The sequence below is a fragment of the Anomaloglossus baeobatrachus genome (genome assembly GCF_048569485.1).
Source record: "Anomaloglossus baeobatrachus isolate aAnoBae1 chromosome 5 unlocalized genomic scaffold, aAnoBae1.hap1 SUPER_5_unloc_17, whole genome shotgun sequence".
Classification (NCBI taxonomy): domain Eukaryota; kingdom Metazoa; phylum Chordata; class Amphibia; order Anura; family Aromobatidae; genus Anomaloglossus; species Anomaloglossus baeobatrachus.
This window is the reverse complement of record NW_027441792.1, coordinates 766794-910972: the sequence shown is the minus strand read 5'-3', so window position 1 is coordinate 910972 and position 144179 is coordinate 766794. Positions and strand designations below refer to the sequence as shown.

The 144179-nt window shown below is 45.9% G+C and overlaps 2 protein-coding genes and 1 pseudogene across 2 annotated transcripts in view; all 3 read left to right on the top strand.

The window, feature by feature from the left end:
- LOC142258904 (uncharacterized) overlaps nt 1–7798 on the top strand; it is a 14419-nt gene extending 6621 nt beyond the window's left edge. Inside the window, exon 4 of the mRNA XM_075331463.1 lies at nt 4687–7798. Coding sequence (XP_075187578.1) covers nt 4687–5942 — 1256 coding nt within the window. The 3' untranslated portion in view covers nt 5943–7798. The remainder of the gene's footprint in view (nt 1–4686) is intronic.
- A 32067-nt stretch (nt 7799–39865) lies between these two features.
- On the top strand, nt 39866–131105 carry LOC142258899 (uncharacterized). Its single transcript, XM_075331458.1, is given in 14 exon segments — nt 39866–40460; nt 40676–40752; nt 48066–48124; nt 49072–49250; nt 50686–50840; nt 92121–92215; nt 92345–92518; nt 92600–92723; nt 92807–92904; nt 93102–93192; nt 96706–98163; nt 125624–125862; nt 127402–128400; nt 128402–131105. Coding segments are annotated over 14 exon segments (4659 nt in total). The 5' UTR covers nt 39866–39957; the 3' UTR covers nt 128810–131105.
- An 11346-nt stretch (nt 131106–142451) lies between these two features.
- LOC142258913 (uncharacterized) overlaps nt 142452–144179 on the top strand; it is a 185962-nt pseudogene continuing 184234 nt past the window's right edge.

Here is a 144179-nt window from a genome sequence, read left to right as displayed (position 1 = left end):
GAAACAGGCGTTTCAGAGAGAACTTCTATGCAGAGGGAGAAAAGGTGGGACACCTGTTGTCGGTGGTGACGGCAGCCCAGAGAAAACCATCCTTTGTACACTGTATTCGCACCACAGCGGGAGATTTGGTCACGGAGGGGAAAGATATTCTGGACACGTTCACAGCCTTTTATGAGGAATTGTACTCCACTAGAGGGGTGTCGAGACAGCAGGATCTAGAGGTTTTCTTAGATACAATGACATTACCCAAAATAGCAGAGACAGAGAGACACAGTCTGGAGGCCCCTATTACACTTGAGGAGATGGAGAGAGCTTTGCATGGCATGGCAAATGAAAAATCCCCAGAGGTGGATGGATTGCCGGTGGAGGTGTACAAATCTCTGGAAGAAATACTCTTACCCAATTTGTTGAATGTCTTGGAGGAGGCAAGAGAGCGGGGGACACTGCCAGCGTCTATGAGGGAGGTGATAATAACAGTAATACCTAAAGAGGATAAGGATCCAAAACTCCCTGAGTCATACCGGCCCATTTCACTGTTAACGACTGATGTTAAAATTTTGGCCAAAGTACTCTCTAATCGATTAACAGAAATTATATCTGCTCGAATTCACCCAGATCAGTCGGGTTTCATGCCTAGTAGATCTACGGCGAAAAATATACGAGGATTATACCTTAACATGCAGCTACCGGTGGACAATCCAGGACAGAGGGTGATAGCTTCGTTAGATGCCCATAAGGCATTTGATAGTGTGGAATGGGGGTATCTATGGGAAGTGCTAAGACATATGGAATTTGGCCTTAACTTTACATCTTGGATACAGCTGTTATATGCTAGACCAGTGGCTAAAGTGAGAATTAATGGAATGTTGTCACACACAGTGGACTTACAAAGGGGTACTCGTCAGGGTTGCCCGCTCTCGCCTCTCCTTTTTGCTCTAGCGGGGGAACCACTGGCGGCTGCTATCCGGCAGAACAGAGACATAAAGGGATTTGTGTATGGCCCTCTAGTAGAAAAGATAGCCCTCTATGCAGACAACATTCTGTTATTATTGGAAGACCCAGGGGAATCATTGAGCCATGCCATGCAGGTGATCGAACGGTTCGGAAGGATCTTTGGACGGACTATAAATTGGACCAAATCAAACCTTTTCCAGGTGGACGCGGGAATAGACTGGTCGACCTAGGATGATGAGGTTAACAGATTGCGGGTTGTGGACCAGTTTAGATATCTGGGCATACAGGTATCCTTACCAATTGGGAATTACATCACTATTAATCTAGTCCCTTTGCTGAACCAACTGCTTAGTAAGATAACTGCTTGGAATAAGCTTTATTTATCAGTAATAGGATGGATTAGCCTTATTAAAATGGTACATATGCCCATGATATTCTACGTGATACACAATAGTCCTATCTGGATCCCTCAGAGTCACTTTAAGGAGATTGATTCTATGTTCCGTGCTCTAATATAAAAGAACAAACAAGCCATACTCAAACTTGAAACGTTGCAGAGACCAAAGGACGAGGGAGGGTTAGTGTTACCCAATCCAGGAATATATTATCTGGCAGCTCAGAGTCAACATTTCAGGGGATGGGCAAATTTAGTGGCGGTGGATCCAGCATCTAGATTGTTGGGGCATGTTTTACATCGATGACCATTGGTGTTAGGATTGGAGGACGGATCATTTAAGAGACTAGGGAAAACAAGCCCTACACTTAATTTGATGAACAGAATTTGGAGAAAGATCAAGCAGATGAGGGGGATTACGGCAATAACTGAATTCACTCCGGTGTGGGAAAATGATAACTGCTCTGAGTTATATAAGATAGGCAAAATTAAGGAATGGGCACGTAAAGCTATATGGTATATGTGGCAAATTCTAGACCAGAGACATTAGAAGCTGTTTACACAAATACAAGATGAATTTGGGATATCTCCATCAGATTGTTACCACTATAAACGAATGGCACATGCAGTAGCGGCTCAGAGGGTTAAACAATCATTGCTGGTTCAGGCAGACCTAGTATTGAAATATGTGTGTAGTAGTGTGCCCACAAGAGGAATCATATCAACTATATATAGGGATCTATTGCATTCATATTTGCTTAACCACCCAGTAAGAACTAGAACTAAATGGGAGGCAGAGATAGACGGGATTACTGATGAGGTGTGGGAAAGTGTCCTGGAGTACATACCGAAATTATCAATGAGTGAACCAGCAAGATTATCCCACCTCTACGTGGTGCATAGGGCGTATAGATCCCCGCTAATTATGTGTAAAATGGGACTGAGGAGTAACTCTGACTGCCCTAGGTGCAATGGAGACGATGCCGGCATCTTCCATATGATGTGGACGTGCCCCAGGTTGACGTCTTTCTGGATAACTGTTCTTAACAAAATAGAAGGCGCTTATAGATGCAAACTTCCCAAACAACCTTTGGTATGTCTCCTAGGTTATGTGGAGGAAATCAGAGTAGACAACATTTTTAAAATAGTGATAGCCAGATTGCTGTATGCGGCCAGGAAAGTAATTGCCAAACATTGGATGCAGGGGGACCCACCGACTAGAGGGGAATTTATCGCATATGTTAATCATATTGCTCGGATGGAGAGAAGTATATATGGGAAAAGGAAACAACTTGCACTTTTTGATAGACTGTGGAATCCGTGGTTGCAGCATGGATAAATATTAGGGCTGGGAGATGTTGGTCTCTGAGCAGGGATACCTGGTTCTACACATTCCAATATATGTCACTGAAAGGCACAAACGTGATATCTTTTATATAGATGTGGGTAATATGTACGCTGAGGGGGGAGGGGTTATTGGGGATGGAAAGTTTGTAGTTATGTTTATTATTGCTGAAAATTTGACATTGGCTTTGTATATTTAATGAAAAATAAAAAATATTTGATTAAAGACAACAATGACTAGCCAAACAACTTCTGACTCTCTCATAGACTTCAGTAAAGCACTGGGAAAGACGTCTGTGTCATGTAAACACAACCCAGGCTTCATTGTTAGCCGTCTTCTGGTACCATACCTAATGGAATTTGTGCATCATCATGAAAGAGGTCATGCATCTGAGGAAGACATGGATTTTGCAATGAAATTGGGGGCCCGTTACCCTATGGGTCCTTTGAGCTTTTGGATTATGTTGGTCTTGATAATAGTAAATACATAAATACATCATTGATGGTTGGTTCCAGATGGAACCAGAAAACCCCTCTTTTGCCTCCAGTGAATTGCTCAATAAGCTTGGAAAGAAGACCGGAGAAGGATTTTATAAGGACAGATGGTTGGCCTGGCTGCACTGCAGAGCTATATTTTTATAGTCTCTTGTTTTCTTTGATTACGATGACCGTTGTTGTTTTTACATTGCACCTTTTTCTCCGCACTTCTTAACACTCTAGTGCCTTACAGTCATGATTCTCTAGTTCATCAACATCCTTTTGTACCGCTGATTCCAAACATTGATACGTCATAGCCATACTACAGTCAATAATAAATGAATGAACAAAAAATAAATTGTGCAACTTTTGGAGGTTTCACGCCAATTTTAACCAGCTTTGCCAAATTGGGCAGAGCTAGGCCAGAAGAAGGGTGTGATGCCACCGCTTCTCTAATTCATAACAAACTTCGGCGTTCCCTATGCCAGAAATCTCACGCCAGTCCCTGACCTCAATTTTCATTGTACATCGCCGGTCTTGATGAATTGGAGACCTAGTGTTTATCTGCACAGACAGCAAGACCCTGCTACCTACTTTGGTTACAAAGCCTAAGGATAGGCCATCAATGTTACACTCCCGGACAAACCCATTAAATATTTGGCATCTGTCTTCTTCGAAAAAAACCCTTTTTGAAATTGTCTATGTTGTGGATCAATATCACAATGAGATGGTTGCAAGCATCGCCAACTGTCATGGCGGTATCAGGATCTGTGGAAATTACAGAATCTGGCACTCTGCTTGCTAACTTCTCTGATGTCTGTGAGCAGCGCAGGGAGACGCAGGCGTCGATCCACATACTTAGTAAAACTAGCAAGAGTTATTCTCTGCTGGGCTCCTTGTTAATGTCTTTGATCACATGCTGTAGGGGACCTAGTATCATTCGCTCCCCTTCTGTATATGCTGGCTGGACTATTCCATTAACGCCAGCTATAGTTTACCTATACAAGTGTAGTGAGCTGTTGTGATACAAACTAGTGGTTGTTGTGCATTATTGCTGTGAGCAGTTGTGGTGTTAACCCTTGTTATTTCTGCCTTCATGCTCTTGCATTTCTCCTTAGTCTCTCACTGTTTATTTCTGTGAGTTTGCGGTGTGTCTGAAATTTGGTTTTACCGTCTGTCTTAATCTGTATTTCCATCCTACTCCTACCCCTTCCTTCCACGTTCAGGGGTAATCCAGAGGTTAGGGATAGCTAAGGTCTCCTGGCATGAGGGAAAGTATAGGAGCCCCCTGTCCCTCATTATCACATTACCCTACAGTCACATTGCAACAATCAGATTATTTACTGTAGCACATTCCACGAACGAAGAACGAAGATGTAACTCTTAGATCTTGAAATTGGAAAGCAAATTCAGAATAATTTGTTTCCTAATTTAATTTCTGATGTTATGGTTAAAAAACTAAATCTACTTTCGAAATTATGTGATTAAAAAATAATAACATTGTGTTTTATTTATAGCCGATGACTGTATCAGGAGTTCAGATGGACATCTAATATCTTCAAAATTTAAAACAGATGATCAAACTATCACACATAATACATATGAAGAGCATGCTGCTGTCCCAGATATACCTCCAGTCCTTCATTGGAAAGCTTTATCATCTGATCTTTTCAAACAAGTCCAAAATTCCGATTTATCACAAAATTGTAATCAAAATAAAAGTTACAGAAGGGATGTGGAACATGAAACGGCTCCTACAAGGGAGAAACCATTTTCATGTTCAGAGTGTGGGAAATGTTTTATTCGGAAATCACACCTTGTAGCACATCAGAAAAATCACACAGGGGAGAAGCCATATTCATGTTCAGAGTGTGGGAAATGTTTTATTTGGAAATCACACCTTGTTAGACATCAGAAAAAACACACGGGGGAGAAGCCATTTTCATGTTCAGAGTGTGGGAAATGTTTTATTCAGAAATCACACCTTGTAGGACATCAGATAAATCACACAGGGGAGAAGCCATTTTCATGTTCAGAATGTGGTAAAAGTTTTATTTGGAAATCAGATCTTGTTTGGCATCAAAGAACTCACACAGGGGAGAAGCCATTTTCATGTTCAGAGTGTGGGAAATGTTTTATTTGGAAATCAGATCTTGTTTGGCATCAAAGATCTCACACAGGGGAGAAGCCATTTTCATGTTCAGAGTGTGGGAAATGTTTTATTCGGAAATCACACCTTGTTAGACATCAGAAAAATCACACAGGGGAGAAGCCATTTTCATGTTCAGAATGTGGGAAATGTTTTATTTGGAAATCAGATTTTGTTAGACATCAGAAAAAACACACAGGGGAGAAGCCATTTTCATGTTCAGAGTGTGGGAAATGTTTTATTCAGAAATCACACCTTGTAGCACATCAGAAAAATCACACAGGGGAGAAGCCATTTTCATGTTCAGAGTGTGGGAAATGTTTTATTTCGAAATCACACCTTGTTATACATCAGAAAAAACACACAGGGGAGAAGCCATTTTCATGTTCAGAGTGTGGGAAATGTTTTATTCAGAAATCACACCTTGTAGAACATCAGAAAAATCACACAGGGGAGAAGCCATTTTCATGTTCAGAGTGTGGGAAATGTTTTATTCAGAAATCACACCTTGTTGTTCATCAAAGATCTCACAGAGGGGAGAAGCCATTTTCATGCCCAGAATGTGGTAAATGTTTTACTAGGAAATCAGGTCTTGTTTACCATGAAAAAAATCACACAAAATAAACTTTTTATGTTTATTTTTATGTTCTGAAGGTGGAAAATGTTATTCTCAGAAATCATATCTTGTTAAACATGGGAAGGAACCTTTTTCATGTTGTGAATAATTGAAATGTGTAACTGGTAAATCAAGTCTTGCCGACAATCAGAAAACCACCAGAGCGGAGCAGCCATTCTTGTTTTCAGAATTTGCCAAATGTTTTTTATCATTAATCAGGTCCTGTTGTCAGATGAGTCACATGGGAGAAGCCATCATGATGTACTATAATTCAAAGGGTTTATCCAAAAATCGGCTACAATTGCTCAAGTAAGAATTGGTGAGGGAAAGAAAAATTCTCTCTCTCTTTAAACTCATCGTATTTTTCGGACCATAAGACACACCTAGGTTTTGAAGGAGAAAAATAGGGAAAACGATTGAAGCAAAAATGTTGTCATGACGCACTGTTATGGGGGATCTGCTGCTGGTGCAATGTGTTTGATGACTTTCCCATTAAATAGTGCTTATAACAAATCTGTGGCTGCTTTTATTATTTACTAAAACAGTGCAGAGCCGCAGATTAGTGTATTTTCTAAATATAATGCAGTGCCAAAACTTTTTGATGTGCCCCTAATGTCCCCCAAAAGGAACTTCCTGGTTGTGAGATCCCACAACCCTCAGCGATCACTTTCACAGTGAAAGAGTGAGCTCTACGACCCCAGCTCGGCAGCATCCTTCTTAAGCAGTTCAGTAAAACATTAAAAAAAGTATGTGACCGTGTTGGATTAGTTGAGAGAGCAGTGTCTCGTGCTTAGAGATTGGTAGTACGTGGCCGCAAAGAGGTGTGGCTACGGGACCCGGTAGTTTAAGAATGTTGAAAAATAGCAGTAGTTTAACGATGCCATAGAACTGTTAGGTATTGGTGTTTTCGTTTATTGTTTTTCACAGTTTATTTTCCATATAGAAAAGGTTAGTGAATAAGTGCATAGTCAATCAGGGTTTAAATGAACGCAGAAGTTACCTAATTTGCAACCAGATTCTTTACAGTGTGTACACCCGGTACCTGGACTTTGTTGTTTACATATATATAGTAAAAATGGACCATTTTCACTGGACTGGCGTGACCAACACGAACTTGTGTATTGTACATAGTTGCACCTCCTGTGCCAACCAGAGTCATCTCACACAACACCTGGGACCTTAACCTGGTCACGGACCCATGGATAGGTATCCAGAGGTCAGGTTGTTTGGGTGGCGGGTTATTGGGATCCGGGACATTGGGACTGGACTGTCGCAGGAAGGGGCTGCAACGAAGCAGGTTGAGTCCCCGCTACTACTGAAACCGGTAGCGTTCCACCATTGGGAGATGAACTCTTAATAAAGTTTAGTAACGTTTAAGTAACCAGCCTCCTTAATGTGGGATGTATTTGTAAGTAAATGTTTTACCTTTTTTTCTTCCAATTGAAAAAAAAAAATAAACCTCTGAGGTCCTATAGCTCTGGGACGAGCTACGCTTAACCAAGGGGGAATGTGACGCCCTGGCCTATCAGGACGTCACCGGGTACTGTGAAATCTGCCCTTCTGTGCAGTATCCACCTCCTTGGTTACTGATCCCTAACCTTTGGTGTTGCCAAGAACAAGCTAATCAAAATCCTAGGAACACTCCGCACCACACCCACCAGTGGACAGCCTGAGTGGAATAGGGTCACCCACTTGGGGGGTTGGTTAAGGGGAGTCAGCAGTGTCAGGAGCAGTTCAGTTGTGGAGTGACTCTCAAGAGGAGAGGTTAGGAGCAGGGCTCCTTGAGACTACTAGGTGGCAGACGTTGGTCTGGGCCTGGTAGGAGCTGGAACCCCAGTCGCAGGGGATCGTGACAAGGGGCACGGACTGTCGAGGAGGACAGCTGGCGGTCTTGTGCCATCTCCGGGCAGGGGCCAGGGCACGGTGGGGTACGTGGACCCTAGGTCAGGGAGTAGCTTCAGGCGTCCTGACAATTTAACCGATGAAGACGGAGCCTTCAAGATCCGTTCTCCACCCGCTCCAAAATTGGGGTAGTAGCACAACGAGGGGGATAGGACTTTCCACTACACGGTCAAGAAAATCCCAAGCGTGAACCTTGAGAGCAAGCTCACCCAGTTAGCCATACTGGTGAGCAGGACCCGATTTAGTTCTACACTAAAGGGACCAACTAGAAGACAAAGGTGCCAAGGCAAAGGTCACAGACTAACAGGCAACACCAACATGCACGGGATCCAGGCGTGCTCCCTCCCAGCGGCAGCGGCGTCCAGAACTTTGGTTTACTACAGTTGTCTGTGTCAGCGTTATTAGACTGAGTGAGTACGCAAGTGACCCTTATCCCCCAACGGCACCCTCCTGTCGCCTTCACCGAGTCCCGGGGCATTCCCTCCTACCCACGGAGGGGTTAAACACCTGGCTGCCCACTCCATCGCCACCGGGTACTCCCATCAGCAGTGGTGGTTAGTGTGATGACTATTTTAAAAATTTTGCAAAACGAAAATGAAACCCCTTACATTCGAGGAACAATTGCATTCAAATGACATTAGTATCATCAAATTTGTAAAATATTCAAAAAAGTTCCCCTACTTTTTCATTTCAAAATTTAAAAAAAAAACGATTTTTTGTTTTAATTTTTTGAAGATTCTGGAATGATTTAGAATATTCAGGAATAATTTAGAACATCTAGAATAAGAATAATCTAGTGAAAAAATGACATTTTTAATTGTTACCCATTAAAAATTTATATTTAACGTTTTCTTTAAAAGTTAGATCTAGCCTTACAAACATGTGCTATAAGAAGAGCTGAAAGAATTGAAAAGCATGTGGTACATTTGAAGTCAGGCAGCTATCTTGGATACTAGAAAATGAATTTTACTGTGAATAAGTTTTTTAATTTAAAAAGTGTATATGAAGTGAATAAGTGATAAAATTATCGTAATAAATAGCGTAACTGTTTATAGATTTCTAAGTAATATTGGGAAAGAAAATAAGAAAGTAAATGTTGATATGAAAGAGTGCTCCTTTGGAATCAATTCATCCAAGAAAACGAATCCGACTATCAATATTTCAAGCTCAAGCCAGCACTTTGCAATCGCAACCCACACATGATACTGTCTCTGAATCTTTACCCGAGACTCCCAAGCCAACCTCTTTTTTCCGTGTCATCTTCTCCTGAACGCACACCGAAATACAAAAGAGCAAGCACTACAACAGCGAGTTTACTGGTACTGAAAAACAACATTTCTACACATAAAGCAAATAAAGTGCTTGCAACCATTGCTGAACAAGGTCATGATGTACCGGTTCCAAGTCAGTCGGGTGTCTGGAGATGAATAATCTCAGAAGGACAGAAAATGAAAACCAAAATTTTTGAAAAACTTCAAAGCAAAGATCCCTATTGTCTCCACTTCGATGGTAAAAGAATCCAAGGGGAAGAGTATCAAGTAGTTCTGCTGAAAAATACCACAACCGAAATCAAACTCGGTATTCTGAACTGTGAGAATGGTTCTGGCACGGCTATTCACAAGGAACTACATCAGCTAATTGATGAATACGACGCTTGGGAAAATATTCGCATGATAATCTGTGACACGGCAGCAGTAAATACTGGTTGTTTGAACGGGATTGTAACGCTGATACAGGATGATGTCTTGAGAAAGGGTTTTCAGAAGCCACAATACATTGGCTGTCAACACCATGTACTCGACCTCCTACTGAAGCACGTCATGAATTTCCTTATTTTAGAGTCAACGAAGAAACCAGAACTCAATTATTTCTTCATTGACAAATTAACAGAAAACTATGCCTCACTTCAGATTGATTACCACCAAGTTGCAACAGATGATGTCAACACAGGCGAGAATCCTGGATGGCGAGATGATTTCAAGTTCTTATATGAACTATGTTAGGCATATCCTCATTACAAAACAACATCACGTTGGCCTCGAATCAGTTGGAAGAAACTCCCAAACCTACACATGGCAAGATGGAACTCGCGAGCTGTATATGCTGTTATAGCATTTTTTCTGATACCAGAGTGGCGCCGCGTCCTTGGTATAACATGCGACTTCATCTGCTATGAATGGGCAAATGCCTGGTTCCAGTCGCAACACTACAACGAAGCGTCCTTCAATGAACTGTTAACCTCACTCACCAAGACAAAGTGCAAGAAGTCAATTAAGTGTTTGAAGGCGCACTGGTTGGTCGAGGAGTCATTAATTGACATTCCCAGATCTAACCAAAATGCTGAACGTGCTGTAAAACTGATGGAGGAACTACATGCGAAATCGAAAACAATTTAGGAAAAAATAATTTTGAAACACTTCTTTTGTACATATTGTACTTATAATTAACTGTTTTATACCGTATTTGTTAAAAAACGAATAATAAAAGTTGCTTAGTTATTACTATTATCGTTTCAATAATGCAAAATTGCATGTCCTTTTTTGGGGGGAAAAAATAATTTTTGCCTTATTTCATTTGAAAGGGGGAACTTTTTTTAAAAAGTTAAAAAAAAAGCAATACTTTATTCTTAAATTACCCATAAAAATTCCTCGATTGCACATGGTTTCATAATTATTTTTTTTTGTCATTACAGTAGTGGTGGTATTCCCCCTTACCACACACCATGGGTGGCATCACGAACTTTCCACATCATCCCCTGTAAATACACCCCCTTTTACTCGAGTGGCCGCACGACACCCGGGTCCGGAGAACCCTCGAGCCACCGCGGATCTGAATCCGAGCAGCCCGGCTGCTAACACAGGGGCGGTACATATGTAAATATATATTCTTTATGCCTGTCTTTCACTATTGTTTAGATGTGATGATTTTGCCTCAGAACCTCTGGAGTTGAGGCAGAGCTGTAGGCATTTCGCACAAAATTAGTAAGGGGATGTCACAGAGGTGTCACAGCCGGCGGACAATCCAGTGGCAGAAGTGTTGGAAAATCCCAGAGATTTGCAGAACGTGTTGTTAACTGACAGTTCTCTGTTAATGCAGCAGCGGACTCTATGACTCTGGGAAACTGTCAGTGTGCACACTATGAGAACTTAGAAGGCTGCAGTCACAGAGTAACACATGCAGTGACTGCAGACTCATTACAAACTTGGACAACCCCTTTAATGCTCCTAACAACATAAATAAAACATAGTAACCCTTAACTTGTCAGATGGCACAAGACTTTATTAAAGAGATTGTCCACTACTTTAACATTGAAGGCCTTTCCTTAGGATAGGTCACCAATGACTGATTGGTCGGGGTCTGGCACCTGGCTCCCCAGCCATTTGCCTGTTCTAGGTGCCGTGTCCATGGGGGCAGATGGCCGGAAGTACTCAGTTCTGGATCTGCTCCGTCTTCTGATAGTGGCAGCAGTCTACTATTAAAATCAATGAGGCGGATGTGCAGTACCCGGCCGCGGACACTATCAGAGGACGGAGCAGGTTCAGAAATAAGCATTTCTGGCCACCTGCACCAAGAACATCTGATCAGTGGGGGTCCCATTTCGCTCACATACTAAGCAATGCGCAAGTGGGACCAAGGCCTAATGATGAGACATAGTCAGTATCACAAATAAACATTTACATTCAGGTACCTTATAGATGATTGTCTCTGAGTTGTTTCTTTCTATTCTTTATCTTATCCTGACGCCATGATTACTTTTCATATTCACATCTCGTCTCTGCAGATTTCCACCTTCTCCGGTCTTCTGCAGCACATCCCAACACGATGCCCCTAAATTTAGAATGATTATAATACTTTTACTTAAAAATATCTGCCCTACGCTGTGCCCCAGAATAAATAATGGCCCCTCACTGTGTTCTCTGCATGAAAAATGACCCTCACACTCTCCCTCTTATGGTACATGCCCTCCACACTGCCCTCTCCTTTCCATACTGAGCCCACTCTTCACACTGTCCTTTACACTGTGTCCCCTTATACTGCCCAGTCTTTATACTGTGCCCTCATCACACTCCCCCTCCTTGCTATGGCCTCATACTGTCCTCCCATTCTGCCCCTTCTCCATACCACCCCCCTTCAATACCCAGTCTCTATTCTGTGTCCCCTCACATTCTTCTCATCCCTTACTGACTCCTCACTACCTCCAGTGTGTCCATATACTTTTCTCCCTCACTCCTCAACCTGCCCACTTGCTCCTCATACCATGTCACGCTTTATTCTGTGTCCTCCAAACTTCTTTACAGTTTGCTCCACATCCTCTCTCCCCAGGGGCGTAACTACCGCGGTCGCAGGGGTCGCGATTGCGACCGGGCCCGCAGGTTAGGGGCCCGCGCTGCAGATCAGCAGCCGCTCCTGTCAGTGAGAGCGGTTCCTGCATTTTCAGTAGAAGCGGGCGGGCAGCGTGAGCTCTGCCCCCTCCAGTCTCTGCACGTGAGTACTGTACACTGTGCTGCCGGCCTCTGCAGGAGATATAACAGGTGAGGGCAGCAGCGCAGGCTGTATATATATACTAATATATACTCTGCCTCCCTTCCATCGCTCTGTGCAGTCACCGACAGCGTCTGATTGTTTATTTACTGATGTGCGACCATGTGGAGAGGGGTGAGCTGTGGCAGGAAAGTGCATCTGACCTTCTTTACGTTCTATGTTATCTTAATGTAATAATGTATGCTGCTTTGGACACTTTGGGATTTGGGGGGGGGATGAGGCTGATCAGGTGATTGGGGCCATCCCACAGAATCAGGCACAATGTGAGCAGAGGGGGGGGAGTGTTTGCAGCAGTTTGATGAAAGCCGCACAGCCAGGTCCTGTATCTAAATCCAGCTAAATTACTGTGCACTGCTCTGCTACATACACAGATGCCCTTGTGCACATGTGGCTTTTTTCATGCGTTTTTCCTTGCTTTTTTAATCTATAAAAGCAAGGAAAAATCATCTCAGCAAAGTCTGAGAATCCTCACTTGCTGTGCCCACGCTGTTTTTTGCAGTTTTTGTTGCTGAAAATAGAAGCAGCGTGTCAGTTGTTTCTGCATTTTTTTCCTGCTTTTTAACCAATTGACTTCAATGGAGTCAGTGAAAAATGCAGGAAAAAACGCATGTGTAATGCCCACGTTGAATATTTGTATGTTATATGCTTTTTTTGATGTCACTGGGGCTCCCTGCAGCCATTTCCTTATCTCAGTCTTTACTGCAGGACATTGCTTCTGGGAAGTCCGGTGATATCACAAGGTGAATCGAGTTCATGCCTGCGGATCACCGGGGTTTCCTGCAGATCCGCCGCCATGAACTCAGTTCACCTTGTGATGTCACCAGGGTTTCCTGCATCTAGGCCTCATGGTCTTTACCACGGGACCTTGTTGCAGGGAACTCTGGTGACGGAGGTGCCCTGGTTTGTGAGGCGATCCATACCTCAGTTATCCAGGGTCATCATGGTGATGACCCAGGGTTGCCATGGCAGTGATCGGATCCCTGTGATTGCACTACAGGGACCCGATCGCCAGAGAGGGGTAAGCGATGCCTCTCCCTGCCTTCTGAATGTAGCAATCACATTGATTGCAGCATTTAGAGGGTTAAACTGCCGAGAGCGGCGCGGGTACTGCTGCTGGCAGCGAGAGCCAGGACATGGTGACCGCGGGGGTACAGCGTTGAACCCCCATGATTGCCATGACTAAAAAACGCTCAAAAAGAAGTAGGTGAAAAAACACGCAAACGCAATAAAAAATGCTCATTTTTTTCAGTTGCTTTTTTTTGTTCCAAACATGCGTTTTTATGTGCAGATTTTCTGCACATAAAAACGCAATGTGAGCACATGGCCTAAAGTAGATTTGATGCAGTATGTCCTGGGAGGGTGCTTTAACATTACAATACGTGAGCTGACTTCAGCAGCCTATAGTTGGTGGTTGGGGTGAGGAGAGCAGGCAGGGGAGTAACGATCACAAACGTAGAGAAACGTAAAGATTGTTTCCAGGCCCAAAGGTACAGGGGACCAGCCAACCCCAGCTCCTACTTCAGCTGGATGAGCGTCTGAGGGCGCACATCCAGCTGAAATGCATCACAGCACATTGACCCGCTGGGTCCCTGCACTGCTATACCCGCTGCCGGGCAAACAGTGGCTGGCAGCTGACGTCCATACCGTGACTGGGGGCAGAGCATGGTAGTACCGTCATGCTCTATAGGACACACTCTGATGTCAACTGCAGGCCACTCCGCGCTCGCTACAGAGGACACTTGGTGATGTGGGAGCAGAGGCAAGATGAGTAGAATTTTTTTAAAACTATTTATATTTTTTTAATTATGCATTAGAGACAGGACAGGATTTAAAACGCTACAGGTGCCCATTCATCTGACCAACGTCCAGAGGGGGGCCCAGGTCCAACTTTCGCACCGGGGCCCATCACACTCTAGTTACGCCACTGTCTCTCCCCATACATCACCCTTCATCCTCTCTCTCCCCATAATCACCCCTCATCCTCTCTCTCCCCATGCATCACCCCTCATCCTCTCTCTCCCCATACATCACCCCTCATCCTCTCTCTCCCCATACATCACCCCTCACCCTCTCTCTCACCATACATCACCCCTCACCCTCTCTCTCCCCATATATCACCCCTCATCCTCCCTCTCCCTACGCATCACCCCTCATACTCTCTCTCCTTATACTGTGTCCAAAGATTCTTCCCCCTCCCCATCCTCTCTTCCCACCATACTCTGTCCACAGATAGTTCCCTCCCCCACCCTCTCTCTTGTCTTCACAGCCCCACTGGAACACTTATCAGCGTTCTCTGCCACCTCTGCGCTGCGGCCCTGACTTCCGGGTCAGCAATGTGATCAGCTGACCTGATCACATAACAGCCGTCGCTCTGACCCGGAAGTCAGCACCAGCGATCACCACTTCAATTGTCCTCGCATCTGACAGATACAAGGACAATTGAGTACTGGGAGCTGCGCGCTGCACTTTCTATGAGTGTGGTTGTCAGTGTGACAGCTGCGCTCAGAGAATGGCTGGCTCCCACTACGGGGCTGCAAATGCAGCCCCCGGGCAGACTTTCACACAGCCGCATCAGGCAGCCCGACAGCGCCCCATTGACTGTTGCGCCCCCGGGGCAGATGCCCCACCAGCCCCCCCCCCCTAGATACGCCTCTGCTTATGTTCAGTCTTAGTCATTTCTTGGACTACTTCATACCACATTAGGGCCTAGTTAAACTTAATATGGTCCTCTAGCCATTTCTTACAGTTAATCAGGAAATCCTTCCATATTTGTGTGATGCCCCAGGAGCGCTGATCCTGTTCGGGGATGCCACAGTGCTGGATAACAGGTAGGTTAACTTCAATGGGGAATTTGTGACGCCACTCTCGGTATTGCGGTCAGGACGACCGCCACTGCAGTTTAACCCCTTCAGCCCCCGGGCACTTTCCATTTTTGCGTTTTTGTTTTTTGCTCCCCTTCTTCCGAGAGCCATAACTTTTTTATTTTTCCGTCAATCTTGCCATATGAGGGATTGTTTTTTGTGGGACGAGTTGTACTTTTAAATGAAACCATAAGTTTTACCATATAGTGTACTGGAAAACAGCAAAAAAATTCCAACTGTGAAAAAACTGCAAAAAAAGTGTGATCACACAATAGTTTTTGCGATATTTTATTCACCGTATTCACTATATGGTAAAACTGATATATCAACGTGATGCCTGAGGTCGGTGCGAGTTTGTAGATACCAAACATGTATAGATTTACTTGTATCTAAGGGGTTAAAAAAAATCACAAGTTTGTCCAATAAAAGTGGCGCACGTTTTACGCCATTTTCTGAAACCCGTAGTGTTCTCATTTTTTGGGATCTATGGCTCAGTGATGGCTTATTTTGTGCGTCTCGAGCTGACGTTTCTAATGGTACCACTTTTGCGCAGATGCTATGTTTTGATCGCCTGTTATTGAATTTTGCACAAAACTTGCGGCGACCAAAAAACGTAATTTTGGCATTTGGAATTTTTTTGCCACTACGCCATTTACTGATCAGATTAATTGATTTTATATTTTGATAGATCGGGCATTTCTGAACGCGGCGATACCAAATATGTGTATATTTTTTATTTTTTTAACCCTTTAATTTTCAATGGGGCGAAAGGGGGGTGATTTGAACTTTTAGGTTTTTTTTTTTTAAACTTTTTTTTTTACTTTTTTTTCTATTTTACTAGTCCCCCTAGGGGGCTATAGCGATCAGCAATCCGATCGCTCTGCACTATCTACAGATCTCAACTACAGGGCTGAGAACTGCAGATACGGTGCTTTACTTTCAATGCCGGCTGTATTCCGGCATTGAGAGGAAGTGAGTCATGATAGCTACAGGCGTAATCACATGACCCTGTGCTACCATGGCAACCACCGAAAGTAATGTGATCGCGCACGTGACTTCCGGTGGGGGCGGCGGTAAGTAAAAATCATGGCCGCGCGCATATACATCTCACTGCCAGACTTTGGCAGTGAGATGTAAGGGGTTAAATGTTCCGGGTGGAATGCGATTCCACTCTGAACATGCAGGCACACATGTCAGCTGTTAAAAACAGCTGATATGTGTGCCAATCGCCGTAACCTGCCGGCGGCAGGGGGCGGGGCTTAACCTCACACGCTCCATGACGGATAGATCCGTCAATGGTCGTGAAGGGGTTAAGGGACACTTGGGGATGATGGTAGGTGCAGTCAGATGTGGTGGCCTCCCGAGAGTGAGGCTGGCCCCAGGGCCTGGTGTAGGTGTATAGTGCAGCAAGTCGCAGAGTAATACACACACACAGCAGGAATGTCAGGGTTTTACTCACTGTTTGTTGTTAGAAGAGTGAGGTACCCGGGGCGCTGCTGTGATGAACCAGGAGGGGAACCGGGTATCCCTTTAGCTGACGTCGGGGTGGCTGCTAGCTCGCCTTCCTAGCCCTCTTTGTTTGAGGTGGCCTCGACTTGAAGTTGTGTGGGGCTCACCCAGGGAAGCTGCTTCTGCCAGTTCTCCCCTTTCTGGCCCGTCGTCTGTAGCCTGGACCAAGTGTTTCTGGCTGCTGCCTTCTTCCACTTATGGGCCCTCTCGTTGCTACGTGGCTCCGGACTCTGTGTTGGTTTGGTGAAGGGCATGGAGTGCCCCCCACCTGCAGGTTTAGCAGGCCAACTGAATGGGCCCCTGCTCTGGGGACCTGTAACCCCGTGCGGGCAGGGTCTACTGGCAGTCCCCGTACTCGGCCACCTCTCTGCACTCCGGCCTCAGGTAGTTTTCGGGCGGCACTACCAGGTAGCCCTTTCTCCCCCGCCAGCAGCCACGAACGGTGCAGTGTCTGTAAAGGCCCTGCTCACTGCTCTGCCCTCCAGACGCGACTCCTCCACTTCCTTCTCCTTTGGCTGCCTCTTCACAACTCCCTTGTTCCCAGTGACGCCACCCCCCACTAGCTGGGAGGCGAGGGCCCCGCCCCCTCCCTGAGTCTGCTCAGGAGTCCCCTCTAGCTGTGTGTGTGTTCCTAGTTACTAGTGTTCCGTGTGTCAACACACTTATCAGCCATCAGGATTACCTGTATTGTACTGACCCGACTTGGGTGCAGTACTCAGTGGTGCCTGACCAGGTCAGGGGCGCCACATTTGTTCATCCAGTGTTCCATTCATACCTGCATTCACCTTTTCCCAATTTGGTCTACAGCCTTTGATAGCTTCTGCGCCTTTTATGTGTTGTACAACATCAATTGCAGGAGTCCATATCTCCACATCCTCATCCTCACTGGATGAGGATCTACTCTGTGTAGTTCTTATCCTTGCAACAACTCGGAATGACAACAACCACACGACAATGATAACAATTACAGAGAACTATGTCTTTGCATCCATGTTGCTTTCAAGGGTAGGACCTTACCTTGCACCACACCACTCGACACTGCGCAAGGTAAATAGTGGCTACTACGTGATACCCCACGTCTGGGGCCCACGAGTTGCCACTTGAGTGATTGCACTGCCGGTACCACGCTTTTGTGGCACACCAGCAGCCACTCAAGAGTGACTGCACTGCCGGTACCTCACGTCTGTGGCACACGAGCAGCCACTCTACTTTACTGCAGTAACTTAATATCTAGAATTGGGATCCCAGTATCACAGAGTAGGTAATATAATAATATGGGGCCCTTCTCCCCCCTTGGTTTTCCACATGAGCGTCTGTACAGCACGCTACACTGGAAAACCCTTAAATCACTTAACGTTTTTTTCTATGGCACAGAAAGCAGGTAAATATTGTAGGGCAGATAATGACTATAACCAGTGCCCAATCAGGAGGGATGTTAGGTACTGAAAACATCAAAGACAGCAGCAAAAGGGAGCTAATGAGAGGACCAGAACAACCAAAACCCTATGAACTGCTGATCACACCCTGGGAATGTTATCAGGGTGTCCCAATAGACCTGTATCACAATTTTTAGTCCATAAATTCAAAGTTCAATGTCTTAAAGGGACGGTACACTTTTTGCAAAAATGGCAAAAAAAAGGACTCGCACTTACAGCAGAGTAAAGATAGTGATTATAAACAGCGCTCACACAAGAGGTATGTAAAATATTCCATGCGTAACACCATAAGAGCAGCAAAAAGAACTAAAGAGAACACTATAACAAGCAGTGTATTATCAGGAAGCGTGACATATTTTCTGCGGATTAATTGCCGTGTTAGTGAGAGGTGATCAGGGTCGTGTAGTACAGGCACAATGAAGTCCACGCAATGCGCTATGTATGCATAATATGCCAGTTTCTCTGAGAATGTGAGCAAGAGCAGGACATTGCAAGATGAGAAAGGTTAGTTGCAGGACGTCCAGCGTCTGCTTGCACAGAGATGAGACAGTGTCTTGCTGTAAAAGTCGGCAGCGTTCACTGCTTTCAAAGTCACAAATTTGGCAACTGTCAGACATGAGTCTGGGACAGTCAGTGTCAGTAGCCAGGATGTGAGAGTGTTCTTTACAAAGTCACACAACATACCGGTGTTCACACCAAACCGACAGTGCTCATCACAAATGGCAGGTCATCCACATACACACATACAAGAAATCACAACCTGTCAGCAAAACTGCCAGTCAGTCAGAACGTCAGTTCCAGACATTGCAATCAGTCTTCACTTGTTGCAATGTTTTTACAATCACACAAAGTTATAAGGTTACCATACACAGAAACCACAAAGTCCCTGGCTCGTACCCAGCAGCTCCATCTCTTCTGAACGGAAGCCTCAAATGGTGTACGACCGTTCCCTGCCTATAGTGAAGCGTATCTAGATCTTATACTCACCTCAGTCTTTAGTCTATCAAGCTCAAAGAGCGACAGACCTGGTCTATCAAATCCTTCAAACACGTGCCAGGGTCCGGGTAGGTCTTTACACATGAATGTTAGAGTTTCAGACCTTCAGACCCTCAGTTTCAACTGCTATACACATCAATCTCGGCGGGTGTCGCTAGGTATAGACAAAAACAAACAGGTAACAGTCCCTGGCCGGAGGCACCTCACATGGGTCAGCTCGTAGAATCGCAGGGGCCCTAACTTTCTCACGGTTGGACCCCTGTATACAGGGTCACTTCTCTGAGCCTCCCCCGTAAGAGGCTTATTACACACACTCACAGACTCATACACCTACAGACCATAGCACATATAAAGCAACACTCATTGGGTACTAGGCAGCAGGATGGCTGCACGACACCCCCCAAACCATAAGGACAGCACAAGAGGCAGTCAGTAACACAAGGGGTTACTTACCACGGTTTGTCCTGAGTCCAGTCCTGTTCCCATGGGAGGACGGTGACGATGTTGTGAGGCTGCAATTCACCAAAATCTGTTATGACAATCAGCCAAGCCACAAGCCACGTGCCCAATGAATGCTTTGCCAGCAGGAAGAAGTCAGCAATGACAGATGACAGTCGTGTGGTTCCCCATCTGAGCAAGTGCCCAGGGGGTCATTTATTGCAAAGCTCTAACATATAAGTCAATGCACCCCAACATTCATTGGTCAATCTCGACACTATTACATAATGATTGGTTACACCCCTGTTTATTATTTATACTGATTGGTTCATTTGAAATATTACATAAATTAGAGACCACCTGATTCAAATGGATGGCAAGATGATATTCCTGGCATGCCGCATGCTCCAAGATGGTGTTTATCTTGTTCTTACATAATCTAGGGACCTTTTTAATATCAACTTATGTAATGTGGAACATGCAGAGCCATGTGCATCAGGGGACACTCTCAGACATAAGGACTGGTTCATTGTGCAATGTACCAGTACCCAATATATCATTTTATATTTAAAGGTACATTACACTGACTATGGCCTTCACACATGTCTAGATGTTATTCTATAATAGGTGTAGAAAATTCAAACAATAATAATAATAATAATCTGATCTTGTAAACCAGATTCATTCTTTAACAATGCCCACCACATCATAATCCATGGATGACATAAGAGTTTCCAATTCATTCATTTTGTTTGCAAGACTTCTTGCATTTGCCAGTAGACATTTTATACTATTAACGCATTCCTTACTCCTAGTCTCCCTACATTCCTTGCATGTCCCAGCCCCCCTAATCCTTCATTGAACCCTACTGTCTTTATCTACTCTATCTATCCCCTTATTTTCTCCATTACCCTCCCTCCCCCCAGATCCTAGTTTAAAAGCCCCTCCAGCTGTCTGACCATTTTCTTCCCCAGCACAGCTGCACCCTCCCCATTGAGGTGCAGCCTGTCCCTACCGTAGAGCCTGTAGCCGACTGAGAAGTCGGCCCAGTTCTCCATGATCCCAAACCCTTCCTTCCTGCACCAATTTCGAAGCCACATATTTATCTCGATAATCTCCCGCTGTCTTTCTAGTGATGCTCGTGGCCCTAGTAGTATTTCTGAAAACACCACCTTGGAGGTCCTGGGCTTCATCTTCTCTCCTAGTTCCCTCTAATCATTTTTAAGGATTTTTCCACCTGCCTCTAACTTTGTCATTAGTACCAATGTGCACCAAGACCACTGGGTTTTCCCCAGCCCCATCCAGCAATCTGTCTATCCGATCCGCAATATGCTGAATCCGAGCATCCGGCAGACAACACACTGTTCGGCATTCACAGTCTTGTAGACAGATGACCCTGTCTGTCCGCCTAATTATAGAGTCCTCGACCACCAACATCTGTCTGGCCTTTGCGCACTCCTATTTCCCTCTTTCCTACAGCAGTCGTTTTCCTGATTGCTAGGAGCAACATCCTGCTGTAGTGATCCTAGTACTGGCCCTGCATTCCTAATATTATTATTATTATTATTTATTATTATAGCGCCATTTATTCCATGGCGCTTTACAAGTGAAAGGGTATACGTACAACAATCATTAACAGTACATAACAGACTGGTACAGGAGGAGAGAGGACCCTGCCCGCGAGGGCTCACAGTCTACAGGGAATGGGTGATGGTACGATAGGTGAGGACAGAGCTGGTTGCGCAGTGGTCTACTGGACTGAGGGCTATTGTAGGTTGTAGGCTTGTTGGAAGAGATGGGTCTAATATCCGCCACACAGGTATATTTACTAGGTTGTGCCAGATCAGGACTAGGCTCCCTGATACTTTTCCCCCTACCTCTTCTTCTGTTACCCAGCTACGTACCTCTGGGTCCTGACCTTCCCCTCCTCCATATCACTGGCCCCAGCCAGAGCCGCTCAGTGAGCTCTAAACTCCTCTCCAGGTTTGCAATGCTCCTGAGTGTTGTGAGCTCATATTTAGATCAGTTACCTGGGCTTCCAAATATGTAACACGCTGACATCGAGTGCAGACATATTCACCCTCCAACGGCTGCTCAAGGCAGGCATACATCTGACAAGACACACACCTGGCAGCATTGTCCATGGAGCCGCTATTAAATGGGGATAAACAGCACAGATAAAAGCAAAAAACAATGGGAAACTTGTAAGGAAAACTCCAAACTCTGCTCTTGTGTCACACTATGATATTGTGTGTAAACTATGCACTTCCCGGCCCCCTCAGACTTTACTGCCCCTCACAAGCTCAGTGACCCTCGCTTACTGTGGCTGAGGTAAATAGTTCTGGAACAATCTAGAAACAGCTGTGGCCACTGCCCCCTCAGACTTCACTGCTCATCCCTGGATTTCCAGGATATCTGCTCCATGTCCGTCCACGGCTTCCAGGATGTGTCCTGTCTACATACAGCCTCCATTACCTCACTGTGACCCCCTGACATAACCTCCCCTCACCCAGCACCATGACACCCAGCACAGCAGAGCCCTGCATACACTGAGGAGCTGACCATGTGACCCTGACTCCTCCCCTCCATGTGACATCATCACAGGTCCTGTAAGCACAGAGCAGCCATATATCTAGTGTGCGGCTCTGCAGGTGGAGGTAGGTGCAGGGTATTATATATCTAGTGTGCGGCTCTGCAGGTGGAGGTAGGTTCAGGGGCTCTAGTATTTCGCTCTTCTTCATTTTCCTGTTTCTGTCGTCGTGTTTTCTTTGTTTTTATGACGACGCTGAAGTAGGTTTCTTACTTTTTTTGTTTTGTTTTTTTTTTTACAGGTTTTTATCTACAAAAATGACAACAATTCCTTACACTGCAGTGCGGAGCCCGGATGTGAATACAGTCAAAATCAGCAATAAAAATGATAAAACTGGCACAAAAATAGGCATCAAAGTGGCCCCGAGGGGCGTCATTGAAAGGGTTAACGGACTCCGCTCTGCATTGTTCTCTATTATTGTTATTTTTTGTGTTTGTTGTTTAACATGTAAAAAAACAAAAAAAGAAATCCAAATAAGAAACCATCTTCAGCATCGAGTTTTTATTGCTGATGTCGAGCGATACTGGTGGGAAAATGAGGGAAATGTCTGTTATTACCACATATATACCCTCCCCCCGCAGTGACTGACAGCCGCTCAGCATAGAACCTGCTGTCAGTCAGTGGTGAGAGCGCGTATACAACCACTGATAACTAGGAGAAAACATTACCAGCTCACCCACCTGGAGAACTACCACAAGGAACGGTGCAGGGATCAGGAAACAGCCAGACCGGGCTGCAGGCAATAAAAAAAAACATTTTTTTCGATAAGATGTAGGAGCAAATAGCCATGATGCTATTTTAGATTCTAGCGCTTCAGATAATCAAACTCATGATTTTGTACCCACTTCCTTTATGGAACAATTTTCTTTAAAGATTTTGAATGATCTTTCTGATGAATGTTCGAGGGTCCCCTCCTTAAATGATAATAACTTTGGAACCAGGGTCCCGAACCCGGATTATTATCCGGAACAATCTAGAGTATCCGTTATGGATGATGTCCAGTATTTGGTGGAGGAGGACCTCCAAAAAATCTCAGAACAGCGAAACATAATCCATACAGTAACCTATCCCCCCCAGAACAGACAGCACTCAGGAATCTTGTTGAAAATTAACATATTGTTATCAAAAACTCCGATAAGGGGGGATCCGTTACTGTTTTGGATATAGGTTTATATGAGAGAGAGGTGAAAAAAATGCTAGAGGATAGTGCGGAATATAAGAAAGTTGAATGTGATCCTATGCAACATATAAGATCAGGATTGAAGGACTTGCTTAAGAGAGGTCGTGACCTAGGGGTCCTCACCGAAAAGCAATGTGAGTTTTTTAACCCTCCATACCACAGGATACCACTGTTACACGCACTCCCTAAAGTGCATAAGCATGTCTTCCCTCCCACATTTAGGCCCATAGTTTCGGGTGTGGGTTTTTTAGTGGAAAATATTTCTGAGTGGCTAGACAGTAGATTAAATTTGATGGCAAAAATCACCCCTAGTTATCTTAATGATTCTAAACACGCGATTAATATATTTGACAAAGTAACATGGCTTGAATCTTCTTCCTAGCTCACTTGTGACATACAAAGCCTCTACACATCGATACCGCATTATTTGGCCCTTCTTGCCCTGAAAACTTATCTTAATAGATTCAGTAATTTTTCAACGGATTTGCAAATTTATTGTTGAGGTTACTTTTTACTCCTGACCAATAATTTGTTCACTTTTTTGGATGAGCATTATGTTCAAATACAGGGTTGCTCAATGGGTGCAAAGTATTCCCCTTCTCTCGCCAATATAGTCTTGTCTTGGTGGGAGGAGTATATTTTCGCACCCATAAATCCCTTTCTCTCTAATCTATGTGTCTTTTTAAGATACATAGATGATGTTGTCGCGGGCGGAGGAGGGGACGCTGCGCTCTCCCACTGCTCGGGTCCGGCTGCCGCTGCGGCTGCTGCTGCTCGGTGGTGGCTCGAGCGGTGGGCCGGATCCCGGGGACTCGAGCGGCGTTCCTCGCCCGTGAGTGAAAAGGGGATTTGATTGTGGGGATTTATTGTCCGTGACGCCACCCACGGTTGTGGTGATAATGGTGACACCACCGCTGCTCTGGACGGGGATCCCGGGAGCGGTGACAGAGAGCAGCTTTGTTGTTAGTTCTCCCCTCCGTGGGTAGGGGGTTGGTTGTCCCGGGGCCCGGTGATCGGGTAGGGATGGATGGCAGGCGGGTTACGGGGCCTGGTGAGGTGCAGGGTCGCAGGGGCAGTACTGTGCCGCACGGCACGGTGGTACTCACTCAGCCCAATGATGAAGACACAGTTCTCGGTAAAACACTTGGCTGGATGGACGGGTCCCACAGACGGCTGCGGTGTTGTTTCTCCCGGCAGGTTGATGGTGACTGCCTTTCCCTGCACCTAGATACGGTAGATGGTTCCAATGGGTTCCCACCGGTAACCCGCTCCCCGGCTTGGATGTGGGCCGGAGGAGCCCCTTTTGCCCGCAGGCTCTGGCCCTGAGAAATGGTTGCCTTGGCGGTGGCGGTGTCTTCCCCTCTTGGTTGGACTGTTGCCTTCTGTCGGGACTTAGTCGTTGGGAAACCCAGGAGGTTCCCTTCACTAACGAATTTGGCAAATTCACGGCGACTCCTAGCCTTGCCGGGGTCCGTAAGCCCCTGCCAGATGGTGCTGGCTTCTCTTCGCGTACCGGTCCGGTACCGCCGGGCCACCGCCCGTCCACGGTCCTTACGGTAGACTCCAATCGGCCACTCCTGCAGACGGTCACCACTGTCTGCCAACCTTGCTGATCTGTCCGGGCCACACACCCGGACCAACTTCAGGCTGCTTAGCTGTCACTTTTCTCCTTTCTCACTACTTTTCCTCCTTCCACTTTCACTACCAAGACTGGTCTGCCTGGTTTTCCCACCTCCAGGACTATGAACTCCTTGGTGGGTGGAGACCAACCGCCTGGCTCCACCCCTTGGTGTGGACATCAGCCCCTGGAGGAAGGCAACAAGGGTTTTGAGTTTTGACTTCGGTGTGCCTGCTGGGAGTGTGGGGTGTGTGGATGTTGTGCTCTGTGGCCCCTGGCTTGTCCAGGGCGCCACAATGTGATCATAATTTGGAATGGTACCCCTGAAGAAGTGAGAAATTTTGTGTATTATTTGAATAACAACCCTTGCAATATATTTTTTACTTACCATCATAGTGAAAATTCCATTCCTTTTTTGGACATACAATAACTGGCAATGTGAATGAGGGCAAAATTGTATGCGATTTATATAGAAAATCTGTCGCTGGCAATTCAGTTTTATATGCTACAAGTTGTCACCCCCGATATATTGCCAATAATATTCCAGTGGGAGAATTTGTCAGGGCAAGAAGGGCTTGTTCTAGTGATATCGCTTATGAGCGCCAGGCAGATATTATAACAAACCGGTTCAAGAATAGAGGTTATTCTATGTGTACTATTACGAACGCAAAACTGAAAGCTGAGAAGAAAGACAGACAATAATACTTGGATAAAAAGGAAAAAATACCACCTAGATCTTTTACTGATTCTGTCCCTGTTGTTTTTTCAACGGATTATAGCTCAGATTATTATAGGGTTATTAAAACAATAAAGAAATATTTGCCCATACTAGAGGTGGATGATGTATTGAAAAAAATTCCAAGTAAAGAGATTACATTTGTATCCAGAAGAAACGCCACCCTGGCCAATTCCCTATCACCCAGTGATCACACTGGAACCCAAGGTGAGTGCAGCAGAGAACGTGACAGTGCCCACACGTGGTGGCAATCTAAATAAACTTCTATTACGCAGAGAAGCAAAGTGGATGATTTTACTGAACAGCAGAGTTCCAAATGGTGTAAATATCAGGAATGAAATCTTAAATATTCTGTAATGTTCAATGTAATGGTATCCGCTAATTAACATGATGTCCGTAATGTATTTTTAATAATTTTCTATTTTGTTTATGCAGACTTTAATAGTTGCCAGTTTTTTCTTTCCTTTTTTATTTGAAATTTTCTTTTCTTATCCTCCGTATGCGGTACTTATCTCATGCAATTGAGTATCTTACCGGAATTCGTCCGAATGTTTCCTTCATTATTTTTGTTTGCACATTTAGGCTATGTACCCACGTTTCGTTTTCCCCAGCAAAGTCTATGAGAAGTCCGAAAATTCAATGCGCACGCTGCGTTTTTAAACGCAGCGTTTTGGATGCCAAAAATCGCTGCGGATAAAAAAGCAGCATGTCACTTCCTTTGTGCGTTGTAGCTGCGTTCTCCACCCATTGAAATCAATGATGTGGGTCAAAACGTAACCAAAATGCATTTGGACTGCATTTTTGTTGCGTTCTGCATGCTTTTTTGACAAGCAAAACGCAGGTCTTTTCTGTCTCTCTCTATCATGTCGGTCAATCTCCCTCTGTCTGTCGGTCGGTTTCTTTCTCTGTCAGTTGGTCGCTCTGTCTGTCTCTCTCTGTCCGTCGGTCTCTCTCTCTGTCTGTTCCTCTCTCTGTCCGTCGGTCGATCTCCCCCCCCCCCTCTCTCATACTCACCGATCAGTGGCACGGCGCTGCACAGCTGTCACAAAGCTCTGGCGGTTTATACTACTTTGAAAATGCCGGCCGTTCATTATTCTATCTCGTATTCCCTGCTTTCCCCGCCCAGTGGTGCCTATGATTGGTTGCAGTCAGACACGCCCCCATTCTGAGTGACAGCTGTCTCACTGCAACCAATCACAGCCGCCAGTGGGCGGGTCTATATCGTGCATTAAAATAAATAAATAATTAAAAAAAACAACGTGCGGTCCCCCCCAATTTTGATACCATCCAAAGCAAAGCCACACGGCTGAAGGCTGGTATTCTCAGGATGGGGAGCTCGACGGTATGGGGAGCCCCCTAGCCTAACAATATCAGCCAGCAGCCGCCCGGAATTGCCTCATCCATTAGATGCGACAGCCCCAGGACTCTACTCGGCTCATCCCGAATTGCCCTGGTGTGGTGGTAATCGAGGTAATAGGGAGTTAATGTCAGCCCATAGCTGCCACTAAGTCCTAGGTTAATTATGGCAGGTATCTCCCCAAGATACCTTCCACGATTAACCTATAAGTTAAAGAAAATAAACACATACACCCAAAAAAATCCTTTATTTGGAATAAAAGACAAACCCCCCCTCTTTCACCACTTTATTAATCCCCAAATACCCCTCCAGGTCCGACGTAATCCACACGAGGTCCCACGACTCTTTCTGCTCTGCTACATGAAGCTGATAGGAGCGGCCAGAGACCACGACCGCTCTCTGTCAGCTCCACGCAGCAACTGAAGTGAGCCGCACGATCAGCGATGATATCACTCGGTTTACCCGCGTCCACCGCTGGATCCTCCAACTGTGACAGCAAGTCGCCCGAGTGACTGAAGTGATCAGCGGTGCCGTCACTCTGGTTACCCGTGGCTACCGCTTTCAGGTGGAGGACTCCAGCTGTGGCCGCAGGTAACCTGAATGATGGCACTGCTGATCGTGCTGTTCACTTCAGTCACTCAGGGGATTAGCGGTCACCGGTGAGTCCTTCACTGGTGACCGCTAATCAGGACGCGACACACAGACAGAGCCTGGGGATGACAATGAAGTTGGGTAAAGTTCATCCGAGTTCATTCTCATCGTGCAACGCTGTCTGTGTCTGCTGTGAGCGAGCATGTAACAGAACTGAATTGCTGGTGGAACGCACTGTTAAAAATGCATCCAAAACGCATGGAAAATGCATCCAAAATGCATACGTTTTTGGTGCATTTTTTTTTACAAACGCAGTGTTTACATTAGTCTAGTCTGTCAGAGGGTGCGTTCTTTTCCGCACTGCACAGAACGCAACGTGCGCACATAGCCTTATGGTTTCCTAGCAATAAGAGAAACAAGAAGGAAAAGAAATTTGGTATAATTTGATTATTTGATAAATTAATTCTTGTTTCTCTGCAGCTTCAGAGCGTGTTCACACTGCCATTAAACCTGCTGCCCCCTATGGATAGAAGCTTATATTGCATTCATGTTCACATTAATAGATTATTAGTATGTGGTAATATTTTAGATCCAAATAAATGCGGTAATAATATGGATTTGCTGTTTGTGCACTCTCTGTTTCTGTTTTTTCAAATTGATTGAAAAATATGAATGATCATAGGTTATAGTTTTGTTATAGAGAAATATGGTAATAAAAATAACATATCACTATTTTTTCTATTTATGATCATGCCATGTCTTTGGCTACTTTCACACATCCGGTTTGAGCCCTGCGGCTCAATCCGGCTGTGAAAACTATGCAACGGATGCGGTGAAAACACCGCATCCTTTGCATACGTTTTTACATGCGGCAGGTCCGGTTTTTTCCGGTTGCGGCATGCTACTGAGCATGCGCAGTGGAAAATACCGCATGCGGCGACCGGATGCGGTTTTTTCCGCATCGCGCCGCATCCGGCCTCCATAGGGATGCATTGAAAAATGCGCCGCAGCGGCCGGATGCGGCGCGATGCGGTGTTTTTTGCCGGAGCAAAAAACGTTGCAGGGTACGTTCGATCCGGCCGCCGCATCGGCTAAATCTGCCGCATGCGGCAAAAACCGGACCGAACGCAAGCCCCTACGGCACAATGCGGCACTAATGTAAGTCAATGCAAAAAAAACCGCAATCGGCGTTACAAAAGCCGGTTGCGGTTTTTCTGCAGAACGCCGTATTGTGCCGCAGAGCAAAAATCCGGATGTGTGAAAGTACCCTTAGTCTGCTGCCCTTTATCGGTAGAAGTTTATATTATATCAGAGTTTATGTTAAATGGTGGCACGAATGTGGTAATATTATAGATTCATGTTTTAAAATGTGGTATGAACATGTTTTTTTTGGTATGCACACTTCCTGATACAATTATAGTGCTCAAAAGGATAAATTAAAAAGGAGAAAAAAAAACAAGAATTTTTTTGTAAAAGGATTTTTTTATATATATATATATATATATATATATATATATATATATATATATATATATATATACAGTGCCTACAAGTAGTATTCAACCCCCTGCAGATTTAGCAGGTTTACACATTCGGAATTAACTTGGCATTGTGACATTTGGACTGTAGATCAGCCTGGAAGTGTGAAATGCACTGCAGCAAAAAAGAATGTTATTTCTTTTTTTTAAATTGTGAAAAGTTGATTCAGAGTGTCATTTATTATTCAACCCCTCAATCCACCAGAATTCTGTTTGGTTCCCCTAAAGTATTAAGAAGTATTTCAGGCACAAAGAACAATGAGCTTCACATGTTTGGATTAATTATCTCTTTTTCCAGCCTTTTCTGACTAATTAAGACCCTCCCCAAACTTGTGAACAGCACTCATACTTGGTCAACATGGGAAAGACAAAGGAGCATTCCAAGGCCATCAGAGACAAGATCATGGAGGGTCACAAGGCTGGCAAGGGGTACAAAACCCTTTCCAAGAAGTTGGGCCTACCTGTCTCCACTGTTGGGAGCATCATCCGGAAGTAGAAGGCTTATGGAACTACTGTTAGCCTTCCACGGCCTGGACAGCCTTTGAAAGTTTCCACCCGTGCCGAGGCCAGGCTTGTCCGAAGAATCAAGGCTAACCCAAGGACAACAAGGAAGGAGCTCCGGGAAGATCTCATGGCAGTGGGGACATTGGTTTCAGTCAATACCATAAGTAACGTACTCCACCGCAATGGTCTCCGTTCCAGATGAGCCCGTAAGGTACCTTTACTTTCAAAGCGTCATGTCAAGGCTCGTCTACAGTTTGCTCATGATCACTTGGAGGACTCTGAGACAGACTGGTTCAAGGTTCTCTGGTCTGATGAGACCAAGATCGAGATCTTTGGTGCCAACCACACACGTGACGTTTGGAGACTGGATGGCACTGCATACGACCCCAAGAATACCATCCCTACAGTCAAGCATGGTGGTGGCAGCATCATGCTGTGGGGCTGTTTTTCAGCCAAGGGGCCTGGCCATCTGGTCCGCATCCATGGGAAGATGGATAGCACGGCCTACCTGGAGATTTTGGCCAAGAACCTCTGCTCCTCCATCAAGGATCTTAAGATGGGTCATCATTTCATCTTCCAACAAGACAACGACCCAAAGCACACAGCCAAGAAAACCAAGGCCTGGTTCAAGAGGGAAAAAATCAAGGTTTTGCAGTGGCCTAGTCAGTCTCCTGACCTTAACCCAATTGAAAACTTGTGGAAGGAGCTCAAGATTAAAGTCCACATGAGACACCCAAAGAACCTAGATAACTTGGAGAAGATCTGCATGGAGGAGTGGGCCAAGATAACTCCAGAGACCTGTGCCAGCCTGATCAGGTCTTATAAAAGACGATTATTAGCTGTAATTGCAAACAAGGGTTATTCCACAAAATATTAAACCTAGGGGTTGAATAATAATTGACCCACACTTTTATGTTGAAAATTTATTAAAATTTAACTGAGCAACATAACTTGTTGATTTGTAAGATTTATGCATCTGTTAATAAATCCTGCTCTTGTTTGAAGTTTGCAGGCTCTAACTTATTTGCATCTTATCAAACCTGCTAAATCTGCAGGGGGTTGAATACTACTTGTAGGCACTGTATATATATATATATATATATATATATATATATATATATATATATGATGTTTGATATTTGGAACATTCGGATTAGTCTCTAAATGTTATTTGCTATGTCTGTGAAAATGTTCTATTTTTCTTGGATGATGTCAGTCACAGGGTGTGATTGCACATATAGTTTTAATTGTTTTTCCCCACCCTCTAATTGTATGTTACCCTTTATAATGGCAATGTGATTCATATGGCTTTATTAAGAGTAAGGAGTTTTCACTCCGAAACGCGTTCCATTTTTTCTACCCTGCCATGTAAATTGGATTTTTATTATTATGGAAGAACCCTTTTATCCTTGTTAAATATAGAAAAAAATGTTTTAACGCAATTGGAACTTGGATGCTGGATCCCTTTTTTTTTTTTTCTTGAAGTTCACCACTGATCACTGTATACTGAGCAATGACTATAACATCATCGGGGCCATCTCTATGACTGAAAGGCGGACACTATCATAATATATGTTTATGATCACATGTAAATATTTCTTAGGTATTTTGTAACACTTATAATATTATATATATGGCTGTTTTTTACCTGGTCGGGGCTAATAACACAGATTTGGATTGACAGTGGTATTTTCCTATATTTCACACATGTTGAATATTTTTATTTAGATTTTAATTCCCGGTAACTGGGGCTGATATAATGACTCCGCAGTGACCATATCCTCTGTGTATGGGGGAAGAAGCACAGTCAGCTTTTTCTTTCAAAAATAAGACCTACCCGGAAAATAATCCCTTGTAGGATTTTTGGGGCTTTTTTTGAGTATACTTGAAATAAAAGCCCTACTCCAAAAAACCCTAGTTGTGGTTCTATAAGGAAGTGTACAAGAAGCTGAACAAAATATAGAATACAGCAGGACTTGTCATCAAAGAAAGCAGACACCCCCAAAAGAAAGCGAACACCCTCAAAAGAAAGCAGGCACCCTCAAACCAGACCAGACCCCAAACAATTACAGTTGGCAAGTACCGATGGTGGATGGGCTCTCACACAGAGATCTGTGTCACTGTCAGGTCCCTCACTGTTTCAGCTGTATTGCACCGCAGAGCGGTGTATACAGTGACAGAGAAGGCAGAGACAGTAATAAACCGTCTCTGCCTTATGTATAGATAGATGGATTTCCTCTCCGTTGCTACATGTTTGCGTATAGATGCTCTGCTATGTAATGATATTGTAGAACATCACTGTAGAGTAGGAGTCAGATGGCCCCGACTTTTAAAGCCTACGAGCTCCGAAACCAGTTAAGAATATCTAAACTTTCTTATTTACATAATGTTTCTAGTTTAGTAGGGAGATATAATGTGGTCACATTTTGTAATTGGGTTAACTTTAACTATTTTGCTGCCTTCATACAAGAAATGGGTGGTAAACTGTGCGCATTAGCGAGTGCACAGATCCGTACATCATACATGGAGGTCTGTGACCCTTGTATAAGAGGGACCCCGCTACGATCACACTTGTCTCCGTGATCTGATTTCCATACAAGGGATCTCACTGTGACGTATCACTAGAGTCTTGAGATGATTAAACCGATTTGCAGGACCCCGATGCAGAGGCCAGGTCAGTAGTCCACGGGGTCTGAACAGGAGCTATGCGAACATTTTCTTTCATGCTTAAAATAAATAACAGAAGGAAATTGCACAGGCTCCATATGAATCAATGCTGGGCCTCTCTGCTTCTGTTAGAAACAAGAATACATCAAATCCTACTCCCATTGCCGTGTTCTTAACTGAAAAACTCGTTAATGTTTTGTTTTTGCTCTTTTGTATTTTCCTACTCTTAAGGCCTTTTTACGCGCTGCGACATCGCCCCCGTCGTGCATGCGCCATGGGCAAATCGCTGCCCGTGGCGAACAATATTGCTAGTATGCGTCACACATACTTACCTTCCTAACGACGTCGCTGTGGGCTGCAAACAAACTCTTTTTTAACGGGGAGGTTCGTGCAGCGTCACAGCGACGTCACATAGCGTGCCACCAATAGAAGCGGAGGGGGGGAGAGCAGTCGTATTAACGTCACTCCTACCTCGTTGCCGGAGGACGCAGGAACACTGTTGTTTGTCGTTCCCAGGGTGTCACAGCGATGTGTGCTGCCTCAGGAACGACGAACAACCTGTGTCCAAAAAGATCAATGATATTTGGGAAAGGAACGACGTGTCAACAATCAACGATTTTTGACGTTTTTCGGATCGTTAGCGGTCGCTTGTAGGCGTCACACGCAATGACGTCGCTAACGACGCCGGATATGCGTAACGAATTCCATGATCCCAGCGATTTCTCGTTAGCGATGTCGTTACATGTAACGGGGCCTTTATTCCGGGATTAATTATTGTTTTAGTTTTCTGCCCACATTGCCGTATGAAGGATTGGATTTTTTTTACTCATAGTTTTTGACTCATAGTTTTTCATTTCACCATAAAATGTACTGAAAATTTAGTAAAAAATATTGTTTAAAAGACCTGAGAGTCCTCAGTGGTTGATACCTTTTAATGGCTAACTGAAAAGATGGTAATGTTAGCAGCTTTTGAGACTACTCAGGGTCCGTATAACACAAAATCTGAAGAGTCACATATTTGTATACAACAGGACAGAATGGAACAGTAAATAAGACAAGTTATGTGAAGCAGAACTATCAGTATGGGAAGGGGACAATCAGTTGTGGCAGTATATATTGGAGCAGTTCATAGATAAGGGGGGGAGGAGTCTTATTGACCTCTGATTGAGCTTTGGTCCAGAGTTGTGATGCCCCCAGATGCTCTGAGGAGCACATTTCTTAATTGATGTAAAAAGACAAAAATCCATGTGACACGTTCATTCCTGCTCTGAATGTGTCACCGATCATCATAAGTTTATATTCCCAGACTCTTCTGTCTCTCCGGGTTTTGAGGTTTCCTTTCAATACCAGCAATTTCATGTCCATGATGCTGTGGTCTGGGTTACAAAAAAGAAAAAACAAACAAATTACATTACCCACCAGAATATCAAGAAACCATCTCCTACATTAATAAAAAACTTATAAAACTAAAGAAGAAAACAACCAGGTCCCTGGTCCCTCTTGTGATCACCTACAATCGAAATCTGGAGGTCTTAAGAGGAGCTGCACGAAAACTACAACCATTACTGCAAAAAATGCCCGATAAAAATCTATTTTTCCAGACCCCCCACTTCTGTGTTTTAGACATCCCCCGAATCTAAGAAGCATCATTGTCAGAAGATAAAGACAAGATGAAGATTCCCAGATCACATTAGGTCTACAAGATCCCAGGGGCCGTCAGCTGCACCACAACTAATGGAGTGTACTTAATTATATGTACCAAATGTCCCACTGGGGTCTGTATGTAGGGGAGACTGGACAACAGCTCAGAACAAGGATGAATTCTCACCACCCCACATTTAGAGAAAAAAGGACAAATCTACCTGTGACCAAATATTTCTGTACACAGAGCACAGCATCATGGACATGAAGCTGGTATTGAAAGGGAATTTGAAATCCCAGAGACACAGGAGAGTCTGGGTGTACAAACTTATAACGACCGGTGACACATTCAGAGCAGGAATGAAGGTGTCACATGGATTTATGTCTTTTTACATCAATTAAGAAATATGCCCCTCAGATCATCTGGGGGCATCACAGCTCTGGACTAGACCTCAGAGGACAATAAAACTTTCACACTCCTTATCTATGAACTGCTGCAATATTTACTGCCACAACTGATTGTCCCCTTACCATACTGATCGTTCTACTTCACATCACTTGTCTTATTTACTGCTCCATTCTATGTCCGGTTGTGTATAAATATGTGACTCTTCAGATTTTGTGTTATACCATGTCTGATGAAGAGACCTGAGTACTCTTGAAAGCTGCTATTATTACCATCTTTTCAGTTAGCCATTAAAAGGTATCAACCACTGAGGACCCTCAATTCTTTTAAACTTTATCTCTACTGGCTACCACGGTACAAAGATTATTATTATTAATATTTATTATTATAGCGCCATCAATTCCATGGTGCTTTACATGTGAAAGGGGTGTACATAATAAGGACAAGTACAATAATCATAAACAATACAAGACACAAACAGGTACAGGAGGAGAGAGGTCCCTGCCCGCGAGGGCTCACAGTCTACAAGGGATAGGTGAGGATATAGTAGGTGAGGGTAGAGCTGATAGTGCGGCGCTGTATCAGACTGAGGGTTATGGCAGGTTGTAGGCTTGTCGGAAGAGGTAGGTCTTCAGGTTCCTTTTGAATCTTGCCAAGGTAGGCGAGAGTCTGATGTGTTGTGGCACAGCATTACAGAGTATGGGGGAGGCACGGGAGAAATCTTGGATGCGATGGTGGGAAGAGGATAAGGGGGGAGCAGAGAAGGAGATCTTGTGAGATAGATTTTACCTGGAAATTAAGTAAAAATTCAAAGTATGGTGAAGGAAAAAAAAAAAGTAATTCCGCCATTGTTCTTTTAGTGTTGTTTTTACTACATTCATTGTGTGCTGAAAGTGACTGGTCAGCGTGATTCTCCAGGTCAGTGTGATTACAGCAATATCAGATTTTATTATTTAGCTGTGACTAGAGATGAGTGGACGCGTAGAAGTTCGGCTTCTGCTGATCCAGCTGAACTTTTTTAAAGATCGGTTTTGGACCCGAACGTGACCTGAACTTCATTTGAAGTCATTAATTGGGCAGTTCACGTCTCCACCCACATGCAGCCATAAACACATCACTTCGTGGGGAGAGAGGTTTTTTCCATTTTTTTTCTTTGTGCACACTACATCCGATCTCACTGTTGTTACCCCCAGTGCGAGCCGATCAAACTCTGAAAGCGGCTCACACCAGGCTGAGCACCGAGCGGACCCGAGCACAGCGATGCTAGCGAGACTGATTTGCATACGTCAACCGATGAATTACGAACATGACTTTTGTTTTCTGTGGTTCTGAGTTTGTACCGAAAACTGAACTTCAGGTTCGCTCCTCTCTAGTGATGAATAAAAATCAGACTTTTGTAAACCTGTAGCTTGTCTTTTGCTTGATGAGCTGACATTTTCATTGATACCATTCTAGGTGCAATATGGGTAACTGATCACTTTTCATTGTATTTATATTGCTATAAAAACAATGTGCTACTTTTATCGGTCGGTTTCACTACTTACATAGCACATTTCATGATGAAATTTTTTTTCCTACCCAAATGATATCTCACCTCCCTTATTATCTCCATTAGTTTTACATATCGGCTCATCTCTTTCCTATTCAGGTCCTTATAATATCGGATCCTCTCAGTGATTTTATTCTGTTTAAGAGAATCTCCTATCCAGCATGGATAGAGACAGGAACAAGATGGCGGAGAGGATATTACACCTCACCCTAGAGATCCTCTTCCGGCTTACTGGAGAGGTGAGAGATTCTGATGACGTCACATTACATCATTCTTATCTATGGGAATAACAGATGGACAGAACTGGAGAGGTGAGGACTCTGGAAATGTCTGGAGTGAGATTTATTACTGTGTCTCTCCATAACCAGGATTACACAGTAGTGAAGAAGACCTCTAGTGAGCGCTGTCAGGCCCCTGTGTCTGAGGGATGGGGAAGACCCCTGAGCCCAATCACGGGGCCTCCACCTCACCCCCTGATACATGAGGACATCAATGACCAGAAGATCCTAGAACTCACCTACAAGATGATTGAGCTGCTGACTGGAGAGGTGACACTGCTGGGAATACTGGTAAATTATACAGTAACGCTATGAAGGGATCGGGGGTGACGGTATCATTGTATGTGTCAGGTTCCTATAAGGTGTCAGGACGTCACCGTCTATTTCTCCATGGAGGAGTGGGAGTATTTAGAAGGACACAAAGATCTGTACAAGGACGTCATGATGGAAGATCCCCAGCCTCTCACATCACCAGGTAATAGACAGGACTAAATACACACGGCCTATAATTATCTGTATGTAAGGAATGAATTCAGTCCCTGTATGTGTCTCCTCCAGTTCTATCCAGTAAGAGGACAACACCAGAGAGATGTCCCCGTCCTCTTCTCCCACAGGACTGTAAACAAGAAGACCCTGATGTTCCTCAGGATGTGTTTCCTCCAGATCTATCCAGTAAGAGATATCTACTCATGTACTTTCTGCACTAATTTTGTGTTTACATTTTTAGGTTTTCTGCTCTGGTGTTTTTCAGCTGTATTTTCTTTGCTTCTGCTTCTTCTGCTGTTTGTTTCTAGTGTCTTCTCTATGTCGTTATGAAGGCAACTCAAAGACCTGCAGAGGGTTCATGAATACCCTTTCCCTGAAAAGATGACTTACACTGAAGATAAGCTCTAGCATACCCCATCAGTTGTAGTCTGAGGTTGTTTAAGGACCTTTGATGACTTCAAAGTCATGTTACCTGATGTAACCAAAGGTCACTTAGGCTACTTTCACACATCCGGTTTGAGCACTGCGGCTCAATCCGGCTGTGAAACCTATGCAACGGATGCGGCGAAAACACCGCATCCTTTGCATAAGTTTTTACATGCGGCCCGTCCGTTTTTTTCCGGTTGCGGCACGCTACTGAGCATGCGCAGTGGAAGAAACCGCATGCGGCGGCCGGATGTGGTTTTTGCCGCATCGCGCCGCATCCGGCGTCCATAGGCATGCATTGAAAAATGCGGCGCAATGCGTTTTTTTTGCCTGAGCAAAAAACGTGCCAGGGAACGATCCATCCGGCCGCCGCATCGGCTAAATCTGCCGCATGCGGCAAAAACCGGACGGAACGCAAGCCCATGCGGCGCCAATGCAAGTAAATGCTGGAAAAAACGAAACTGGCAGCAAAAAAAACTGTTCTGTTTTTTTCAGCAGAGCGCCGGATTGTGCCGCACTTCTACAGCCGGATGTGTGAAAGCAGCCTTAATTGCAGGAGTCTAAAAGAACTGAACAGAAGAGAGGCTGGCATGCAGGACTGGCATTAGGTGAAAGGGAGAGTAAACTGGGCAATTTACCAATTATAGGACTGCTTAAGGACCTTTTTGACATCACAAACCAGCTTTGACATTTTAACCAGCTTTGCTTAAATGGGCAGAGCTTGGCCAGAAGAAGGGTGTGATGCCACCGCTTCTCTAATTCATAACCAACTGCAGCATTCACTATGCCAGAAATCTCACTCCTGTGCCTGATGTAATTTTTCAGTGCCCATCGCCGGTCTTGAATTGAAACCCTAATCTTTATCTGCACAGACTGCAAGACCCTGCTACCTGCTTTGGTTACAAAGCCTAAGGATGGGTCATCAACGTTATAGTACCGGACAAGCCCATTAAATATCCGGCATCTGTCCCTAACTATTTTATTTTTGTTTTTGACAAAAAATCTCTTTGAAATTGTCTATGTTGTGGATCAATGTTACAAGGAGATGTTTTCAGGTTTTGCCAACTGTCATGACGGCGTCAGGATCTGTGGAAATTATAGATTCTGGTACTCTGCATGTTAACTTCTCTGATGTCTGTGAGCAGCGCAGGGAGACGCAGGTGTCGAAACACAGGCTTGGGCAGGCTAGCAAGAGTTATTCTCTGCTGGGCTGCTTGTTAATGTCTTTGATCACATGCTGTAGAGGAGAAAGTATTGTTTGCTCCCCTTCTGTATATGCTGGCTGGACTATTTCATTAATGCAAGCTATAGGTTACCTATACTGGTCTGGTGAGGTGTTGTGATCCAGACTTATGGGTGGTTGTTGTGTATTATTGCTGTGAGCTGTTGTGGTGTTAACTCTTGTTGCTGCCTTTCTGCTCTTGCTTTTCTCCTTAGTCTCTCACTGTTTGTTTCTGTGAGTTTGCAATGTGTTGTGTCTGTCTTAGGGCAAGCACGCACTTTGCTTTTTACCTGCTTTTTACCTGCTTTTTTGCTGCTTTTTCAACTGCAGGGTTTAATGCCAAAATGGTTGTGTTCTGCTTTTCAAGCAAAGTCTATGGGAATTTGGTTTGCTAGACCGCACTATGCAGTTCAAACTGCAGCCTTTTTGTTGCAGAACTTTGGTCAAAAACTCAGCTTTGCAGTGCAAAACCCAAATGGCAAAAACAATTGACATGTCAATTGTTTTTGCCATTTGGGTTTTGCACTGCAAAGCTGAGTTTTTGACCAAAGTTCTGCAACAAAAAGGCACCTTTTTGAACTGCATAGTGCGGTCTAGCAAACCAAATTCCCATAGACTTTGCTTGAAAAGCAGAACACAACCATTTTGGCATTAAACGCTGCAGTTGAAAAAGCAGCAAAAAAGCAGGTAAAAAGCAAAGTGCGGTCGCACCCTAAATCTGTGTTTCCATCATATTCCTGCCCCTTCCTTCCCTGGGGGGATAACAGATTACATTTGGTCAGGCAAATAGTAAGGCACAGGACTCAGGCATCTCCATCTTCAGGGGTAATTGGGAGGTTAGGAATAGTTTAGGATCCCCTAGCGTGAAGGACACTATGGCAGCCCCCTATCCCTCATTATCCTGCACTCACATTGTGACAATCAATCAGATTATTTACTGTAGCACATTCCAGAGAATTGGTGCTAGGAATGGGAGATCCGAATTAACGAAGATGTAACTCTTAGATGTTGAAATTAGAAAACAGATTCAGAATACATTTTTTTCTAATTTAATTTCTGATGTTATGGTTTAAAAAAATAAATGTACTTTCAAGATAATATCATTAAAAATAATAACATTGTGTTTATTTTCAGCAGATAACTGTATTGGGAGTTCAGATGGAAATCTAATATCTTCAGAATTTATAACAAATGATGAAAGTATCACACATGATACATATGAAGAGCATGCTGTTGTCCCAGATATACCTCCAGTCCTTCCTCGGAAAGCTTTATCATCAGATCTTTTCAAACAAGTCCAAAATTCCAATTTATCACAGAATTGTAAGCAAAATCAAAGTTACAGAAGGGATGTGGAACATGAAACGGCTCCTACAAGGGAGAAACCATTTTCATGTTCAAAATGTGAGAAATGTTTTACCAGGAAATCACGTCTTAATATCCATCAAAAAACTCACCCAGGGAAGAAGCCATTTTCATGCCCAGAATGTGGAAAATGTTTTACTCAGAAAAAAACCCTTGCTAACCATCAAAAATATCACACAGAGGAGATGCCATTTTCATGTTCAGAATGTGAGAAATGTTTTATTCGGAAATCAGAACTTATTAGGCATCAAAGAATTCACACAGGGGAGAAGCCATTTTCATGTTCAGAATGTGGGAAATGTTTTATTCAGAAATCAAATCTTGTTATGCATAAGAAAATTCACACAGGGGAGAAGCCATTTTCATGCTTGGAATGTGGTAAATGTTTTACTAGGAAATCAAGTCTTGCTGACCATGGAAAACTTCACACAGGGGAGAAGCCATTTTCATGTTTAGAATGTGGGAAATGTTTTATTCAAAAAACAGCTTTTGTTAGGCATCAAAGATCTCATAGAGGGGAGAAGCATTTTTCATGTTCAGAGTGTGGGAAATGTTTTAGTCAGAAATCAAAACTTGTTCAACATCAAAGATCTCACACAGGTGAGAAGCCATTTTCATGTTCAGAGTGTGGGAAATGTTTTAATTGGAAATCAGGTCTCGTTTACCATCAACAAAATCACACAAAATGAACCATTATTATCTGCTGAATGTGGAAAATATAATTCTCAGAAATCAGATCTTGTTAAACATATGAAGAAGCCGCACAGGGAAGGAATCTTTTCATGTTGTGAATAATTGAAATCTTTAACTAGTAAATGAAGTCTTGCCGACATCAGAAAACCAACAGAGCGGAGCAGCCATTTTTGCTTTCAGAATTTGCCAAATCTTTTTATCATTAATTAGGTCCTGTTGTCAGATGAGTCACACGGGAGATGCCATCATAATGTACCATAATTCAAAGAGTTTTATCCTAAAAACAGGTACAGCTCTTGAAGTAAGAATTTGTGAGGGAAAGAACAATTTTCTTTCTTTTTAGAAATTATTGTATGTTTTTGGATCATAAGACACACCTAGGTTTTGAAGGAGGAATATAGGGAAAAAATTATCGCAAAAAATGTGGTCATGAAGCACTGTTATGGGTAGGATCTGCTGATGACACTCTTACGGGGATAAAATCCCCCAATTCTGTACTAATGTACCCAATACTGGGCCTCTTCCAGGTATATGTGTCTCCCATACTCGTATATACAGTATTTTTCGCTTTATAAGACGCACTTTTGTTCCCCCACGTTTTGGGGGAAAGTAGGGGGTGCGTCTTATAATCCGAATATACGGGGGGGGGGTTGTGTGTATATGTGTGTGTGTGTGTGTGTATATATATATATATATATATATATATATATATATATATATATATATATATATATATATATATATATATATATATATATATATATATATATATATATATATACTGCAGGGTCCGCTCTGGAGCGGTTCTGGGAGCTGGTGAAGCTGCGGGAGGGAGCCTTTGATCTCCTGCTCCCGCTCATATAATATGCACAGCTGCTGTCCATCACCATGGTGATGAAACCGCACTGTGGCGATGGGCTGGGGGAGCGGCGCATATTATATGTGACTGTGCTCGCCTTTGATGTCACATGCCTCCACTGTGTTAGATATGGCCCCTATACTGCTGCACATAGTAAAATAAAAAAATCTTTACTCACCTCCTCCAGCGCTGATCTCCCGGTGTCTCTGCTGCTGTCTGTGATCAGGCACGCAGAGATGATATCACTCTGCTGTGCCGATTACATGACCGGCGCCGAGAACCAGGAAGTGGAGGAAGCCGGAGCTCACAAGCACGGAGGGAGACACGAGGAGGGGCAGCGCTGAGAAGGTAAGGAAAGAGTGTTTTATTTTACTAAAAGCAGCAGCCTGGGGGTGATATCTAACACAGGGTGTTGTGTGCCAGCCACAGGGGGCCGTGTGCAGCAATAGTGGGCCGTGTGCCAGCCACAGGGGGCCGTGTGCAGCAATAATGGGCTGTGTGCCAGCCACAGGGAGCCGTGTGCAGCAATAGTGGGCCATGTGCAAGCCACAGGGGGCCGTGTGCAGCAATAATGGGCCGTGTGGAAGCCACAGGGGGCCGTGTGCCAGCCATAGGGGCCATGTGCCAGCCATAGGGGACCTGTGGCATCACTGGGGGACATGTGCCAGCACAAGGGGGCTATATTCAATATAAGGTGGCCATATCCAGATTAAGGGGGCTAATTTTAGGATGGGGGGCTATGACATATACCCTATATGATTTGTTAGACGGACACTGGCATTATAAGACGGACCCCATTTATTAAAAAATTCTCTATTCCGTCACCAAATTTGGGGGTGCGTCTTATAATCAGATGCGTCTTATAAAGCGAAAATACGGTATGTCTTTCATCCTTGTATATATGTTGCTCATCTTTATCCCATCCTGGTATATATGATCCCCATCCTGATATATATGTCCCTTGTCCTAGTATATATGTCCCCATCCTTGTGGGCCCATTCTTGTATATATTTCCTCATCATGCTGCACACATAAGAAAATAAATGATTATACTCACCATCCCTCCGCTCTCCCAATGCAAGGTGTTCTCTTCTGATGCTGGTAAGTGACTTTAGCATGTAAGCGGCGCAGCGCATGACATTACTGCCATGCGCCCCCAGTTACATGTGGACATCAGCTACCGGAATATTCACTGCTCCCCACACCCAGGATTTTTGGCTTGGGGAGCAGTGAATATTCATTCTCTAATATTAGACACAAGTGATCGCCCAGTCCCAGCAGTAAGCCGGCGGCTGGGTGATCATGTGTACCCAATATTAAAGAGAATGAATATTCACTGCTCCTCATGCTAATAATACTGCCCACCTCCTGGTTGGTGCTGGCTTCATTGCCTAGAGGTGGGCGGGATTATGGTGTGGGGAGCAGTGAATATTAATTTTCTTTTCTTTTTTAGCTGGCACACTGTTAGCCCTTTTGACAGCCTTTAGGAATATTTTTGAATAGTTTTGATACTGGATTATATTTAGATAATTCACTAATCTCAGGTTTCCCACTGCTTTATTTAATAAAAAGCGCAGCCCCAGATTGGAGATAGGAACTCTTAAGTATATCACATTGTATATAATTGCATTTCAAAACTTGTTGTTTTGTTAATAAATGCTTGTAAAATATATATTTTTCATGCCTGTCTTTCTCTATTGTCTAGATGTGATGATTTTGCCTCAGAACCTCTGGAGTTGAGGCAGAGCTGTAGGCATTTCACACAAAAATAGTGAGGGGAGAATTGAATCACACTGCATCCTAGATATGTGGAAGTTGTTAAGACGCTCTGGGCACAAATCATCAAAGGTTTGTTTTTTTTTCAAAAATCTTTTATTGAAGTGTATCAACGAGACAGGATACATAGAAAGTAAGTGCAATTGCACCATTACAATATAGACAGTAAATCACTCAAAATAGACCGCCCAAGCTCGACAACACGTGTCTTTAAGTATCTAGCAGAACTAAACTCAAGGGCGAACATAGGAACAAAAGTGTCTCATATAATGTGAACATAACAATCCTAGTATTTGCTACCGTATGCAGAAACTGTTTTTTATTGTAAATCTAAAATCACAGTAGTGTAGTAATAATAATAATAATCTTTATTTCTATAGCGCCAACATATTCCGCAGCGCTTTACAATTCAAGAGGATCATATACAAGCAAGTAACAGTTATGGAAAATACAATATTTAGAGGGAAAAAAAAACACACAACCCTGCTCGTGAGAGCTTACAATCTACAATGAGATGGGGGGAGGGACAAGGTACAAGTGTTTATTTACAATGACAATCCAGCCATTTCACGGAAATGGGGGCTAGAGAATGGTTTCCTGGACCAGTGGGCCAGAGCCTTGAGAGGCCTTTGGGTGCCATGGAGTTTGATGTGGAGTTATGTTGTGAGAAGTTGTAGAGGGACTCTGTGAATTGAATGTGATTAGGGAGTGTGATAGGCCGCCCTAAAAAGATGCGTCTTTAGGGTGCGTCTGAAGCTGAGTAAGTTGTAGTAAGAATTATAGAGAAAGGAGAGAGAAGAGAGATGGAAGGACAAAGAAAAGAAGAGAGAAGAAAAACAAAACAAAAAGGGGAGGGGGAGGGGCGAGGATGGTGCCATGTATTATTGGACCATAAATGGAATGTCACTTCCGAGGACCATTGAGAAATCAGAGGACTCTCTAAACATAATCCAATCCTGCCACGTGTGGAAAAACTGTTCAGATTCAGACTCACTGTGAGCCGATAATCTTTCCATTCTACAGATCTAATCCATCTCCAGAGACCAGTCCGCTATAGTTGGGGATTCCCTAGATCTCCAACGCCTGGGGATAATAGACTTGGTGGCAGAAAGAGAATGTTTAAGTAGACACCTTTTGATAGTCTTAAAAGACCCTGGGAGCATCGACAAAAGGGCAGTTTGAGGAGAAATAGGAGGTCGCTCACCTGAGATATGACTAAAGATCTTGAAGACCTTACCCCATAGTTGGTGAATCGAAGGGCATTCCCACCATATGTGCAACATAGTACCCTTGGCTGCCTCACATCTCCAGCAATTGTCTGATGGGGTGGGATAGAACCTCCGTAGATCGGCAGGGCACCTATACCACCTAGTGAGAATTTTGTAGTTCCTTTCCTGAAGTTTACAAGCCATGGTGAGTTTATGTGCACATAAGAAGGCCTTCTCCCATTCGCGCTGTGGAAAGGAAACATTCAACTCTTTTTCCCATTCCCTGACAAACCACAAATCTTTAAGATCAGGTATAGATATGAGGATATTGTAAATTTGGGAAATCGTGTGTTCAGGAGTCGAGGTTTGGATTAGTAGTTTCTCAAAGGCAGAATGCGGAACTCTGATTCTGGCGATCGACAGTAAAGATGAAAGAAAGGATCTAAATTGTAGGTAGGAGAACCATGGAACAGGGCAATCCGGACATAACGTTATCAACTCTTGGAAAAAGGGGACAGCTAGAGGGCCAACGAGGGTCTGCTGAAGTCTCGTTTTGGAGTTACGGGACCAGATTAGAAATTATCAACTCCCACTGCTGGAGGAAAGGCAGGGTTATCAAATAAAGGTGTCATCGGTCCAAGTTTGTCGGAGAGCTTATATTTAGCTACTGCTTTATTCCATACCCGAAGGAGATCCCTTGTCTAAAAGGAGATAGAATCTCTAGCCGGGCACGTGTTTCTTGGGATCCATGGCAAGGATGATAGACTCAAATCGGACAAAGAGGACTCTACAGCCACCCATCCCTTCTGGTCCGATCTGTGGAACCAATCTACCACCCTAGCCAAAACAGTGGCGATATAGTACAGGTGGAAGTTTGGTAACCCCGTTCCTCCTCTACTTTTGGGTCTGGTCAGAAATCTGTTCGCCAATCACGGTTTGCTCGTTCTCCAAATAAACCGATTACATGCTTTGTTTAGAAGTTTGAAAAATGTGCTAGGAAGGATGACTGGCACCGCTTGAAATAGATAAAGTAGCTTTGGTAAAATGTCTATTTTCAGGACGTTGATTCGTCTGAACCATGATAATCTGACCCTGTCGAAGACCTTGAGATCTGCTATGATACGATTTAATAATGGTTTATGGTTTTGGGAGTATATCTGGGTCAAATCCGACGAAAGATTAATCCCTAACTACTTTAGTGATGAAAGGCACCATTTGAACGGGAAGGAGCTTTGTACATGTCGCCGCCTTTCCTCAGGAATATTGATATTCAAAATTTCAGATTTTGCAAGGTTTACCTTGAAGTTACTGACTATGCTATACATATCAAATTGTTTAAGTATGGATGGAAGAGAAGGCTCAGGATCTGTGATATATGTAAGTCGTCGGCATAAAGTGCAAGCTTATGCATGCTATTTCCGACCTGAATACCATGAATATTGGGGTTTTGCCTTAACGCTACGGTAAGGTGTTCCATCACAATGGCGTATAGTAGAGGGGAGAGTGGACATCCCTGTCTAGTGCTGTTCTTTATGTTAAATGGGTCTGAATAATTTCCGTTGCAACGTATTTTAGCCGAGGGGTTTTGATAGAGTGCTAGGATTTTGCTTCTTAGGTCGGGGTTCAAGTTATTTTTGTGAAGGGCACTTTTGAGGAAAGGCCAGCTGACTCTATCAAAGGCCTTTTCTGCATCGACCGATAAGATGAAAACACCCTCTTGTATTTTATGCGCATGTGATATAAGAAGCATAGTTTTTAGAGTGTTATCGCTCGCTTCTCTTTGCGGGACAAACCCAACTTGATCGTTACATACCAGTCGAGGCAGAAGAAGAGCGAGTCTTGTGGCGATAAGCTTGGAAAAAACTTACAGATTGATTAGCGAAATTGGTCAGTAGCTTTGACAACGTTCTGAGTCTTTCCTGCTTTTGGAATTACTGTAATGTGTGCTTCGAGTGATTGTTTGGGGAAAGGGTTAGATACTGAGATTGCATTAAAAACCTTGGTCAGGAAGGGTACGAGTTGGGACGCAAATATTTTGTAAAATTTGGCCATACAGTCATATGAAAAAGTTTGGGCACCCCTATTAATGTTAACCTTTTTTCTTTATAACAATTTGGGTTTTTGCAACAGCTATTTCAGTTTCATATATCTAATAACTGATGGACTCAGTAATATTTCTGGATTGAAATGAGGTTTATTGTACTAACAGAAAATGTGCAATCCGCATTTAAACAAAATTTGACCGGTGCAAAAGTATGGGCACCTCAACATAAAAGTGACATTAATATTTTGTAGATCCTCTTTTTGCAAAAATAACAGCCTATAGTCGCTTCCTGTAGCTTTTAATGAGTTCCTGGTTCCTGGATGAAGGTATATTTGACCATTCCTTTTTACAAAACACTTCCAGTTCAGTTAAGTTTGATGGTCGCCGAGCATGGACAGCCCGCTTCAAATCATCCCACAGATGTTCAATGATATTCAGGTCTGGGGACTGGGATGGCCTTTCCAGAACATTGTAATTGTTCCTCTGCATGAATGCCTGAGTAGATTTGGAGCGGTGTTTTGGATCATTGTCTTGCTGAAATATCCATCCCCTGTGTAACTTCAACTTCGTCACTGAATCTTGCACATTATTGTCAAGAATCTGCTGATACTGAGTTGAATCCATGCGACCCTCAACTTTAACAAGATTCCCGGTGCCCGCATTGGCCACACAGCCCCAAAGCATGATGGAACCTCCACCAAATTTTACTGTGGGTAGCAAGTGCTTTTCTTGGAATGCCGTGTTTTTTTGCCTCCATGCATAACGCCTTTTTGTATGACCAAACCACTCAATCTTTGTTTCATTAGTCCACAGGACCTTCTTCCAAAATGTAACTGGCTTGTCCAAATGTGCTTTTGCATACCTCAGGCGACTCTGTTTGTGGCTTGCTTGCAGAAACGGCTTCTTTCGCCTCACTCTCCCATACAGCTTCTCCTTGTGCAATGTGCACTGTATTGTTGACCGATGCACATTGACACCATCTGCAGCAAGATGAAGCTGCAGGTCTTTGGAGGTGGTCTGTGGATTGTCCTTGACTGTTCTCACCATTCTTCTTCTCTGCATTTCTGATATTTTTCTTGGCTTGCCACTTCTGGACTTAACAAGAACTGTACCTGTGTTCTTCCATTTCCTTACTATGTTCCTCACAGTGGAAACTGACAGTTTAAATCTCTGAGACAACTTTTTGTATCCTTCCCCTGAACAACTATGTTGAATAATCTTTGTTTTCAGATCATTTGAGAGTTGTTTTGAGGAGCCCATGATGCCACTCTTCATAGGAGATTCAAATAGGAGAACTACTTGCAAGTGGCCACCTTAAATACCTTTTCTTATGATTGGATACACCTGCCTATGAAGTTCAAAGCTCAATGAGGTTACAAAACCAATTTAGTGCTTTAGTAAGTCAGTAAAAAGTAGTTAGGAGTGTTCAAATCAAGAAATTGATAAGGGTGCCCATACTTTTGCACCGGTCAAATTTTGTTTAAATGTGGATTGCACGTTTTCTGTTAGTACAATAAACCTCATTTCAATCCAGAAATATTACTCAGTCCATTAGTTATTAGATATATGAAACTGAAATAGCTGTTGCAAAAACCTAAATTGTTATAAAGAAAAAAGGTTAATATTAATAGGGGTGCCCAAACTTTTTCATATGACTGTATATCCGTTGGGTCCTGGACTTTTGTTATTTGGGGCATCTTTTATAATTTGAAGAACTTCCTCTTCTGAGAAAACTTGCCCAACAGAAGAGGAGATATCATCAGCGAGAACAGGTAAGGCCGTGTCTTGTATGTATTTATCAATCTTTGCCTGGTGTCGCAAGGAGGGAGTATTAGCTTGTTGCCCATCGATATTGTATAAAGTCTCGTAATATTCTTTGAAAGCATTTGAAATCTGCTGAGGGTCATGTACTAAAGGCTACTTTACACACTGCGATATCGGTCCCGATATCGCTAGTGTGGGTACCCGCCCCCATCTGTTGCGCGACACTGGTAAATCGCTGCCCGTGCCGCACAACAGCCGTCACACATACTTACCTGTCCGGCGACGTCGCTGTGACGGGCGAACCGCCTCCTTTCTAAGGGGGCGGTCCGTGCGGCGTCACATCGACGTCGCTGAAGCGTCACTGAACCGCCGCCCAATAGCAGCGGAGGGGCGGAGCTGAGCGGGACGTAACATCCTGCCCACCTCCTTCCTTCCTCATAGCGGCCGGGAGGCAGGTAAGGGAAGCTTCCTCGTTCCTGCGGCGTCACACGCAGCGATGTGTGCTGCCACAGGAACGAGGGACAACTTCGTTACTGCTGCAGTAACGATTTTTAAGAATGGACCCCCATGTCGCCGATTAGCGATTTTGCACGTTTTTGCAACGATGCAAAATCGCTTATCGGTGTCACACGCAACGTCATTGCTAATGCGGCCGGATGTGCGTCACAAATTCCGTGACCCCAACGACTCCGCATTAGCGATGTCGCAGCGTGTAAAGCCCGCTTAACTCATTTGTTCCCGATTGAATTTTAGGGATAAAAGTGTTTAGTAGCCTAGGATGTATGCTTTTGGATAGGGACCCCCCACATTTATCTGAAAATTCGTAAAAGAATTGTTTTATCCTTTCTCTTTGGTGCAAGTAGACCTGATCAAGCAAAAGTTCAAGATCTTCCCTCTGTTTGTTAAGATTAATGAGAATTTCGGGAGTTGCATTTTGTTTGTGTTTTTGCTCTAGTTTGTGAATTTGGTGGAGGAGCCGGTCATTTTGGAGAGCTTTCTCTTTTTCCATTCTGGAACCCTCCCTTATAAGAGTCCCTCTGATAACGCATTTAAGAGCTTCCCATTGGATTGGCATCGGGGTCTTATCCGCCTGATTATTGCAGAGGAAATCCGCAATTGTGGTCTCAACTGTTTGTAATGCAATATTATCAGCTAATAAATTGGAGTTCAAACGCCACTGCCAGATACGGGTAAAAGCGTTTGGGGGCGGAAAGGTAAGAAAAATAGGGGCATGATCCGACCAGGTCATCAGCCCGATCGAGGCGGACGGAGCCCAACTTAACAACCGGTGGTCTATCATAAAGTAGTCGATCCTGCTATAGGAATTGTGTACTGCGGAGAAGTGTGTGTAGGCTCTATCTTTGGGGTGTAGTATGCGCCAAATATCTACTACCCTCTCTTGAAAAAGTGATTTTTTGAAAGAAGCAATCTGTTTTGGGGTCACAGATGACTTACCAGTGGATGAGTCAGATAACCTGTCCATGACCATGTTCAGATCACCTCCGATAATCAGCAGACTCTGTTTCAATCCCTCCAGCCTCCTCAGGTAACGCTGTCCAGCTTCAGTTTGACCCTTATTTGGGAGATAAATGTTAGCTAAAGTATAGATTTGATTTAAAATTGAGAGTTTCAGCAGCAAAAATCGATCATTTATATCTATCTCCGTGTCCAGCACCGTGCCCTGAAAATTTTTGTGAATTGCGATACTGACTCCTTTGGATTTGGAATTAGGGTTTGATGCATGAATCGAGGTAGGATAGTACCTGTTCTTGATCTCCAGAAAGTGGCCAGTTTTGAAATGAGTTTCTTTTAGAAAAAGTATTTGAACTCCCATCTTGTGCATCCCATAAAGAATCTGGGAGCGCTTTTGTGGGATGTTGAAACCCCGGACATTGAAAGATGCTACTTTTATGGAGGCCATCTTTAGTGCCCACAGCGAGAGAGACCAAGGGCAAGAGGACTACAAACGGTTAGGGTTGTGGCACCCCAGGAGAGGGGGAATATAAAAAAAAAAAGAGGGGGAAGAGACAGAAAAGAAAGAAGTAAACAGAAAAAGGTTAAAGCCTATAAACAAAGCTAGGCCAAGTTCTCGCTCCTAGGTCGAGAACCTTCACAGGGAGAGTTCCTTAGCGAGGCGCAAAGGGAACATTCCTCCCTTCAGGAAAAAGGACTTGTGTATAAAACAAGTCGCCCTAAGTGGGGTGTGTCTTACAAGGCAACATCATAAAGCTCCCGGAGGGTCTCAACAGGAAGAGCAGTCCATATAACAAATATGTAGCCAATAAACAAGCATCACTGGTTAAGGATGATCAGTAACAAGATCAATCCTGTGACCAGTTAATGTTAAGTATTAAATACTACATCATACCAACTTATGATACTTGGGGAAAAGACAGGCAATACCTAGATGCATGTAACTTTAACTACTCAAAGATACCGGATATGCCGCCGCCTTTCTGTTCTAAAGTGCAGTTCCCCAAGCACCAAACATAACATATTTGGAAAATGGCAGTCCCTTGCCCACCTCTCGCAGAAATCAGATATGTGTCATGTGATTTTTTTTTTTTAGCAAACTTCACAAAGCAGCTAAATCCAGAGCACCAATCCGGGATCAAGTGACTCCGGTCACACCAGAACCTGATGGTGTATGTTCAGGGTCTCATAAAGTCACTCATTGCTCGGTTATACGTGATCGGACCGGGGGTTGGCGTCTCTTCCGCTGTGGTAAAGCCGGACATCTGCGAGCTACATTCGGACCTGTGGAAGCAAATGGCTTTATAGGCCAGTCCGAAATGGTAACCTCAGGGAGATTCAGATCTTCCAGGAAGGCTCGCAGGCCCTGGGGGTTCCTAAGGCAGAAGAAACTCTGCTGATTGCGAACCTGAAGCTGGAAGGGGAATCCCCACGTATATGGGATATTAGTCTCCCTCAGGACGTCCAGGAGTGGTCTCAGCAATCTTCGCTTCAGCAAGGTCGCCCTTGATAAGTCCGCTAGAAAGTGGATCTGTGCTCCGTCAAAGTCCAGCGGGCCTTTGTTGCGGGCTTGTCGCATAATCTCCTCTTTTAGGTCATAGTAGTGGATCCGACAAATGACATGCCTGGGGTTGTTGGGATCGTTAGAGCGGGGTCTAAGAGCCCTGTGGGCCCTATCAAATATTATTTCCTCCTCTTGTGGTCTCTCCAGAAGGGTGTTAAAAAGGCCTTGGAGTGTGGGGATCAGGTCTGACGCTCCAGTGCCAGTCCCCGAATGCGAATGTTGTTATGTCAGTTTCTATTTTCCAAGTCCTTTACTATGCCGAATAAGGAGGTTATTTGTTCGGAGTGTTGTTTAACCAGCTTTTGTTGAGATGCCTAATTCTCCTTGACAACCGACACGGAGGTTTCAAGCTCTGTCACTCTGTCTGATACCTGCGTTACCGTATCTCTGAGGCCCTGTATCTCTGTTCTACATATGTTTTCCAACCGAGAGATGTATCCCTCCATATCCAGCTTGGTGGAGATCTCAGCCATCTGAGTCCACAGGTCTTTTATCTCTTCCATCATGGGATTTTGTGCTGGTGAAGCTTGAGATGCCAAGGGGGATGTAGATAGGTGGGACCCCAAAGCAGTGCCACAGTTGGGAGGCGAGCACTCAGCATCTTGATTACACATTGCTGTGTCCTCTGATCTTTGGGGGGGGGTAATGCAGACATATCCATTTCATTAGGATATTGTTGCGAGGCTGTATTATCTACCAGGAACTTCTGAATATCACCGTCTCTGGAGGTAGACGAGGAGTTAGATGGTGATGAGATGGTTTTCTGCTTTTCCTGACCATAGCTGTTTCTGAGACTATATTGCTGTACAGGATATTAGGAAACTGACTCAGTAAGGCTAGGTTCACATTTCCGTTGTTTTGCATCAGTCACATGCGTTGCTTGACGCATGTGACTGATGCGTTGTACAATGGATGACAAAGAACAGAATTTTTATTGTCGGACTCCGTTGTGTGCGGGGAGCGAAGCACGAGGGGGCGGAGTTCGAGGTGGGTGGAGCCGAGCGGGGCCGTGGCGCTGAGGACATCAGAGCTGCGGGACTGCAGGGCTGGGGACAGGTGAGTGTGAGTGTGTGTGTGTGTGTATACATGCGGAGTGCGGGAGGGGGCGGAGCCGAGCGGGGAAGTGTCGGGCTCCCTGCACACGTATCCATGGTAAATATCGGGTAACTAAAAGCAAAGCACTTTGCTTGGTTACCCGATATTTACACTGGTTACCAGCGTGCACCGCTTAGCGCTGGCTCCCTGCACACGTAACTAGTGTAAATATCGGGTAACTAACCAAAGCTCATTGCTTAGTAACCCGATGTGTATCCTGGTTATGTGTGCAGGGAGCCAGAGAGAGCATGCGCAGCGAAATCCTACAGATTGCGCTGCTCAAAAAACGTTACAGGCTGCGTTCCTTCCGCCCCGCGGTCAGTCATTCCACGACTGATCAGTCAGTCGGAGAGTGCAACGCAGCATCATCAGTCACAATCCGCCGCTCATGCAAGTCTATGGGAACAACGGAATCCGCTAAACGGATTCCGTTGTTTACCAGAGCAGCGGATTGTGACTGATACAATTTAACGGAAGTGTGAACCTAGCCTAAGCCTGTAATGGAGTTAAGATAGTAATGTGCAGCTATGTCTTCCTGTCTGCCAGGGTGTAGGATTACACACTACGATATTGTTAATGTTTTATCGTCGGGGTCACGTCGTTAGTGACGCACATCCGGTATCATTAACAGTATCGCAGCGTGTAACACTTACCAGCGACCTTAAACGTCCTCCAAAGTGGTGAAAATCGTTCACCACGGAGAGGTCGTCCTAAAACCAAAAATTGTTAATTGTTGTTTATAGATGTTGTTCCTTGTTACTGCAGCAGCACACATCGCTGTGTGTGACACTGCAGGAGCGAGGAACCTCTCCTTACATGCGTCCCGCCCGCAATGAGGAAGGAAGGAGGTGGGCGGGATGTTCGTCCCGCTCATCTCCGCCCCTCTGCTTTGATTGGCCAGCCGCTTAGTGACGTCGCGGTGACGCTGAACGCACCTCCCCCTTGAGGGAGGGACTGTTCAGCAGTCACAGCGACGACGACGACCAGGTAAGTGCATGTGACGCTGCTGTAGCAATAATGTTCACTGCGGCAGCGATAACACGATATTGGATGCATGACGGGGGCGGGTGCTTTTGTGTATGATATCGCTAACAATTGCTAGCAATATCGTAGCATGTAAAGCCCGCTTAAAGGTACCGTCACACTAAGCAACATCGCTAGCAACATCGCTGCTGATGCACAACTTGCTAGCAATGTTGCTTAGTGTGACATCCAGCAACAACCTGGCCCCTGCTGTGAGGTCGTTGGTTGTTGCTGAATGTCCTGGGCCATTTTTTAGTTGTTGCTCTCCCGCTGTGAAGCACACATCGCTGTGTGTGACAGCGACAGAGCAACAACTAAATGTGCAGGCAGCAGGAGCCGGCTTCTGCGGACGCTGGTAACCACGGTAAACATCGGGTAACCAAGAAGCCCTTACCTTGGTTACCCGATATTTACCTTCGTTACCAGCATCCGCCGCTCTCAGCTGTCAGTGCCGGCTCTTGCTCTGTGCACATGTAGCTGCAGTACACATCGGGTAATTAACCCAATGTGTACTGTGGCTATGTGTGCAGTGAACAGGGAGCCGGCACTGGCAGTGTGAGAGCAGCGGACGCTGGTAACGAAGGTAAATATCGGGTAACCAAGGGAAGGGCTTCTTGGTTACCCGATGTTTACCGTGGTTATGTCATGCTCCCCGTGTCCCAGCACCGCTCCTTACCCACTAATCCAGTCCATGTGTTCACCAGTCATGGCTGCCGCTCCCGCTCTTGCTCCCCTGAGTCCTGTTCCTGGTCTCAGGAGTCTGACTCTGAGTCTTGGCCTCATGGTTCTGTATAGGACCGGGCCGCGCCCACTCTCCTGGTCTTATAGGCCCAGCACACCTGCAGCAGGAAATGACATGAGGCTGTGCTGGGTATATAAGACTTGCCTTTCCATGTGGGCAGCGCCTGATCAACGTGTCTTGTAGCTAGTCTTATGAGCTAGGTGCTCAGGTTCTCTGGTACCGTGTCCTGTGGACTTCTTGTCCTTGCTCCTTGGTACCTGTGCCTGATTACATTACTGTCCTAAAGAACTCTGTGACTCTGGTGACCTGTTTATACTTGTCTCTGCCACGTCCGCGCTCCGGCTGCCGTGTACCCTGCCCTCCGGTGGGGTGCAAGGTCCAGTGGATCCACCTCCTGGGCCCACCAGCCTTCCCGGCCCTGACAGATTGATCAGTCCATGGATCCCGCTGGAGCGCAAACATCAGAGCTGGCTGAGCTGCGCCAGGAGCTGGCACAACAGCGTGAAACCCTGACCCGGATGCTGAAATTCATGACGTCCGTGGACCACCGGTTGTATACGCTGCAGACTGCCGTCTCGTCCACTCAGCAACCAGTCTCCAGGTCCAAACTAGTTTCCTCCACGACCTCGCAACTTCGCCTCGCTGCTCCGCCTCGCTATGCAGGGGATCCCAAGTCCTGCCGAGGCTTCCTGAACCAGTGCTCCCTGCACTTCCAGTTGCTCCCGCACTTGTTTGCCTCAGACCAGGCCAAAGTGGCGTTCCTGATGTCACACCTGGAAGGCGAAGCCCTGGCCTGGATTAACCCCCTGTGGGGAAAACGAGGATCCTATGATTACCGACATCCAGGAGTTCCTGCGAGCCTTTAGGGGCACCTTCGACGAACCCGGACGAGCTACCGCAGTGACCTCTACGCTCCTCCGGCTACGCCAAGGGACCCAAACAGTCGGCCAATACGCCATCCAGTTCCACACGCTCGCTTCGGAGCTGGGCTGGAACAATGAGGCCTTAACAGCGGCCTTTTGGGAGGGTCTCTCTGGTCGTATTAAAGACGAACTAGCCGGCCGTGATGTCCCTCACACCCTGGACGCTTTGATTTCCCTGGCCGCCCGGATTGATCTCCGCTTTCAGGAGCGTACCAAAGAGAGAGTCCGGGAGAAGCGACCACCTTGCCATGCCTTGCCCCCGCAGAGACCTACCGTTCCCTCGTCCCTGCCTTTCCGTGACTTATCGCCAGAACCCATGCAGGTGGACCGTCTGACCCAGGCCAAGCAACGCCGTGCAGAACGGCTTGCCCGGGGCCTGTGCTTCTATTGCGGAGACGGGTCACATATGTTACGTTCTTGCCCGGAGAAACCAGATAGACCCCAGGTCCAAGGGATGGTGGGAACCGCCACCCTTGCCACCGAAATCCCTTTGGTTCCAGTGAAACAGACTGTACGGGTGACGACAGAGGGGACCCAGTTTTCAGCTGAGGCCCACATCGATTCCGGGGCAACAGGCAACTTTATTCACCAGGCCACGGTAGACAAATACCAGGTCCCTGTCACTCCGCTGAAGAAGCCTCTCTGGTTCGCCTCCGTAGACGGCATACCGCTCTACAAACCCGTCCGGTATACCACCGAGCCCGTAACCCTCCGGGTTGGCGCTTCGCATACCGAGACTATAGCCTTCTATGTCATCCCAAGAATGGCTCCTGAGCTCCTGCTGGGTCTGCCCTGGCTTCAACTCCATGACCCTGCCATTAGTTGGCGCTCTGGCGCTATTACTCGCTGGGGGCCCTTGTGTCATGACCACTGCCTACAGCCCATTCCTCGGCCCCTGTCACCTGAACCTGTTATGCCGCAGGAAGAGGAAGAGGTGACGACGCAGTCCAGTGCCGTACCACAACTCCTGTCACTTGTACCTGTGGTGCCACCGGAACCAGAGGAGACGACGCACTCCAGCGACGTTCCACCATCCCTGACAATTGAGACTGTGGTGCCACCGGAACCAGAGGAGGCGACGCACTCCAGCGACGTTCCACCGTCCCTGACAACTGAGACTGTGATGCCACCGGCTACCGAGGAAGAGACATTGTCCTGTATCTGGTCCGAGGCGCCCGATCCGGTCGTCCAGGACTCCAGTCCTGCTTCTGACTGTCTCCCCCCGCTTCCCGTTGCCCCCGTTGCCACTGCTGGTAGATCGGCTAGGCGTCGTGCGGCCAGGAAGGCGGTACGGGATCAGCGGTCCTTCCCTGCCTTTGTGTTGGATCCTGGTCCGGTGACTCGATCCGGGGTGCCCCTGGGGTTCTGTGCACGGAGGGGGGGGCATAGAGGGGGGGTACTGTCACGCTCCCCGTGTCCCAGCACCGCTCCTTAGCCACTGATCCAGTCCATGTGTTCACCAGTCATGGCTGCCGCTCCCGCTCTTGCTCCCCTGAGTCCTGTTCCTGGTCTCAGGAGTCTGACTCTGAGTCTTGGCCTCATGGTTCTGTATAGGACCGGGCCGCGCCCACTCTCCTGGTCTTATAGGCCCAGCACACCTGCAGCAGGAAATGACATGAGGCTGTGCTGGGTATATAAGACTTGCCTTTCCATGTGGGCGGCGCCTGATCAACGTGTCTTGTAGCTAGTCTTATGAGCTAGGTGCTCAGGTTCCCTGGTACCGTGTCCTGTGGACTTCTTGTCCTTGCTCCTTGGTACCTGTGCCTGATTACATTACTGTCCTAAAGAACTCTGTGACTCTGGTGACCTGTTTATACTTGTCTCTGCCACGTCCGCGCTCCGGCTGCCGTGTACCCTGCCCTCCGGTGGGGTGCAAGGTCCAGTGGATCCACCTCCTGGGCCCACCAGCCTTCCCGGCCCTGACAGGTTACCAGCGTCCGCAGAAGCCGGCTCCTGCTGCCTGCACACGTAGCAGAGTACACATCGGGTAATTAACCCGATGTGTACTGTGGCTAGGTGTGCAGGGAGCCAGCGCTAAGCGGTGTGCGCTGGTAACCAAGGTAAATATCGGGTTGGTTACCCGATATTTACCTTAGTTACCAAGTGCAGCATGCTTCCACGTGTAGCGATGCTCCAGCGATCTCTGCCAGGTCAGGTTGCTGGTGGGATCGCTGGAGCGTCGCTTAAGGCCCCGTCACACTAAGCAACATCGCTAGCAACATCGCTGCTAACGAACAACTTTTGTGACGTTGCTAGCGATGTTGCTGTGTGTGACATCCAGCAACAACCTGGCCCCTGCTGTGAGGTCGTTGGTTGTTGCTGAATGTCCTGGGCCATTTTTTAGTTGTTGCTGTCCCGCTGTGAAGCACAGATCGCTGTGTGTGACAGCGAGACAGCAACAACTAAATGTGCAGGCAGCAGGAGCCGGCTTCTGCGGAGGCTGGTAACCACAGTAAACATCGGGTATCCAAGAAGCCCTGTCCTTGGTTACCCGATATTTACCTTTGTTACCAGCCTCCGCCGCTCTCACTGTCAGTGCCGGCTCCTGCTCTGTGCACATGTAGCTGCAGGACACATCGGATTAATTAACCCGAAGTGTGCTGTAGCTAGGAGAGCAGGGAGCCAGCGCTAAGCATTGTGCGCTGCTCCCTGCTCTGTGCAGATGTAGCTGCAGTACACCGTGTAATTTACCCGATGTGTGCTGTAGCTAGGAGAGCAGGGAGCCAGCGCTCAGTGTGCGCTGCTCCCTGCTCTCTGCACGTGTAGCTCCGTGCGCTGGTAACCAAGGTAGATATCAGGTTGGTTACCCGATATTTACCTTAGTTACCAAGCGCAGCATCTTCCACGCGGCGCTGGGGGCTGGTCACTGGTGAGCTCACCAGCAACTCGTGTAGCGACGCTCCAGCGATCCCTGCCAGGTCAGGTTGCTGGTGGGATCGCTGGAGCGTCGCAGTGTGACATCTCACCAGCAACCTCCTAGCAACTTACCAGCGATCCCTATCGTTGTTGGGATCGCTGGTAAGTTGCTTAGTGTGACTGGACCTTTAGTGTGACATCTCAGCAGCGACCTCCTACCAACTTACCAGCGATCCCTATCAGGTTGTATAGTTGTTGGGATCGCTGGTAAGTTGTTTAGTGTGACTAGGCCTTAAAGGCCCCGTCACACTAAGCAACATCGCTAGCAACATCGCTGCTAACGAACAACTTTTGTGACGTTGCTAGCGATGTTGCTGTGTGTGACATCCAGCAACAACCTGGCCCCTGCTGTGAGGTCGTTGGTTGTTGCTGAATGTCCTGGGCCATTTTTTAGTTGTTGCTGTCCCGCTGTGAAGCACACATCGCTGTGTGTGACAGCGAGACAGCAACAACTAAATGTGCAGGCAGCAGGAGCCGGCTTCTGCGGAGGCTGGTAACCAATGTAAACATCGGGTAACCAAGAAGCCCTGTCCTTGGTTACCCGATATTTACCTTTGTTACCAGCCTCCGCCGCTCTCACTGTCAGTGCCGGCTCCTGCTCTGTGCACATGTAGCTGCAGCACACATCGGGTTAATTAACCCGATGTGTGCTGTAACTAGGAGAGCAAGGAGCCAGCGCTAAGCATTGTGCGCTGCTCCCTGCTCTGTGCACATTTAGCTGCAGCACACATCGGGTAATTAACCCGATGTGTGCTGTAACTAGGAGAGCAGGGAGCCAGCGCTCAGTGTGCGCTGCTCCCTGCTCTCTGCACGTGTAGCTCCGTGCGGTGGTAACCAAGGTAAATATCGGGTTGGTTACCCGATATTTACCTTAGTTACCAAGCGCAGCATCTTCCACGCGGCGCTGGGGGCTGGTCACTGGTTGCTGGTGAGCTCACCAGCAACTTGTGTAGCGACGCTCCAGCGATCCCTGCCAGGTCAGGTTGCTGGTGGGATCGCTGGAGCGTCGCAGTGTGACATCTCACCAGCAACCTCCTAGCAACTTACCAGCGATCCCTATCGTTGTTGGGATCGCTGGTAAGTTGCTTAGTGTGACTGGACCTTAAGGCCTTGTGCGCACTAGGCGTTTTTGCCGCGTTTTTAGCGGCGTTTTTTACCGCGTTTTTGTGCTGAAAACGCAGTGACATTGCTTCCCCAGCAATGTCAATGGGTTTTCAGAAGTGCTGTCCTCACACAGCGTTTTTTTTAGCTGCGTTTTTGTGGTCACCACAAAAACGCAGCATGTCAATTATTTCTGCGTTTTCCACTGCGTTTTTCACTCATTGAATTCAATGAGATGTTAAAAATGCAATGAAACACGCATATAGCCGCGTTTCTATGACTAAAAACGCAGCTATAAACGCAAGGGGTGGGTACTACAGTGACGTGTACAGGAAGAGGATTCCTTCTGTTGGTAAACACAGAAGCAGGAATCTTCCCGGTACCGTCACCGCTGCTTCCACCTCCCGTCCTGTGCATGTCAGCTCCGTGCGGCGCCATGTACAGGCAGGAGGTGGAGGCAGCGGCGAAAAACAAAGTGAACAGTAGAAAAAAAAAAATGTCATATACTCACCTGTCTGCAGGGTCCCGATGCCATGCCCGCTCCCATCTCCTCCCGGTCCCGCCGCTCTGGCTGTGTGCAGTCTCCCCGGGGCAGGACCTTGCTTGCAGGACCTGGCGGTGGATCACCTGATGCAGTCACCTGACGCATCAGCTGATCGCGGTGTCGCCGGCTTTTTCGCGCCCGGCCGGCTATCAGCTGATCCTGCCGTCAGGGGACTTCATCAGCTGATTACCGGCAGCTCCGGCAGCGATCGTATAGGATCAGACTCCTGTCCAATCGATCGCTCCAGGAGCTGCCGGTAATCAGCACAGCACATAAGTGAGTATTATTTTTTTTTTTTTTTTTTTCTACTGATGCATCAGCTGATTGTATAACCGGCTTTTATACAATCAGCTGATGTGTGATGGGATTCAGGCACTTGATCCTGAGACATCATCTGATCGCTCTGCCTTCCAGCAAACCGATCAGATGATATTGGATCCTGATTGGACGGCGCGGGACCCTGACCCAGGATTACTGCGGAGGGGGGTTTATTTCAATAAAGATGGAGTCACTAATTGTGTTGTGTTTTATTTCTAATAAAAATATTTTTCTCTGTGTTGTGTTTTTTTTTTTTTTATCATTACTAGAAATTCATGGTGGCCATGTCTAATATTGGCGTGACACCATGAATTTCGGGCTTAGGGCTAGCTGATAATATACAGCTAGCCCTAACTCCATTATTACCTAGCTAGCCACCCGGCTTCAGGGCAGCTGGAAGAGTTGGATACAGCGCCAGAAGATGGCGCTTCTATGAAAGCGCCATTTTCTGGGGTGGCTGCGGACTGCAATTCGCAGTGGGGGTGCCCAGAAAGCATGGGCACCCTGCACTGTGGATTCCAATCCCCAGCTGCCTAGTTGTACCCGGCTGGACTCAAAAATTAGGCGAAGCCCACGTCATTTTTTTTTTAATTATTTCATGAAATAATTAAAAAAAAAAGGGCTTCTCTATATTTTTGGTTCCCAGCCGAGTACAAATAGGCAGCTGGGGGTTGGGGGCAGCCCGTACCTGCCTGCTGTACCCGGCTAGCATACAAAAATATGGCGAAGCTCACGTGATTTTTTTTTTCTTTTTGGGCAAAAAACTGCATACAGTCCTGGATGGAGGATGCTGAGCCTTGTAGTTCTGCAGCTGCTGTCTGCTCTCCTGCATACACTAGTGAATGGAGGATGCTGAGACTTGTAGTTCTGCAGCTGCTGTCTGCTCTCCTGCATACACTAGTGAATGGAGGATGCTGAGCCTTGTAGTTCTGCAGCTGCTGTCTGCTCTCCTGCATACACTAGTGAATGGAGGATGCTGAGACTTGTAGTTCTGCAGCTGCTGTCTGCTCTCCTGTATACACTAGTGAATGGAGGATGCTGAGACTTGTAGTTCTGCAGCTGCTGTCTGCTCTCCTGCATACACTAGTGAATGGAGGATGCTGAGACTTGTAGTTTTGCAGCTGCTGTCTGCTCTCCTCCATACACTAGTGAATGGAGGATGCTGAGACTTGTAGTTCTGCAGCTGCTGTCTGCTCTCCTGCATACACTAGTGAATGGAGGATGCTGAGACTTGTAGTTCTGCAGCTGCTGTCTGCTCTCCTGCATACACTAGTGAATGGAGGATGCTGAGACTTGTAGTTTTGCAGCTGCTGTCTGCTCTCCTCCATACACTAGTGAATGGAGGATGCTGAGACTTGTAGTTCTGCAGCTGCTGTCTGCTCTCCTGCATACACTAGTGAATGGAGGATGCTGAGACTTGTAGTTCTGCAGCTGCTGTCTGCTCTCCTCTATACACTAGTGAATGGAGGATGCGGAGACTTGTATTTCTGCAGCTGCTGTCTGCTCTCCTGCATACACTAGTGAATGGAGGATGCTGAGACTTGTAGTTCTGCAGCTGCTGTCTGCTCTCCTGCATACACTAGTTCTGCAGCTGTCTGCTCTCCTGCATACAATGAACATTTTGAAGAAGGAAATGACATCAGACCTTTTTTTTCTTTTTTTTTTCATCAACAATCTTTAATGGCATTGTGCACTGATTAAAAACGCAGTGAGCAAAAACGCAGCAAAAAACGCACCAAATCGCGGCAAAAACGCATGCGTTTTTGCCGCGTTTTTTTAGCCGCGGGTGCGTTTTTTAGACAAACGCACATAAAAACGCAGCGTGAAAAAAACGCCTAGTGCGCACATACCCTAAAGCTGGTGTCACACACAGCGACAACGACAACGACGTCGCTGCTACGTCACCATTTTCTGTGACGTTGCAGCGACGTCCCGTCGCTGTCGCTGTGTGTGACATCCAGCAACGACCTGGCCCCTGCTGTGAGGTCGCCGGTCGTTGCTGAATGTCCAGCTTCATTTTTTGGTCGTCACTCTCCCGCTGTGACACACACATCGCTGTGTGTGACAGCGAGAGAGCGACGAAATGAAGCGATCAGGAGCCGGCACTGGCAGCTGCGGTAAGCTGTAACCAGCGTAAACATCGGGTAACCAAGGGAAGACCTTTCCCTGGTTACCCGATGTTTACGCTGGTTACCAGCCTCCGCTCTTGCTGCCAGTGCCGGCTCCTGCACTGTGACATGTGGCTGCAGTATGCATCGGGTAATTAACCCGATGTATACTGTAGCAAGGAGAGCAAGGAGCCAGCGCTAAGCAGTGCGCGCGGCTCCCTGCTCTCTGAACTGTGACATGTAGCTGCAGCACACATCGGGTTAATTAACCCGATGTGTGCTGCAGGAGAGCAAGGAGCCAGCGCTAAGCGCGGCTCCCTGCTCTCTGAACTGTGACATGTAGCTGCAGCACACATCGGGTTAATTAACCCGGTGTGTGCTGCAGGAGAGCAAGGAGCCAGCGCTAAGCGCGGCTCCCTGCTCTCTGAACATGTAGCACAGCGACCTTATGATCGCTGCTTCTGCTGTGTTTGACAGCTAAGCAGCGATCATAACAGCGACTTACAAGGTCGCTGTTACGTCACCGAAAATGGTGACGTAACAGCGACGTCGTTGTCGCTGTCGTTTAGTGTGAACCCAGCTTTAGGCTATTGAGATTTAACTCACACCCTCCCAGCTTGCTGCACAGGAAGATTACAATGTGAAAGTCAGGGCCTGCTATGAATCCAGCAATCAAGTGTCAACTAATCAACTTATCTTAAGTGCCTTTGTCTTTACCAACTGTGCATATTTGACAAAGACATACAGATCCCGATCTGTCACAGCTCACTGTGCCCACTCATCCAGGCCTCTGGATTCCAGGATGTGTCCATTCCTTTGGCTTACCACTTTAGCTGTCAGCTCCCCTGTATCACGTGAGAGCTGCTGTCCTGTGTAGCTGCAGGCCTCAGCATTCAGGCAACTCCAGCAAGCCAGGGTCTCTTGCACGCTGCTGCCTGTATCTGCCCTCCTGCAGGAGAAGGCACCACACCTCTGTAGACGCAGATCAGGAACACCTCTATTTACACCCGGACTCTGAAGCTCCCTCCTCCACAGTTAAGTAGCTGCCGCAGGAACCAAGGCTTCCAGGGAGAAGGTGTCCCAGGGTCTCTCCGTGCAGAAAGCTTCAGGAAGAGGCACAGCACAGGACTCCAGGAGCCATCTTGGGGCCTGCAGGTAAGCACTCCCTCCGGCTAGATCTGCTTGTTTTCTCCGGTGTGACTGCTCAGATTACGCTGGAACCGGTCTCAGGTGGCTGCAGGGGACTTTAGATGTACTGGTGATTAATTTAAGCTGTGGGACTTTATCTCTCCATGCCAAAATCCCCCCCGGGAGCAGCAGAGGATTCAGTGGTCACGTCTGTTCAGAGCCATTGCCAGGCCACGCCCCCATCAAAGATTTTATGCCCAAAAAATTGTCACAAAAGATCTGAAAAGTCTCAAAAATTTGCAATGTTGTGTCAGCATTTGGTGGCTTTTGGCATTTTGACTCCAAAATTGGCAGAGTTTGGGTGGGACGGGGGCGTGACATGACAACTTCTTTAATTCATGACAAGCTGTGTCGTTCCCTATGCCAGAAATCTCACTCCAGTCCCTGAAGGGAGCAATATTTCTAGCATGGCACAAGGAGGCACATGCCACTCGTCAAATGCTCCAGATTCATGGAGAGGCATACATCACTTCATTAATCAGGAGTGGCTCCCGAATAAATTGGGCCCTTTATGTTATAATAAAAATTATCCCTTTACACAGGATAATTGTTGTAATAAAATAAAGAAAGGATTTTATCTGTCTGATATCCAAGGGATTATTTTTTTTTTTTGATGGGGCTACCCACAAATAGAGATCGAGTGGACCCGTTGAAGTTCGGGTTCGGCTTTTTCAGCCGGACTTTAGATAAAGCTCAGTTTGGGAACCGAACTTGTCCTGACCCCCATTGGAAGTCACTGATTGTTCAGTTCGGGTCTCCGCCCGCATGCAACTGGCCATAAACAGAGCATTTCCGGGAGAGGGAAGGCAGGTTTTTTCTTGTACACAATACATCCTATAATGATGGTTTTAACCCTCCCCATGAAATCCATTCAAACACTACAAGTGGCTCGCACTGTGCTGAGCACCGCGTGTACCCGAGCACACCGATGCTAGATCGAGTGGTTAGGATACGTAATGAACCCGATCTCCGAATTCTAACACTGATTTTTTTTTTTTTTTTTATAAAGTCTGTATTTGATACAAACATCAAACTTTACTACTCAGGTTCTCTTATCTCTGCCCACAAACCTTTATTACAGTTTGAATTATGGGTGTAGAAGAGACCAGAACTAACAGGGGACTATCTCTTCGTGAAGAGTAAGTAACATTTATGATACCTATGCTGGGGTTTTGTGAATTTAATGGATTCTGTCATTCTGTGTTTACCACTTAATTAAAAATCAGAATAACATTAAGACAGTGTCACGCTAGGTACGGGGAAGTACCAAGTGAACGGCAAAAGGGAAGGGAAACCCTATGTCTAGGAAAGGGGGAGATAGTGCCTACTGCTGAGCCCTGGGTTCCCTCACCGCCCTAGATTCTGCACCTATGCACTGAGATGGATATCTGATTCTAGGCTGAGCCTGATCTGGACCCTACATAGGGAGAAATTGGGATGAGCTCTTCGATAACCCCACCAGGTGCTAAAGGACACACAGGGATAATAAACAAGGGAAAACAACAAACAACTCCTCTCTAAACGACTCAGTAAGAAGTTCAGTAAAGAACAGTAACAATCCTACTAATGCATGCAAGCCGCCTGCTTGCATTCAGAGCTTGTGAAGGAACTGAATATCACCAGCACAAGTCCAGGGAAAAATAGAGTATTTAAACCCAAGGGGAATTACAGATAAGATTAACAGGTGAAGGGAATGGGAGATCTGCTGGGTCCTAAAGGGAAAAGGATGAAAACCAAGCAGAGGAGATACCTAGTACCCTGAATACTGACAGCAGCAAAAATAGAAAGTCAGGGACCATTTTGCACAGCCAGACGCTGTGGCTTTCTATAGTTGGACACCAAAGGATTGTCTGTCACCCGTGACAGACAGGGACTCTGATTCCAATGATGTGTCGTTTACTGGGCTGCTTGCTGTAGTTTTGATAAAAAATCACAGTATTATCGTTGAAGGATTATCACTAGAGAACTAATAAACCTGCAGCCATGTATCCTCCATCTCCATAAGCTGTGTATAACCCTGCTCTCACCTGATTGGCAGCTTTCTGTCTATGCTCATTGTACACAGCTGCCAATCAGTGGTGTGGGTGGGGTTATACACAGAGCAGTATTTCGAGAACTGGTAGATCTTAAGCAGAGAAAACTGATTTTTATCAAAACTTCAGCAAGCAGCCAAGTAAATGACACATCCCTAGAATCAGGGTCTCTGCTTATACAGGTCGATAGGACACACGTTACAGGTAGCTTTGTTCCTCTTAATCTATAAATCACATCCCAAAGCCATCCGCTGTTAATTGTTATAAATTTAATCTGAAAAGTAGGCAGGGTTTATAAAAATATACAAAAAGATATTACAAAGGGAAACAAAAAAATACAGTATATACAATTGCATTAATTAAAAAAGAATAACAAAAGGGAAATTACTGAACCTGGGTCACAGAAATGGCTTCTGATTTCTGGAGGGAAGGACTCCAATGGAACGTAGAGTAATCCTACACAGCAATGTTCCTTTCTTTCAATGAGGATCATAATTAACATTAGCTTTTTATTAACACAAGTTACACCCAAATACTTTCCCTCTGGTAACTCATAACAGGGATGGAATTAACATATCTATAGTATGTGTCTAAGTCTTAGAAAATTATGAGAGTCACAATTTTTACAACATTTTTGCACCTGGAGGTCCCAGGCGGGAGATATTACGTCATCTTTCCTATAACGATTTTATCTGTTCATAGATGGGAGACATTTCATAGATATTTTCATCTATGTGGCCCATATCCATTTGGCAGGACACCGGCCGTCACCCACTGATGCAGAACGATGCTTTTCATTCTCCACTTTATTATCACAAATTTGAAAATATGAATTTTCTCTCTTGATATCAATGCAGTTCATAAAACCTTACTTATTTTCTATAAGGGGAAACAAAAGATTTAAATTTATCTGCTATTTTTCTGCTTAAATGCTGCTCTTATTTCTACTGGTATAAATCTGTCCTTTTCTGCATTCTTGTGCATTCAAGTTGAGATGGGCCTAACATCTGCTAGAGGATTCTTTTTAGTTACTTGTTTCCAAAGGAGGGGGTTAGCTTCATAGGGGTCTTGTTGAGTCTTTATGGATTTTATAATTTCTATATTATACAGAACTACGTATTAATGTTTTTCCAAAATCGAGCTTTAATCCCCTTTAATGCCAGGGTCATTTTTTGGACACTTTTCTGGACTTGGTGCTTGAAGAGTTCAATAAAATCAGAAATTTTACTGTCATGATTCCCATATGACTCTGCTTGTGGAGAGGCATTGTATGTGTTTGTTTTCCTGCTGTCTGCATTCTACCGGGTTAGGTCCGATGGGAGGAGACTATTCTGTCGTGCCTTGTTTCTGGGGTCAGCCTGCCTTAGGCCTTGTGCGCACTAGGCGTTTTTGCCGCGTTTTTAGCGGCGTTTTTTACCGCGTTTTTGTGCTGAAAACGCAGTGACATTGCTTCCCCAGCAATGTCTATGGGTTTTCAGAAGTGCTGTCCTCACACAGCGTTTTTTTGTAGCTGCGTTTTTGTGGTGACCACAGAAATGCAGCATGTCAATTATTTCTGCGTTTTTCACTGCGTTTTTCACCCATTGAGTTCAATGAGATGTTCAACAACGCAATGAAAAACGCATATAGCCGCGTTTCTATGACTAAAAACGCAGCTATAAACGCAAGGGGTGGGCAGTATAGTGACGTGTACAGGAAGAGGATTCCTTCTGTTGGTAAACACAGAAGCAGGAATCCTCCCGGTACCGTCACCGCTGCGTCCACCTCCCGCCCGGTGCCATGTCAGCTCCGTGCGGCGCTATGTCTGGGCGGGAGGTGGAGGCAGCGGCGAAAACCAAAGTGAACAGTAGAAAAAAAAAAAATGTCATATATACTCACCTGTCTCCAGGGTCCCGGTGCCATGCCCGCTCCCAGCTCCTCCCGGTACCGCCGCTCTGGCTGTGTGCAGTCTCCCCGGGGCAGGACCTTGCTTGCAGGACCTGGCGGTGGATCACCTGATGCAGTCACCTGACGCATCAGCTGATCGTAGTCTCGCCGGCTTTTTCGCGCCCGGCCGGCTATCAGCTGATCCTGCCGTCAGGGGACTTCATCAGCTGATTACCGGCAGCTCCTGCAGCGATCGGACGGGATCAGACTCCTGTCCAATCGATCGCTCCAGGAGCTGCCGGTAATCAGCACAGCACATAAGTGAGTATTATTTTTTTTATTTTTTTTTTCTACTGATGCATCAGCTGATTGTATAACCGGCTTTTATACAATCAGCTGATGTGTGATGGGATTCAGGCACTTGATCCTGACACATCATCTGATCGCTTTGCCTTCCAGCAAACCGATCAGATGATATTGGATCCTGATTGGACGGCACGGGGCCCTTGACCTAGGATTACTGCGGAGGGGGGTTCTTTGTTTCAATAAAGATGGAGTCACTAATTGTGTTGTGTTTTATTTCTAATAAAAATATTTTTCTGTGTGTTGTGTTTTTGTTTTTTTATCATTACTAGAAATTCATGGTGGCCATGTCTAATATTGGCGTGACACCATGAATTTCGGGCTTAGGGCTAGCTGATAATATACAGCTAGCCCTAACTCCATTATTACCCAACTAGCCACCCGGCATCAGGGCAGCTGGAAGAGTTGGATACAGCGCCAGAAGATGGCGCTTCTATGAAAGCGCCATTTTCTGGGGTGGCTGCGGACTGCAATTCGCAGTGGGGGTGCCCAGAAAGCATGGGCACCCTGCACTGTGGATTCCAATCCCCAGCTGCCTAGTTGTACCCGGCTGGACTCAAAAATTAGGCGAAGCCCACGTCATTTTTTTTTTAATTATTTCATGAAATAATTAAAAAAAAAAGGGCTTCTCTATATTTTTGGTTCCCAGCCGAGTACAAATAGGCAGCTGGGGGTTGGGGGCAGCCCGTACCTGCCTGCTGTACCCGGCTAGCATACAAAAATATGGCGAAGCTCACGTGATTTTTTTTTTCTTTTTGGGCAAAAAACTGCATACAGTCCTGGATGGAGGATGCTGAGCCTTGTAGTTCTGCAGCTGCTGTCTGCTCTCCTGCATACACTAGTGAATGGAGGATGCTGAGACTTGTAGTTCTGCAGCTGCTGTCTGCTCTCCTGCATACACTAGTGAATGGAGGATGCTGAGCCTTGTAGTTCTGCAGCTGCTGTCTGCTCTCCTGCATACACTAGTGAATGGAGGATGCTGAGACTTGTAGTTCTGCAGCTGCTGTCTGCTCTCCTGTATACACTAGTGAATGGAGGATGCTGAGACTTGTAGTTCTGCAGCTGCTGTCTGCTCTCCTGCATACACTAGTGAATGGAGGATGCTGAGACTTGTAGTTTTGCAGCTGCTGTCTGCTCTCCTCCATACACTAGTGAATGGAGGATGCTGAGACTTGTAGTTCTGCAGCTGCTGTCTGCTCTCCTGCATACACTAGTGAATGGAGGATGCTGAGACTTGTAGTTCTGCAGCTGCTGTCTGCTCTCCTGCATACACTAGTGAATGGAGGATGCTGAGACTTGTAGTTTTGCAGCTGCTGTCTGCTCTCCTCCATACACTAGTGAATGGAGGATGCTGAGACTTGTAGTTCTGCAGCTGCTGTCTGCTCTCCTGCATACACTAGTGAATGGAGGATGCTGAGACTTGTAGTTCTGCAGCTGCTGTCTGCTCTCCTCTATACACTAGTGAATGGAGGATGCGGAGACTTGTATTTCTGCAGCTGCTGTCTGCTCTCCTGCATACACTAGTGAATGGAGGATGCTGAGACTTGTAGTTCTGCAGCTGCTGTCTGCTCTCCTGCATACACTAGTTCTGCAGCTGTCTGCTCTCCTGCATACAATGAACATTTTGAAGAAGGAAATGACATCAGACCTTTTTTTTCTTTTTTTTTTCATCAACAATCTTTAATGGCATTGTGCACTGATTAAAAACGCAGTGAGCAAAAACGCAGCAAAAAACGCACCAAATCGCGGCAAAAACGCATGCGTTTTTGCCGCGTTTTTTTAGCCGCGGGTGCGTTTTTTAGACAAACGCACATAAAAACGCAGCGTGAAAAAAACGCCTAGTGCGCACATACCCTAAAGCTGGTGTCACACACAGCGACAACGACAACGACGTCGCTGCTACGTCACCATTTTCTGTGACGTTGCAGCGACGTCCCGTCGCTGTCGCTGTGTGTGACATCCAGCAACGACCTGGCCCCTGCTGTGAGGTCGCCGGTCGTTGCTGAATGTCCAGCTTCATTTTTTGGTCGTCACTCTCCCGCTGTGACACACACATCGCTGTGTGTGACAGCGAGAGAGCGACGAAATGAAGCGATCAGGAGCCGGCACTGGCAGCTGCGGTAAGCTGTAACCAGCGTAAACATCGGGTAACCAAGGGAAGACCTTTCCCTGGTTACCCGATGTTTACGCTGGTTACCAGCCTCCGCTCTTGCTGCCAGTGCCGGCTCCTGCACTGTGACATGTGGCTGCAGTATGCATCGGGTAATTAACCCGATGTATACTGTAGCAAGGAGAGCAAGGAGCCAGCGCTAAGCAGTGCGCGCGGCTCCCTGCTCTCTGAACTGTGACATGTAGCTGCAGCACACATCGGGTTAATTAACCCGATGTGTGCTGCAGGAGAGCAAGGAGCCAGCGCTAAGCGCGGCTCCCTGCTCTCTGAACTGTGACATGTAGCTGCAGCACACATCGGGTTAATTAACCCGGTGTGTGCTGCAGGAGAGCAAGGAGCCAGCGCTAAGCGCGGCTCCCTGCTCTCTGAACATGTAGCACAGCGACCTTATGATCGCTGCTTCTGCTGTGTTTGACAGCTAAGCAGCGATCATAACAGCGACTTACAAGGTCGCTGTTACGTCACCGAAAATGGTGACGTAACAGCGACGTCGTTGTCGCTGTCGTTTAGTGTGAACCCAGCTTTAGGCTATTGAGATTTAACTCACACCCTCCCAGCTTGCTGCACAGGAAGATTACAATGTGAAAGTCAGGGCCTGCTATGAATCCAGCAATCAAGTGTCAACTAATCAACTTATCTTAAGTGCCTTTGTCTTTACCAACTGTGCATATTTGACAAAGACATACAGATCCCGATCTGTCACAGCTCACTGTGCCCACTCATCCAGGCCTCTGGATTCCAGGATGTGTCCATTCCTTTGGCTTACCACTTTAGCTGTCAGCTCCCCTGTATCACGTGAGAGCTGCTGTCCTGTGTAGCTGCAGGCCTCAGCATTCAGGCAACTCCAGCAAGCCAGGGTCTCTTGCACGCTGCTGCCTGTATCTGCCCTCCTGCAGGAGAAGGCACCACACCTCTGTAGACGCAGATCAGGAACACCTCTATTTACACCCGGACTCTGAAGCTCCCTCCTCCACAGTTAAGTAGCTGCCGCAGGAACCAAGGCTTCCAGGGAGAAGGTGTCCCAGGGTCTCTCCGTGCAGAAAGCTTCAGGAAGAGGCACAGCACAGGACTCCAGGAGCCATCTTGGGGCCTGCAGGTAAGCACTCCCTCCGGCTAGATCTGCTTGTTTTCTCCGGTGTGACTGCTCAGATTACGCTGGAACCGGTCTCAGGTGGCTGCAGGGGACTTTAGATGTACTGGTGATTAATTTAAGCTGTGGGACTTTATCTCTCCATGCCAAAATCCCCCCCGGGAGCAGCAGAGGATTCAGTGGTCACGTCTGTTCAGAGCCATTGCCAGGCCACGCCCCCATCAAAGATTTTATGCCCAAAAAATTGTCACAAAAGATCTGAAAAGTCTCAAAAATTTGCAATGTTGTGTCAGCATTTGGTGGCTTTTGGCATTTTGACTCCAAAATTGGCAGAGTTTGGGTGGGACGGGGGCGTGACATGACAACTTCTTTAATTCATGACAAGCTGTGTCGTTCCCTATGCCAGAAATCTCACTCCAGTCCCTGAAGGGAGCAATATTTCTAGCATGGCACAAGGAGGCACATGCCACTCGTCAAATGCTCCAGATTCATGGAGAGGCATACATCACTTCATTAATCAGGAGTGGCTCCCGAATAAATTGGGCCCTTTATGTTATAATAAAAATTATCCCTTTACACAGGATAATTGTTGTAATAAAATAAAGAAAGGATTTTATCTGTCTGATATCCAAGGGATTATTTTTTTTTTTTGATGGGGCTACCCACAAATAGAGATCGAGTGGACCCGTTGAAGTTCGGGTTCGGCTTTTTCAGCCGGACTTTAGATAAAGCTCAGTTTGGGAACCGAACTTGTCCTGACCCCCATTGGAAGTCACTGATTGTTCAGTTCGGGTCTCCGCCCACATGCAACTGGCCATAAACAGAGCATTTCCGGGAGAGGGAAGGCAGGGTTTTTTCTTGTACACAATACATCCTATAATGATGGTTTTAACCCTCCCCATGAAATTCATTCAAACACTACAACTGGCTCGCACTGTGCTGAGCACCGCGTGTACCCGAGCACGCCGATGCTAGATCGAGTGGTTAGGATACGTAATGAACCCGATCTCCGAATTCTAACACTGATTTTTTTATTTTTTTTTATAAAGTCTGTATTTGATACCAACATCAAACTTTACTACTCAGGTTCTCTTATCTCTGCCCACAAACCTTTATTACAGTTTAGATTATGGGTGTAGAAGAGACCAGAACTAAAAGGGCTCTATCTCTTGGTGAAGAGTAAGTAACATTTATGATACCTATGCTGGGGTTGTGAATTTAATGGATTCTGTCATTCTGTGTTTACCACTTAATTAAAAATCAGAATAACATTAAGACAGTGTCACGCTAGGTACGGGGAAGTACCAAGTGAACGGCAAAAGGGAAGGGAAACCATATGTCTAGGAAAGGGGGAGATAATGCCTACTGCTGGGCCCTGGCTTCCCTCACCGCCCTAGATTCTGCACCTATGCACCGAGATGGATATCTGATTCTAGGCTGAGCCTGATCTGGACCCTACATAGGGAGAAATTGGGATGAGCTTTTCGATAACCCCACCAGGTGCTAAAGGACACACAGGGATAATAAACAAGGGAAAACAACAAACAACTCATCTCTAAACGACTCAGTAAGAAGTTCAGTAAAGAACAGTAACAATCCTACTAATGCATGCAAGCCGCCTGCTTGCATTCAGAGCTTGTGAAGGAACTGAATATCACCAGCACAAGTCCAGGGAAAATGAGAGTATTTAAACCCAAGGGGAATTACAGATGATTAACAGCTGAAGGGAATGGGAGCTCTGCTGGGTCCTAAAGGGAAAAGGATGAAAACCCAGCAGAGGAGATACCTAGTACCCTGAATACTGACAGCAGCAAAAATAGAAAGTCAGGGACCATTTTGCACAGCCAGACGCTGTGGCTTTCTATAGTTGGACACCAAAGGATTGTCTGTCACCCGTGACAGACAGGGACTCTGATTCCAATGATGTGTCGTTTACTGGGCTGCTTGCTGTAGTTTTGATAAAAATCACAGTATTATCGATGAAGGATTATCACTAGAGAACTAATAAACCTGCAGCCATGTATCCTCCATCTCCATAAGCTGTGTATAACCCTGCTCTCACCTGATTGGCAGCTTTCTGTCTATGCTCATTGTACACAGCTGCCAATCAGTGGTGTGGGTGGGGTTATACACAGAGCAGTATTTCGAGAACTGGTAGATCTTAAGCAGATAAAACTGACTTTTATCAAAACTTCAGCAAGCAGCCAAGTAAGTGACAAATCCCTAGAATCAGGGTCTCTGCTTATACAGGTCGATAGGACACACGTTACAGGTAGCTTTGTTCCTCTTAATCTATAAATCACATCCCAAAGCCATACGCTATTAATTGTTATAAATTTAATCTGAAAAGTAGGCAGTGTTTATAAAAATATACAAAAAGATATTACAAAGGGAAACAAAAAAATACAGTATATACAATTGCATTAATTAAAAAAGAATAACAAAAGGGAAATTACTGAACCTGGGTCACAGAAATGACTTCTGATTTCTGGAGGGAAGGATTCCAATGGAACGTAGAGTAATCCTACACAACAATGTTCCTTTCTTTCAATGAGGATCATAATTAACATTAGCTTTTTATTAACACAAGTTACACCCAAATACTTTCCCTCTGGTAACTCATAACAGGGATGGAATTAACATATCTATAGTATGTGTCTAAGTCTTAGAAAATTATGAGAGTCACAATTTTTACAACATTTTTGCACCTGGAGGTCCCAGGTGGGAGATATTACGTCATCTTTCCTATAACGATTTTATCTGTTCATAGATGGGAGACATTTCATAGATATTTTCATCTATGTGGCCCATATCCATTTGGCAGGACACTGGCCGTCACCCACTGATGCAGAACGATGCTTTTCATTCTCCACTTTATTATCACAAATTTGAAAATATGAATTTTCTCTCTTGATATCAACGCAGTTCATAAAACCTTACTTATTTTCTATAAGGGGAAACAAAAGATTTGAATTTATCTGCTATTTTTCTGTTTAACTGCTGCTGCTGATCTCTACTGGTTATAAATCTGTCATTTTCTGCATTCTTGTGCATTCAAGTTGAGATTGGCCTAACATCTGCTAGAGGATTCTATTTAGTTACTTGTTTCCAAAGGAGGGGGTTAGCTTCATAGGGGTCTTGTTGAGTCTTTATGGATTTTTTAATTTCTATATTATACAGAACTATTCATTAATGTTTTTCCAAAATCGCGCTTTAATCCCCTTGAATGCCAGGGTCATTTTTTGGACACTTTCCTGTACTTGGTGTTTGAAGAGTTCAATAAAATCAGAAATTTTACTGTCATGATTCCCATATGACTCTGCTTGTGGAGGCATTGAATGTGTTTGTTTTCCTGCTGTCTGCATTCTCCGGGGTTAGGTCCGATGGGAGGTGCCTATTCTGTTGTTCCTCGTTTCTGGGGTCACGCTGCCTTATCTTGCAACTGTTTATCTTGGTACGACAGTAAATAGTTCCTGCTCTGCAGTGTGTGCTTCTGGTTCCTGTGAGTCTGTTCTGATCCTGCCCACTACCTAGTACTCCTTTCCCTGACCTGCATCCTTCCTGTCTTGTCTTACCTCCCTGTCTCCCTAACCCGCTCTCTGCTTTGTTATTCCGTCTCCAGTCCCTCCACTATACTAACTTGTCCTCTTGGTTTATGACCCCGGCTTGCTCTCTAACTACGGCTCTGCTCCCCTCCAGCTCCTGGTGATACCTCCTGGCTTTCTGACCCTCAGCTCTCCCTTGACTCCGGTTCCGCTTATCCCTCTGTATCTACATTACTTCCCGGGACTCACTTTCGGCTTGATCAACTATTCTATTGCATCCCTCCATGGATGCTAGTGACCTCTAGTGGACTTCTGCCTAACTTCACTTAAAAGCACTACATATTGCCTGAGTACCGGCTCCCCCTGGTAGTAGCATCACATTTACATTCTCATATACTTAAAATAATCTAAATAAAAAAGAAAAGGTTGCCCTAAAATCATTATGCAATGATTCAGATATAGTAACTATTAACTGACAAAGCAGGGATGACTATGTAAGGAAGCTCAGAATATTCTCTCCAACCTCATACACTAAGGGATTACAACTATGGATCCTTTTTCTATAAGTAAAACAAAATTTGCTCTCTTCATAACAAAAGCTTTTGAGAAAGAAATCTCAAAGAGTATAATAATAATAATAATAATTTTATTCATTTATATAGCGCTAGTAATTCCACAGTGCTTTACATACATTGGCAACACTGTCCCCATTGGGGCTCACAATCTAGAGTCCCTATCAGTATGTCTTTCGAGTGTGGGAGCAAACCCACGCAAACATGGGGAGAACATACAAACTCCTTGCAGATGTTGTCCTTGGTGGGATTTGAACCCAGGACCCCAGCCAACATGACTTTGCTATATGAAGTAAAGACAGTGCTATACTGGCAGTATGTTGCTGTATCCCAAGCAATGCCGAGGTTTCATCAACCAGTGCATCCTACATTTTAAGTTGTTGGGTCAATCGATTTCTTCAGACCAGTCCAGAGTGGCATTTCTGATGTCGCACCTCGGTGGAGAGGCTCTTGCCTGGGTTTGTTCCCTGTGGGAAAGAAATGACCCAATTACTACTGACTTGTTGAAATTTCTGTAGTCCTTCCGGAGAGTTTTGGAGGAAGCGGCTCGGGTCATCACGGCTGAGTCCTCTCTTCTGCATTTGTGTCAAGGAGTTCTGACTGTGGGTCAGTATGCAGTTCATTTCTGTGTCCTTGCTTCTGAATTAAGATGGAATGATCAAGGACTAGCATACACCTTTCGGGAAGGTTTCTCAGAGAGAACCAAGCATGTACTGGCTGGTCTTGATGTACTCTTTGTTTCATTGCAGCCATTTGGTAAATTCAAAAAAGTTATTTTTGTTCTCATTAATGTACACTCTGCACCCCATCTTGACAGAAAAAAACAGATATGTAGGAATTTTTCAAAAATTTTTAAACAAGAAAAAATGAAATCACATGGTCATAAGTATTCAGACCCTTTGCTCAGACACTCATATTTAAGTCACATGCTGTCCATTTCCTTATGATCCTCCTTGAGATGGTTCTACATCATTGGAGTCCAGCTGGCTATGTGCACACGCTGCGTTTTTTTGACACTGCGTTTTTGTGTATCTTTGGCCGCTAAAAACGCACAAAAACGCACCCGCGGCAGAAAAACATGGCAAAAATGCATGCGTTTTTACCGCGATTTGGTGCGTTTTTGGCTGCGTTTTGCTGTGTTTTTGATCTCTGCGTTTTTCTGCGTTTTTCCAATGCATTGCATGGGGGGAAAACGCAGAAAAACGCAGGAAAGAATTGACATGTCCATTTTTTTTTTAAGCTCAAAAACGCAACTTAAAAAATAAGTTGTGCGCGGACAGCAAAAATGAAAACTCATAGACTTTGCTGGGGAAGCAAAGTCATGCAGTTTTGAGGCCAAAAACGCACCCGAAAAACGCGCAAAAACACTGCGAAAAACGCACTGTGTGAACTTACCCTTGGAAAGGCACACACCTGTCTATATAAGACCTCTCAGTGCATGTCAGACTGACAAGGAGCTCAGAGACAGAATTGTGGTAAAGCACAGCTCTGGCCAAGGTTACAAAATAATTTCTGCAATATTCAATGTTCCTAAGAGCACAGTGGCCTCCATAATCCTTAAACAGAAGAAGTTTGGGACCACCAGGACTCTTTCTAGACCTGGTTGTCCAGACAAACTGAGCAATCGTGGGAGAAGAGTCTTGGTGAGAGAGGTAAAGAAGAACTCCAAGATCATGGTGGCTGAGCTCCAGAGATGCAAAGGGAGATGAGAGAAAGTTCCACAAAGGCAACTATCGCTGCAGACGTCCACCAGCCAAGCCTTTATGGCAGAGAGGCCCGACGGACCCCTCTCCTCAGTGAAAGACATATGAATGCACGCAATGAGTTTGCAAAAAAAACACATCAAGGACTCCCAGACTATGAGAAATATGATTTTCTGGTCTGATGAGACGAAGATAAAACTTTTTGGTGATAATTCTAAGCGGTATGTGTGGAGAAAACCAGGCACTGCTCATCACCTGCCCAATACAATAGCCACAGTGAGACATGGTGGTGGCAGCATCATGCTATGGGGTGTTTTTCAGCTGTAGGAACTGGATGACTGGTTGCAATTGAAGGAAAGATGAGTGCGGCCAAGTACATAGATATCCTGGAAGAAAACGTCTTCCAGAGTGCTCTAGACCTCAGACTTGGCCGAAGGTTCACCTTCCAACAAGACAGATGCTTCAGAACAACTCTGTGACCATTCTTGACCAGCCCAGCCAGAGCCTTGACCTAAACCCAATTGAGCATCTCTGGAGAGACCTGAAAATGGCTGTCCACCAACGCTCACCATCCAACCTGACAGAACTGGAGAAGATCTGCAAGGAAGAATGGCAGTGGATCCCCAAATCCAGGTGTGAAAAACTTGTTGCATCATTCCCAAGAAGACTCATGGCTGTACTAGCTCAAAATGGTACTTCTACTCAATACTGAGCAAAGGGGCTGAATACTTATGACCATGTGATATTTCAGTTTTTATTGTTTAATAAATTTGCAAACATTTCTGTTTTTTTTCTGTCAAGATGGGGTGCAGAGTGTACATCAATGAGGAAAAAAAAGAACTGTTTTGAATTTATCATTGGCTGCAATGAAACAAAGAGTGAAAATTTAAAGGGGTCTGAATACTTTCCATACCCACTGTATTTAATCTGAAAAGTATGCAGTGTTTATAAAAATATACAACAGATATTATAAAGGGGAAAAAAACAATACAGCATATACAAATACATAAAATAAAAGGGAATAACAAAAGAAAATGACTGAACCTGGGATACAGAAATGGATTCAGATTTTTGGAGGGAAGGACTCCAATGGAATGTAAAACAATCCTATATGGGCAATGTTCCTTTCACTGAACGAGGATCATAATTGGCATTATTTTTTTATTAACACAAGTTACACCCACATACTTCCCCTCTGGTGACTCATAACTGGACTAGATTTCAGATAACTATAGGATGTGTCTAAGTCTTAGAAAATTATGAGATTCCTAACTTTTATGATATCGTTTCCCCTGGATGTCTCAGGCAGGAGATATTACCGTCATCTTTCTTATCACGATTTTATCTGTTCATAGATAGGAGACATTGCATAGATATTTTCACCTATCTGAACGATATCCATTGGGCGGGACCCAGGCTGTCACTCAATGATGTGAAACAATGCTTTGCGTTTTCCACTTTATTACAAATTTGAAAAAATGAGTTTCCTATCTATTATATTGCTGCAGTTCATAAAACCTTAATTCATATTTTCTATAAGGAGAAACAAAGGATTTTAATTTCTCAGTTAGTTGTCTGCTCAACTGCTGCTCTTATCTCTACTGGTCATATATCTGTCCTTTTCTGCATTCTTGTGCATTCCAGTTGAATATGGGGTCTTGTTGAGTCTTTGTGGATTTTATAATTTCTATATGACACAGGACTACATATTGCTGTTTTTTCCAAAGTCAAGCTTTTATCCCTTGAAAGCCAAGGTCATTCTTTGAACACTTTCCTCTACTTGGTGCTTGAAGAGTTCAATAAAATCAGAAATATTACACTCCCTTCTTCCCAAAGTAATCTAAATAAAAAAGCAACGGTTGCCCTAAAATCATTATGCAATGATTCAGATATAGTGACTCTACAGCGACAAGGGGGATGGAATAGTCATCCAAAACAGGGATGACTGTTACGGTCGACGAGGGGCGGCGGGTGGCTGGGAGTGGACCCACTGGGCCGTACACTTGATTCCCCTGGAGGAGCTAACCTGTAAGGAAAATATACTGGGACTGTCAGGTGCAGCCCCAGGGGGCCTAAATGCATGACTGCCAGGACAAGTGGAGGTCGGCTTTTTCGGACTGGATAACTCTCTCAATGTCTAGTGCTGATGTGTACGGATGTGGCAACACTAATGTGGAAACTCGGATTTGGTGGTACAGAGGTGGTAGCTCAGACGTGGCAGGCACAGAGGTGGTAGCTCCAATATGGCAGGCACAGAGGTGGCAGCTCAGATGTGGCAGGCACAGAGGTGGTAGCTCAGATGTGGCAGCACGGAGATGGTAGTTCAGACATTGCATCATGAAAATGTACAGAGATATCATGGAATAAAACCTCTTCCATAGGGCTCTTGACCTCAGACTTGACCAAAGGTTCAGCTTCCAACAAGACAATGATCCTAAGCATATAGCTAAAATAACAAAGGAGTTGCTTCAGAATAACTCTGTGACTATTCTTGACTGGCCCAGCCAGAGCCCTGACCTAAACCCAATTGAGTATCTCTGGAGAGACCTGAAAATGGCTGTCCACCAACGTTCACCATCCAACCTGACGGAACTGGAGAGGATCTGCAAGGAAGAATGGCCGAGGATCCCCAAATCCAGGTGAAAGAAATTTGTTGCATCATTCCCAAGAAGACTCATGGCTGTACTAGCTCAAAAGGGTGCTTCTACACAATATTGAGCAATGGGGCTGAATACTTATGACCATGTGATATTTCATGTTTTTGGTTTGTTTTTTTAAATTTGCAGAAATTTATACATTTCTGTTTTTTTTCTGTCCAGATGGGGTGCAGAGTGTACATTAATGAGAAAAAAAGAACTTTCTTGAATTTACCAAATGGCTGCAATGAAACAAAGAGTGAAAAATGTAAAGGGGTCTGAAAACTTTCTGTACCCACTGTAAAAGTAAATATGCTCTCCTCATAATAAAAGCTTCTGAGAAAGGAATCTTAAACAGAACCAACCAGCAGGATTTTGCTATAAGAAGTAAAGGCAGAGATACTGGCACTAGGATGCTGTATTATTATACCTGATGTAGAAAGATGGGGCTGAAATATCTGTAATCAGAGTTGCAGAAATGCACTGGACTTTTAGTGACTTGTGCTTTGAGAGTGGGCCTTTGTGGCTCCATCCTGCTCTGTTTACACGCCCTGTCTGCTGTCCTGAAGGGGGGGTGCGGGGGAGAAAGGCCGGTGGGTGTCAAAAGAGTGATTGTCAAAACCAAAACATTAAAACATCATGTCACGCCAGAGTGTAGAGATGCTTAACGTGCAGCATAACACAAGGGTAACAATGGGAATGATAAAAAAGGAAGGCCCTAATGATAGGGAGACGTAACAGGTGACACCTCCTGCAACTTACCTGAGTCTGTACCCTACGCTCCCTAATGTCCCTATATGGGTCCTTCCCCCTCTTATCACGTGCCTAGGCCCTCGCTCACCCTGAACACTCCCTTGGTAGTGAGAAGGCCAGCAAGAGCAGGAGTCTCACCAATGCAATAATACAGCACAAGGTAAAGGAGACCGAGAGAGGGAAAATAGACACAAGAAGGAAAAAAACTTCACGCTCAATGCAGCTAAACACCACAGCTGCAATTGTCACAACTCCTCAGCTTCTTCCATAGACAGGCTCCTTCCAAAGAGGTCAGCATGGAATGAGAATCTATAACCTGCATCAGATGGTAAGACACGTGACTTTTTATAATGAAGGGGAGTGGTCACAAAAGAGATGCCCCTGAGATTAAGGCTACAAAAGATATCCAGATAGGAAGGACTCCTTAACCCCTACATCACTAAAAGAAAGTAGATTCACTCAAATCAAGTTGTAGACCTGTGAACAATAAGGTGCTGTGACGTTCTGATCCCGGACTTACCAGAAGTCTCCTCAGAGCGGGACACACTCATCACACATTATCCATAAATTCATTCATAGGCAAGTACATTTTTTCTTGTTCCGTATTGGAGATCTTCTCATATCCTTCTTATTGGTTCTCCTTCCTCCTCTTCATTTTCTGGATTCTATAATTCTCTGAATGACGTATTAGAATGAACATTTTCTCTTTAAATTCTCAGGATTACAGTCTGGAGATGCCAGATCTGTAGATCTTTGCAGCGTCCGTGCAATAGTTATTGTGAGGGATTTTCTAAAAGATTTACCTCTGTGAAAGAAGGTGTTTGCCCGACATTGCGCTATGAGCCAAATGTCTATCATGGTGCAGAGAAAGGCGGCAATCGCTCTCCCCCTAGAAGTGGACTCCTGGGACAAACAGGGGACAAGTGTGGAGTGGAAAATGTGTGATCAGTGTTGGACAGGAATAAAATCCATTTTAGTATAGATTATTATTATGTTGTGCTCTGATCTGGAAGAACAGGAATTGTGAGCACTTTGGGAATGTCACAGAATGGATTGATAAAGGTATAACTAGATTGTCCCCATTATTTAGAGGAATGTGATATGTACATTGTGTAATGTTCAGCAGAGATTTGGGTAACAGAAGAATGACTTTCACTATCTGCAATTATTATTTTACTTGATAAAGGATAAAAATAAATGTTATTCACTGATAAAGGGGAGAAAAGATCAATAGAGAATTAATCAATAGATGTAAGGGGAAGAAAAATTCAGAGTTGTCACAATTTTATGGATCATTGTTGGATATTTGGCTGACAACATCCACTTGTTACACGCCTGTCCCGTGTCTGGGATCTGCTCCTTCCCCCGCTCTGCTAAACTTTCCTGTGCTCCATGTTGGGCTTTGCAAGTAGCCGGACACGCTCCATGTGCTGAGCTTAACTGGCCTATATAAGGCTACCAAGATACACCCCTGTGTCCTGGTATTAGGACTATTAGTCTGTGTGTGCACAGCGACCTGTCTGCAGTCTCCAGAACATCTCCAGACTATCTGTGGCCTGCAACACCTCAGCTACCAATCTGCCTGTGGCTTCCAGTATGTCTGCCCCTGTCTGAGGTCTCCAGGACGTCTGCGGCTTCCAATACCTCAGTTACCTGTCTGCCTGTGGGTGTCAGTACCTCTGCAGCCTGTCTGCAGTCTTCAGGGCTTCTGCTGTATGCCTGTGACTGGTAGTGCCTCTGCTGCTCGCCCCAGGTTTTCCAGGATATCCGCTACATGTCCGTCCACGGCTTTCAGTCTCCTGTCTCCCTACAGCCTCTATTACCTCACTTTGTGAGCCCCTGACAGAATAACAAGACCATGGCTCCCAATGACGCAGTTACACACTCTTTTGGAAGAGTCTCCACATGGCTCCTCTCCGTACACCTCGTACACACGCGGCTCCGCTCCGTACACCTCGTACACACACGGCTCCGCTCCGTACACCTCACACACACGCGGCTCCGCTCCGTACACCTCGTACACACGGCTCCGCTCCGTACACCTCGTACACACACTACTACGCTCCATACACCTCGTACACACACGGCTCCGCTCCATACACCTCGTACACATGCGGCTCCGCTCCGTACACCTCGTACATATGCGGCTCCGCTCCGCACACCTCGTACACACGCGACTCCCCTCCGTACACCTCGTACACACGCGACTCCGCTCCGTACACCTCGTACACACGCGGCTCCGCTCCGTACACCTCGTACACACGCGGCTCCGCTCCGTACACCTCGTACACACGCGGCTCCGCTCCGTACACCTCGTACACACACGGCTCCGCACACCTCGTACACACGCTGCTCCGCACCGTACACCTCGTACACACGCGGCTCCGCATCGTACACCTCGTATACACGCGGCTCCGCTACGTACACCTCGTATACACGCGGCTCCGCTACGTACACCTCGTATACACGCGGCTCTGCTACGTACACCTCGTATACACACGGCTCCGCTCCGTACACCTCGTACACACACGGCTCCGCTCCGTACACCTCCACACACACGGCTCTGCTCCGTACACCTCGTATACACACTGCTCCGCTACGTACACCTCGTATACACACGGCTCCGCTCCGTACACCTCGTACACACACTGCTCCGCTCCGTACACCTCGTACACACACTGCTCGGCTACGTACACCTCGTATACACACGGCTCCGCTCCGTACACCTCGTACACACACGGCTCCGCTCCGTACACCTCGTACACACAAGGCTCCGCTCCGTACACCTCGTACACACACGGCTCCGCTCCGTACACCTCGTACACACGCGGCTCTGCTCCGTACACCTCGTACACACGCGGCTCTGCTCCGTACACCTCGTACACACAGCTCCGCTCCGTACACCTCGTAAAAACTCGGCTCCACTCCGTACACCTCGTAAAAACTCGGCTCCGCTCCGTACACCTCGTACACACACGGCTCTGCTCTGTACACATCGTACACACACGGCTCCGCTCCGTACACCTCGTACACACACGGCTCCGCTCCGTACACCTCGTACACACTCGGCTCCGCTCCGTACACCTCGTACACACACGGCTCCGCTCCGTACACCTCGTACACACTCGGCTCCGCTCCGTACACCTCGTACACACACGGCTCCGCTCCGTACACCTCGTACACACACGGCTCCGCTCCGTACACCTCGTACACACACGGCTCCGCTCCGTGCACCTCGTACACACACGGCTCTGCTACATCCACACTGTAAACCCCTCCTGACCCCACACATAAACTTCCCCTCATCCAGCACCATGACACCCAGCACAGCAGAGCCCTGCATACACTGAGGAGCTGATCATGTGACCCCTGACTCCTCCCCTCCATGTGACATCATCACAGGTCCTGTAAGCACAGAGCAGCCATATATCTAGTGTGTGGCTCTGCAGGTGGAGGTAGGTGCAGGGTATTATATATCTAGTGTGCGGCTCTGCAGGTGGAGGTAGGTGCAGGGTATTATATATCTAGTGTGCGGCTCTGCAGGTGGAGGTAGGTGCAGGGTATTATATATCTAGTGTGCGGCTCTGCAGGTGGAGGTAGGTGCAGGGTATTATATATCTAGTGTGCGGCTCTGCAGGTGGAGGTAGGTGCAGGGTATTATATATCTAGTGTGCGGCTCTGCAGGTGGAGGTAGGTGCAGGGTATTATATATCTAGTGTGCGGCTCTGCAGGTGGAGGTAGGTGCAGGGTATTATATATCTAGTGTGCGGCTCTGCAGGTGGAGGTAGGTGCAGGGTATTATATATCTAGTGTGCGGCTCTGCAGGTGGAGGTAGGTGCAGGGTATTATATATCTAGTGTGCGGCTCTGCAGGTGGAGGTAGGTGCAGGGTATTATATATCTAGTGTGCGGCTCTGCAGGTGGAGGTAGGTGCAGGGTATTATATATCTAGTGTGCGGCTCTGCAGGTGGAGGTAGGTGCAGGGTATTATATATCTAGTGTGCGGCTCTGCAGGTGGAGGTAGGTGCAGGGTATTATATATCTAGTGTGCGGCTCTGCAGGTGGAGGTAGGTGCAGGGCATTATATATCTAGTGTGCGGCTCTGCAGGTGGAGGTAGGTGCAGGGTATTATATATCTAGTGTGCGGCTCTGCAGGTGGAGGTAGGTGCAGGGTATTATATATCTAGTGTGCGGCTCTGCAGGTGGAGGTAGGTGCAGGGTATTATATATCTAGTGTGCGGCTCTGCAGGTGGAGGTAGGTGCAGGGTATTATATATCTAGTGTGCGGCTCTGCAGGTGGAGGTAGGTGCAGGGTATTATATATCTAGTGTGCGGCTCTGCAGGTGGAGGTAGGTGCAGGGTATTATATATCTAGTGTGCGGCTCTGCAGGTGGAGGTAGGTGCAGGGTATTATATATCTAGTGTGCGGCTCTGCAGGTGGAGGTAGGTGCAGGGTATTATATATCTAGTGTGCGGCTCTGCAGGTGGAGGTAGGTGCAGGGTATTATATATCTAGTGTGCGGCTCTGCAGGTGGAGGTAGGTGCAGGGTATTATATATCTAGTGTGCGGCTCTGCAGGTGGAGGTAGGTGCAGGGTATTATATATCTAGCGTGCGGCTCTGCAGGTGGAGGTAGGTGCAGGGTATTATATATCTAGCGTGCGGCTCTGCAGGTGGAGGTAGGTGCAGGGTATTATATATCTAGCGTGCGGCTCTGCAGGTGGAGGTAGGTGCAGGGTATTATATATCTAGCGTGCGGCTCTGCAGGTGGAGGTAGGTGCAGGGTATTATATATCTAGTGTGCGGCTCTGCAGGTGGAGGTAGGTGCAGGGTATTATATATCTAGTGTGCGGCTCTGCAGGAGGAGGTAGGTGCAGGGTATTATATATCTAGTGTGCGGCTCTGCAGGTGGAGGTAGGTGCAGGGTATTATATATCTAGTGTGCGGCTCTGCAGGTGGAGGTAGGTGCAGGGTATTATATATCTAGTGTGCGGCTCTGCAGGTGGAGGTAGGTGCAGGGTATTATATATCTAGTGTGCGGCTCTGCAGGTGGAGGTAGGTGCAGGGTATTATATATCTAGTGTGCGGCTCTGCAGGAGGAGGTAGGTGCAGGGCCTCTATTATTTGGGATCATCATTATCATTAACCCCTTCATTTCGCAATTATTTTCAACTTTAAGCAGTTCAGGACCAGTTTCCCGCTATTCCTGACCGGCTCATTTACATTCAGTTTAACCCCTTAAGGACGGAGCCAGTTTTGTACTTCATGACTCGGCCATTTTTTACAATTCTGACCAGTGTCACTTTGACAGGTTTCGAGAGGTAACGCCAAAAAGTGGACCCCACGGTTTATTACCCACTTTCTTATGAGCACGGTGATAGCCACATGTGGTCAGAAATCTCTGTTTGGACAAATGGGAGGAGCCAGAACAGAAGGAGCAATATGTGAATCTTGGAACACAAATTTGTCTGAAATAGATTGCGGGCACCATGTAGCATTTGTAGGGCCCCTAAGGTATCTAAACAGCAGAAACCCCTCACAAGTGACCCGATTTTGGATACTAGACCCCTCAAGGATTTTATATAGATGTCTGGTGAGCACCTGGAACCCCCGGAGGCTTCACTGAATTTTATAATATTGAGCTGTGAAAATAAAAAAAATAAAATTTTTACCACAAAATTGTTACTTCAACCAGATAGCTTTTATTCATAAGGATAACAGGAGAAACTGCACAATACATTTTATGGTGCATTTTTTTCCTGAGTACACAGATACCTCATATGTGGTGGAAATCAACTGTTTGGGCGCATGGTAGGGCTCGAAAGGGAAGGAGCGCCATTTGACTGTAAAATTAGCAGGAATTATTAGCGAATGCCTTGTCGTGTTTAGAGAGCCCCTAAGGTGCCTAAACAGTGAAGCTCCCCCACAAGTGATCCTATTTTGGAAACTAGACCCCTCAAGGATTTTATCCAGAGGTATATTGAGCATTTTGAACCCACAGGTACTTCACAGAACTTGATAACCTTAGGTCGTTGTATTGAAAATCTTCATTTTTTTAACAAAAATGTTGCTTTAGCACCAAATTTCTCACTTTTTCAAGAGGAAACACCAAAAAGTGCACACCACAGTTTGTTAACAAAATTTGTATGAGCTCATTGGGGTACCACATGTGGCCAAAAACCTCTGTTTGGACATACGGGGGGGCTCAGAACGGATGGAGCCCCATGTGAATTTTGGAAACGTTGAAATAAATGGCTGGCACCATGTCGCATTTGCAGGGCCCCTGAGGTACCAATACAGCAGAAACCCCCCACAAGTGACCCCATTTTGGACATTAGATCACTCAAAAAGTTTATTCAGGGTTACAGTGAGCATTTTGACTCCACAGGTAGTTCACAGAAATGTTGCTGTAGTGACAAATGTCTCACTTTTAGGCTGTGTGCCCACAATCCGGCGACACTGCATCTAGCACTCAGTGTTAGCCCTTCTGCACATATGCCAGTGTTGTCAAAACGAGAATGCAGCTGCTCGTGCCCACGATCCGGGTTCAGGCCACTGCGACTTTATTCTCCCTGCGAAGAACACTCTCATCTCCACAGCATAAATTGATAGCCTGCGTAAACCTCAGGAAGCCGCACCGCTGGGCAGTTTATGCTGCAGATAAAAGAAGTACAATGGGCAGGAGATCTCTAAACATCCCACTACTGCGCTTGTACTGCACAACATCACAGTCAAAACACTCTGCGTCCAAACCGCTGCAAATCCTGATCGTGGGCACACAGCCTAATAAGCTAGGATGGATGGATAGATGGCTGGATAAATAGATGTAAAACACATATATAATATCCCACCCCCCTGCATATTCTAAGCTGACACCATTTAGTAACTTTCATGTGGCACTAAAGGGTGTTTAGCCTTGTATTTAGCCCCCCCCAAAAAAAATTAAATAATTAAAAAAAAAAAAACAAGACAAAAAAAAAGCCAGCTAGGGTAAAGCAGACGGCTGCAGACCACAGCTGGCAGCTTCACCTTGGCTGGTATTCCAAAATGAAGGTCTCCCCATGCAGTTTTTTTTTAATTTATAAATAATTAAAACAAAGTGGGGTCCCCCTGTGAATGGGTCCTTCTCCCATATCACACAATCAACAGAGCGAGAGATGAGTAAACAATCCAAAGCATATTTATTCCATGCAATATAGAATGACCATCAAATAATCCACCACACGGAGGGTAAAACTAGTCCAGAAACGGCATAAATGTCCCGGAGTTCAGTCACATTCCTCCAGCAGTCCTTCTCCAGGGAATTCTGGGTTTCTCACAGTCTTTCTGGGGTGCTGGCCGCAGCCTCAGCGACTCCCTCAGAGGTTCAATCTTGTTTCTTCTCTCTTGTAAAGGTACCGTCACACATAACGAGATCGCAGCTGAGTCACGGTTTCTGTGACGCAGTAGCGATCCCGTTAGCGATCTTTTTATGTGTGACACCTACTAGCGATCAGGCCCCTGCTGTGAGATCTCTAGTCGTTGCCGAATGGTCCAGGCCATTTTCTTCAAAGGCAATGTCCTGCTGGGCAGGACACATCGCTGTGTTTGACACTGTGTGACAGGGTCACAGTGACTGCTGAGATCGCTATACAGGTCGCTACTGCGACCTGTATTGTTCTGCATTGCTGGTAAGATCTGACTGTGTGACATCTCACCTGCAACCTCCCAGCGACTTACCTGCAATCCCTATCAGGTCGCATCGTTTTCGGGATCGCAGATAAGTCGTTGTGTGTGACTGGGCCTTCAGTCTCACCCAGAATCACTAATCTCTCAGGTAAACAAAGAGTTTAGGTGGATTCCAGGCCCCCTCCCCCAGACCTAGGCACAGGAGCACTTCAAGGGGATATAACCTGACTTAACAGGACACACAATATATCGAATAGACAGACCACCACGCCCAAAACATGAACACACACAAAATGGTAGATAACCCACAATATCACACCATGATATCCCCCAAATTGGATTTCCAGCCAAGGTAAAATGGACAGCTGTGGTCTGGTATTCTCGGGGTGGAAAGAACCATGGTTATTTGGCCCTTCCCAGCCTAAAAATAGCAGGCCACAGCCATCCAGAAGTGGCGCATCCATTAGATACGCAAATCCTGGCGCTTCGCCCCAGCTCTTTGCATTGCCCTGGTGCAGTGGCAAATGGGGAAATAAATGGGGTTGTTTTGGGTTAGGGTTAATGATGTCACGGCGTCTATCAGATACCCGATAGCACTAACCTAGTCAGTAATAAAAAAAAGACAAAAAAAAATTATTTGAAAAAACACTCCACAACACATTCCCTCTTTCACCAATTTATTAAAAAGAAAAAAAATCCGGTCTGCCATAATCCATTTTGGAGGTTATACGACAACTTTGGACCTTCCAGAATATGGGTGGCACACTTTGAGAATGTATTTCCCATTTTCTGAAAGTGCAAACCCACCTTGTGAGGAGTGTGGGTGCAGTGATACTGCACTCACACTCCCCGGGTCCACAGCATGGTAGTGTGAGCTGCAGTAAGCTCAGTGTCACTACTAGCTGGGTGCTATCTGAGAGCCACTCTGCACATGTGGCCAGGATCTTCTGAGAAGGAAGATGAGGGATCGTGGGGGATCGTCACTGCAGGAGGTAACAGGAGACTGGGGATTGACAGGGTGACCTGGCTGGACCTTTGAGGAGGAGGATGAGCGAAGCGTGTGCGCCGGCCATTTTAGATGATCAGGTGGGGCATGCGACTGGGGGGGCACTTTGGCCACATCGGGGGACCGGGGTAGGCAACTTATCTCCCTCTGACATGATTGATCATGCGAAGTGGGAGATAAATCATTTTTTTCTGCCCGAATCATGATCTCCAGGGTCTGAGCTACCCTTGGTAGCTGAAACCACAGAAATTATCCGATGCTGGGGGGCGGCATACACTTGATTTCTTTATTGCTTTCCGGCAGCAGCGGGAGGGGATTAAGACTATGACCGCTAGGAGATAATGTTACTGCCCACGGTTAAAGTCTACAAGCTCTGAAACCAGTTTAGAATACATTTTGTAATGGGGTTAATTTTCACTATTTTGCTGCATTCATACAAGAAACAGGTGGTAAATTGTGCGCGTCAGCGAGTGCACAGATCCGTACGCCATGTGTGGCCCCTCTTCTTCCGTTAGAAACATGAAAACATCGAATCCTAATCCGATTGCCCTGTTCTTAACCGAAAAACTGGGAAATTATTTGTTTTTGCACTTTTATATCTTCCTACTCTTATTCCGGGAGCAATAGTATATACTGGCGTATAAGACGACTTTTTACCCCCTTAAAATAATGGCTACAGTGGGGGGTCGTCTTATACGCCGGATATACGGGGGTGTGTGTGTGTGTGTGTGTGTATATATATATGTACACTGCAGCGTCCAGGGGAGGTGGGGGCAGCAGCTCTGGAGCACAGGGGAACGCTGTCTCCTGCACCCGCTCATATAATATGCACAGCCGCTGTCCATCTCCAATGGTGCTGAAATCGCACGCAGTGAGGGGCTGGAGCAGCGGTGCATATTATATGAGCCTGCGCCCCCCTGTGATCGCACATGCCCACCCCTGTGTTAGATTTGGCCCCCAGGCTGCTGCTCATTCTAAAATAAAAAAGCTTTACTTACCCCTGCAGCGTTTCTCCCCGTGTCCCTGCTTCCACTGTGATCAGGCAGAGATCTCAGGCTGCTGTGCCGATCACATGACCGCACTGAGAACCAGGAAGTGGAAGAACAGAAGCACGGAGCCAGACAGGAGGGAGCTCAGCGCTGGAGGAGGTAAGGAAAGAGGGTTTTATTTTACTTTGGGCAGCAGCCTAGGGGCCATATCTGACACAGGGGGACTTGTGCGATCTATAGGGGCCATGGGCAGCACTATGGGGGCGATATCTGACACAGGGGGACTTGTGCGATCTATATAGGGGCCATGGGCAGCACTATGGGGGAGATATCTAACACAGGGGGACTTGTGCGATCTATATAGGGGCCATGGGCAGCACTATGGGGGCGATATCTAACACAGGGGGACTTGTGCGAGCTATAGGGACCATGGGCAGCACTATGGGGGTGATATCTAACACAGGGGGACTTGTGCGATCTATAGGGACCATGGGCAGCACTATGGGGGAGATATCTAACACAGGGGGACTTGTGCGATCTATATAGGGGCCATGGGCAGCACTATGGGGGCGATATCTAACACAGGGGGACTTGTGCGATCTATAGGGACCATGGGCAGCACTATGGGGGAGATATCTAACACAGGGGGACTTGTGCGATCTATAGGGGCCATGGGCAGCACTATGGGGGCGATATCTAACACAGGGGGACTTGTGCGATCTATATAGGGGCCATGGGCAGCACTATGGGGGCGATATCTAACACAGGGGGACTTGTGCGATCTATAGGGACCATGGGCAGCACTATGGGGGCGATATATAACACAGGGGGACTTGTGCGATCTATATAGGAGCCATGGGCAGCACTATGGGGGCGATATCTAACACAGGGGGACTTGTGCGATCTATAGGGGCCATGGGCAGCAGCATGGGGGCGTTATCTAACACGGGAACGTGTGCAATCCATAGGGGACCATAGGCAGCACAGGGGAACGTGTGCCATCACAAGGGGGCTATATTCAATATAAGGGGGCCATATCCAGATTAAGGGGGCTAATTTTAGGATGGGGGGCTATGAGGGACATATACCCTATATGATTTGTTAGAGGGACACTGGCATTATAAGATGGACCCCATTTAACATTAAAAAAAAAATTCTCTTTTCCTTCACCAAATTTGGGGGTGCGTCTTATAATCAGGTGCGTCTTATAAAGCGAAAAATACGGTATATATCATACAGCAGGGGTCGGGAACCTATGGCTCGCGAGCCAGATATGGCTCTTTTGATGGCCGTATCTGGCTCGCAGACAGGGCTCCTACCTGTCTATGGGCAAATGCCGGGGCCCTGTCCCTTGGCCGGGGCCCACTCGCCTTTATAGTTCTGCTGCCCCCGGCCGAGTTCCGGGGACCACAGTCCTCGGCAGCAATCTGCGGCGCCGTCACTTTAAGGCGCGCAGACATTCTGTTTTGAATTTCATCTGTGGACGGAGCTACCGCCTTCTCAGTCCCACAGATGAAGGAGGCGAGCTTCTGTCCGGCGCTGTGTGGGCCCCCTCTCCACCGTGACCTAATCGGGTAAATGCCCTCCCCGCCTCCCCATTATGGGCCCCGGTGAGCTGCTTCTAACCCCCCAGATGTATGCCCTGCCAATCCCCCCCCCCCGCCGATGCCGCGGGTGCTGTACCCGCCGAGCCGCGGGTGCAGGCCCCACAGAGCAGCAGAGTTGTGTGTATTTGTCTGTATGTAGCAGAGTTGTATGTGTTTGTCTGTATGTAGCAGAGTTGTATGTGTTTGTCTGTATGTAGCAGAGTTGTATGTGTTTGTCTGTATGTAGCAGAGTTGTGTGTGTTTGTCTGTATGTAGCAGAGTTGTATGTGTTTGTCTGTATGTAGCAGAGTTGTATGTGTTTGTCTGTATGTAGCAGAGTTGTATGTGTTTGTCTGTATGTAGCAGAGTTGTATGTGTTTGTCTGTATGTAGCAGAGTTGTGTGTGTGTGTTTGTCTGTATGTAGCAGAGTTGTGTGTGTATGTCTGTTTGTAGCAAAGTTGTGTGTGTTTGTCTGTTTGTAGCAGAGTTGTGTGTGTCTGTTTGTAGCAGAGTGTAGTACCATTGTTTCAGTCCAGTTGTGGCTTTATACAGCAGGGAGGAGCATTCCTTGCTGTACTAAGTGAACATTGGAGCGATTGATCTGTCAATGGCCCTTTAAAAACATATTGTACGGCTCTCGCGGAATTAAAATTAACATGTTGCAATCAAAGCAGACTTTTTTTCATTTGGGAGCGGGGTAGTCTTATACAGTGAGTATATCCCAAATTCTATATTTTTAGGGCAGAAGTTGGGGGTCGTCTTATACGCCCAGTCGTCTTATACGCCGGCATATACGGTACTCTTTTTTTTTCTGCTCACATTGCCGTATGAAGGATTGTTTTTTTTTATAAAGATAATGTACTACTTTTACAGTTGTACTACTTACATAGCACATTTCATGTTGAATATTTTTAGTACCCAAATGATATCTCACCTCCCTTATCGCCATTAATTTTACATATCGGCTCATCTCCTTCCCATTCAGGTCATTATAATATTGGATCCTCTCAGTGATTTTATTCTGTTTAAGAAAACGTCCTGTCCAGGATGGATAATGACAGGGACAAGATGGCGGAGAGGATATTACACCTCACTCTAGAGATCCTCTTCCGGCTTACTGGAGAGGTGAGAGATTCTGATGACGTCACATTACATCATTCTTATCTATGGGAATAACAGATGGACAGAACTGGAGAGGTGAGGACTCTGGAAATGTCTGGAGTGAGATTTATTACTGTGTCTCTCCATAACCAGGATTATACAGTAGTGAAGAAGACCTCTAGTGAGCGCTGTCAGGCCCCTGTGTCTGAGGGATGGGGAAGACCCCTGAGCCCAATCACGGGGCCTCACCCCCCGATACATGAGGACATCAATGACCAGAAGATCCTAGAACTCACCTACAAGATGATTGAGCTGCTGACTGGAGAGGTGACACTGCTGGGAATGCTGGGACATTATACAGTAACGCTATGAAGGGATCGGGGGTGACGGTATCATTGTATGTGTCAGGTTCCTGTAAGGTGTCAGGACGTCACCGTCTATTTCTCCATGGAGGAGTGGGAGTATTTAGAAGGACACAAAGATCTGTACAAGGACGTCATGATGGAGGATCCCCAGCCCCTCACATCACCAGGTAATAGACAGGACTAAATACACACGGCCTATAATTATCTGTATGTAAGGAATGAATTCAGTCCCTGTATGTGTCTCCTCCAGTTCTATCCAGTAAGAGGACAACACCAGAGAGATGTCCCCGTCCTCTTCTACCACAGGACTGTAAACATGAAGCTCCCAATGTTCCTCAGGATCATCAGGTAGATGGAGAGAAGGTGCCATGAAATCCCCCTATGATGTGTAGACGGCTGTGAAGGTCTTGTGCTCAGTCTTGTTTTATCCTCCAGTATTATATGTGTTATACTTGTGTAATGAGAGTGGTGGAGATGGCAGGATTAGAGCTGATCATAGATGGGACTTCTCCATCTGTCTGTGACTTTTACAATATTTGTTTCAGGGGGAAGATCTGCCCCATATTAATACTACAGAGACATATGTGAGGGGTGATGAGCGGAGTAAAGAGGAGATTCCTACAGATAACCGCCCAGGTGAGTAGTGACCACTAAATGCAGAGAAGTCACAGATTCTTATCAGTCACCGGCTGTGGCTGCTTTATCAGGGTTGTAGTCCGGCCATATCAAATGGTCACCATTCTGCTGCTAGACCACCACATGGTCCTCACCCAAAACTGTCCCCTTTATTTTGGGCATTGGACGCCGTTGTCTTGGAGTGAGATCTGTATCAGTCAGATCTTACAGGTAGGATCTATCCTATCCTCTGAAATTAGAAAATGTTGACCCTTAGCTGCCCAGATCTCCAATCTGTAAAGCCAAATGACAGCGTACGTAGAATGTGCAGACAACTTAGAAAATCATGGGAAGAAGAATCTAATCTGTATGGTGGACCCCTAAGAGAAAGCGGAGGGTAATGATGCTGGTGACCTCCTAGATTCTTAGTTTGGTGCCGTGTTCTCCAGGTGAATAAAGATTGGTTGCTCTCAGTGGGAGAAATAAAATAATAATCTTGTAGTTGATGAAGAGACCTCAGTAGTCTGGAAAGCTTGCTTTGTAACATGATTTATTTTATTTTTGTTCGCCATTTATAAGTATCATAACTTCAAGATTTTTATTGTTTCTCCCACTGAGAGCAATGAATCCATCTTCCTAGAATCTCGGCCTCTTATTGATGGATCTTCCTTCTCTCTCTTCTGATGAATGTGCTGATAGGGGTATTTATATCCAAAGTTGGGCACAGGGTAACTGTAACATATGAGTTGGGTTAGATTTATCCCACAGTGGGTTCATGGAGGCCGGGCAGCCCACCCACAGGATTCCCAAAATGTAATTAGGAAATAAATGGTAGTAGTTAACACACAGTTCTGATATTTTTACCTTCAAGACCCTGAAAGATATTTTCTCTGAATTCTACAAATGTCCATTATATAAGAACTTGTACTGGAGCCGTCCATTGTGGAGTCCGAGAGGCAGAAAATAAATGTCTAATATTTCTTCAGGAAACTCATCTGACAGAAGATATTGGCCCCTACAATAGTTTGGATTGCCGAGAGCCCCCGAGCCACATACTGTAATTACTCCAGATGTGGCACCTCTAGTTACTAAATCATTGACGGTGAAGGCTGTCGGGTGGAGGGCGATCATTTTAGTAGATGTGTTATTGTCTATAATCACAGTTTTCTCTATAGTCGTTAGTACCAAAGCCGCTTTTATTTCATGGCTTTCCACTGCAGCGTTTTCTGCTCCTATCCAGGCCCCATTTCTCCAATCTGACATCTGTCACTTTACATGATAACACCTTTGTAATGCTGAATCTGATCCCAGTGTTTCTGAGATTTTTTCTGTGGCATATTCTACTTTATCTTAGCTGTAATGTTAGGTTGATTTGTTTTCCATTTATTAAAACAAAAAACAAAAATAACCCTGAAATTCACCAAGAATGCAAAAGAATTAGAAGTGATCAAACATTGAATTTGATGCTCTTTAAACAAATAGTGATACCACAACATATAGTCAGTAAATAGCATTTACCGTATTCTGCTTTAGTGTAAATTACTATTTTGATTCTACAGAAGCCATATCTCTATTTATAATCAAGAGTCTTTCAGCTACAACCGTTGTGGAAACTTCCATTTTTGCACTGATGGAGAAGCAGTTTGGAATAATTTTGGCCTACAAAATATGATTTGGTGGCTTATTATTCCAATATACAGGAGGCAAAATGAACATAGAGGGTTGAACGTCATGGACTACTGGTTCCTGCTCTGAGGTCTACTGTTAGGGGTACTTTGCACGCTGCAACATCGCTAGCCGATGATAGCGATGCCGAGTGCGATAGCACCCGCCCCGGTCACACATGCGATATCTTGTGATAGCTGCTGTAGCGAACATTATCGCTACGGCAGCTTCACACGCCATTACCTGCCCTGCGACGTCGCTCTGGCCGTCGACCCGCCTGCTTCCTAAGGGGGTGGGTCGTGCGGCGTCACAGCAACGTCACACAGCAGGCGGCCAATAGAAGCGGAGGGGCGGAGATGAGCGGGACGTAAACATCGCGCCCACCTCCTTCCTTCCGCATAGCCGGTGGAGGCAGGTAAGGAGATGTTCCTCGCTCCGGCGGCTTCACACACAGCGATGTGTGCTTCCGCAGGAACGAGGAACAACATCGTATCTCCTATTGGTACGACATTATGAAAATGACCGACGCTACACAGATCACCGTTTTTCGATGCTTTTACGATCCTTCATCGGCGCATCTAGGCTTTACACGTTGCAACGTCGTTACCGGCGCCGAATGTGCGTCACTTTTGATTTGACCCCGACGATATCGCAGTAGCGATGTCGCAGCGTGCAAAGTACCCCTTAGGGTCAGCACACATGGCGAGTAATACGGAGCTTGTGGAATGCTATAAAAAATTGCATTCCACTCGGACCAATATTACTCTATAGGGCATCTCCCATAAGTTATTGTTTTCTGAGCCCTAATCGGAGCAAGAAAACAGTCGCAGCATGCTGAGGGTGGAATGCAGTCTTGTTTCACTAACACCCATTCAAGTCTATAAGGCGAGAAAAACATCGCATTGCTCTCGCTTTACACCGGTGTAACGCGAGAGCAGTGCGATTCTCGCATTAGCCAGCAACGGAGGAGATAGTGAGATAAATCCCTCCCCTCCGCAGCTGTGGTCTGATCGGAGCACAGTCACATGACATTCCTGCGAGCATGAGCTGAGTGTCATGCGAGCACTCGCAGTAATCCCTGTGTGGCCTCAGCCTTAGATTGTAAACGTTTTTTGTTTTATTAAATAATCACAATTTATAGAACTTGAAATTTGATTAGCTATGTTATACTTGCTGGTGTTTGCGGGAGTGGACCCACTGGGTCACAGCACTGACTCATCCATGAGAGGCGTAAGTAAGCAACTAACTTGTCTTCAAGAGAGTCTCTAATGGTGAAAATAGGCTTGTGCTAGAAGATACCCACCTGGTGCTACTCCAGGGAGTCCCGTTACTGCAACAGCTGGCCCCAGGGGTCGGGGATAGGATACTGCAGGTCTAGCTGGCACAGCTGTTATAAATAGATGCAGTAGGTATGGTAGGTGCAGCTGGTATAGATAGATGCAGCAGGTCCGCCGGGCACAGTGGATACTAGGATACAGACATGTGTTCGCACACATAGCATAACACTCAGGAAATGAATCTAACAACTAGCAACATGTTGCCCAGGCACCTCCCATAGGGGGGAGGATGCCTTAACTACCTAGTGCCTCTCAGCCATAGGTTGAGAGGCACTTCATGGTTAGGGCACGCTGACCTTTTAAGAATAGGTGTGAGTGCCCTAAGCACACTTCCAGGCCCTGGGAGATAGCAACAGGGACCGTGTACACTGAAGACACCGTTGGGTAGCCAGAAGGGTAAGTGTTCTGGAGTTCCCGCTGTGGAAAGGGTGAAGGACTGTGCGTGGGCGCCAGTAAAGGTGTTACAAGCTAATTTATAAATTATATCCTTAAATTTGAATATATTATAAAAAATAATTTTTATTCTTGGCAGAAGACTGTACCAGGAGATTAGAGGCACAACTGACATCTTCAATTTTAAAATCAGATAACTTTGAGATCACGCAAGATATAACTGAAGTGAATGCCACTATTGCAGATATACCATCGTCCCTTCACAGCAAAAATGTATCATCTGAGTCTATTAAACAAGTCATACCCTCTGATTCATCACAGACTATTAAGGAAAATAATTGTCACAAAAAATGCATTAAAGATGGAAGTGTTATTACAGGAAAGAAGCCATTTTCAACTTCAAAATATCGAAAAATCCCAAAAAATATTAACACAGGGGAGAAAAGATTTTTTTCAAAGTCTGTTAGTTACCAGAGAACTCACATGGGGGAGAAGCCTTTTTCGTGTTCAGAATGCGGGCAATATTTTGCACGCAATTCAAGTCTTGTTATACATCAGAGAATTCACACAGGGGAGAAACCATTTTCATCTTCAGAATGTGGGAAATGTTTTAACCACAAATCAAATTTTGTTACACATCAGAGAACTCACACAGGGCAGAAGCCATATTCATGTTCAGAATGTGGGAAATGTTTTAACCAAAAATCACATCTTGTTACACATCAGAGAACTCACACAGGGGAGAAGCCTTTTTCATGTACAGAATGTGGGAAATGTTTTGCAGATCAGTCCCATTTTGTTACACATCAGAGAACTCACACAGGGCAGAAGCCATATTCATGTTCAGAATGTGGGAAATGTTTTAACCAAAGATCACATCTTGTTAGACATCAGAAAACTCACACAGGGGAGAAGACTTTTTCATGTTCAGAATGTGGGAAATGTTTTAACCACAAAGCACATCTTGTTACACATCAGAGAACTCACACAGGGGAGAAGCCATATTCATGTTCAGAATGTGGGAAATGTTTTAACCACGAAGGAAATCTTGTTATACATCAGAGAACTCACACAGGGCAGAAGCCATATTCATGTTCAGAATGTGGGACATTTTTTAACCAAAAATCACATCTTGTTAGACATCAGAAAACTCACACAGGGGAGAAGAAGTTTTCATGTTCAGAATGTGAGAAATGTTTTACCCGAAAATCAAATTTTGTTATACATCAGAGAACTCACACAGGCCAGAAGCCATATTCATATTCAGAATGTGGCAAATGTTTTAACCAAAAATCAAATCTTGTTACACATCAGAGAACTCATACAGGGGAAAAGCCTTTTTCATGTTCAGAATGTGGGAAATGTTTTAACCGCAAATCAAATTTTGTTATACATCAGAGAACTCACACAGGGCAGAAGCCATATTCATGTTCAGAATGTGGGAAATGTTTTAACCAAACATCACATCTTGTTACACATCAGAGAACTCACACAGGGGTAAAGCCTTTTTCATGTTCAGAATGTGGGAAATGTTTTGCAGCTCAATCAAATCTTACTAAACACCAAAGAATTCACACAGGGGAGAAATCCTTGACATGTTTAGAATAAGGGAAATATTTTACACACAAATAGCATCTTTTAAAACTGACAAAGAAAGAAGGCATTATCATACCTAGAAGGTGAAAAATGTTTTACTTACTGTATATTATAAATTGTTGACCACTAAGAAAAACTCAAACGGGGAGAAAATATAGATTTAACAAACTGAACAAATAAACACAAATGAGACAGTCAAAGTAAAGGCAAGTAAGGAAAGAAGAAAGGGAAAGCACGTTAGAAGTTATATTAGAATTATAATATATACAGTTAGTAATAGACGTCTGTTTTCTAAAAATCTAATAAAAAGCAATATTCCATGTGCATTGAACATTTCACATTGTTATATATTTATACATTCATTAGTTACTTTCAGAGCACAATCTCCATGTCTGAACAATGTCTAACTTCTCTATACTACAATAATAAACATGTTCATATTACAAATTACTATTTCCATCTATGATCCATTCCTTCTTTGTGGGAACATCTGATGTGATCGAGTTTTATAAAATGTCTTTTCGTTAAGTTTAGTAGTTTTTTTCCCATCATTGGGACCTGACTCCCTTCTCTATTCCCCAATAAACAGATTATAGGTTCTAAGGGGAGTTTGATTGTAAATTCTTACTAAATTGTCCCAATAACCTGACACCCTAAACATTTTTTCAATAAAGTCTGATTATCTAAACTAATGTTTTTGATTTATTTTTTTTCTCCATTTGCTTTAATAATAATAATAATAATAATAATAATAATAAAAAATAAAATGCCCCTTTCCATATTTCCCCAATCTGGAATGCTGGTGTAGGTTTATCTATACAGAGACGTCATGTACAGAAATATTAGGGCTACAGCAACATCACATATGTTATACAGAAAAATAGCGCTGTCTCCATAGTTTTGTATACAATAACTTATAGATCAGACAAGCTCCTCATAGTTAGGCAGTTTCTATGTTACTCAGACGCTTTTTATATGAATAAGATCAGTGAGTCTCATTATACCGAGTAGAGAAGCTCCAGGGACAAAGACCCCGTCTCGTACTGACACGCTGGAAGCCCGAAGTCTCTAGCCCCGGGGCCCAGATTCTCTCATTTTTGGCTCCAGCGTTTCTTTTAGAATAAATCCCCTTCTCATACCGTCCTGTACTAATGACTTTGTTAATCACGTTTTGTCGGAGGGTCGTCTGAATCCATCTAAATGTTATCAATTTATGTGTAAGAAACAATAATCGTCCTACCGCAGTTTTCCCGCGTGTGTCCAGTGTCAATTGTTCTTCTATATTCCCTTATATAAAACCTTGGCGTCTCCAACCAAACCTGCTGAATAGGATTTTACAATTGTAATAACTTTACTCCAAATAAGTATTTATAATCCGCAGCCTGTGTATAAAGGTCCAGTCACACTAAGCAACTTACCAGCGATCCCAACAAGGATAGGGATCGCTGGTAAGTTGCTAGGAGGTTGCTGGTGAGATGTCACACTGCGACGCTCCAGCGATCCCACCAGCAACCTGACCTGGCAGGGATCGCTGGAGCATCGCAACACGAGTTGCTGGTGAGCTCACCAGCAACCAGTGACCAGCCTCCAGCGCCGCGTGGAAGATGCTGCGCTTGGTAACTAAGGTAAATATCGGGTAACCAACCCGATATTTACCTTGGTTACCAGCGCACGGAGCTACACGTGCAGAGATCAGGGAGCAGCGCACACTGAGCGCTGGCTCCCTGCTCTCCTAGTTACAGCACACATCGGGTTAATTACCCGATGTGTACTGCAGCTAAATGTGCACAGAGCAGGGAGCAGCGCACAATGCTTAGTGCTGGCTCCCTGCTCTCCTAGCTATAGCACACATCGGGTTAATTAACCCGATGTGTCCTGCAGCTACATGTGCACAGAGCAGGAGCCGGCACTGACAGTGAGAGCGGCGGAGGCTGGTAACAAAGGTAAATATCGAGTAACCAAGGACAGGGCTTCTTGGTTACCCGATGTTTACTGTGGTTACCAGCCTCTGCAGAAGCCGGCTCCTGCTGCCTGCACATTTAGTTGTTGCTGTCTCGCTGTCACACACAGCGATCTGTGCTTCACAGCGGGACAGCAACAACTAAAAAATGGTCCAGGACATTCAGCAACAACCAACGACCTCACAGCAGGGGCCAGGTTGTTGCTGGATGTCACACACAGCAACATCGCTAGCAACGTCACAAAAGTTGTTCGTTAGCAGCGATGTTGCTAGCGATGTTGCTTAGTGTGACGGGGCCTTAAGATCCGCAGCTTCCGCTAAGCACTTCTCACCTTTGTCCTCGGTACGTATGCCGACCTTGTGGAGGAACAGAGGGGTCCTATATCCCTTATGGAAGATTTATAGTTCTGGCAGTCTACAATGTCCACTAGGGATACAGATCTCACACCTTCAAGGATCCTTGTCCATTGATCGTCAGTAATGACCCAATGTCCCTTTCCCTTTTACATATAATAAGAAGATAAAAAGTGAGGCCTTTATCTCCAAAGTGTTTTATTTTAGATGATAATTAACCTCTTCACGAACGCGATCAGTAAAATTACATTCTATGTTTACGGGATTTAACTATCAGGGATGTAACTTTACTGTCTAAAATTCATCTGATTGCCGTGGCCATAGCAAAGGCTTTCAAATGATGACCTCTGTTGTTGTTGTTTCTTACAGCTGGGGACCTTTCTTAACCCCGGAGTGGGGTGGCATCGCCACCCCGCCATCCACAATTGTTGTGATTGGCTGTTCAAATCTTAACCTCCAATCACAGAAATCGCACTGTTTCACATAAACTAAATGCCTGAAATAGTGGAATCCAGCTATGATCGGTGTTTCAGGAGTAACGATCAGTGGCTGGAGGTCAGCAAACACGACGCCCTCCTCCTCCCCACAGCACTGATTGGAGCGATTGTGCTATGACGCGCAATTGCTACAATCAGCGTGCAGTGGGGCCGGCTGACCTGGTGGTGATGTCTCTCCCAAGGCTTGTTTTTTGCCTGGAGAGCCCTCCCCAGCCAGTCTGCGCCATGCCCCTGCTGGGACTTGTAGTTCCACGCCCCTGCCTGATCTCCGCTGAGCTGCCCGATCTTTGCTGTGCTTCCTGTAAGTACCGCTCTTCTCCTATATCTCCAGCTTTCCGACCACCCCGTCCCCCATTCCCATGGCTTCTACTGTCCCCTGCCCCTTTCCCCCCCCCCCCTCGGCTTCTCCTGTCCCCATCTTATATCCCCTTGCCTGCTGCCGCCGCTGTCTGCTTGCTCCTGCCGGGTCATCCAAGGTCTTCATCTGTCTGAACTCACCTTGCAGTGGGAGCCTCCATCGCTGGGTCCTAGGTTCAGTCGTCCATCTAGCTGCCTGCTGCAGAGTTCCTCTGTTTACTGATCTTCCTGGTTCTGTGAATATAATTTTTTTTGTCTGTCATCCCACGTGGCTTTTTGCACCCCATCCGTTTGTGCGTCCTGCAGCTGCCGAACACCGATCCATGATGCACATAACAGATCAGCATCCGTGCTCCCATTTTGGGCAGAACTTTTTTTTTTGCTTTTGATTGACGTCGGTTTAGTATGTTTCTTTTTTATGTTACCAAATTTGAATCTCCATTCTATTTTCTCTTTTTTTCTTTCTAGGTTTTTTTTCTACTCAAGGAAAATAGATTCACAGAAACACACATACACACAGAGTTTAGTTCTTTTTATTTTTTTTCACATGCCCCACACACCATACACAATATCCCTAGGTTCCTTGGAGGGGGGGTCACATGTGGGAGGTTTCCATTGTTTAGGCATGTCAGAGGCTCTTAAAATGCAACATGGCTTCTGCTAACTATTCCAGACAATTTTGTGTTTGAAAATTCAACTGGCGGTTTTTGCCTTCTGAGCCCTACCGTGCACCTAAAGAGTGGTTCCCTCCCACATGTGTGGTATCAGAATATCAGAATACTCAGGAGAAATTGCCCAACACATTTTGAGGTCCATTTTATCCTGTTGTCCTAATGAAAATAAAAAAAATAGAGACTAAAGCGGGCTTTACACGCTGCGATCTCACTACCGAGATCGCAAGCGATCGTACCCGCCCCCGTTGGTTGTGCGACACGGGCAAATCGCTGCCCGTGGTGCACAACCTCGCTTAACCCCGTCACACGGACTTACCTGCCCTGCGACGCCACTCTGGCCGGTGATCCGCCTCCTTTCTAAGGGGGCGGTTTGTGCGGCGTGACAGCGCCATCACACGGCAGCCGTCCAATAGCAGAGGAGGGGCGGAGATGAGCGTCCGGAACACCTCCTTGATTCCTCTTTGCTGGTGGATGCAGGTAAGGAGATGTTCCTCGTTCCTGCGGTGTCACACATAGCGATGTGTGGTGCCACAGGAACGACTAACAACATCGCTAAGATCCTGAAAATTATTTTTTTGTTTCAGGACGACGTCTCCACGGCAAACGATTGCGATCATTTAAGGTCAATCGTACTTGTCACACACTGCAATATCGTTAATGTCGCCGGATGTGCGTCACAAACACCGTGACCCAGACCATAATTCATTAACGATATTGCAGCGTGTAAAGCCCCCCTTTAGAGAACGTTTTTGTGGTAAAAATTTGTTTTTTTTTCATTTTCACAATGAAATGCAATTGAAAGGGCGGTCGTTCAGTGCTTCATAACTTCCGTCAGGGGCCCATCAATCACTAGTGAGTAACGTTATGCCAGGTAATAAAATGAAGAGCTAAGGATGTGGTGCGGTCAGAGGCCGTTCTCATACCTCCTGTCCATCTGCCACACATTACACACCGGCCAGGTAATAAAATGAAGAGCTAAGGATGTGGTGCGGTCAGAGGCCGTTCTCATACCTCCTGTCCGTCTGCCACACATTACGCACCTGCCACTGTGACAGGACTTGCAAGTTGACTAGTAGCAATTCCATCTTTAGACCCTGTGCACACACTGCATTTTTGCTCCATTTTTGGGTGGTTTGTTGCCCAAAACTGCATGCATTGCTTTCCCCAGCAAAGTCTATGAGAATTCAGAAAGGCTGTGTGCACGTTGCTTCTTTTTTTCCTTGCAGTTTTGGTTGCAGAAAAAAGATGCAGCATGTCAATTCTTTCTGCATTTTGTCCCTGCGTTTCGGAGGACTGGCAGATCAATCCCCCCTGACTCAGGGTCAATGGGGGGGGATTGATCCCCAGTATCTGGCCGGATGCTGGTCCCCATAGACTTTAGAATCTGGCTCAAAGGGGTAGGAGCAAGTGCTTCATACTCCCCGATCACCAGCATGGCTGTCACACTGCTCCTGCAGCCTCTCATTCTTCTCCCGGGCCACTCATACATATTCACTGCTTCCGTCGCCCACTGGTTGCTGTGATTGGTTGCAGTCAGATTCACCCCCACCCTGAATGACAGCTGTCTGACTGCAACTCATTACAGACGTCGGTAGATGGGTCTATATCGTACAGTAAAATAAATAATAACGGCATGCAGTCACCTCTATTTTCCACAGCTGGGGGCTGGTATTCTCAGACTGGGGAGGCCTATGGTTATTAGGGTGCCCCCAGCCTAAAAATATCAGACTGCCAAATCATCCCAATTGCCCTGGTGCAGTGTCAATCGGGTAATACGGAGTTAATATCAGCCCATAGCTACCACAAAGTGCTAGATTAGTGAAGGCAGGTGACTGAGACACCCCATCAGTAATCTGTAAGTGAAAGTAAATAAACACAAACTCCCCAAAAATCCTTTAGCTCAAATGAAAGACAAAAAAAAGCACCCTCTTAACACTTTATTAACCACTGAACAATGTGACGACATGGACTCTCATGGGTTAAAGTTTCTTAAGATTCAGCCAGACTATTGTTCTTATGTGTGCTAAGTCATGTTTGCTTAGCTATTGCTCTCCAGACTTTTCCAATAACCATTGTATTGTAGTTGTGTATTGATAATGTGATTACCTTAGTAGCCATTGTCTAGTCGGTGACTCCCAGATTACATGTACACCCTCAGTCTTTCTATGCACATCATTTAAATGAATATTATCCATGCAGCTTGAAATTCATCCAATGGGAGAAGCAATCTTGTCCAACCAATCGATGAGGACGCAGTGTATCCTAAGGGAAAGTTATGACTATAAAAGGGACTTCTTTAAGCCACCAGGGTTGATGAAGGTTGATGGATCCAGTCTAAGCTCTTTGGAGCTGACTAGAGGATCAGGATATCTTATGGCTTCAATCTAGGGACTCCGGATCCGGTTGGAGACCATATCCACAGCCTAGGGATTTCGACTCCGGCTGCCAGGATTGTAACATCATACCAGGACTACCTAAGGAGGACACTCAGGTTGGGACAGTTCAGTCACCTGGAACAGACTTTGCAGACCTCAGCCAGCTTCCTAAATCTGGCATTATTCTTTTCTCGGTGGGTGCCCGCCAAAAGCGGGGTGCTGCTGGATTTGAGTAAATAGCCCTGGAACCTCTGAGGCATGGACATTCTAAATCCCTGGTGAGCCAGCGGAAGGGTGAGACTCTGTTGCCTGTTACATTTGTGTGTTTTGCTGGTTATGTGTTATGTGCCGTTAATTGTTTGGGGATCCAATAAAGTCTAATTATTGTGGTTCCCTCACCCTGTGTTGTCTGAGTAGTGTTACGCCCACGGTTAAGGAGGCTGGCGTTCAGTTGGGATGAGCCCTGAGCCACGCTGTCTTTCTAAAGGCGGCGGGTTTTAGTGGACGAGAGCACCCACTGAGCCCCGTGTCTCCACAATTGGTGGCAGCAGTGGGATACTACTCAGCCTGGTTTACCCAGGGGAGCTGCAGTGGACTGGTGTTTTCGGACACCGTCCAGGGCTCAACAACCAGGGAGGTACATAAGCACACCCAGCAGGCCATAGGGGAGGCATTCAGGTTTCGGACGCTGCCATGTCCAACCCCACCAGCCCAGCCATGGGACAAGGACCAGAGAGGAGTTACGACCGCAGCAGTAAATGGATGCTACAGGATCTGTGCCAGATGCGAAAGATTGACTACAGGAACACTGACACTCGGTCAGACTTGATCCAGAAATTAGTCTGTTGGGATGCCCAGAATGATGCAGAGGACGATGAGGACACTGCCGTTGTGGTATCAGAGGAGGTAAACCCTGTATCTCATCCTAGATCCAGTGACAGTCTGGAAACAAACCAAACCCAAGCAGACCGAGTCAAGGAATTGTTTACTGCATTGGGGCCTGAAGCTTCAAGGGAAGAGAGGGCTGGTGTTCTGCAATTTGTGTTTGGATTTCCAATTTCCTCACCATCAGCACCTACCTCCAGGATAGACCACCACCAAGGAAGTCATCTTCTCTACAGGGATGTGCCAGTGTTTAATGATTCCAGCACTGAGATAGATGAACACTTGCAAAACTTTGAGATGCTAATGCGTATGCACCAGGTGCCCACAGATGAGTGGTCCAAATACCTGTGGACAAGCTTGCCGGTCCGGGCCCAGGAGGCTGTCCGATCACTTGGTCCTCAGGACTGCTTGGACTACAGAATTATTAAGGACACTTTGTTGGCCCTTTTTACCATAACACCCGAGAGACATCGCACTAAGTTCCGAACTATGTCTCGCCAGGGTGTCTCGTACGTCGAATTTGGCAGTCAACTCCGACGACACTGTAATCGCTGGCTCGATGGTCGGGCTGCCCACTCCGCTGCTGCCCTCCGGGATGTGCTAGTGCTTGAACAGCTGCTGGAGCAGATGGACCCGGAAATCCGAGAATGGGTAGCTGACAGGAAGCCCGACACCCCAGAGCAAGCAGCGCGATTGGCTGACGAATTTACAGCCAACCGACCCAGCTGGAGGCCCAATAGGCCCACCGATCTGAGGAGGTCCCTCCACCATGGATTCAAGCGACCCCCAGACTCACGTGCTGGACTAACTCATTACCCCACAGAAGCCCCAACAAGACAAAGGTTTACCAAAAGGGTGGGTGACTTGTCTAACCCACGGCGCTGTTATACGTGTGGGCGCCTTGGACACATGGCCAAAGAGTGTCTACAAAACCGGGGCCACATGCCTGGAGCCCGTCTACCAGTCAACATATGCCGAGATGAACCAACGAGACCTGAGGAATGCTACTCCCGAGAAACACCAATAGCTGAGGAAGTGGTTTATCCAGTCCACACCCTACGGCAGGCCGGACACCGTACACCAGCTAACCTCCATCCCCACATCCAGACGGTCAAGGTCGGTGATATACAGGCTCAGGGACTTCGAGACTCGGGATCTTCCATCACCCTGGTCAGCCCAGATATTGTTCCCACAGAACATCATTTACCTGGCCGCCAAGTGACCATTACCCTTGCTGGGGGCCAGCGCTCGAACATCCCTCTGGCACGAGTGCAGTTGGACTGGGGAACTGACCAAGGAGAGGTTGAAGTGGGGCTCATGGACGGCGTCCCCACCCCTGTAATTTTGGGAAAGGACCTAGGACGAGGACTATCCAGCCAGTTTGTCACCACCATCTGTCTTGCTAAATTCTACTAAAAAGGGGGCTGAAAGCCCGTACTTACGAAGCGCTCACTGATATCCTAATCAGGCACGAATACTAATATTCTTTATAGCAAGATACTATTTATTTTAATAGCACATGAATATAATCAATGGTAGATAGGCATAAGAACTATAGTCATAGAAACTTATACAATAACAGAAATATGCATCAACATTACCGTTATGTTGTAGCAATCCTTTCACATCGGAGGGAACTCGAGTTAATGATAAGGAATCAACATCATGGCATCTTGCATCACAGGAACAGTGCGTACGTACACTTCAATGTCCTGGAAGGTATTCCCTTAACATTAAGCGAGTTCGGTGTATTTTTTATAGGAAAATATTGTAGGTTGGGTTTACATGGTCACCAGCATATGACAGCTGAGTCATGTTCATGTAACTTGACCACAAGCTGCTGTGGGCACCAGTAGCTTCCTGCACATTTCCTGCACATTTAGCCAGTGGTCAACTGGCCGACCACAGTTGACCATTGTGTTAGTGAAATATTGCAATGAGCCGTAAATTTCATATGCAAGCTTCCTTAAACCTGTCTTTAAGCTAACCACAAGTTTCCGGCAAGTGGAACTGTGAATGTTACTTCCTTTATCTTGAAAACTGCTTCAAGACATGTATTCTTTGGTCATCATATTGGCCCTCCAAAGGACATCTCTTTGATACTGAATTATTGATAGGTCAAATAATATCTGGGATCACTCCTATCTTTTATGATTCCTATCTAATCACACATTCTTTCAGTCATATCACATTGGTATCACAATCGGTCCTTGATCCCAGGGATTATTTTCCATCATCAGTATTCCACTAGAAGAAGATCACTCGGAATATACCATACCATGACCAAGAAATATTGTTTGCCACAAATTTTGTTTTCTTGGTTTGTTTAGATAAACGTTGAATCACAAATATAATCACTTTCACTACTTTTGTACAGTATATTAAAACTAAAAGCAATATTATCTGAAAAGCTCCCTTGAACATCATGTGTTTTGGCATTTGCTCGATATTCAAAGGAATCATTACACATTACATTTCCCGATATGTTACTACAAGTTTCACTAGTCCCATTTATGAACATATTGGCATAAGGCCATAACATATCATGAATTGTCCTTTCCACTAAGCTGGGTTTAAAAGCATCTACAGTATTTATAGCTGTCCCAAAACTTATTTTTATATTCCCCATAGGGATGAATCCCAGGTTAGTCAGTCCAGTCTTATTTCTTGGTACCCAAATTCCTCCCTTAAAAGCCAGATATTGCAAATTGGTGACTGTTGCATTCAAATTGCCTTGCCATCATGGAAGATTGATCCATCCCACTACGGAAATGGGTACTGTCGCATTCTATAGACGAACACTTCGAGTGTCTTTATCAGCAAGATGATCAGAACAACTTTTCTACTTTAAGATTTCCTCCATCGATACCGGGACATCCAGATAAGGGATACTGGTGGCTGTAACCGAAGAATGTGTACAGATCCAGCAATCTGTGTGTTGAAAATGTGATGGTGCATCAGAAATTCATTCGCCACAGGTTCCTCCTGATGTAGACTTGTCCATCCAACGACCAAAGAGGCAAACATCAAACACAGGAATTTCTCCATCTCATCACTATCGAACTCTTCCCAGAAACCGATACCATGGATTCCGCTTATTTACAACACCATCTGCAAATAAAGATAGACTATTATTCTCGTAAATAACATTTTTCTTGTGGAACATATTCCCACTTCTCCACTCCTGGTCTCATTATCAGGAGAGTACGATCTTTTCCGACCGCTATTACCTCTGTCTCTTAGGGCGGTCCTTGGAGGTTTTGAATCCATATTTTTGCTCCTACATTTGTAATATTAGAGTATCCAAAACCTTTAGTACCCCGTATTGTTAATTCTGCCGGGGCAGTTCCTTCTCTTATTTCAGACAAGTTTATTGGAATTATTAACATCTGAGCCACCTTCTGGTGTTTCATCAATATCAAAGGTTCATTTCCCAAATTTAGCATCAGTACCTTGATTTCTCCCTGATAATCTGCATCTATTACCCCTCCCACCACTATGGCTCCTTTTAACACTAAACTAGGAGTGGCTATTTGACCATAATGATCCTTTGGTATCTGGCAACCCAATTCTGTTGAAATTGGTTTTACCTTACCTGGAGGTACCACGACAGTTTCCAATGTACTGAGGTCTAAACCTGCTGAATAAGGTGTCGCTCTTTCTGGTGTGCCCAAACAGCTGTACCTTGCCTTGTCAACTGTTGGACTGACTTGTCTGATGGCTGCTGCTTTATCTGCTTCTGAATTAAACAAACGTTCAAGTGAGTTAGTAGGGACATGAGCATCGAAATGAAATACAGTGGTCTTGGTAGATTGAATAATCCCTTCAATGTCTTGCCACACTTCCCTGACCATCTCAAACACATTTTGCTGTTCCTCTCCCCAGTGGAACTCATATTTTTTCCTCGTTACTTTGTACAAATGAGCCAACATTTGTCCCAAATGAGGGATATGTTGTCTCCAAAAATCAAACAATCCAATATAAGACTGAGTCTCCTGTTTGGATTTAGGGACCGGAAAATTAATAATTTTCTGTCTGGCATTGGGCAAGATCTCTCTGTGCCCCTTGTTCCACTGAATCCCTAGAAATGTTACCACCTGAGACGGTCCTTGAACCTTGGCATCATTGATTTCCCATCCTTTACTCCACATATGAGCAACCAGTTTTGTCAATTGATCTTTCACACTTTGCTCATCTTGTCCTTGTATCATTATATCATTGATATAATGTGAAATCTGCATTTCCTTATGACAAGACATAACCCCAAAGGAGAATTTTTCTTCGGTTAGATTAAGAGTCATCCATTTTAGGATATCAATTCCCAAAATATATTCTGGTATAGGAACTACCAGCACCGTATACTGCTTGATAGGTAAATTACCTATCTTCAAAGCTACCTGTGTCTGAACCCCGGTGATCAATTGACCACCTAGTCCAGCAATTTTTACTCGAGGTCCTTTTATTTTTTCTGGGTTTCCATGAATTAAAGTAGCCTCCGCCCCCGTGTCAATCAAAGCTGGGACTCTTTGAACATTTCCCCCTTTCCAATGTATGCTAAGATTGACGTAGGGACGTTCGTCCCTTTTTATCAATAGGGGGGCTTGGCTGGCTACCTATGGTAAATCACTTCCTTCTGAACTTTCATTTACACAGACTTCAGTCTGTGTATTAGCCCTTCCTTCCGTGACCTTTGTGGCCACGGCTGCAGCCAGTTCTTCCCATGGATAAACTGACTGAAAATCTTCCCAAGACACATTCTTTGGGGTTTTTTCCCCTTTTCCCTCTGATTTCTTTACCTTGGGGGTTTTTGAACCCCCTTCCACATTTGTAGTGGTCACTTTCTTTGTGGATAGAACTTTCTGTTTGTACAACTTCCATAATTCTCCTGTCTCCTTTCCATCAATCCTTTCCTTATTGATCCCGGCTTTAAGAAAAGCCTGGAACATGTCTTTGCGAGACACTCGTGGGGCCTCCCCTACTGATTTCTCTTTACAATCAGGATTGTTTAGCTTACTGTTACCAACATGGCCTCCAGGGGATGGTTTATCCCACTGTCCCATATCCTGTAACTCCCTCATCCTCCCTAGAACTACAGCGATTGATTCTCCAGTCAGCGCTACAGTTAAGGTTAAAATAACTGTTTTGTATGCTGGAGGAGCATGTTTAAGCAGCCTATTTCTTATGCTGGCTGTCAATGGGTACTGGAGATAATCATCATCCATTCCCAAAAGAGGAAGAGCATTCCTCATTGCTTCTTCCTTCAGCCTTTCCATACCATCTTTTAAGGTATACCAAGGTTTATCATTGATAGGAAAGTCTGCTTCTGATGGGTATTTGTCAAGAAAAGCATGGGCTAAGATCATGATTAAGTTTTGAGTACCATGCTCATTATGATCAACAAAATAATTTTTTATTGATCTCTGAATTACTGGGTCCCGAGACATGGTGACAAATTTTGCCACGTCTCCAACGTCAAAGTGCACTCCACCTCCTCCGAGATCGTGCACCCTGACCAACCAGGGAATTTCTCCTTCTCCTGGTTCTTGTCTAAACTGTGTTAAAATGCTATCAACTTCTCCCTGAGAGTAATCTTCAATGGTTACTCGATGTTTTACATGAGGAATCGTTCTCTCATTTGTGATGGCATTACCATCTTCGTCATATTGCAGATTCCCTTGACCATCCCGGACATGTTCCCGGATGATCTCATTCTCTGTCCTCTCTAGGCGCCTCCTTACTAGGTTAGCCTGAATCTTCCCTTTATGGTAATCCTCCTCATCAGATGATGAAGATGAATCCCACACATCCCCATCCCAAGTATCGAGATCCCAGTTTATAGAAGCTGAGACGATACTTTTATGTACTTTGGTTTTATTTACCTTTCCTCTTCTTTTCTTGTACTTATTTTGAGCAATTTGGATTTTACTTACCTTTCCTCTTCTTTTCTTGTACTTATTTTGAGCAATTTTTATGGCAGCTTTTTGTGCCACATTCTGATAATGTTCCAATTTATCCTTCAACAGTCTGGTATTACATTCCAGAACTGTTTTCAGGCCACCTAATTCTATCATCTTTTGTTCCATCTGGGAACTTTTCTTCTGCATCTTTAGATTACGCTCATGCATTACACTATATGCACTTGCCAAAATCCAGATGCGCCGTCCTAAAGACACTACATCACCTGCTTTCACAGGGACACTACCGAATACATTCACAACATCAGTAGCTTCACTACCCTTAAGCTTATCCTGCCATTGTTTGCGCCGTGCTAAAGACACTACATCACCTGCTTTCACAGGGACACTACCGAATACATTCACAACATCAGTAGCTTCACTACCCTTAAGCTTATCCTGCCATTGTTTGTGCCGTGCTAAAGACACTACATCACCTGCTTTCACAGGGGCACCACTGAGTACATTCACAACATCAGTAGCTTCACTACCCTTAAGCTTGTCCTGCCATTGTTCTACCAATCCACAAGACACTACATCACCTGTTTTCACAGGGGCACCACTGAGTACATTCACAACATCAGTAGCTTCACAACCCTTGAGCTTATTCTGCCATTGTTCTGCCAATCCACAATTGACCAATTCATGTGCTATAAGATTGTAGGGAGCCTCAATCCAGCTCGGGATCTCCACAACAACCTCCTTAACATTATCCTTACGTTTTCTGAACATTTTGACACTATGCAAAAGGATTGAAAAAATATATCTGGAAATTTGCCAAATATATGTTTTTAATTTCTAAATTACAAAAATTCGTTAATTACTTCTTATAGAAGTAATCCTGCCGACTACGCCAATTTATGTCTTGCTAAATTCTACTAAAAAGGGGGCTGAAAGCCCGTACTTACGAAGCGCTCACTGATATCCTAATCAGGCACGAATACTAATATTCTTTATAGCAAGATACTATTTATTTTAATAGCACATGAATAGTTAATGGTACATAGGCATTTAGAATCTTATACAATAACAGAAATATGCATCAACATTACCGTTTGTTGTAGCAATCCTTTCACATCGGAGGGAACTCGAGTTAATGATAAAGGAATCAACATCATGGCATCTTGCATCACAGGAGCAGTGCGTACACTTCAATGTCCTGGAAGATTTCCCTTACATTAAGCGAGTCCGGTGTATTTTTATAGGAAAATTTGTAGGTTGTGTTTAAATGGTCACCAGCATGTGACAGCTGAGTCATGTTCATGTAACTTGACCACAAACTGCTGTGGGCACCGGCAGCTTCCTGCACATTTCCTGCACATCCTGCCAGTTGACAACTGGCCGACCACAGTTTGACCATAGTGTTAGTGAAATATTGCAATGAGCCGTAAATTTCATATGCAAGCTTCCTTAAACCTGTCTTTAAGCCAACCACAAGTTTCCGGTAAGTGGGACTGTAAATGTGACTTCCTCATTATCTTAAAACTGCTTCAAAACCTGGTTGACATGTATTCCTTGGTCATCATTAGTGAAATATTATCCAAAGGACATCTCTTTGATACTGAATTATTGATAGGTCAAATAATATCTGGGATCACTCCTATCTTTTGATTATGATCCCTATCTAATAGTCATTCAAACTTCAGTCATATCACATTGGTATCACACGGTGCGTTCTCTATTGAAGCCCCGCCGTCATTCCATCAGGCACCTCATGCAGGTGCTGGGTCAGATGGTGGCGTCAATGGAAGCGGTTCCCTTTGCCCAGTTCCATCTGCGTCCTCTGCAGCTGGACATTCTCCGCCTTTGGAACAAGTGGACCTCTTCCTTGCACAGGCTAGTGGCTCTGTCGCCACAGACCAGGAGCTCTCTTCAGTGGTGGCTTCGGCACCCTCTCTCTGTCTCAGGGACGCTCCTTCCTGTCTCCGTCCTGGGTGATCCTCACCACGGACGCCAGTCTCTCCGGCTGGGGAGCAGTATTTCTCCACCACCGAGCACAGGGCACTTGGACTCCGTCCGAATCAGCCCTCTCGATCAATGTGCTGGAAATCAGAGCTGTGCTCCTAGCTCTCGTAGCCTTTCACCACCTGTTGGCGGACAAGCACATTCGAGTCCAGTCGGACAACGCGACAGCAGTTGCCTACATCAATCACCAGGGCGGGACTCGCAGCCGCCTGGCGATGTTGGAGGTTCAACGCATCCTTCAGTGGACGGATAACTCCAAGTCCACCATATCCGCAGTCCACATCCCAGGCGTAGAAAACTGGGAGGCAGATTATCTCAGCCGTCAAACCGTGGACAGCGGCGAGTGGGCCCTGCATCCGGCAGTGTTCCGGTCAATCTGCCGCAAGTGGGGCACTCCGGAAGTGGATCTAATGGCATCCCGGCACAACAACAAGGTCCAGGTTTACGTGGCTCGCTCCCACGATCCTCAGGCCTTGGCAGCGGACGCACTGGTTCAGGATTGGTCCCAGTTCCGTCTGGCCTACGTGTTTCCCCCTCTAGCTCTCTTGCCCAGAGTCCTGCGCAAGATCAGAATGGAGGGCCGTCGGGTCATAATCATTGCTCCAGACTGGCCCAGGCGAGCTTGGTACCCAGACCTGCTCCGTCTGTCCGTAGAGGTGCCGTGGCATCTCCCGGACCGCCCAGACCTTCTCTCTCAAGGTCCGTTTTTCCGCCAGAATTCTGCGGCTCTCAGATTGACGGCGTGGCTCTTGAGTCCTGGATCCTGACGGCTTCAGGCATTCCTCCCGAGGTCATATCATAGTATCATAGTATCATAGTTTTTAAGGTTGAAGGGAGACTCCAAGTCCATCTAGTTCAACCCGTAGCCTAACATGTTGATCCAGAGGAAGGCAAAAAAAAACCCAATGTGGCAAACAAGTTCCAATGGGGAAAAATTTCCTTCCTGACTCCACATCCGGCAATCAGACTAGTTCCCTGGATCAATACCCTGACATAAAATCTAATATACATAACTGGTAATATTAAATTTTTCAAGAAAGGCGTCCAGGCTCTGCTTAAATGTTAGTAGTGAATCACTCATTACAACATCATGCGGCAGAGAGTTCCATAGTCTCACTGCTCGTACAGTAAAGAATCCTCGTCTGTGATTATGATTAAACCTTCTTTCCTCAAGACGTAGCGGATGCCCCCGTGTTCCAGTCGCAGGCCTAGGTGTAAAAAGATCTTTGGAAAGGTCTCTGTACTGTCCCCTCATATATTTATACATTGTGATTAGATCCCCCCTAAGCCTTCGTTTTTCCAAACTAAATAACCCCAAGTTTAATAACCTGTCTTGGTATTGCAGCCCACCCATTCCTCTAATAATCTTAGTCGCTCTTCTCTGCACCCTCTCCAGTTCAGCTATGTCCTTATATATCGGTGACCAGAATTGTACACAGTATTCTAAGTGCGGTCGCACTAGTGACTTGTACAGAGGTAGAACTATATTTTTTTCATGAACACTTATACCTCTTTTAATACATCCCATTATTTTATTAGCCCTGGCAGCAGCTGCCTGACACTGTCCACTAAAGTGAAGTTTACCATCCACCCATACACCCAAGTCTTTTTCTGTGTCTGTTTTACCCAGTGTTCTACAATTAAGTACATAATCATAAATGTTATTTCCTCTACCCAAGTGCATGACCTTACATTTATCTACATTAAACTTCAATTGCCACTTCTCAGCCCAATCCTCCAATTTACATAAATCTCCCTGTAATATAAAATTATCCTCCTCTGTATTGATTACCCTGCAGAGTTTAGTATCATCTGCAAATATTGAAATTCTACTCCGCATGCCCCCAACAAGGTCATTTATAAATATGTTGAAAAGAAGCGGGCCCAATACTGACCCCTGTGGTACCCCACTATGAACTGAGACCCAGTCCGAGTGCATACCATTAATAACCACCCTTTGTTTCCTATCACTGAGCCAGTTTTTAACCCAGTTACACATATTTTCCCCTATCCCCATTATTCTCATTTTATGTACCAACCTTTTGTGTGGCACCGTATCAAAAGCTTTTGAAAAGTCCATATACACAACATCCACTGCATTTCCCTGGTCCAGACTTGAACTTACCTCTTCATAGAAGCTGATCAAATTAGTTTGACAGGATCGATCCCTCATAAACCCATGTTGATACTCTGTCATAAGGTTATTTTTCTTGAGATACTCCAGTATAGCATCTCTCAAGAAACCCTCAAGGATTTTACCAACCGTAGAGGTTAAACTTACCGGCCTATAATTTCCCGGCTCAGTTTTTGTCCCCTTTTTGAATATTGGCACCACATTTGCTATGCGCCAGTCCTGCGGTACCGACCCTGTTATTAAGGAATCTGAGAAGATTAAAAATAATGGTCTATCTATCACAGAACTCAATTCCTGTAGTACTCTGGGGTGTATGCCATCCGGGCCCGGAGATTTGTCAACCTTAGTGATTTCGAGGCGGCGGCATACTTCCTGCTGGGTTAAGCAGGTAATATTCAAGGGTGAATTTATGGTATCACTGGTCATGTCATCTGCCATGGCATTTTCTTGTATAAAAACCGTAGAAAAAAAAAGGTCATCTCCACTATGACTCAGGCTCGGAAGTCTTCCTCGGCCAGGATTTACCAGAGGACTTGGAGAATTTTCCTGTCCTGGTGTCGCTCTTCCGGCCATGCTCCTTGGCCTTTTTCCTTGCCGACCATCCTGTCCTTTCTACAGTCCGGTCTGCAGCTAGGACTATCCCTCAATTCCTTCAAGGGACAGGTCTCGGCTCTGTCAGTGTTGTTCCAGCGGCGTATCGCCCGACTGGCCCAGGTGCGCACCTTCATGCAGGGTGCATCTCACATCATTCCTCCTTACCGGCGGCCTTTGGATCCCTGGGACCTTAATCTGGTCCTCACGGCCTTACAGAAACCCCCCTTTGAGCCTCTTAGGGAGGTTTCTTTGTTTCGACTTTCACAGAAAGTGGTCTTTCTGGTGGCCATAACTTCTCTCAGGAGAGTCTCTGATTTGGCTGCGCTCTCTTCGGAGTCACCCTTTTTGGTTTTTCACCAAGACAAGGTGGTTCTCCGTCCGACTCCGGACTTTCTCCCTAAGGTGGTGTCTTCTTTCCACCTTAACCAGGACATTTCATTGCCTTCCCTTTGTCCGGCCCCTGTGCATCGCTTTGAGAAAGCGTTGCATACTTTAGATCTGGTGCGGGCGCTCCGGATCTATGTGTCACGCACCGCCGCTCTCAGGCGGTGCACCTCTCTGTTTGTGCTAACCACAGGTCAGCGCAAGGGTCTCTCGGCTTCTAAACCGACTCTGGCTCGTTGGATTAGGTCGGCCATATCCGATGCCTACCAATGTTCTCAGGTGCCTCCCCCGCCGGAGATTAAGGCGCACTCGACCAGAGCTGTCGGTGCCTCTTGGGCTTTCAGGCACCAGGCTACGGCTCAGCAGGTCTGTCAGTCTGCCACTTGGTCTAGTCTGCACACCTTTTCGAAGCACTACCAAGTGCATGCTCATGCTTCGGCAGATGCGAGCTTGGGCAGACGCATCCTTCAGGTGGCTGTCGCCCATTTGTGAAGTTAGGTTTTGCCTACTTCTCAGTTTTCTGTTTATTTCCCACCCATGGACTGCTTTGAGACGTCCCATGGTCTGGGTCTCCCATAAGGAACGATGAAGAAAAAGAGAATTTTGTTTACTTACCGTAAATTCTTTTTCTTATAGATCCGACATGGGAGACCCAGCACCCTCCCTGTTGCCTGTTGGCAGTTCTTGTTCCGTGTGTTTTCACCGGCTGTTGTTGTAGACAGAGGTTCCGGTTATTCCGGGTTTTACTCTATCTCTACTTATGGGTGGATGTCCTCCTTCAGCTTTTGCACTAAACTGGTTAGATTTGTCATCCAGGGGGTGTATATGCTCGGAGGGAGGAGCTACACTTTTAGTGTAGTACTTTGTGTGTCCTCCGGAGGCAGAACCTATACACCCATGGTCTGGGTCTCCCATGTCGGAACTATAAGAAAAAGAATTTACGGTAAGTAAACAAAATTCTCTTTTTTATGCAACACAGAGTTGTGAAAAAAGATTGTGCGACTAAATCATCACAGTGCACTGTGGTGACCTCACTCGCATGTCCTTCAGCTCCCAGCAGTACAAGCAGACATGGCCTCCTCTTACTGGTAATTCATAGCAAAATGTATGGCCTCCAGCGCCACTGCGAACAAGCTGACTATCAAGCACGTGACTGTGATCAGAGGAGGCCTGATGGGTGCCGGGATAGCGCAGGTAGCTGCAGCAAACAGACACACTGTTGTTTTTGTGGACCAGACTGATGACAGCTTGAAAAAGTTTGCCAAAAGTATTGAAGACAGCTTGAAAATGGTCACTAAGAAGATGTTTGCGGACAAGCCTGAGGCTGATTCACAATTCATCAGCAAAACCCTCTGATACTTCAGCACAAGCACAGACCCAGCAGCCGTGGTGCACAGCAATGATCTGGTGGTAGAAGTCATAATAGAAAACATGGAAGTGAAAAATGCACTAATGAAGACACTGGACAAATTTGCACCAGAACACACCATATTTGCCAGCAACACTTCCTCATAGCTGACATAGCCAACTCCACAACTAGGCAGGATCAGTTCGGAGGGCTGCATTTCTTTAATCCAATGATGAAGCTGGTGGAGGTCATTAAGACACCAATGACTGGGGGGCGGAGCCTGGACCGGGATGTGAGCGCACGCGAGGAGACACTCTCCCGCTGACTCACCGTGACACCGCCGGAACCACCGCATGGCCGACGGGTATAGTGGCACCGGAGGACAAGGGAAGGACCCGACTCCCAGCAGAAGAAGTTCCAGCTCCTGAATCAGCGAGATGACCAAGCGGCGGCAGAAGGAAGTGGGAGCCGGGAAAGTGCCTGGCTTACAAGATGGCACCGAGGTCAGAGAGGAGCCAGAGAAGGCAAACGTAGCCTGCCAGCGCCGCATGGAAGCGGCTGCAAAGCTGGCACAGTATGCAAGGCAATCGGTGGAACCTCTGGGGGAGCCTGGTAAGATGGTGGAAGAAAACGGGAGGAGGAGGAAGACCCGGAGGAGGCTGAAGGAGCAAGGGGAGAATCAGGGGAAGATAAACAGGATGAGGATTCAGGAGAGCAGCAGGCAGCAGATGAAATACAAAAGAACCCCACTATTAAGGATGTATTTCAGGTGGTCTCCTTCTGCAAACAGGCCCTCACAACTTTAACCCAGCAGGTGCTGGGAATAAAGGGAGATATAGCTACTCTCAAAAAAGATCAGAAGAAAGCTGATATGAGAACCAGTGCTGTGGAAGAAAGAGTGGGGACAGCTGAGGATCACATAGTTGCACTACAAAAAGCAGAGAGAATATTCCAGAAGCAGATATCTGAGATGGCCACAAAAACAGACAACTTGGAGAACCATTCCAGGAGGAACAATATAAGACTGGTGGGCATCCCAGAAAGAGCTGAGGGAAGAAATCCTACTGACTTCATAGAAATGTGACTTAAAGAGAAGATTATAGCTATACGCTATTGAAAGGGCATACAGGGTTCCAATGCAACCGCAGCTACCTGGCAAGGGACCTCGTATGATGCTGGCGAAGCTTCTTAACTACAGAGACCGGAATATTATTCTACGCAAGACACGGGATATGGAGACCCTGACAATAGATGGACACCCAGTAGCTATATACCTTGACTACTCTGTACTGAAACAAAGAATGCAATTCACAAGGGTAAAGAGACGACTCCGAGAGCTGGAGGTTAAATACTCCATGATTTTCCCAGCAAAACTCCGAGTAGTAGCACTGGAGAAGGTTCACTTCTTTCTTGATCCGGAAGAAGTCATGAAGTGGATAGACATCAATGCAAGGAAGCCCGCAAGCAACAGGAGAAGGATAGAAGCTAGCTACGAGCGATATTGCAATCTCGTGATTTTCCTGGGATTCAAGACTGGTTATTCATAAGCAATTGCATACACTAGAAGAGGAGGAAACTTCATAGGCCCATCTTTGTTGTAGAGACAGTACCTCCTTTTTTTTTGTTTTTTTTTCTACCGGGTTATCATTGTTGATCTTCTGCTCCTGTTCCTGAGTGTTAGATGAGACAGCGGAATTCACTAACAATAAGCTGGACAATGACAGGAGGTCGATAATAATTCTTTTTTCTTATGGCCGTTCAGCGGCGATTGATAAATATTTAAGTTTTCAAATTTTCAGGTTAACTGTTTACATTATATGAAATTTGCAAATGAAAACGAATATGGTTAAGGCGGGAGGTGAGTTAGGGGGTTCTGCTCACTAGGATGAGACAGGTTTGGTACGGGAGAAAAAGAGGAGAGAGGTTGACCGGTCTAGGACAGATAGACCTCATTCCCCATAAGGGAGTTAAAGATGTAAATCGGAGGTGGGGGAGTTTAGTTGGGCCGGTTCTAAGGGGAGGGCTAGGGAAGGGCTAGGGAAGGGAAAGACTCAGCGTACAGAGGGACAAAATGCCTGTACAAAGATAACCTGTGATTCAATATGGGAGAGGAGATTAAAGTATTATGTTGGAATGTAAGGGGACTGTCAGATAGAGGTAGAAGAGATGCAATGATAAAATATATGCTAGACCAGAGACCATCAGTAATGTGTTTATTGGAGATGCATTTGACAAGTGAAACGACGAATGCACTGAACAAACGATGGGTGCAAAAGGCATATCATTTTACTTTCTCTACCTATGCTAGTGGGGTCTCTATGTTGGTTCATAGATCCGCCCAATATGAAGAAGTGGAGACATGGATAGACACAGAGGGACAATATGTAATGGTGATCTGTAAGTTGTATGGACAATTACTATGCATTACTGCTATATATGTTCCGCTGCCTTACACTAGTGCCAAAATTAGAGAGGTGAGAGAGCGCTTGGCTAAATGGGGGAATTTGCCATTCTTGTTGGTCGGTGACTTTAATAATGTCATAGATGCATATTGGGACAGGAGCAAAAAATCACGGGAGACGCGAAGTGATGGAGCGACAGGGTTTGGTACCTTTATCCAAGAATTGGGGTTGGTAGACGTTTGGAGGATAAGAAATTTGGGGGTGACCTGTTTTTCCTGTCACTCCGCGACCCTTGGTACGCTTTCACGTATAGACCTGGCCTTGGGAAATGATCTGATGGATTCTGGGATTGCGCATGTTGAATATTTGACTAGAGTAATATCGGATCATAGTCCAATCCTGGTATCTATTAAAAAACGAGGAGTGGGGGAGAGGCTAACAAGAGAATGGAAGTTACACCCGGTTTGGTTAAATTGTATTGACATGGACGGTATATCTAGTGAGATGCTGGAATATTTTACCCTTAAGGCCCTGTCACACACACACAGATAAATCTGTGGTTGCAGTGAAATTGTGGACAATCAGTGCCAGGTTTGTGGCTGTGTACAAATTGAACAATATGGCCATGATTTCACTGCAACCACAGATCTGCCAAAGGTTTATCTGTGTGTGTGTGGGTGTGTGGGTGTGTGTGTGTGTGTGTGTGTGTGTGTGTGACAGGGCCTTAAATAGAGGTAGTGCGGATCCTTTGGTAGTTTGGGACGCCATGGAGGCATACCTTAGAGGCCTTTTATTTAGAGACGTTTGCCAGTGTAAGTCTCGTAGTAAACAAGGGGAAATTGATTGCTTAGAGGCTTTGAAGGGAGCAGAAGCAGAGATGGTAGCACAGCCCACACCAGAGTATAGGCAAAAGCTAAAAGCAGCTCAGGAAAAAGTTAATAAAGTGCTATTGAAGAAAGCAGCAGGAAACAGGCTTTTCAGAGAGAACGTCTATGCGGAGGGAGAAAAGGTGGGACACCTGTTGTCGGTGGTGACGGCAGCCCAGAGAAAACCATCCTTTGTACACTGCATTCGCACCACAGCGGGAGATTTGGTCACGGAGGGGAAAGATATTTTGGACACGTTCGCAGCCTTTTATGAGGAATTGTACTCCACTAGAGGGGAGTCGAGACAGCAGGACCTAGAGATTTTCTTAGATACAATGACATTACCCAAAATAGCAGAGACAGAGAGACACAGTCTGGAGGCCCAAATTACACTTGAGGAGATGGAGAGAGCTTTGCATGGCATGGCAAATGAAAAAGCCCTAGGGGTGGATGGATTGTCGGTGGAGGTGTACAAATCTCTGGAAGAAATACTCTTACCCAATTTGTTGAATGTCTTGGAGGAGGCAAGAGAGCGGGGGACACTGCCAGCGTCTATGAGGGAGGCGATAATAACAGTAATACTTAAAGAGGATAAGGATCCAAAACTCCCTGAGTCATACCGGCCCATTTCACTTTTAACGACTGATGTTAAAATTTTGGCCAAAGTACTCTCTAATCGATTAACCGAAGTGATATCTACTCGAATTCACCCAGATAAGTCGGGTTTCATGCCTAGTAGATCTACGGCGAAAAATATACGAAGATTATACCTTAACATGCAGCTACCGGTGGACAATCCGGGACAGAGGGTGATAGCTTCGTTAGATGCCCATAAGGCATTTGACAGTGTGGAATGGGGGTATCTATGGGAAGTGCTAAGACATATGGAACTTGGCCCTAACTTTACATCTTGGATACAGCTGTTATATGCTAGACCAGTGGCTAAAGTGAGAATTAATGGAATGTTGTCACACACAGTGGACTTACAAAGGGGTACTCGTCAGGGTTGCCCGCTCTCGCCTCTCCTTTTTGCTCTAGCGGGGGAACCACTGGCGGCTGCTATACGGCAGAACAGAGACATAAAGGGATTTGTATATGGCCCTCTAGAAGAAAAGATAGCCCTCTATGCAGACAACATTCTGTTATTATTCGCAGACCCAGGGGCATCATTGAGCCATGCCATGCAGGTGATCGAACGGTTCGGAAGGATCTTTGGACTGTCTATAAATTGGACCAAATCAAACCTTTTCCAGGTGGACGCGGGAATAGACTGGTCGACCTAGGGTGATGAGGTTAACAGATTGCGGGTTGTGGACCAGTTTAGATATCTAGGCATACAGGTATCCTTACCAATTGGGAATTACATCACTATTAATCTAGTCCCTTTGCTGAACCAACTGCGTAGTAAGATAACTGCTTGGAATAAGCTTTATTTATCAGTAATAGGACGGATTAACCTTATTAAAATGGTAATATGCCCATGATATTCTACGTGATACACAATACTCCTATCTGTATCCCTCAGAGTCACTTTAAGGAGATTGATTCTATGTTCCGTGCTCTAATATAGAAGAACAAACAAGCCAGACTCAAACTTGAAAGGTTGCAGAGACCAAAGGACGAGGGAGGGTTAGCGTTACCCAATCCAGGAATATATTATCTGGCAGCTCAGAGTCAACATTTCAGGGGATGGGCGAATTTAGTGGCGGTGGATCCAGCATCTAGATTGTTGGGGCATGTTTTACATCGACGACCATTGATGTTAGGATTGGAGGACGGATCATTTGGGAGACTAGGGAAAACAAACCCTACACTTAATTTGATGAACAGAATTTGGAGACAGATCAAGCAGATGAGGGGGGTTACGGCAATAACTGAATTCACTCCGGTGTGGGAAAATGATAACTGCTCTGAGATATATAAGATAGGCAAAATTAAGGAATGGGCACGTAAAGGTATATGGTTTACAGTTAGGTCCAGAAATATTTGGACAGTGACACAAGTTTTGTTATTTTAGCTGTTTACAAAAACATGTTCAGAAATACAATTATATATATATAATATGGGCTGAAAGTGCACACTCCCAGCTGCAATATGAGAGTTTTCACATCCAAATCGGAGAAAGGGTTTAGGAATCATAGCTCTGTAATGCATAGCCTCCTCTTTTTCAAGGGACCAAAAGTAATTGGACAAGGGACTCTAAGGGCTGCAATTAACTCTGAAGGCGTCTCCCTCATTAACCTGTAATCAATGAAGTAGTTAAAAGGTCTGTGGTTGATTACAGGTGTGTGGTTTTGCATTTGGAAGCTGTTGCTGTGACCAGACAACATGCGGTCTAAGGAACTCTCAATTGAGGTGAAGCAGAACATCCTGAGACTGACAAAAAAGAAAAAATCCATCAAAGAGATAGCAGACATGCTTGGAGTAGCAAAATCAACAGTCGGGTACATTCTGAGAAAAAAGGAATTGACTGGTGAGCTTGGGAACTCAAAAAGGCCTGGCCGTCCACGGATGACAACAGTGGTGGATGATCGCCGCATACTTTCTTTGGTGAAGAAGAACCCGTTCACAACATCAACTGAAGTCCAGAACACTCTCAGTGAAGTAGGTGTATCTGTCTCTAAGTCAACAGTAAAGAGAAGACTCCATGAAAGTAAATACAAAGGGTTCACATATAGATGCAAACCATTCATCAATTCCAAAAATAGACAGGCCAGAGTTACATTTGCTGAAAAACACCTCATGAAGCCAGCTCAGTTCTGGAAAAGTATTCTATGGACAGATGAGACCACGATCAACCTGTACCAGAATGATGGGAAGAAAAAAGTTTGGAGAAGAAAGGGAACGGCACATGATCCAAGGCACACCACATCCTCTGTAAAACATGGTGGAGGCAACGTGATGGCATGGGCTTGCATGGCTTTCAATGGCACTGGGTCACTTGTGTTTATTGATGACATAACAGCAGACAAGAGTAGCCGGATGAATTCTGAAGTGTACCGGGATATACTTTCAGCCCAGATTCAGCCAAATGCCACAAAGTTGATCGGACGGCGCTTCATAGTACAGATGGACAATGACCCCAAGCATACAGCCAAAGCTACCCAGGAGTTCATGAGTGCAAAAAAGTGGAACATTCTGCAATGGCCAAGTCAATCACCAGATCTTAACCCAATTGAGCATGCATTTCACTTGCTCAAATCCAGACTTAAGACGGAAAGACCTACAAACAAGCAAGACCTGAAGGCTGCGGCTGTAAAGGCCTGGCAAAGCATTAAGAAGGAGGAAACCCAGCGTTTGGTGATGTTCATGGGTTCCAGACTTAAGGCAGTGATTGCCTCCAAAGGATTCGCAACAAAATATTGAAAATAAAAATTTTTTTTTTGGGTTTGGCTTCTTTGTCCAATTACTTTTGACCTCCTAAAATGTGGAGTGTTTGTAAAGAAATGTGTACAATTCCTACAATTTCTATCAGATATTTTTGTTCAAACCTTCAAATTAAACGTTACAATCTGCACTTGAATTCTGTTGTAGAGGTTTCATTTCAAATCCAATGTGGTGGCATGCAAAGCCCAACTCGCGAAAATTGTGTCACTGTCCAAATATTTCTGGACCTAACTGTATGTGGCAAATTCTAGACCAGAGACATTAGAAGCTGTTTACACAAATACAAGATGAATTTGTGATATCTCCATCCGGGTGTTACCACTATAAACGAATGGCACATGCAGTAGCGGCTCAGAGGGTTAAACAATCATTGCTGGTTCAGGCAGACTTAGTATTGAAATATGTGTGTAGTAGTGTGCCCACAAGAGGAATCATATCAACTATATATAGGGATCTATTGCATACATATTTGCTTAACCACCCAGTAAGAACTAGAACTAAATGGGAGGCAGAGATAGACGGGATCACTGATGAGGTGTCGGAAAGTATCCTGGAGTACATACCGAAATTATCAATGAGCGAACGAGCAAGATTGTCCCATCTGTATGTGGTGAATAGGGCGTATAGATCCCCCCTAATTATGTGTAAAATGGGACTGAGGAGTAACTCTGACTGCCCTAGGTGCAATGGAGACGATGCCGGCATCTTCCAAATGATGTGGACGTGCCCCAGGTTGACGTCTTTCTGGATAACTGTTCTTAACAAAATAGAAGGCGCTTATAGATGCAAACTTCCCAAACAACCTTTGGTATGTCTCCTAGGTTATGTGGAGGAAATCAGAGTAGACAACATTTTTAAAATAGCGATAGCCAGATTACTGTATGCGGCCAGGAAAGTAATTGCCAAACATTGGATGCAGGGGGACCCACCGACTAGAGGGGAATTTATCGCATATGTTAATCATATTGCTCGGATGGAGAGAAGTATATATGGGAAAAGGAAACAACTTGCACTTTTTGATAGACTGTGGAATCCGTGGTTGCAGTATGGATAAATATTAGGGCTGGGAGATGTTGTCTCTGAGCAGGGATACCTGGTTCTACACATTCCAATATATGTCACTGAAAGGCACAAATGTGAGATCTTTTATATAGATGTGAGTAATCTGTACGCTGAGGGGGGAGGGGTTGTTGAGGATGGAAAGTTTGTAGTTATGTTTATTATTGCTGAAAATTTGACATTGGCTTTGTATATTTAATGAAAAATAAAAAATATTTGATTAAAGACAACAATGACTAGCCAAACAACTTCTGACTCTCTCATAGACTTCAGTAAAGCACTGGGAAAGACGCCTGTGTCATGTAAACACAACCCAGGCTTCATTGTTAACCGTCTTCTGGTACCATACCTAATGGAATTCGTGCATCTTCATCAAAGAGGTCATGCATTTAAGGAAGACATGGATTTTGCAATGAAATTGGGAGCTCGTTGCCCAATGGGTCGTTTTGAGCTTTTGGATTATGTTGGTCTTGATAATAGTAAATACATAAATACATCATTGATGGTTGGTACCAGATGGAACCAGAAAACCCCTTTTTTGCCTCCAGTGAATTGCTCAATAAGCTTGGAAAGAAGACCGGAGAAGGATTTTATAAAGACAGATGGTTGGCCTGGCTGCACTGCAGAGCTATATTGTTATAGTCTCTTGTTTTCTTTGATTACGATGACCGTTGTTGGTTTTACATTGCACGGTTTTCTCAGCACTTATTAACACTCTAGTGCCTTACAGTCATGATTCTCTATTTCATCAACATCCTTTTGTACCGCTGATTCCAAACATTGATACGTCATAGCCATTCTACAGTCAATAATAAATGAATGTACAAAAAATAAATTGTGCAACTTTTGGAGGTTTCACGCCAATTTTAACCAGCTTTGCCAAATTGGACAGAGCTTGGCCAGAAGAAGGGTGTGATGCCACCGCTTCTCTAATTCATAACAAACTGCAGCGTTCCCTATGCCAGAAATCTTACGCCAGTCCCTGACATCAATTTTCATTGTACATCGCCGGTCTTGATGAATGGGAGACCTAATGTTTACCTGCACAGACAGCAAAACCCTGCTACCTGCTTTGGTTACAAAGCCTAAGGATAGGCCATCAATGTTACACTCCCGGACAAACCCATTAAATATTTGGCATCTGTCTTCTTCGAAAAAAACCCTTTTTGAAATTGTCTATGTTGTGGATCAATGTCACAACGAGATGGTTGCAGACATCGCCAACTGTCATGGCGGTATCAGGATCTGTGGAAATTACAGATTCTGGCACTCTGCTAACTTCTCTGATGTCTGTGAGCAATGCAATGAGACGCAGGTGTTGAACCACATACTTAGTAAAACTAGCAAGAGTTATTCTTTGCTGGGCTCCTTGTTAATGTCTTTGATCACATGCTGTAGGGGAGCCAGTATCTTTCGCTCCCCTTCTGTATATGCTGGCTGGACTATTCCATTAACGCCAGCTATAGTTTACCTATACAAGTGTAGTGAGGTGTTGTGATACAAACTAGTGGTTGTTGTGCATTATTGCTGTGAGCAGTTGTGGTGTTAACCCTTGTTATTTCTGCCTTCCTGCTCTTCCTTTTCTCCTTAGTCTCTCACTGTTTATTTCTGAGTTTGCGGTGTGTCTGAAATTTGGTTTTACCGTCTGTCTTAGTTACATAGTTACTAAGGTTGAAAAAAGACCTAGGTCCATCTAGTTCAACCTTCTTAATTTGCATTTCCATCCTACTCCTACCCCTTCCTTCCACGTTCAGGGGTAATCCAGAGGTTAGGGATAGCTAAGGTCTCCTAGCATGAGGGAAAGTATAGGAGCCCCCTGTCCCTCATTATCTCATTATCCTACAGTCACATTGCAACAATCAATCAGATTATTTACTGTAGCACATTCCAGAGAACGAAGATGTAACTCTTAGATCTTGAAATTGGAAAACAAATTCAGAATAATTTTTTTCCTAATTTAATTTCTGATGTTATGGTTAAAAAACTAAATCTACTTTCGAAATTATATGATTAAAAAATAATAACATTGTGTTTATTTATAGCCGATGACTGTATCAGGAGTTCAGATGGACATCTAATATCTTCAAAATTTAAAACAGATGATCAAACTATCACACATAATACATATGAAGAGCAGGCTGCTGTCCCAGATGTACCTCCAGTCCTTCATTGGAAAGCTTTATCATCTGATCTTTTCAAACAAGTCCAAAATTCCGAATTATCACAGAATTGTAAGCAAAATAAAAGTTACAGAAGGGATGGGGAACATGAAACGGCTCCTACAAGGGAGAAACCATTTTCATGTTCAGAGTGTAAGAAATGTTTTATTCGGAAATCAGACCTTGTTAAACATCAGAAAATTCACACAGGGGAGAAGCCATTTTCATGTTCAGAATGTGGGAAAGGTTTTATTTGGAAATCAGACCTTGTTAAACATCAGAAAATTCACACAGGGGAGAAGCCATTTTCATGTTCAGAGTGTGGGAAATGTTTTATTCGGAAATCACAGCTTGTTGGACATCAAAAAAAACACACAGGGGAGAAGCCATTTTCATGTTCAGAGTGTGGGAAATGTTTTATTTGGAAATCACACCTTGTTAGACATCAGAAAAATCACACAGGGGAGAAGCCATTTTCATGTTCAGAGTGTGGGAAATGTTTTATTCGGAAATCAGATTTTGTTTGGCATCAAAGATCTCACACAGGGGAGAAGCCATTTTCATGTTCAGAGTGTGGGAAATGTTTTATTCAGAAATCAGACCTTGTTAGACATCAGAAAAAACACACAGGGGAGAAGCCATTTTCATGTTCAGAGTGTGGGAAATGTTTTATTCAGAAATCACACCTTGTTGGACATCAGAAAAATCACACAGGGGAGAAGCCATTTTCATGTTCAGAATGTGGGAAATATTTTATTTGGAAATCAGATCTTATTTTGCATCAAAGATCTCACACAGGGGAGAAGCCATTTTCATGTTCAGAGTGTGGGAAATGTTTTATTCAGAAATCAGACCTTGTTAGACATCAGAAAAAAACACACAGGGGAGAAGCCATTTTCATGTTCAGAGTGTGGGAAATGTTTTATTCAGAAATCACAACTTGTTGAACATCAGAAAAAACACACAGGGGAGAAGCCATTTTCATGTTCAGAGTGTGGGAAATGTTTTATTCAGAAATCAGACCTTGTTAGACATCAGAAAAAACACACAGGGGAGAAGCCATTTTCATGTTCAGAGTGTGGGAAATGTTTTATTCAAAAATCAAACCTTGTTAGACATCAGAAAAATCACACAGGGGAGAAGCCATTTTCATGTTCAGAGTGTGGGAAATGTTTTATTCAGAAATCACACCTTGTTAGACATCAGAAAAATCACACACAAATCAAATCAATCACAAACTCATCATATTTTTCGGACCATAAGACATACCTAGGTTTTGAAGGAGAAAAATAGGGAAAACAAATTGAAGCAAAAATGTTGTCATGACGCACTGTTATGGGGGATCTGCTGCTGACACTTACAGGGGTAATATCCCCCAGTTTCTAGTGCAATGTGTTTGATGACTTTCCCCTTAAATAGTGCTTATAACAAATCTGTGGCTGCTTTTATTATTTACTAAAACAGTGAAGAGCCGCAGATTAGTGAATTTTTTAAATATAATGCAGTGCCAAACTTTTTGAAGTGTCCCTAATGTCCCCCAAAAGGAACTTCCAGGTTGTGAGATCCCACAACCCTCAGCGATCACTCTCACAGTGAAAGAGTGAGCTCTACGACCCCAGCTCTGCAGCATCCTTCTTAACCAGTTCAGTAAAACCTTAAAAAAATATGTGACCGTGCTGGATTATTTGAGAGAGCAGTGTCTCGTGCTTAGAGCTTGGTAGTACGTGGCCGTAAAGAGGCGTGGCTACGGGACCCGGTAGTTTAAGAATGTTGAAAAATACCAGTGGTTTAACGATGCCATAGAACTGTTAGGTATTGGTATTTTCGTTTATTGTTTTTCACAGTTTGTTATTTTCCATATAGAAAAGGTTAGTGAACAAGTGCATAGTCAATCAGGGTTTAAATTAATGCAGAAGTTACCTAATTTGCAACCAGATTCTTTACAGTGTGTACACCCGGTACATGGACTTTGTTTATATATATATATATATATATATATAGATAGATAGATAGTAAAAATGGACCATTTTCACAGGACTGGCGTGATCAACACGAACTTGTGTATTGTACATAGTTGCACCTCCTGTGCCAACCAGAGTCATCTAACACAACACCTGGGACCTTAACCTGGTCATGGACCCGTGGACAGGTAACCAGAGGTCAGGTTGTTTGGGTGGCGGGTTATTGGGATCCGGGACATTGGGACTGGACTGTCGCAGGAAGGGGCTGCAACGGAGCAGGTTGAGTCCCCGCTACTACTGAAACTGGTAGCGTTCCACCGTTGGGAGATGAACTCTTAATAAAGTTTAGTAACATTTAAGTAACCAGCCTCCCTAATGTGGGATGTATTTGTAAGTAAATGTTTTACCCTTTTTTCTTCCAATTGAAAAAAAAAAAATAAACCTCTGATGTCCTGTAGGTCGGGGATGAGCTACGCTTAACCAAGGGGGAATGTGATGCCCAGGCCTATCAGGACGTCACCGGGTACTGTGCAATCTGCCCTTCTGTGCAGTATCCACCTCCTTGGTTACCGATCCCTAACCTTTGGTGTTGCCAAGAACAAGCTAATCAAAATCTTAGGAACACTCTGCACCACACCCACCAGACACACCAGTGGACGGCCTGAGTGGAATAGGGTCGCCCACTTGGGGGGTTGGTTAAGGGGGGATCAGCAGTGTCAGGAGCAGTTCAGTTGTGGAGTGACTCTCGAGAGGAGAGGTTAGGAGCACGGCTCCTTGAGACTAATAGGTGACAGACGTTGGTCTGGACCTGGTAGGAGCTGGAACCCTGCTCGCAGGGGATCGTGACAAGGGGCACGGACTGTCAAGGAGGACAGCCGGCGGCCTTGTGCCATCTCCGGGCAGGGGCCAGGGCACGGTGAGGTACGTGACCCTAGGTCAGGGAGTAGCTTCAGGCGTCTTGACAATTTACCCGACGAGGACGGAGCCTTTAAGATCCGTTCTCCACCCACTCCAAAATCGGGGTACTAGCACAACGAGGGGGCTAGAACTTTCCACTACACGATCAAGAAAATCCCAAGCGTGAACCTTGAGAGCGAGCTCACCCAGTTAGCCATACTGGTGAGCGGGACCCGATTAGTTCTACACTAAAGGGACCAACTAGAAGACAAAGGTGCCAAGGCAAAGGTCACAGACTAACAGGCAACACCAACAAGCACGGGATCCAGGCGTGCTCCCTCCCAGCGGCAGCGGTGTCCAGAACTTTGGTTTACTACAGTTGTCGGTGTCAGCGTTATTAGACTGAGTGAGTACGCAAGTGACCCTTATCCCCCAACGGCACCCTCCTGTCGCCTTCACCGAGTCCCGGGGCATTCCCCCCTACCCACGGAGGGGTTAAACACCTGGCTGCCCACTCCATCGCCACCGGATACTCCCATCAGCAGTGGTGGTATTCCCCCTTACCACACACCGTGGGTGGCATCACAAACTTTCCACATCATCCCCTGTAAATACACCCCCTTTTACTCGAGTGGCCGCACGACACCCGGGTCCGGAGAACCCTCGAGCCACCGTGGATCCGGATCCGAGCAGCCCGGCTGCTGACACAGGGGTGGTACATATGTAAATATATATTCTTCATGCCTGTCTTTCTCTGTTGTTTATATGTGATGATTTTGCCTCAGAACCTCTGGAGTTGAGGCAGAGCTGTAGGCATTTCACACAAAAATAGTAAGGGGATGTCACAGAGGTGTCACAGCCGGTGGACAATCCAGTGGCAAAAGTGTTGGAAAATCCCAGAGGTTTGCAGAACGTGTTGTTAACTGACAGTTCTCTGTTAATGCAGCAGCGGACTATATGACTCTGGGAAACTGTCAGTGTGCACACTATGAGAACTTAGAAGGCTGCAGTCACAGAGTAACACATGGAGTGACTGCAGACTCATTACAAACTTGGACAACCCCTTTAATGCTCCTAACAACATAAATAAAACATAGTGACCTTTAACTTGTCCCATGGCACAAGACTTTATTAAAGAGATAGTCCACTACTTTAACATTGAAGGCCTTTCCTTAGGATAGGTCACCAATGACTGATTGGTCGGCGTCTGGCACCTGGCTCCCCAGCCATTTGCCTGTTCTAGGTGCCGTGTCGGTAATGGCCGGAAGTGCTCAGTTATGGATCTGCTCCGTCTTCTGATAGTGGCAGCAGTCTACTATTAAAATCAATGAGGTGGATGTGGAGTACCCGGCCGCGGACACTTATCAGAGGACGGAGCAGATTCAGAAATAAGAATTTCCGGCCACCTGCACCAAGAACAGCTGATCAGTGGGGGTCCCATTTCACTCACATAAAGCCTGCTTTACACGTTGCAATTTCGCATACGATATCGTATGCGAATTGCAACGCCCCCATCGTATATGCGGCACGTTCAATTTGTTGAACGTGCCGCACAAACGATTAACCCCCGTCACACATACTTACCTTCCATACGACCTCGATGTGGGCGGCGAACGTCCACTTCCTGGAGTGGGAGGGACGTTCGGCGTCACAGCGACGTCACACGGCAGCCGGCCAATAGAAGCGGAAGGGCGGAGATGAGCGGGATGTAAACATACCGCCCACCTCCTTCCTTCCGCATTGCCAGCCGGGAGCTGCAGGACGCAGGTAAGCTGCAGTTCATCGTTCCCGGGGTGTCACACGCTGCGATGTGTACTACCCCGGGTACGATGAACAACTTGACGTTCAATTCGTCAGGAATGAATGACGTGCATGTGATGAACGGTTTTTCGTTCAATCGCAATTGCACATCGCTGTCACACGCTACAACATACTTTACGATGCCGGATGTGCGTCACCTACGACGTGACCCCACTGACACATCGTAAGATATCTTGTAGCGTGTAAAGCGGGCTTTAGAAGCAATGCGCAAGTGGGACCGAGGCCTAATGATGAGACATAGTCAGTATCACAAATAAACATTTACATTCAGGTACGTTATAGATGATTGTCTCTGAGTTGTTTCTTTCTATTCTTTATCTTATCCTGACGCCATGATTACTTTTCACATTCACATCTCGTTTCTGCAGATTTCCATCTTCTCCGATCTTCTGCAGCACATCCCGACACGATGCCCCTAAATATAGCAGAATGATAATACTTTTACTTAAAAATATCTGCCCTATGCTGTGCCCCAGAATAAATAATGGCCCCTCACTGTGTTCTCTGCACAAAAAATGACCCACACACTCTCCCTCTTATGGTACATGCCCTCCACACTGCCCACTTCTTTCCATACTGAGCACACTCTTCACACTGTCCTTTACACCATGTCCCCTTATACTGCCCAGTCTTTATACGGTGCCCTGTGTATTCTGTGTCCTCCAAACGTCTTTCCAGTTTGCTCCACATCCTCTCTCTCCCCATGCATCACCCCTCATCCTCTCTCTCCCCATACATCACCCGTCACCCTCTCTCTCTCTCCCCATACATCACCCCTCACACTCTCTCTCCTCATATATCACCCCTCATTTTCTCTCTCCCCATGCATCACCCCTCATCTTTCTCCCCATGCATCACCCCTCATCTTCTCTCTCCCCATGCATCACCCATCATTCTCTTTCTCCCCATGCATCACCCCTCATCCTCCCTCTCCCCATGCATCACCTCTCTCTTTATACTGTGTCCCAAGATTCTTCCCCCTCCCCATCCTCTCTTCCCACCATATTCTGTCCACAGATAGTTCCCTCCCCCACCCTCTTTCTTGTCTTCACAGCTCCACGGGAACACTTATCAGCGTTCTCTTTCACCTCCGCGCTGCGGCCCTGACTTCCGGGTCCGCAATGTGATAAGCTGACCTGATCACATAACAGCCGTCGCTCTGACCCGTAAGTCAGCACTAGCGATCACCGCTTCAATTGTCCTCGCATCTGACAGATACAAGGACAATTGAGTACTGGGAGCCGCGCGCTGCACTTTCTACGAGTGTGGTTGTCAGTGTGACAGCTGCGCTTAGAGAATGGCCGTCTCCCACTACGGGGCCGCAAACGCAGCCCCCGGGCAGACTTTCACACAGCCGCATCAGGCAGCCCGACAGTACCCCACTGACTGTTGCGCCCCCGGGGCAGATACCACACCAGCCCCCCCCAGATACGCCTCTGCTTATGTTCAGTCCTAGTCATTTCTTGGACTACTTCATACCACATTATGGCCTGGTCAAACTTATTATGGTCCTCTAGCCATCCTTTACATTTAGTCAGGAAATCCTGCCATGTTTGTGTGACGCCCCAGGAGCGCTGATCCTGTTCGGGGACGCCACAGTGCTGGATAACAGGTAGGTTAACTTCAATGGGAAATTCATGACGCCACTCTCGGTATTGCGGTCAGGACGACCGCCACTGCAGTTTAAGGGACACCTGGGGCTGATGGTAGGTGCAGTCAGATGTGGTGGCCTCCCGAGAGTGAGGCTGGCCCCAGGGCCCGGTGTAGGTGTATAGTGCAGCAAGTCGCAGAGTAATCCACACACACAGCAGTAATGTCTTTCAGGGTTTTACTCACTGTTTGTTGTTAGAAGAGTGAGGTATCTGGGGCGATGCTGTGATGAACCAGGAGGGGAACCGGGTATCCCTTTGGCTGACGTCGGGGTGGCTGCTAGCTCGCCTTCCTAGCCCTCTTTGTTTGAGGTGGCCCCGACCTGAAGTCGTGTGGGGCTCACCCAGGGAAGCTGCTTCTGCCAGTTCTCCCCTTTTTGGCCCTTTGTCTGTAGCCTGGACCAAGTGTTTCTGGCTGCTGCCTTCTTCCACTTATGGGCCCTCTCGTTGCTACGTGGCTCCGGACTCTGTGTTGGTTTGGTGAAGGGCATGGAGTGCTCCCCACCTGCAGGTTTAGCAGGCCAACTGAATGGGCCCCTGCTCTGGGGACCTGTAACCCCGTGCGGGCAGGGTCTACTGGCAGTCCCCGTACTCGGCCACCTCTCTGCACTCCGGCCTCAGGTAGTTTTCGGGCGGCACTACCAGGTAGCCCTTTCTCCACCGCCAGCAGCCACGAACGGTGCAGTGTCTGTAAGGGCCCTGCTCACTGCTCTGCCCTCCAGACGCGACTCCTCCACTTCCTTCTCCTTTGGCTGCCTCTGCACAACTCCCTTGTTCCCAGTGACGCCACCCACCACTAGCTGGGAGGCGAGGGCCCCGCCCCCTCCCTGAGTCTGCTCAGGGGTCCCCTCTAGCTGTGTGTGTGTTCCTAGTTACTAGTGTTCCGTGTGTCCACACGCTTATCAGCCATCAGGATTACCTGTATTGTACTGACCCGACTTGGGTGCAGTACTCAGTGGTGCCTGACCATGTCAGGGGCGCCACATTTGTTCATCCAGTGTTCCATTCATACCTGCATTCACCTTTTCCCAATTTGGTCTACAGCCTTTGATAGCTTCTGCGCCTTTTATGTGTTGTACAACATCAATTGCAGGAGTCCATATCTCCACATCCTCATCCTCACTGGATGAGGATCTACTCTGTGTAGTTCTTATCCTTGCAACAACTCGGAATGACAACAACCACACGACAATGATAACAATTACAGAGAACTATGTCTTTGCATCCATGTTGCTTTCAAGGGTAGGACCTTACCTTGCACCACACCACTCGACACTGCGCAAGGTAAATAGTGGCTACTACGTGATACCCCACGTCTGGGGCCCACGAGTTGCCACTTGAGTGATTGCACTGCCGGTACCACGCTTTTGTGGCACACCAGCAGCCACTCAAGAGTGACTGCACTGCCGGTACCTCACGTCTGTGGCACACGAGCAGCCACTCAAGAGTGACTACATTGCCGGTACCTCACGTCTATGGCACACCAGCAGCCACTCTACTTTACTGCAGTAACTTAATATCTAGAATTGGGATCCCAGTATCACAGAGTAGGTAATATAATAATATGGGGCCCTTCTCCCCCCTTGGTTTTCCACATGAGCGTCTGTACAGCACGCTACACTGGAAAACCCTTAAATCACTTAACGTTTTTTTCTATGGCACAGAAAGCAGGTAAATATTGTAGGGCAGATAATGACTATAACCAGTGCCCAATCAGGAGGGATGTTAGGTACTGAATTAATCAAAGATGGTAGCAAAAGGGAGCTAATGAGAGGACCAGAACAACCAAAACCCTATGAGCTGCTAATCATACCCTGGGAATGTTATCAGGGTGTCCAAATAGACCTGTATCACAATTTTTAGCCCATAAATTCAAAGTTCAATGTCTTAAAGGGACGGTACACTTTTTGCAAAAATGGCAAAAAAAAGGACTCGCACTTACAGCAGAGTAAAGATAGTGATTATAAACAGCGCTCACACAAGAGGTATGTACGATATTCCATGCGTAACACCAAAAGAGCAGCAAAAAGAACTAAAGAGAACACTATAACAAGCAGCGTATCAGGGTGCGTGATATAGTTTCTGCGGATTAATTGCCGTGTTAGTGAGAGGCTGATCAGTGTCGTGTAGTACAGGCACAATGAAGTCCACGCAATGTGCTATAAATAATATGTCAGATTCTCTGAGAATGTGAGCAAGAGCAGGACATTGCAAGATGAGAAAGGTTTAGTTGGAGGACGTCCAGCGTCTGCTTGCACGGAGATGAGACAGTGTCTTGCTGTAAAAATCTGCAGCGTTCACTGCTTTCAAAGTCACAAATTTGGCAGCTGTCAGACATGAGGCTGGGCCAGTCAGTGTCAGTAGCCAGGATGTGAGAGCGGTCTTTACAAAGTCACACAACATACCGGTGTTCTCACCAAACCGACAGTGCTCATCACAAATGGCAGGTCATCCACATACACACATACAAGAAATCACAACCTGTCAGCAAAACTGCCAGTCAGTCAAAAAGTCAGTTACGGACATTGCAATCAGTCTTCAAGTACACTCATTGCAATGTTTTTACAATCACACAAAGTTATAAGGTTACCACACACAGAAACCACAAAGTCCCTGGCTCGTACCCAGCAGCTCCGTCCCTTCTGAACGGAAGCCTCAAATGGTGTACGACCGTTCCCTGCCTATAGTGATGCGTATCTAGATCTTATACTCACCTCAGTCTCCTCCGAGTATGTCTATCAAGCTCAAAGAGCGACAGACCTGGTCTATCAAATCGTGCCAGGGTCCGGGTAGGTCTTTGCACATGAATGTTAGAGTTTCAGACCCTCAGTTTCAACGGCTATACTCATCAATCTCGGCGGGTGTCCCTAGGTATAGACAAAAACAAACATGTAACAGTCCCTGGCCGGAGGCGCCTCACATGGGTCAGCTCGCAGAATCGCAGGGGCCCTAACTTCCTCACGGTTGGACCCCTCTATACTGGGCCACTATTCTCAGCCTCCCTCGTAAGAAGCTTATGACCCACCCCAGGGCTATGGGGTACTTGGTCCCAGGCCCAGTATTACAGGGATATGTCACGAGTCTGGCCAATGCCTGGTTCCGTGACCCTGGGGGTTGATTAAAAAGGGGTTTAAAATGAAGATAAAAGAATGTTTTTTTTTTTGTGATGCCACTTGCAGTATGCGGCTAGGTGAGGAAAGTCACCGCTGCAGTCTCTCATTGCTGGGGCTGGTGGTATTTAGCAGCTTAGATGTAATGGCCCTCTGCAAGTAGGGCTGAGCCCCAGGGGACAATGATGGGAGTGTAGTATGAGGGCAACAGGTGAAACAGGTAAGAGAAGAACTCAGGCCACACAAGAGCTGTGGTTTAACTTGTCTTTTACTCACGGGTTTTGTGAGCTACAGCTCGACTGGTGCTGGTCGGCACCAAACTGGGCCTCAGGATTCCTTTTGTCCCAGTGCCGGTTTTGTGACCTGGTGAGCTGTACTTCCTTGCACCCGTCTGTAGTTGGTGGGTCCCTGTAGCGTGAAGCGTTTTGGGGCTCCCCTCCTGGTCTCTCAGTCTTGGCCCGTATAGCAGGCAGATTTAACCACTCATGAGTTGGGCCTCCGCCTCAGCTCCCTTGGTTCCCTGTTAGCTGCTGTGCTCCGGACACTAACGTTGGTGAGGAACCGTGATGATTCCCTCACCGGGCATATTTATTAGATGAGCTTGAAGCGTCTTTCTGAACTAGGGCTCTGCACCCCACCGGTGCCTGGTCCTGTAAGTACTCCCCGTACTCTCCCAGCGACCGTACTCCTTTTTGCCCAATCAGTCACTCCACATTTGCTGTCTGTCTGCATGTTATCCTCAGACCTACTGTCAACTGCCTACTGCACACTCTAGCCCCTCCCCTTTCCCTGGTTTCTGACTAGCGGGTTTGGACGAGCCCCAGCTACAGGTGGCTATCCATCAGGTCCGCCTCTAGCTTGTTACCCAGTCTGGGGACAAGGGCATGGTTTTGTGTGTTTGGTTGCTGTTGTTTGGTTTTTACCAGCATTGGTCTTCCAGGAATCCGAGGTTAGTGCTGCACCTGTTACTGGATGCAATACCCTGTGGCACCTGACAACTCAGGGGCGTCACACTTATTACAGACACTCACAGACTCATACGCCTACAGACAATAGCACATATAAAGCAACACTCATTGGGTACTAGGCAGCAGGATGCCTGCACGGCACACCCCAAACCACAAGGATGGCACAGGAGGCAGTCAGTAACACAAAGGGTTACTTATCATGGTTTGCCCTACATCTAGTCCTGTTCCCGTGGGGAGGGGGGGGGGCGATATTGTGAGGCCACAATTCACCACCAAAAACTGTTATGGCAATCAGCTAAGCCACGTGCAAAATGAATGCTTCGCCAGCGGGAAGAAGTCAGCAATAACAGATGACAGTCATGTGGTTCCCCATCTGAGCAAGTGCCCAGGGGGTCATTTATTGAAAAGCTCTAACATATAAGTCAATGCACCCCAACATTCATTGGTCAATCCCAACACTATTACATAATAATTGGTTACACTCTTGTTTATCATTTATACTCATTGGTTAATTTGGAATATCATGTAAAATAAAGACCACCTGATTCAAATGGATCATGCAGAGCCATGTGTATCAGGGGACACTCTTAGAGATAAGGACTGGTACATTGTAAAATGTACCAGTACCTAATATATCATTTTATATATAAAGGTACATTACACTGACTATGGCCTTCACATCTGTCTAGATGTTATTCTATGTTAGGTGTAGCAAATAATATTAATAATAATAATCATAATCTGATCTTGTAAACCAGATTCAAGCTGGCGTCACACGGTACGATATATCGGGCGATATGTCGGTGGGGTAACGGAGTTTTTGACGCATATCCAGCATCGTTTGATATATCGTAGCGTGTGACAGCTACGAGCGACTGTGAACGAGCAAAAATACTCACCTTATCGTTGCTCGTTGACACGTCACTCATTTTCAAAATGTCGGTCCTCCTTCTGTGCTCCGGTTGTTCATCGTTCCCGAGGCAGCACATGTCGCTCCGTGTGACACCCCGGGAACGACGAACACAGCTTACCTGCATCCCGCCGGCAATGTGGAAGGAAGGAGGTGGGCGGGATGTTACGTCCCGCTCATCTCTGCCCCTCCACTTCTATTGGCCGGCTGCTGTGTGACGTCGCTGTGACGCCGAACGTCCCTCCCCCTTCAGGAAGAGGATGTTCGCCGCCCACAGCGACGTCGTCTGGGAGGTAAGTGCGTGTGACAGGGGGTTAACGATTTTGTGCACCACGGGCAACTAATTGCCCATGACGCACAAACGACAGGGGCGGGTACGATCGCTCGTGCGATCAAACGATAGATCGTACCGTGTGACGCCGGCTTCATTCTTTAACAATGCCCACCACATCATAATCCATGGATGACATAAGAGTCTCCAATTCATTCATTTTGTTTGCAAGACTTCTTGCATTTGCCAGTAGACATTTAATACTATTAACACATTCCTTATCCCTAGCCTCCCTACTTTCCTTGCATGTCCCAGACCCCCCAATCCTTCATTGACCCCTACTGTCTCACTGTCTCTATCTGCTCTATCTATCCCCTTATTTGCTCCACTACCCTCCCTCCCCCAGATCCTAGTTTAAAAGCTCCTCCATCCGTCTGACCATTTTCTCCCCCAGCACTTCTGCACCCTCCCCATTGAGGTGCAGCCCGTCCCTACTGTAGAACCTGTAGCTGACTGAGAAGTCGGGCCAGTTCTCCGTGAACCCAAACCCTTCCTTCCTGCACCAATTTCTAAGCCATGTATCTATCTCCCTAAGCTCTCGTTGTCTTTCTAGTGATGCTCGTGGCACCGTTAGTATTTCTGAAAACACCACCTTCCAGGTCCTGTACTTCAGCTTCTCTCCTGGTTACCTGTAATCATTAAGGACCTTCCACCTGTCTCTAACTTTGTCATTAGTACCAATATGCACTATGACCGCTGAGTTTTCCCCAGCCCCACCCAGCAATCTGTCTACCCGATCCGCAATATGACGAACCCGAGCACCCGGCAGACAATTCACTCTTCGGCATTCACGGTCTCAGTGACAGATGACCCTGTCTGTCCGCCTAATTATAGAGTCCCCTACCACCAACATCTGTCTAGCCTTTGCTGCTCTCCTATTTCCCTCCTTCCTACAGCAGCCATTTTCCTGGTTGCTAGGAGCAATGGCCTGCTGTAGTGAGCCTAGTCATGTCCCTTCATTCCTAATATCAGCCACACAGGCATATTTACTAGGTTGTGCCAGATCAGGACTGGGCTCCCTGACACTTTTCCCCCTACCTCCTCTTCTGTTACCCAGCTACCTACCTCTGGGTCCTGACCTTCCCCACCTCCACCCTCCTCCATAGCACTGGCCCCAGCCAGAGCCGCTCAGTGAGCTCTAAACTCCTCTCCAGGTTTGCAATGCCCCTGAGTGTTGTGAGCGGCATATTTAGATCAGTTACCTGGGCTTCCAAATATGTAACACGCTGGCATTGAGAGCAGACATATTCACCCTCCAACGGCTGCTCAAGGCAGGCATACATCTGACAAGACACACACCTGGTAGCATTGTCCATGGAGCCGCTATTAAATGGGGATGAACAGTACAGATAAAAGCAAAAAAACAATGGGAAACTTGTAAGGAAAACTCCAAACTCTGCTCTTGTGTCACACTATGATATTGTGCTTATACTATGCCCTTCCCGGCCCCCTCAGACTTTACTGCCCCTCACAAGCTCAGTGACCCTCGCTTACTGTGGCCGGGGTAAATAGTTCTGGAACAATCTAGAAACAGCTGTGGCTACTGTCCCCTCAGACTTCACTGCTCATCCCTGGATTTCCAGGATATCTGCTCCATGTCTGTCCATTAGTGATGGGTAGTTCCTGAACGAGCCGGCTCTTCATAGTGAATCATATGAGTCGGCTCCTGGCAGGGGCCAATTGAAATTTAAACGGCTCTTTGCCAGTTCCGTTCCACAGTCAGTCCCCTCTTGCCCCACCCCTCCCCTCTTGCCCCGCCTCTCCCCTTTTGCCCCGCCCCTCCCGGCCCCTCCCTCCCGGCAGTAGTCCCTCTGATCTTATCCAGGAGACTGAGAATGCTCCTCCTGCTGCCGCACATAGCACTGACTCACAGCCCCGCCCCCTCCAATCTGTGACAAGCAGCAGTCAGGCAGTCAGGCACTTTATTAAAGGAACACTGACATCTGGATTTCGCCTGATTCTAGTTATTTCCCGCCAGCTTGTAAATCCTCGCTGAGCGAGGGAGAAACAGCGGATGGAAATGTGCGTCCCTTGTTCTCTCCCATTCACTTGAATGGAAGAGAACAAATGATCCAGCGCTGCATTTTCTCTTATGCCCCTGCCTCAGGGGGCGGGGCCGGAGGCAGTTCTGTGCGCACACATGACATGCGCACAGAACTTCGTGATTGCCCTCCGGGGACCGATCGCACAGCTCCGTGCTGTCACTGCCCGGCCCACAACGGGTGCTGCATGGTCCATGCGGTCAGTCAGCGAGCGCTGGCCGACAACATGGTCGCATCCTGTGTGTCTTTTGCTGAATAGGGCTCCGGCACAGGACAACTTCCATGGAAACCCATGTAAACAGTTCCAAAATAAGTATATGGAGAATATACCTATTATAAAAAGTTCTCTTCAATTAATGGCACTTGCCCATGTGACCCAACCCCTTTAATGACATTATATTAGTGATGGCAGAAGACATTGGTCCTTGATGGGACACCAAAAAACAGTCTTTTCCAAAACAGCTAATAACAGAGGAAATAAACTGAATCCGTCCATCCAGGCTATGGCACTTAGTTTATCCAATGGGCCCTAGAGACACTTTTCGGCGCCTTCACACTTTGTGGATTTGCAGCGGAGTTTCCAGCAGATCATCAGCGTGGAGATTCCATGGCATTTACAGAAGCCGACAGCGGCAATGGCTTTATCCAAAACACATTCTCACTTCGTGGAAAAATTCAGAATGTGACGTGAGGTGTGAAACTGGCTTCAGCAGCGTCACTATGTGCAGAGTATCCGATATGCCACATTCATTGCAGCCAATGGACGGGGGAATTCCGCAGCAGATTCCTTCTCTAAATCCGCCTGGATGCAGAGGCCACATCTGACGCTGCAGATTTGCTGCAGACTGTTTACAGCAGACACAGCCCACAACGAACTCGCCACGTGTGAATGGGGCTCTACAATGTGGCGCTGAGGATTAGGATCTTGTTGCTATTTTGCATGTTCATTTTGTGTTTGTTAAAGTTTTTACAGCAAATAATATAAAATCCGGTTATTCTGGAAACTATTCTGTTTTATGTCATAAATTGTCACATGTAGATTTTTACTAAAAGGTATACAATCATGGGTAAAACATACCAGAATTTGGCTTCAAATTTAAAGCCAAAGGTAATAGGAAATGAAGAGCCGTTTTCGGAGCCAAAAGCCCCGGCTCACCAAAAAACCGCATTTTACCCATCACTACTGAGGAGCTGATCATGTGACCCCTGACTCCTCCCCTCCATGTGACATCATCACAGGTCCTGGAAGCACAGAGCAGCCACATGTATACTGTGCGGCTGTTACGCTAGATGCGGGGGTTGGGAAGCACCAAGCGAACAGCAAAAAGGAAGGTAACGGAAACCCTGTGTCTAGGGAAACGAAACTAGACTAAACCTACCGCTGGTCCCTGGGTCCTCACCACCATAGATAGGTTCCTCACCTCTGCCCCGAGCCGGATACCTGACCCTAGCTATAACTACTGCTGGTCCCTGGGCCCTCACCACCATAGATAGGTTCCTCACCTCTGCCCCGAGCCGGATACCTGACCCTAGCTATAACTACTGCTGCTCCCTGGGCCCTCACCACCATAGATAGGTTCCGCACCTCTGCCCCGAGCCGGATACCTGACCCTAGATATAACTACTGCTGGTCCCTGGGCCCTCACCACCATAGATAGGTTCCTCACCTCTGCCCCGAGCCGGATACCTGACCCTAGCTATAACTACTGCTGGTCCCTGGGCCCTCACCACCATAGATAGGTTCCTCACCTCTGCCCCGAGCCGGATACCTGACCCTAGCTATAACTACTGCTGGTCCCTGGGCCCTCACCACCATAGATAGGTTCCGCACCTCTGCCCCGAGCCGGATACCTGACCCTAGCTATAACTACTGCTGCTCCCTGGGTCCTCACCACCATAGATAGGTTCCGCACCTCTGCCCCGAGCCGGACACCTGACCCTAGCTATAACTACTGCTGGTCCCTGGGTCCTCACCACCATAGATAGGTTCCTCACCTCTGCCCCGAGCCGGACACCTGACCCTAGCTATAACTACTGCTGGTCCCTGGCCCCTCACCACCATAGATAGGTTCCGCACCTCTGCCCCGAGCCGGATACCTGACCCTAGCTATAACTACTGCTGCTCCCTGGGTCCTCACCACCATAGATAGGTTCCGCACCTCTGCCCCGAGCCGGACACCTGACCCTAGCTATAACTACTGCTGGTCCCTGGGTCCTCACCACCATAGATAGGTTCCTCACCTCTGCCCCGAGCCGGACACCTGACCCTAGCTATAACTACTGCTGGTCCCTGGCCCCTCACCACCATAGATAGGTTCCGCACCTCTGCCCCGAGCCGGATACCTGACCCTAGCTATAACTACTGCTGGTCCCTGGGTCCTCACCACCATAGATAGGTTCCTCACCTCTGCCCCGAGCCGGACACCTGACCCTAGCTATAACTACTGCTGGTCCCTGGCCCCTCACCACCATAGATAGGTTCCGCACCTCTGCCCCGAGCCGGATACCTGACCCTAGCTATAACTACTGCTGGTCCCTGGGTCCTCACCACCATAGATAGGTTCCTCACCTCTGCCCCGAGCCGGATACCTGACCCTAGCTATAACTACTGCTGGTCCCTGGGTCCTCACCACCATAGATAGGTTCCGCACCTCTGCCCCGAGCCGGATACCTGACCCTAGCTATAACTACTGCTGGTCCCTGGGTCCTCACCACCATAGATAGGTTCCGCACCTCTGCCCCGAGCCGGATACCTGACCCTAGCTATATCTACTGCTGGTCCCTGGGTCCTCACCACCATAGATAGGTTCCGCACCTCTGCCCCGAGCCGGATACCTGACCCTAGCTATAACTACTGCTGCTCCCTGGGCCCTCACCACCATAGATAGGTTCCTCACCTCTGCCCCGAGCCGGATACCTGACCCTAGCTATAACTACTGCTGGTTCCTCACCACCATAGATAGGTTCCGCACCT